At 36.5% G+C, this 144,179-nt stretch overlaps 1 protein-coding gene and 1 long non-coding RNA gene across 2 annotated transcripts; both read left to right on the top strand.

Moving 5' to 3' along the window:
• The first annotated feature begins 4,806 nt into the window (after nt 1-4,806).
• TINAG (tubulointerstitial nephritis antigen) lies at nt 4,807-89,712 on the top strand. The gene is made up of 11 exons (XM_029944487.1): nt 4,807-5,152; nt 10,291-10,354; nt 11,017-11,106; nt 17,183-17,297; nt 34,768-34,891; nt 38,650-38,800; nt 40,916-41,096; nt 42,722-42,767; nt 46,583-46,712; nt 79,873-79,918; nt 89,188-89,712. Exons 1-11 carry the CDS (start codon nt 4,807-4,809, stop codon nt 89,320-89,322), a joined length of 1,428 nt encoding a protein of 475 aa, XP_029800347.1. The 3' UTR covers nt 89,323-89,712.
• A 764-nt stretch (nt 89,713-90,476) lies between these two features.
• Nucleotides 90,477-93,242, top strand: LOC115297157. The gene is made up of 2 exons (XR_003911312.1): nt 90,477-91,052; nt 93,060-93,242. It is a non-coding gene; the product is annotated as an uncharacterized LOC115297157 (long non-coding RNA).
• The last annotated feature ends 50,937 nt before the right edge of the window (nt 93,243-144,179 follow it).

Below are 144,179 nucleotides of genomic sequence, written 5' to 3' on the forward strand. Positions count from 1 at the left end.
GGTATGGTGAACTCTAACACACATTGAACCCAAATTTTTGATATAACCTCTCTAGTGTATATATATATATATTTCAAATATATATATACTGCTTTCATTAGCTGTTATTTCAAAGTGACCATTCATTCAAGTCTAAATGATCAACATTTATATCAATCCAAATTGCATGAAAACATAATAACTTTATTTTTTCTGATTTCCTGTTCTTTAAATTTTTTTTTTTTGTAATATGATAGGAATTTATAGGATTAAGCAGGCCAGGAAGAGAGGGAAAGGTTAGGAGCTGACCATCCTGGGTGGGGAAAAACATATTTTGGAACAATGCTGGAAGTATCTGACCAAAACAAACCCCTCAAGCATAAAGTCCCTCTTAAATGTAACAGACACTATCTACTCTTCCTCAGGTTCCCCTCAGAAGTTGACAATCAAAATTCCTAACTAAAAAAAGTAAACTATAGAACTTATACGAGGGACAGTATGACCAGTCTGACTCCTCACAATGGAGTCGAGCCAATCAGGAATGGACAACCCAGCACCTGGAGTTATTCAGCCAGTAAGGGTAGATCCTGAGAAGAAACGAAAGGGAAGGGAAAGAGGGGTGTTTGTGTGACCAGAACTTTATGAAACAAAAACCCTTGCCTATTGTCATGGGTGTTCACCTTCCAATGCCCCCTCTCTATAAAGAGAGCTTTCCTACTATTACTTTCTGATCTTATATTCTAATAAACTTTTGCCTGCTGCTCATTTTGTGTCCACTTCTTCATTCTTCACAGTGGCAAGACAATGAACCCCGGGTATTGAGGTGAAAAATCCAGCAACAATATGTGTAAATCAGTGTTCATCCATGGTGTCATTATTAATGGGTTTGGTCAGATAATTCTTTGTTGGGGGTTCTGCCTTGTGCATTCTAGGATGTTTAGCAGCATCCCTAGCCTCTACCCATTGGATGCTTGTGGAATCTCCCCAGTCAGGTCAGTAGAAACTATCTTCGGGAAGCAGATTCACCCCTGTTGGAACCACTGGCCTAAAGGAATACATTGGTAATAGAACTTGTGTCAAATATGTTCGTTCAGTGTGAAGTTACTTATCAGAGTTATTTTAAAGCTTTTGACAACATAGAGAAGATGGATTGGTAAAAGCAAGGTATTACAATTCTGGTAGATACACTCACCAGACAGTGGTAAATGCAGTATTTAACCATACGCTGTAAAGAAAAAGTTAAGGAGCCACCATCCATCTCTTCTGATTATGGAACTTCTACTCTTGCCTTAGGAAAAAGGCTATGAATATATACATATCAGAGATAACTCTTCCAAAGACTGAGGAAAGTAGGGTGCTTATACACCAACGCCTCTAGGCATTGTTTAAAGATGGCTTCTGGGTCACAGGGAGGGTATTAATTCTTCGGCACTTCTGGCTTGTTATGCAGTGGGGTGGTGGGAGGGAGTGGGCTCTGGCTGTTAACTCATACAGTGGGAATGTCAGCTAGCTTGTTCTAAACTGGTGAGGATGGTAGGCATATGGGTAGAGTGAACACAATGTCTAATACAATCCTACTAACAGACTGAAGGAATCAGATAAGAGAGAGATTGATGTATAGGAACCAAAAGATAAGTGAAAGAATAAGATAAATGGCAGTAGGCTAAAAAGTGTAGGTAAAAGAATGGCCTGAGAACAGGATGATACTTTACATTATGAGTGTGGAAGGAAGATGGGAAAGATGGCCAAAAATATAGATAGGTTTATGAGTTTGATGACAGGAAGGTGTAGAAGTAACATTTGCTCTCTTTGCTTTCTTGGTAACCTCAGAGAGGGGGTCATCCCTAGAAAATGATGATCTCTCTGGTAAGCCAGGAAAGTAAGGTTTGTAATGGCCACTAAGGGACATGGGAGACAGGCTAAGTAAATATGAGTCACATTTAAGAGCTCTGCTGAGACAACAATCCAAAAATTTATAGTGGCTCCAATTCTATGGGCCCTTGGATCATCTCTAACAATACTCAGTAGATGTGTGACAGGGCCAGAAAAAGCACATTGTAGGATTCATTGATTTATTGAAAAAATATTTACCGGGAGCCTATCTTAGTGCTAGAGATAGAACAGTTAACAGATAAGTTACAGATAAATAAAAATTCTGTGATTTTCTAGAGGTTAACATTCTGAAGAGAAAACACAGAAAATATGATTGGTGAATAAAATTATAGTATATTAGTGTTAAGCACAGCAAATGGGGGTATGGAGTGCTAGGGCTGGAAAGAAAGCAAGATTTTATTTTATTTTATTTTATTTTATTTTATGTTTATTCATTTTTGAGAGAGAGAGATGGGGTAGGAGGGACAGAGAGAGAGAGTGAGAGAGGGAGACACAGAATCTGAAGCAGGGTCCAGGCTCTGTGATGTCAGCACAGAGACTGATGAGGGGCTCAAACCCATGAACCCGTGAGATCATTACCTGAGCTGCAGTCACTTAACTGACTGAGCCACCCAGACACCCCAAGAAAGTGTCACTTTAGACAGACACTCTGAAAAGGTTTCATTTGAAAACAGGAATACTTCAGAGAGGTGAACAATTATGCCATATGGATATCTGCAAAGCATGTTTTGGGTAGAGGGAAATGCAAGTGCTGAAATCCTAAGATAGGAGTGTGCCCCGCATGTTGAAGAATGGCAAGGATAGTGCAATCATTGGATGAAGATAAACAAGGGGTAAAGTGGTTTAAATTGAGGCCAGAGAGACAGCAAAGTTGGAGGTCCACCTTGTAGAAAGCCATGGCTTTTAGGCTCATTTGGTGCTGGAATGTTTTGAGGGAATATGAGGTATGAGGACTAGAGAAGAACAGAATTGAGAACGTTGATGAAAACATAGTTTAAATCATCACCGAAGGGGAACTGTGTGGCTCAGTTGGTTGAGCATCTGACTTCTGGTCAGGTCATGAACTCACCATTTATGAATTCAAGCCCCACATCTCTTTCTGCCCCTCCCCAACTTAGGTTCTCTCCCTCAACAAAAAATTTATATCATCACTCAAACAGAAAAGGAATCCAAGAGTAACCAGGTATAAAGCCTTACACATAGTGGGAAGAGAATCAGGAATGAATGAAGTTAAAAGAGAGGAGTTCCCAGAATGAAGTTAAAGTTAAAAGAGAGAAATGTAATGGTGGGTTACATTTATTTAGCATGCGTGATTGTGCCAGGTACTTTGAGTATTATCTCATTTAAATCACCCTCATGATGTGGTACTAAATATTATTATCCAAATTTTACAGATGAGGAAATGGAGGCATAGAGAGATTAAGCCAAAGCCATGCTGCTAGTGTGATGATACAAGATTTTGAACTCCATTATTAGTCTCTTAGGCTCCAGTTTGTAATGTAGTGCTAACTGCTGCACAAGATTCACGTATTTGGGAATTGGAGGTTAGTGGGGGTCATTGTTCATACATGGTGAGAATATTGATAGCACTTGGCTGTAGTTTAGGCACTCACCGAATGGTAAGGAAATCTCTACTTGTCATTTTGGGATGAGAGAGTCAGAGTGATTATGGAGAGTGATGCCAAGATCATGTAAATTTGAAGCAAAAAAGATAAAGGGACTTATCCTAGTTTAAAGCCAGAGAGGAAGGGGCAAGAAAATGTGAATGAATGATGTGTGAACCAGATAATTTATGAGGCAAAGTCAGGGAACAAGTCTGAACATTGGAATTATAAATTAGCCTTGGAGAAGATCCTTGTTTTATAGGAAAATAATGGAGGACCAGAGAAGAAAATTGTGAACCCAAAGTCATAAAGCCAATTAAACAGTAGCCAGGGACCAAAGTCCAGGTTTCCTGACTGTCAAGATAAGTCCTTTCTGTGAGGCCATCCAGACACTTGTGCTGAATCATCATCCACTGGTTACTTATCCCAAATCCAAAGGGAGCTTTTGTAGTTAATGAATAAACACAAAACAAAACCCACTGTAAATGCAAACCTCTACAGAAACACTAAAGACATCTTGACCTTTGGGTTTCCTTCAGGACTCCCTCTCCCTGCAGGTTTTTTTTTTTTTTTTTTAGCACAGCGATTGACTTTCCTTGACTATAAAATGCCTTCCAAATACTGTAGTTCCTACACCAATGCCAAGTTAGGGACCTGCATAGGAAGAACTAAGGTCACCCTCAGGGAATTTCTAGCTGTATTAGGCTTCACTAAGCCTTGAAATCAAAATGCTTCTGGTGGGTAAATGGGCTACAGACGGGAAATCAAGCCAGTGTGTGACTGGGCATGATTTAGAGCAACTGTTACTGATAAGACAGATCCTAGCAGGCAACCTCACAAAAGCCTGGATTTTAGTTGCAGCGCAAGTAGGTGAAATGAATAATTGTGTTTTTGACTTTCCAATTTCCTCTACCTTGCCAGTGGTTATTGCAGCCATAATTTGGGCCATGTGTATTCCAGAGAGGTTTCTGATTTAAGAATCTAGATTTTTTTTGTAGGCAAGCAATATTTGATGTATTTCATCTAAGATAAGATTTTATGTATTTATTTTTATGGTGGTGAGTATTTTTGTGTCGTATAAAATATTATACATTTTTAACTTTGAAGGAATGACAAGGATCTATTTTTAACACTTATATTATGTTGGGCAAACATTGAAATTCTTGTTTAATGTTTAACTACAAGAAGTATACTCAGTTCAAGTAAAGGATTCATTTCAGGATTTAGGCAGAGTTGTCTTGATAATTAGAATTCAGGTTCCACGGAGAAGCCCCAAAGCCAAGAGTGTTGGATCTAATAGAAAGTGGGAGCCCTACCTAACCTCTAGAGAATGTGGACTGGATATAAGATCTTAATCTTTTCCTATCTTACCATAGAAATTTGGATGGAGAAACAGTATTTATCTCAAAGAGAAGGAACTGATTTCAATAGGAATCACACCATTTTGGAAGGTTCTCGATTCAAAAGATCCACTTTCAAAGGACAATACTGTAGAAATTTTGGTTGTTGTGAAGACAGAGATGATGACTGTGTCACTCAGTTCCATGAGGCAAATGCACTGTGTTACTGTGATAAATTCTGTGAAAGGGAAAATTCTGATTGCTGTCCTGATTACAAGTCATTTTGCCAGCAAGAGAAAGAACGGCCTCCTCATACAAAGCCTTGGTATCCAGAAGGTAGGCTTTGGGAATGTGTTTGAGCAATCTCCTAATTCATTACAAGATCTGTCCGACTTTCTTTTCCTCTCCTTCCTTCCTATCTTCCTCTCTTTCTTAAGATGAAGTGAAAAATGAATATTATGATTAAATAAATTTCCTTTCAAGTGTTAAAGTGCTTTGGTTTAGATGCAAGATACCACATTGTACCAGCACCTTCAAGAAAGTTTTCCTGTGATAACCGTGAATGCTGGTCTAAATCATGTGAATACCGACTCCGTATTTTTTAAATTTTTTTTAATGTTTGTTTTTGAGAGAGAGAGAGAGACAGAGGGTGAATGGGGGAGGGGCAGAGAGAGAGGGAGACACAGAATCCAAAGCAGGCTCTAGGCTTTGAGCTGTCAGCACAGAGCCCTATGTGGGGCTCGAACCCATGAACAGTGAGATCATGATCTGACCCAAAGTTGGATGCTCAACCAACTGAGCCAGCCAGGCGCCCCTGACTCACTGTATTTAGAGGTTACATAAAACTCTTTCCTTCTTTCTTTGTGAAATGTTTTGACAAAAGGACTCTTAAGCTCTTAAGCTTTTTTTTTGGTGTGTAACCTTTTAGGGGATCTCATTGTCACAGGCCTGATCATCTGCAGATTTGTGTAACATTTTGCTTATTACATCATGTGACCAATGGACCCACTAGCATTGTAACCCATGATACGGCAATGCCATTAAAACCAGTGCAAAAGCAAAGTCAAGTCAGCTACCTAAGTAATAGCAGATAGGTTTTTCATGTGTATTTTTATTTTGTTTTGTTTTGCTATTCAGGGAATTTTTACACCATTGAAACAAAGGAGAACTTCATATTAGGGTAATTATAAATGTCGAAGATTGAGTGGATAAGTACAAATAATTCCTAAGGGGGGTGATGGTAGGTACTATCTTGTCTAATTATAGGAGAATGGTTATAGATGCTGAACGATCAATATATCCAAGATTTGCAACAACACACAGAACAACACACTTCTGCTCTACTTAAATAAAGCCTTATTTTTTTGTTGTTGTGGTTGCCCATCACATCAAATCTCCTCAGCAGAAATGCGGAGTGATGGTGACTAGAAATTACCGTTGAAGCCAACTTAGGATCAACTAGGATTTGGCATCTTTGTTTCAAAATCCAGCTCTCATTTCAAAATCCAGATGCTGTTGCCTGCATTCTCAGTGATGTCGGCTTGCTGGTAAAACATGCATATAATAGGTTAAAATTTCCACAGAACTATCATATATCCTAGACTTTCACCTCTATCAATATATAACTCAGAACACATCAAATATTTGTTTTAGCCTAAAAACGTGGCAGATCCTTTACCAAGAATGGGGACTCTTGTCCTTCATAAAAAAATTATTCTTCAATATCCTCACTATGTCAGACATTGCATTTAGTGCTAGGACCACAATGGGGAAGAAAAAACCAAGATTTTACTCTCTTTGAAGTAATAGTCAAGTTGCCAGGGAGAGGGTAAGATTCACTGTACCACCACAAATTGTGGTAAATGCTCTGAAGGAAATATTTAGGGTTCTGTGAAAGTATATAGTAATGCAACAGTAATGTGTAAAATGTAACAGCCTGAGGAGATTGTCAGTGAGGGAAGACATTTAACAGAGACTCCAGGAGTGAGAAGTGAGCTGACTTGAAGGAATACTGACAGGAAGGTGTTGTGGTTCACAAAGCAGGGAGCTTGGCCTGATCCAGGAGCTGGTCCTTGGCTTGGTCCAGAAGCTTCATTCCTGGAGAGTAATGGCTAGCAAAGAGTTGGAGGTGACAAGAGGTGAGGTTTGAGAGGTGCGTTAGGGTCAGATTATGCCAAGATGTATAGGCTATATTAAGGATTTGAGATTTTATTCTGTTCTGAGGACTCATTGAAAGATGTTAAGTGGAAATAGAATTGGTCTCATGGGTTTTGAGTCTCAATATTATGTATAAGTTGTAGTACTCTTGATGTGCTACAGCATATTTTAGCTTATTTGAGACATATAGGACATTTAGGAAAGTAATTCCTACTTCTTCAATGTCCATTTTTGCTGGAGAGCTAGAATTTTGCTCCAGCTTTAATTTAGGGTCATGTTTTAGGTAGAAATTATATTTCAGGTATAGTTTTTATTCCATTCATTATGAAGGGAAGCAATTAATCATTTTTATTTAGTGGTAAAAAGTTCACATTAGACTATAATTGCTCTTATGAAGGTAATTTGTTTTCTTTTGTTTTATCTTATGAAAGTAGCTGGTTTAAAGAAAATAGCACTACACATATTAAAAGTCATGCAAAATTAAAATAAAAATACAATGGTGTACTATTTGTATCAATTTGTGCATGTATAATGTGACTTGCCTCTGAGATGCTAAGTTGTTCATTAACTGATCTACTAAATATTATTTTTCAGTTATCTAATGACATGGTATTATATCTAGTTCTTTATACTGCAACTGTCCCAAGACCTCTTTTTAAGCCAATGACTTAAAACTGTGTACAGTATCTTAAGGGTTATAAAAATAAATATGTCCCTTTTGTATAAACTAGAAGTAGGGCATACTGGTAAGTATCTCTCTCTCTCTCTCTCCCATGTGTGTGTTTCTTTTCCCCCTTCTCCTAGTAATCAGAGGGTTTCAATATGAAATACAGAAAAAAAGTGATGAGTTTGAAAGAGAACCAAAATGGATTTTTCCGATGAATCTTTTGGTGTAGCAGATCTTAGAGAAAGAAACAGATCTTACCATCTGTTGTAAAAAGACTTAAGTTAATTTGATTAACTTTTATGTTCACATTGGTAAAAAAAATGTGTGTAAGCCACTGACACATTTGAATTGGATAAGGGTTGTTTACTCCTTCACAACCTCTTTAACCACATTATAATGAAGAAAAGTCATAGTCCAAATTCTGCCATATACTGATAGTTACAAAAATATGTAAGGAGACATAGACCAATTCATATAACCTGTGTAAGCTTCATGAAGTCTCAAGACCCTGTCCTTAAGAGGGTCCCATATCTTCCTTGCTTGAATAATTTATTGGAGGTACATGTGCTAGTAGCACAGCAGAAGGATTCTGTTGCCCTTACAAGTGGTTGTCAAGGAAAGAGAATGCCTCCTACCCAGTGGCAGAGGCAGAACTTTTTAAAGATCAGTCTTAGGGTGCCATCAATCTATGAGTAGAGGTTTTTTTGACCTTAAGAGGAAAATACTATGTTGGGTATAAGAGTAAATATTTTAGCTAATCTGCATAAATTCAACACTAGGAATTTAATCGATAACAGCTGATTGCTTATATCCATCATATTGATTAAAAGCCACTAATTTTACCAATGAAAGCCCATTTCTGACATTCATTATACTGGTCCTCTAGTGTTCATCCAAAGATGGATAATGAAAACACTTAGAGCAGCTGCCCTGGAGTCTGGTCTTTCAGGGTGAATGCTACTCTCCTTGCCTGGGATGTGGATTCCTGATTGGAGCAAGTAACTGCCTGCCCTGATGAAGTTTAGACCAGCATAGATATTATAATGCATTATGATAAAGTATTATAATAACTTACAGGCATCATATTATCAGCTATTTTTTTTTAAATCAGTGGGCCAACTATTTCACTCTCCAAATACCTGATTTGCCTTATTTTGTATTAATGGCTGTTCAGTTGCAAAACCCTATTAATTTCAACAGTCAATGGCTTCATTTTTCTTTTGTTGAGGTGCTATGTGGGTAACCAATTTAATTAGCTCACTCTGAGGTGCTTCATACACACTTCATTGAGAAAATGAAGCCACCAGTAATTCTCTCATCTCCATCATCCTAGTTTTCATCGTCTCTCCCTCTGGGTTACTGCCTACACTGAATTGCTTCCTCCTCTTGAGCTCTGACTCCTGTCCTCTCTTGTCTTTTCAAGATCTTCACTTGTAAAATTCTCTCTCTCTCTCTCTCTCTCTCTCTCTCTCCCTCTCTCTCTCTCTCCCGCCCACCCTCTTCTCTCCCTCTCTTTTCCTCTTTTTCTCTCCCAAAGCATCCTCTCCCCCGCTTCTTTCTTGTATCAATGATCAATTTACAAAATGTGTTTTTCTCGTTCCCAAGTTTGAAATAGCCCTCCTTTGTCTCCATGTCCTTCCCTAGCATCTCTGTCATTTCCTTTTTTCTTTTTTCTTTAATGGTAAAATAGCTAAAAGAAACATCTGCTTCCTGATCCTCAAGTCTCTCATGAATCCATTCCTATGGGATGTCATTCCCTGCTACTTTACCAAAATCCCTCTTGGCAGCGTCGGAGACTTTCATATCACCAAATACAACATTCAGGTGTCTGTTCCCCTTTTCTTGACTTCCCAGTGGTGCTCCACATAGCTGGCCACTCCCTATTATGAAATACTTTTTTTCTTGCTACCAAGGTTCTACCCTCTCATAAATTCCCTATTCCCTCATAGGCCACTAGTTACTTTATTAACCCAGGTACTAATTTCACCTTATCTTATTGATGGTTTTCATATAATGATAATACACCATTGATCTCTTTTGAGTAGTTTATATAATCTGATAAACTAGTTAAAAACTGGTTTTAGTTAACTGAGAAACATTTGGACTTGGAACTCAAATGGCTACAATCTTACTGGTTTCATGAATTTTTCTCCTGATCCAAATCCTCAAGAAAAAATAGGATTTATCTTTAAAAGGTAAATTCAATGAAATACCTTCACATTTTGGTACAAAACTTTGAGCTCCTTAATCTTGTCATATGTGATTCATCATATTCACTTGATCATGATTAGATTTTTTAAAATAAGAAATGCGATGAATTTATTCAAATACTGTTTTATTGCTCATCTATTTAAATACATTATTTTTTGAGTGTGGTCAGTAATTAGTTATTTCTTAATCTAGTTTTCATGCTTTACAAACTCTTTGTTGGAAAATAATATGCAGTTTTAAAGATAAAAGCTCATGGAAACAAGATTAGAAAAATTCTGTATGTAAACCTTGACACAAACCAGATGTGAATTTTCATCAGCTTGGCACCAAATATTTTTGCATATTTGAGAAATTAAACAGAATTTTAGGTTACTTGTTGTGCTGATGCATTTTATTATTCAATTTGGAACTTTCATTTGTTGACATGTTATGTTGACAGGTTGCCTCAGAGATGGCCGACCTTATGAAGAAGGATCAGTAATTAAGGAAAACTGCAATTCTTGGTAATGAATTTAAGTGGCACACAACTGAATTCTACTGTCCGTGTATGTTTTCTTGAACTACAGGAGTATTGTAAAATAAAATAAATATTTAAATACAGATAGAATCATATAATTCCTAGGATATCACATATCTATAGCTTTATATAAGCATATTTCATCTTAATGAATATTGAAAAATCTAACCATAGGTATGTCTTTGAATGCCATTGTTTGTTCATGACAGTGGCCTTCATTATACAGCAGGCCTGCACTGAATTTACCTCTTAATTATAAGCATTCTACAGGCAAGATAAGCTAGAGGCCAATCATGTTTCTTTGATCACAGTAACATTATATAGAAACAGCCTGCCTTGAAATGATTATCCCACAGAAAGTTTCCGAATACAAATATACTGAATCTACGGTCTAAATTCTGTTTTCAAAATTCATTGATTGTGTGGTCATTTCATTTATTAATCGCCTAGGGAAGAAGTTAAGAGCATATTGAGTGGTAGCTAATGCATGTGTTATCATTTTATTTTTGCCAGGAATCAAATAGGCATATGGCTATCACTAATCAAAAAATATGTTTTATGCCTTAATAATGTGCAATTCTGGTTGCTCATTTTACAAATGTACTCCATAAAGGCTAGACCACTTTTGTGATTTTTGTATCTTTGCAGCACATGTTCAGGACAGCAATGGAAATGTTCCCAGCTTGTATGCCTTGTTCAACCAGAACTAATTGAACATGTCAATAAAGGAGACTATGGGTGAGAACAATCTTGCTTTGTAGACTTTTTAGCAGTCCCTGTTACTTCTCAGGATTCAAACAATGTATTTCCTATCATTTACTTCTAAAAAAGGTCATTATTTCGAAAGAAAGAGTGGGAGAGAAATGGGAAGAGAAATAGAAAGACATGTAAGATTGAAATGAATGTAGGTAAACCTTAAATCATTAAAAATTAAAATGCACAGAGAAATATAAAATGGGGTCTTAAATTGTCTTGGAAGGAGCAGTGTCATGGTGTGAGAGAGGGAAGAAGAGGAAGCTGTAGTTTGGATAAGTATTTATGTAAAATTAGGAAGTAGGCAAAAAATTGATTTATTCGTATAAACCATATTTCTCCCTCGGCTGCTGCCCTAACCCAGTCAATCGACCTGGGAGAATCAGAACCTCAGAGGTCATTATTTAATCTTGATGATTCCCCAAATAACCAGTCCATCTAGACAATTTCACTGACATGACCTGTGTAGCCAATTTCACTTTTGGTTGAATCACAAGACATGTTGAGCCACTTTACTTTGCTAATACACTAAACATAAGGCTGGCTGACACTTAAACATAGGAAATAATGGTCTGATGCTCTTTGAAAGGTTAATACATTTGGTGGCTTCTCTGTTTACACAGAGGGAATTATGATGTCAGTGTTAACACTGGTTTTCTTTACTCAACTAAAAGAAAGAGAGATCGTTGGCTGGTATCTGCCTCAGGATTTTTCCATTGCCATTGATCAAATCTCTGTATTTCCTTGGCAACATTTTCCACATTCTGGGAAGGATCGTATAAGAAGATCTATTATCAAGAAACTATAAAAATGATAAGATCCTGAAATATAATTTTAAAAAGTAGAAGTATCAGTTGCTTCCCCATATGAGACCATGGGAGAGATATTTCCCAGCACTGTGATGACACTGAATTTCAATGTACCCAAAAAAGTTTCTTGGAAGACATGAAATTTAGAAAGATAAATTTTTTATGTTATTACTCTTCAACCATGCTCCATTCCTGTGTGTGTATGTGTTTAATCAATATTTTAGGTGATAATCTAACATTTTAAGTATTTCTAGGGAAAACATAATTTTCTGTGGCTGATACTTAAATCATTAAAAGAACATAAGAATGTGTGTCATCATAAGAAATGATCTGAATCAGCTTCTTAAAATAATTCAAAACTTGACCTATTGAGCATGTATTTCCAAGAAGTCATTAGCATTAGCCTTCCTTTCCACTGTTAGAGAACCCATCAGGAACCACAGTCAAAGGCAACGTGGAAAATACACATAAGATATGGAAGCTGTTAGGAAGAAGTTCTTTTTCTTTCTATCATTTGTTCATTGTGAGATAACTCTAAGACCAGTTAGGAGGCATGGCTTCCCTTTAGTAGCCAACATAGATGACCTTAAAAGAACAAAAAGTAAAGTATAACTGGAGTAAAAGGAAACATCTATTGCCCACAGAAAAATAAGTTGAGTAAAAGAGACAAGCTATTAAGAAAAGGAGTAAAGCTAAAATTATTACCAGAGGGGGAAAACAGGTAAAAGGAGTCCTTGAATTTAAAAGTTCTGGCACTTGGGGGCACCTGGGTGGCTTAGTCGGTTAAGTGTCAGACTTTGGTTCAGATTATGATCTCATGGTTCATGAGTTTGAGCCCCATGTCCAGCTCTGTGCTGCTTGCTTTGAACTCTGTGTCTCACTCCTTCTCTCTTCCCCTCCCCTGCTCATGCTCTCAAAAATATATAAATATTTTTAAAAATTCTGGCACTCAGATTTTTTCTGTTCCTGATGTTCAAATTGTTTTCATGTGTGAAAAGAGAATCCTATTATCCAACACTAAGTGGCTTTTTAAAAGAGCCTACCTGCAAATATATACTCTCTTTGCTTTAAAACATTTATTTTTCTCATCTTGGCGGAGTTTTAGATTCAAGTCTTTATTCATTCCACATAAGGTACTTCAGTGCATATTTATTCCCTGTGTTATTTTTTTAATACAATCAATTAATATTAACAAAACATGTGTTTCTCTTGGAGCACTGCTGATGATACAAATAAATAATTTCTGTCTTAAAGGAATTTATAGTCTAGCTGAGGAGTCAACATGTCATCAGTTTGTGAAAGGATTTCTAATGATAGGGCAGGATTTAAGTGCCAAATTAGTAGCAGGAGTAATAATCAGCAAGTTAGTGGAACAAAGAGAGATAGATAACTGTTTCAATGATCTGATGTTGTGCAGCAAACTACTCCAGAATTTAACAGCTTAAAACCATGAGCTTTTCATTTGTTCACTTCAGCACCTTGGAATGGACTAAGCTGAGGCTCTTCTGATCTCTGCTGGGGTTACCCCTATGTCTACAGACATCTGGAGCCTCAACTGGGGCTGAGCTGTCAAAGACGGCCTCATTCCCACGCCTGGTGGTTGGTGCTGGCTGTTGGTGGGCCTATGTGTCTCCAGCAGGCCAGCCTTAGCCTCTCTGCATAACGCCAGGGTTCAAATGGGGCACGAGAGGAAGCTGACTCCCTTCAGGCCTAAGCTTGCAAGTTGTGCAGCATCAACTCTCTTGCCTTCTGTTGGGAACAGCAAGTCCCTACACCTGCCCACATTCAAAGTCTGGGAAATAGATTCCACTTCTTGGTGCAAAAAGCCACAAAAAACTTGTGGCCCTTTATAATCTATCTCTTTTTTCCTCTTCACTCTCAGTCACTAGTCTCTTATAATTCCTGCATTCAAAGTTTCTTTTGGATATTTATGTTCTCTACCTCTCTGCTATATTCTAGTGTATTTTTTATGTAGTTAAAAAAAATTTTTAAGTATATTTACTTTGAGAGAGCAAGAGAGAGCATGAGCGGAGGAGGGGCAGAGAGAGAGGGTGAGAGAGAAGGAATCCCAATAGGCTCCTTGCTGTCAGCAAAGAGCCCAGTATGGGGCTCAAACCCATTAACTGTGAGATCATGACCTGAGCCAAAATCAAGAGTTAGGTGCTTAAATGAAAGAGCCACCCAGGAGCCCCTTTAGTGTAATTCTTTATCAAGCCTCCTTTGAGATGAGCTGATTTTTCTGTTTCCAGTCTGATCAAACTGAAACCAACCCTTCATACTTTCATGGTTATCCCTCTAAATCAAAGCTTTGATTCTGCTCTTCACATTTTTAAAAAAATATCAGTGATGCTCCATTGCTTGTGGAATATCATTATACTCCTTGATAAAAGTAACAGTCTGGCCCAAATACTACCTAATTTTTTATACTGTTTCCCATTTCCGTCTCCCTACTGTCTTTTATAGGTTTAATATTTAACTTATCTGATCTTCCCTGGATGTGCTACCCAGTTTCAAACCTGTATACTTTGCTTCTGAGTTGCCTTTTTTTTTTTTTAAGAATAAATGTTCTTTTCTTTGACATCTGTCCACCAAACTCAGTCTCATACTTCCAGACTGATCACTAAAGTAAATTTTTGTTCAAAGAAAAATTGTTAATTCCTTCAGGCAGAGTTGTGTTTGAATCCTCTACTCTGATCATACCTTGACCTAGTGCTAATAAATGACACATACTGAAGTCATTTATATTTTTGCAGTTTTTTTAGGATCTGAGCTCCTGGAAGAAATTTACTTATTACTAAGCTTTAAAAGAGAATAAGATAAATTAAGAATGTTCAATAAATGCTAAATAGGACTGAAGGAAAGTTATGAGTCTACATCAAAGAGGATGGAATGGAATAGTAGTCTTTTCACACTGTTTTGAGCATAAGTTACAGTAAAATGTACATTTAACTTCGTGATTTAATTTACACACATATTCTCATACATACCTGTACAAATAAATGCTATACACGCACATTCCTACATATATAAAAACACAACTTACTCTCACTATGTACAATAAACTTTAATATTTCCTATTATTTATCCTGTATTCTATTTTTTAAAATACCAATCCCTGCTCACTAAATTGAATAATTAATTAAATGACCACAAATGTATCTTAATATTTGAAAACTACCACTTGTAGGGCACCAAAAACATACTTTACTGATGTTATGGTTTTGCCTATGGCTGGTCTTAATAGTCTCTTAAAAATGGGGTGATATCTAACATAGTCAGAAGTTTCCTTGGGTGGTAGAGACTGCACTCTAAAATTGTGGCTTACCAACTGTCCATAGACTAATAAATGGGTAAAGAAAATGTGATACACACACACACACACACACAATGGAATACCCCAAGCCATCAAAAGAATGAAATCTTGCCATTTGCAACAATGTGGATGGAGCTAGAGTAGTATGCCAGGCAAAAATAAGTCAGTCAGAGAAAGACAAATACCGTATGATTTAACTCATATCTGGAATTTAAGAGACAAAACAGATGAACATATGGGGAGGGAGGGAAAAAAAGAGAGAGGGAAACAAACCATAAATGACTCTTAATTATAGAGAACAAACAGAGGGTTGATGAAAGAAGGTGGGTGGTGAATGGGCTAAATGGGTGATAGGTATTAAGGAGGGCACTTGTAATGAGCACTTGTTGTTAAATGTAAGTAATGAATCACTAAATCCTACTCCTGAAACCAATATTGTAGTATATGTCAACTAACCAGAATCTAAATAAAAATAGAAAAAAATAAATAAACTTGTGGCTCAAAGTTGCTTAAGGTTTTATGAACTACAGATTTTATTTTAAAAAAACATTAACTTGTTAGGCATATTCTTGAAAATCAAGTTGTATTTTCCATCATTCATGATAGTCTGTCATATAAGCAATTTTGGTAATTAGCACAATAGGATTGAATGTAGTTTGATTTAAGTACTGAAAACATATTATCCTCAAGTTTAAATAATTCAAGCAAGCAATGATTAAATTACTATCATCTTTCTCATCTCCTTTCATTTCTTAAGAAATTTGTTGTTGAGGGGCACTCGGATGGCCCAGGTGGTTAAGCAGCCAACTTCTCAGGTCCTGAACTCATAGTTCATGAGTTTGGCCCCACATCAGGCTCTGTGCTGACAGCTCAGAGCCTAGACGCTGCTTTGGATTCTGTGTCTCTCTCTCTTACTCTGCTCCTCCCGGGCTCATGCATTCTCTTTTTTTCTCTCAAAAAATAAAAATAAAAATAAAAATAAAAATTTTTGTTGAATTTAAATTTCAGTGTCAGAATTTGAAAACAAAGCTTCTTTTCCTATAAAAGGGCACAAACATTGTCACTAAAAAAATAAGTACTCTTTGCTAATTTTTCATCAATTGAACTTATATCATCATTAATAATGACTAAGATTATTGGGCACCTATACAAATTTTTTCTTTAATATATGATAGAATATTTCAGCACTTAAACAAAATATTTAATGAAATTAATTAGCACTAATGTATATTTTAATTATAACTATTTTATCCTCAATTTTTCATAGATACTTCCTTTTACATGGTCAAATTATTTTTAAATATAAATTATGTATAAAACAATTACCCTGTGTATTCTAGAAGCACATTTCTGTACATCCGAGCTTCTCTCTTTTTTATTAAAGAAAAAGAAATATTTCTTCTATCTTTATTTCTTTATGTCTTTTGAGAGAGAGGGGGTAGGTGACCAAGAGAGAGGAAGGCTCTGAAGCAGGCTCTGTGGTGCCAGCACAGAGCTTGATCTGACCCATGAATGGCGAGAACATGACCTGAGCCACAATCAGGAGTTAAGATGCTTGACTGAGCCACCCAGGCGCCCCTCAAATTTCTTTCTAAACTTCATTTTATGACATTTCAATGAAAATGTACATATTGGCCTTTTTACCACTTAATCCCATATAATATATAAATATTCATATTCTGAAATTTAGTATATATTGAAATAGCCTTAGGTTCCTCATATAAGTCATTAAGATCATTGATAGAGACCTAATTTAAGAAATTTCTCATAAGATTTACTCTAAGAGAAAGCAATAATACATCCTTTATATAAAGACTATCTAGCTAGCTTATAGTAATCATTTTGATTTTGTATCATTTCAGAAATATAAACAAACATGTGTTTATAAAAGTGCTATTACATAACCTGTACCAATTTTTCTCTTTCATTTGGAAGGTAGTTGGACAGCCCAGAACTACAGCCAATTCTGGGGAATGACTTTAGAAGAAGGCTTCAAGCATCGTCTTGGCACCCTGCCCCCTAGTCCCGTGCTTCTGAGTATGAATGAAATGACAGTAAGTGTTCTCTTTGACTCAAGTATGTGGGTGTTTGTACAGACATGTTTGTATGTGAATTTAAAGATATTTTAAATAATTAAAATTGTGAGTTTTGAGCTTTAAGAGTTATAATTTTGTCATATAAAAAGAAAATCTTTTCCGGAATGGTTGACACTTTCCTGAGAGGTTTTGTGTAAGCTCTGAACATTCAGCAATGACTAGTAGAGAAAGTCTCCTGCCTTCAAGAATGATCATGTATTCATTTTCATGCTAATGATTTCATAGAATTTTGTATTTCTGATTATTGGTCATTTAGTGACCCAGTGCTCAAGCAAGTCATTAGTAGTCCATATTTTTCTTTCTTTTTTTAAAAGTAAACATAGTTATTTTTTGAACTCATCTATACAGAGTTTTGCTGTCTTTGGGCTAGCCATTATCACATGAGGCTAAGGTAAATGGCAGTAACTGCAGATATGTATGCTGTACTAATTTGTAAAGGTTTATCCTCAAAATTTCCATTACATACATCTTGTATAAGAGGCTTCTATCTCTGCAGTATCACAGACCTCTAACTCGTAGAGCTGCAGATTGGCCACCAGATGTATGGTGTGTCAGTCCCATATACTTCCCAGTTGAGATGTTGACTGTATTCAAGGCCTAGTACAAATGCCCAGGGCTGAGTGGTGCTCTCAGGTGGCTGGAGGGCAGCTTCTCTGCAGAGCAGGCTTCAGGTCCTGGTTGCCCAGAAGCTCTCAGTGTTTCAGGAACCAACAGGGTTTGCCATTGGATGAGGTGTAAATCCACAGCTTTCTCATAAAGCATTTAATGTACTTTGCTTTCAAGACAAGTGGTTCCCTGAGTTATTATACCAATTCAAAATCCAGGAGCAGGTTCTGCTAAATTATAACCAATGTAAGAAAAGATCAAAAGAGCCACCATGCATTGAGTAGCTGTGTGTTAAATGCTCTTATAAGCACTTTCATACATTATCTCCTCTATCTCAGCAGCTTGATATAGTGGGTACTATGATTATCTACATTTTATTTATTTATTTTTTTTAATTTTTAAAAATATTTATTTATTTTTGACAGAGAGAGCATGAGCGGGGGAGGGACAGAAAGAGAGCGAGACAGAGAATCTGAAGCAGGCTCCAGGCTCTGAGCTGTCAGCACAGAGCCTGACGCTGGGCTCCAACTCCCAGACCAAGAGATCACGACCTGAGGGAAAGTCGGAGGTTCCACCAACTGAGCCACCAAGGTGCTTCATATCTACATTTTATAGACAAGAAAAGCGAGATTGAGGGAGGTTAAATCACACTGAGATTGGGAGAAGTGAAAAGCCACCGCAGAATTACTTAAATTACAGAGACAGGCCATCTTAAAATATCTAAACCCCCAAATAATCCCTTAGCATTCCGGTAGAATCAGTTAGCTTTGGCCAGCCCAAGTTCAAAATAGCAAAAAGCAGAGCTAACTTGAATGAAATGATCGGCTGTAGAGATACTTTTAGATCTTTCCTGGAACCAGTAAGATACCAAATTTTTAGAGCTGTGGCTCAGATTCATGGTTTTTAGTGACCTAATTCTATGATCATTTGGAAGCACTATTTTTTTTTTCTGGCTGCTTTTTTTTTTTTTAAATCCCCATCTGGAAAAAAAAAAGAGTATTATTTAAGAAAGAATAAATTCATTCCCTTTATAAGGATTGTTTTATCCCTTGCTTTTATTAAGGGTCCCAGTCAAATAGTCATTTGGGTGTCTATATACATTTTCTCTGGATTATTTCTAACATTTCCTTTTTAAGCTTTAATTTTTGCAACTTGGAATATTTTCTATTCTAGAGTACATGAGGTGCATTCCTTTCCCAAGTTGCCACTCACCACAGTATAGAAAAGGAAATCTAATTCTAATTCATTTATTGGCTACTGGGGATTTGTTTGCATAAAATTCATTGTGGAGATATTTAAATGAAAAAATCTTAATGAATAGGACTTTGGGAGAATTAAAATTGCCCAATGTTATGAATTAATGGAACACAGTTGCCAGCTTATTCCAGGAAAGTAATAAGGAAAATCTGGCTGATGTAAGGGTTCCATTACCCACTCATGATGTAAGGCAAGGAAATAGCTTCTTATTTCTAGGGCGTGGTAATTTGAGGACTGAGAGCCTTTCGAAAAGTTTCCAAGTGTTGGAGGTGTCCTAGTATATGGAGATGGAAGAAAATCAGAAATGTAATAAGTACTTCTAGGAAGTAAACTGAGTTGAACTGGTTGCCGGAGAAAGAGCTACAAAATATATCAATCCTCAGCCTGGCGACTACATAGAAAATACCTCAAGACATCAACCTGCCTCTGAGTACAATGAAATTGAATTCATTTCTTTGTAGATATGCTTGTGGATAACTTCCCACCCCCCACCTTTCCAAACTTTTTTTAATACCATTTTCAACATAGGATGGTCTATGGGTGAGCTAGAGTAGGCAGTTGCCAACAGTGGCAATGGTTTTACGAAGAAACTCCACTGCATCCCCACCCCCAAAACTTCTTCCTTTCCTTGACAGTTTTACCTGAATGAGAGCTGGGGTTTATAAAAGTCTTCTTTTCCAGGGTGGGGAGGATAAGCCATGAGTCATTCCTGGTTTCTGGGAAGACTCTTCTTTTCACTGGCTGGATTCCTGGTTTCATTCCTTGATTTCATCCACTATTCCTATAATATGTCTGCTGAGCATGAGTTAGGGAAATGTCAATAGGCATTGTACAGTCTTCCATGATCACATAGATATGAACAATGTGTTTAATCTGTAGGAACTTGTTCAATTCGAATGAATATTTGTAGAGTGTAGTTAGTAACAATGAGGAATAGAAAGATGTTGAGAGTGGAAGATTGGAAACAGTTAACTTCAGGATTTGGGGGAGCCCTTCCTGTTGGCAATCTCAAGTGAGGATGGACAAAAGAAAACATAAACTTACTGTTTTCTCTAGGTACAAGCAGAATAGATGAGAAAAAGTGATAAAGGGAAGGAAAGAAGAATGTTCAGACTGTACAACTCCTTGGTGTTTAGAAAGACTCACTTCACCCACATTAGAATTAATTAGGTCTGGTGTCAGGTCAACAAATGCTGATTGGTGCATGATACATATTTTTATTGTTTTCTTCAAGATTGTCTTAAATTGGTATTGTTCAAAGCAATGTCTTGATTGGACAGTTTTGGTCTTAAGGGTTCTACACTAAAAATGTTATGAATGGATGAATCAACCATTGAAGTCCATTGAAGCTTTGTATGTGGTATGAATAGATTCTGGAAGCTGGTCATCAGAAGGCCATAGTCCCCACAAGAACTTCAAATTCTGCCCACTGAGTCTTTTGTCTCCTTGTAGTATAAAGCAGGCTATGACACAATTTGATCCTTATTTCCATATCTCTCTACATTTGTTCCATGGACCACCAGTCTGGGAGTAAAGATGTCCCATCTGGGAGCATCTAGGTGCCTCAGTCGGTTGAGCATCTGACTCTTGATCTCGGCTCAGGTCATGATCTCATGGTTTGTGAGTTCCAGCCCTGCCCTGTCAATGCACAGCCTGCTTGCGATTCTCTCTCTGCCCCTCCCACCTCTTTCTCTCTCTCAAAATAAACTTAAAATAAATTAAAAGATGTCCCATCTGTAGTCAAATACATTTGTGAAGTGGGCCATTATATTTTCCTCCTGAAAATTCGCGCTAGTAAACATAAGTATATTTAGGGACAAATTATAACTTTTTCGGTGTCTCAGAAAGAAAACAATGGAGACAACCAGTTATTATGACTGCATGCAACACTGGCATTGGCTGAGGTCCTTCTGAGCCAGCAGAAACATCACAATTGAAGTCTGTTAAGAGGCACATGTAAGCCAGTGTGTCTACTCATGTGGGCACCATTGCATACACCAACCATGATAAATGTGAGCTCTGGAGCCAGTGTACTTGGCTCTCAATCTGACTCCTTCACTTATGCCTCCATTTTCTCCTCTTTGAAATAATGATAGCAGTACTATCTTGCTCCTAAGGTTGTAAGAAGCCATGAAATCCTGAAATAGAAGTGCTTATTATATACTTGATTATGTATATAACAGCAATGTTACTATATATTATATAAAGTTGTTCTTTGTCCCTCGATTTAACCATGGGAGAATAGCAGAATCAATTCCACAGAACAAAGTTATCCAAAGCTTCATCACTTGAAGATTTTTACTTCATAAAGAAAGGTGTAGTTCTGGAAATACTGACCCTGTTGGAGTTTACATTATTTCTTTCTGGTGAACCTGAAACTTCTACTATACTCCTAAATCAAATCAAATCAAGTCAAATCTCACCTAATATAATCTGACCTAATCTAATCTGTAGCTTTTTATCTGATTGTTTTTCTAGACATAATGTTCAAGTGCTTTTGAACTTGGGAGATAACTTCAAGAAGCCTCACTGAGTTATATTCTATCATAAATATTGCAAATATTTTGAATTAAATATACTATTTTCAGACAGAAATAGGGAAATTGAGAGTTCATGTCTATACTTGGCTCAGTTCAAAATATTTTTTAAATAGTTTTGTTGTTGTTGATTCCCCAGGGAGAACAGTAGCGTTAACCAAGTTATGATAGATGTTTTAATTTTTTTTGTGTGAACTTTATAGCATACTGTAAAAAATCTTTTCTTAGTCACCCAATATGAATGAATTTGGTGTGTTTTAGTTGTCATTAATAATAAAGGAAAAATAATGTCTTTATGGTTTGTTGAAGGTTAAGAGTAAAATGATGTTTTATACAATAACTATTAAAGCCACCAATCCCTGAAATGAGAAATATAAATTTACTTAATCACCTGGATACCTGATCATTCTAGCTAATACACAGTATTAACTGACTGAACTTATTTCTCTAAGTCATTAGTTGTAAAAGGAGAAATTTATTTTTTCCTGTCTAAAATATATTCAACAACAGCAAGTACTGAGGGGAGAGAAGTACCTTTGGAAAAAAATCAAAGTGAATATTATCAAGTGTAGCTTTTAACCCTTCATAGGCTATTGAAATTTTTGATTTGATTAAGAATAATCTACTTGATTCCAGAAGTGTTTGTCACCTGTGTGAACAGAAGCCTCTGTGGAAAACGAAGCACTATCTAGAAATGTGAAGAACACAGTTACATGATCTTGTTCTTTCTATAATATTTTTTGATGTTTATTTATTTTGAGAGAGAGAGATATTGTGAGCAGGGAGGGCAGAGAGAGACATACAGAATCTGAAGCACTTTCCATATTATTAAACAAAAATGACTATTTTCCCCATAAAAAATGAAGTTTAGCTTCCACATACTTGAATATATAGACAAATGGCATCAGGCTTGAATAATAACTATAAAATGCACATGTCCATGATAGTGCAGAAGAGGGGCATGGCCAGATGTCATGGTGGAGTCTAAGTGTATCTTTTCCTCAGTTTGTCTCATAATCTTCTCATCTATGTAGGTAAAGAGTCAGGGACAGATTAGGATGCCAGCTCTGGCTGTCTCCAAATTAAGAGTTTTTAAAATTCCAGGAGCATCGAAGCATGTGCTTATACCTCCTTCCTTTCCCTCCTTCTCAGAACGGAACCCCACAGCTTTCAAGAAAGTTTAGAAAATACACACCATGCCTTCCTCCTTATTCAGCTGCACTCGTGGCAGAATGCGTGCCTTCACTCTCAAGTCAGTTTCCGAGTTCTTAGTTCTGTTTTATTTTTCTGTGCTACTTACAATCTGGTGCATTTCACTGTGATTTAATGGAACGTGACTCAAACAACACCGTGAGGCTGAATTGATCACCGCAAGGAAAATCTCCAAGAAGAAATGTGAAAATTTATTTTTCCCTCCTTGTGAATAAATATTTGGAGCTGTTACAAAGTAGATTCCTGAGGTGATTTGATGTGTTGATGGAGCAAGCACCAGCTCTCTGGGTTACCCCAAACCTGTTATCGGGTCCATTCTGTGCTTCTTCCCAGAATGTGTTCTTTGCTCTGCTTCATAAGCAAAATGATGTGAAATGAAATGAAATAAGATAAAATACTCTGCATTGGGTCATGGACATTTAAAATCATGAATGTTATTTCCATTTCCTAGAGTCTTACAACACTGAGGTAGCTTGTAAAAAAAAAAAGTATAATGGGAAAAAATTTAATTTTCAAAACCAGTGTTTCTCAGAACTGTTAGTTTAACCAATTCCTTCTTTTGTAATTATCTATTAAAATTTCCCAGAATTAGTGTTCTAAGAAACTAATTTTAGGAAATATCATAGTTTATAAATATCTAGATGCTTATTTTCTTCACTTTTTTGCACCTCTGAAATTGGGATGCTTCTTACATTTGATGATTTGTTAGGTTCAGTGAAATATGGGTCTGTCCTGGCAACTTTAATGTCACTTACATGTCTTATTCTAATTATGACTAAAGTCATCTGAGAGTGACAAAAATTCAAAAGGATAGTGGCTTGAATATCATAGAAATTGATCTATCAGCAGCAAATCTGGAAATCGGTAGTGGTCTTCTAGAATTGCCCTCCATGGTGTTGGATACCTAGGCTTTTTTCTTGTTCTGTTTTCCAGAGTCTTTATATCCAAGGTCATGTAATCATTTAAGAAGGCTGACCCATGTCTATCTGTACCCTAATTTCTGCTAGCAGGAAAATAAAAAGATCAATAAAAAGGAAGAAAACTGAAGTGTCATTTATCTCTGAAACAAAGTTCTCAGAAACTGTCGATGACATTTTGGCTTATATCCCATAAGGACAGAACTTAGTAAGGGGCCATGCCTAGAAACCAACGGGGTTAGAAAATGCAGGCATTTTTCTGAGCTGCATGTGATGGGCTAAAACTGTTATTTCTTTTTTTTTAATTTTTTAGTGTTTATTTTTGAGAGAGAGAGAGAAAGAGAGAGAGAATGATCAGGAGGGGGCAGAGAGAGAGAGAGTGAGTGAGACACCAACAAGTGGAAGCAGGCTCTAGGTTCTGAGCTGTCTGCACAGGACCCCATATGAGGCTTGAACCCACAGATACGAGATCATGACCTGAACCAAAGTCAGACACGTAACCGATTGAACCACCCAGGCATCCCTAAAGTTGTTATTTCTGTGAAGAAAGGAAATGCTATGGAAAGGGAGAGGGTTGGAGAACTCATACTAGCTGTCATGGTGGGATCATGGATTACTGATAGTTATAATTAGAGCACTAAACAAATTACCCAATAAATAGAAACTAGAGAAATCTCCAAGTTAATTTTTCCAGAGTTAAAAAACTGAAGACAAATATTGTTGAAGTTGAAAAATTCTATTTGCTATTAGCAACCAGAAAATTAGCCCTATCCTCTCCAACATCAAATAGTTTAGAAGAAGGTTTTTGGTATTCATGGCCTAGGATTGTGAAGGTCAGAACAGAATGATATTCTCTGTTGCCTTCTTTTGATTCTCAGGTCACTCTGATTATCCAAATTTAAGTGGAGGAAAGTGCAGCCAGAGATAGAGACAGTAACTCAGATAGTGGATATTGTGGACATATGGGCTCCTAGTAAGAATGTCCAGAATGTCCGGAATTTGACTAGAATCTTCTCAAGCTACTCTGTGATTATGGTTGTATTAGTCTTCCAGAGATTTTGATTCAATTAAATGCAAGAAATACTGTAAAAAAGTCTCCAGTGTTCACCATTGCATTTAACTTTTATATTTACTCACAAGATCTTTAATCTCTAACCTCAAGTAGAAATACTGAAGCAAGGAGACCTTTCAAACTTCACTTCAAATTTGACTCATATTAATTTGGAAAAAGAGCTAGATTATGACTGAAACTTTTTCACCATTACAGTTAAAATGTTTAAAAATGCCCATATGCAATAGTGTATATATTTTTAAAAATAAATTTCTTATTTAAGCCACTGTCACTTTAAAATTTCTGTCACTTGCAGCTGATATTCTTGATTCTTTTGCTTTATTAACATCCTTTAAGAAAACATTGGCATTTGTTGAAGTCCAACTTCTATTACACATTTCTAAAAGCTATTATTCTGTGATGCCTACCTTAGTTTGTAAGTCCTTAAAATCACTTTTACATTACAGAGACATGCAAGAGTCAGAGAATAATGGGATATAAAATTTGCTCTTTGTTTATTACATCAGATTATCTGATATAAAAAAGCAAATAAAACTATAAACTAGTATGTGCTTGTTAATCTTCAAAGTATGGGCTTATTCTTTGGAAAAGCAATCTTAAATAAGTGATAAAAATTCTGCAAGATCCAATAGGTGAGCTTTATGAATTGGATCTTGCTTAGTGGGTTGGTAAATATATCTTCAATAAAAATTTTATTTTGCTTGTTATTTCTCTTTTGCCTTATCTTATTGAGGAAGATTGATCTTTAGTATTTTTTAAAAATTTTGTTCAAGTTATCCAAGTTAGTTAACATATAGTGTAATAATGGTTTCAGAAGCGAATTTAATGATTCATTACTTAAATATGACACCCAGTGCTCATCCTAATGAGTGCCCTCCTTAATGCCCATCACCTATTTAGCCCATCCCCCCACAGAGCACCCCTCCAGCAAAAGGTGTTTCCATAAAAAGCAATTTGTTCTCTGTATTAGGAGTCTCTCTGGCTTGCCTCCCTCTCTGTTTTTATCTTAGTTTTCCTTCTCTTCCCCTATGTTCATCTGTTGTGTTTCTTTTCTTTTTTAAATGTTTTAATGTTTGTTTATTTTTTTTTGGAGAAAGCACAAACAGGGATGGGGCAGAGAGGTAGGGGGAGACTCCATGAACATGGAGCTTGAACTCAAAACCATGAGATCATGACCTGAACTGAAACCAAGAGTTGGATGCTTAATGGACTGAGCCACCCAAGTGCCCATGTTCATCTATTTTTTTCTTCCACATATGAGTGAAATCGTGTGATATTTCTCTTTCTCTGACTTATTTCACTCAGTATAATACATTCTAGTTCCATTCATTTTGTCGCAAGTGGGAAGATTTCCTTCTTTTTCATTGCCACATGCACACACATACCACATCTTTAATATTCATCAGTCAGTGGACATTTGGGCTCTTTTCATACTTTAGCTATTTTTGATAGTGCTGCTATAAACATTGGAGTGCATGTGCTCCTTCAAATCAGCGTTTTTTCATCCTTTGGATAAATGCCTATTAGTGCATTGCTGGGTCATAGGGTACTTTTATCTTTAATATTTTGAGGAACCTCTATACCGTTCTCCAGAGTGGCTGTACCAGTTTGTGTTACCCCCAGCAGTGCAAAAGTGGTAACTTTCTCTACTCTTTGCCAACATTTGTTGTTTACTGAGTTGTTAATTTTAGCCATTCTACAGGTGTGAGGTGGTTTTGATTGTACTTTCTGGATAACGAATAATGAGAATCTTTTTGTGTGTCTTTGGAAAAGTGTCTGTTCATATCTTTTGCCCATTTTTCACTGAATTATTTGCGATAAGTTCTGTATAGATTTTGGACATTAACCCTTTATCTGATATGTCATTTATAAGTGTCTTCCCCCATTCCTTTAGTTGCCTATTAGTTTTGTTGATTGTTTCCTTTGTTTTGCAGAAGGTTTTATCTTGATGAAGTCCCAATAGTTCATTTTTGCTTTTGTTTTCCTTGCCTTTGGGGACATGTCTAGTAAGAAGTTACTGTGACTGAGGAGGTCAAAGAAGTTGTTCCCTGGTTCTTCTCTAGAATTTTGATGGTTTTCTGTCTTACACTTAATTCTCTCATTAATTTTGAGCTTATTTTTGTGTATGGTATAAGAAACTAGTCCAGGCTGATTCTTCTGCATGTTGCTGTCCAATTTTCCCAACACCATTGGCTGAAAAGACTGTCTTTTTTCCATTGGATATTCTTTCCTGCTTTGTGAAAGGTTAGTTGGCCATATGTTTGTGGCTCCATTTCTGATTTCTCTATTTAGTTCTATTGATCTGAGCATCTGTTTTTGTGCCAGTATCATACTGTCATGATGATTACAGACAGATTTGTAACTCAGAATGAAGTCCAGAATTTTGATGCTTCCAGCTCTGGTTTTCTTTTTTGCCTATTTGAGGTCTTTTCTGAGTCCATAAAAATTTTAGATTTTTTTTTTCTAGCTCTGTGAAGAATGCTGGTGTCATTTTGATAGGGGCTGCATTCAGTGTATAGATTCCTTTGGTTGTATAGACATTTTAGCAATATTTGTTCTTCCAATTCATGAACATGGAATGCTTTTCCATTTCTTTGTGTCTTCTTCAATGTCTTTCATAAGCTTTCTTTAGATTTCAGGGTACAGAACTTTTACTTCTTTGCTTAGTTTATTCCTAGATATCTTAGGGATTTGGTACGGTTGTAAACTGGATTGATTCTTTGATTTTTTGCTGCTTCATTATTGATGTATAGAAATACAACTGATTTCTGTACATTGATTTTGTATCCTGTGATTTTGCTGAATTCATGTATCAGTTCTAGAAGTATTTGGGTGGAGTCTTTTTGGATTTCCCATGTACAGTATCATGTCTTCCACAAAGAGTGAAAGTTTTATTTCTTCCTTGATGATTTGAATGCCTTTTATTTCTTTTTGTTTTCTGATTGCTAAGGCTAGGACTTCCAACAGTATGTTGAACAACAGTGTGAGTGGACATCCCTGTCATGTTCCTGATCTACCAAGAAGCTCTCAGTTTTTCCCCATTGAAGATAATATTAGCTGTGAGTCTTTTGTATATGGCCTTTCTGATCGTGAAGTATGTTTTTTCTTTCCTTACTTTCTTGAGGATTTTTATCAAGAAAGGATACTGTATTTTGTCAAATGTTTTTTTCTGCTTCTATTGAGAGGATTGTGTGGTTCTTATCCCTTCTTTTATTAATGTGAGGTATCACATTCACTGATTTGTTGATATTGAATCATCTCTGCAGTCCAGGAATAAATCCCACTTGATTGTGGTGAATAATTCTTTTAATGTATTTTTGGATTTTATTTGCTAGTATCTTGGTGAGAATTTTTGCATCTATGTGCATCAGAGAAATTGGTCTGTAATTCTCCTTCTTGGTGGGGTCATTGACTAGTTTTGAATCAAAGTCATGTCTATCTCATAGAATGACTTTGAAAGTTTTCCTTTCTTTTATATATTTTGGAACAGCTGCAAGTAAATACATTTTAACTCTTCTTAAACTGTTTGGTAGAATTCCCCTGGAAAGCCATCAAGCCCTGAACTCATGTTTATTGGGAGATTTTTGATTAGTGATCCGATTTCTTTACTGATTATATGTCTCTTCAAATGTTCTACTTCTTCCTGTTTCAATTTTAGAAGTTTATATGTTTTTAGAAATTTTCCATTTCTTCCAGATTGTCCAATTTGTTGTCATATAGTTGCTCATAATATTCTTGTTTTACTGTTTGTATTTCTTTGGTGTTGGTTGTGACCTCTTCTCTTTCATTTGTGATTTTATTTATTTGTGTTCTTTCCTTTTCCTTTTTGATCAGTCTGGCTAGGAGTTTATCAATTTTGTTAATTCTTTCAATGAACCAGCTCCTGGTTTTACTGATCTGTCCTACTGTTTTTGTTTGTTTGTTTTTTCCAATACAATTGATTTCTGCTCAAATCCTTATTATGTCCTTTCTTCTGGTTTTGGGCTTTATTTGCTGTTCTTTTACCACCTCTGTTAGATATAAGGTTAGATTGTGTATTTGAGACATTTCTTCTTTCTTTAGGAAGAATAGATTGCTAGGTACTTCCCTCTCATGACTGCTTTTGCTTCATCGAGGTTTTCGACTGCTGTGTTTTCATTTTCATTGGCATCCATGTACTTTTTAATTTCCTCAATTTCTTGTTTAACACATTCATTCTTTAGTAGGATGTTCTTTAATCTCCAAGTATTCATGGTATTTCCAATTTTTTTCTTGTGATTGATTTCAAGTTTCATAGCATTGTGGTCTGAAAATATGCATGATATGATCTTGATCTTTTTTGTACTTGTTGAGGGCTGATTTGTGACCCAGTATGTGATCTATTCTGGATAATGTTTAATGTGCATTTGAGAAGAATATGTATTCTGCTGCTTTAGGATGAAATGTTCTGAATATATCTGTTAATCCATCTGGTCCAGTGTGCCATTCAAAGCCACTATTTCCTTGTTGATATTCTGCCTAGATGATCCATTCATTGCTTTAAGTGGGGTGTTGAAGTCCCCTACTATTATGTTATTATTGTCAATGAGTTTCTTTATGTCTGTGATTAATTGATTTTTATTTTTGGGTGTTCCAAGTTGGGTGCATAAGTATTTACAATTGGTAGATCTTCTTGGTGGATAGACTTCTTAATTATGATATAATACCCTTCTTAATCTTTTGTTATAGTCCTTGTTTTAAAATCTGTGTTTTTTTTTTTTGAGATAAGTATGGCTACTCCAGCTTTCTTTTGACATCCATTAGCATGATAATGACTCTCTATCCCCTTTCAATCTGTAGGTATCTTTATGTCTAAAATGAATCTCTTGTAGGCAGTACATAGATGGATCTTGTTTTTGTCGTTGTTGCTGTTGTTATCCATGCTGATACCTTATGTCTTTTGATTGGATCATTTAGTTTATTTACATTCAGAGTAATTATTCAAAGATATGAATTTAGTGCCATTGTGTTGCCCATAGAGTTGGTGTTCATGATGATGTTCTCTGGCCCTTTCTAGTCTTTTGGTCTTCTTTGTTTTCTTTCTTTTTTTTTTTTTTTCGCCACTCAAAGAGTTGCCCTTAAAATTTCTTACAGGGGTGGTTTAGTGGTCATGAACTCCTTTAGATTTTGTTTGTCTGAGAAACTCTTTATCTCTCCTTCTATTTTGAATGACAGCCTTGCTGGATAAAGAATTTTGGGCTGCATATTTTTCTGATTCAGCACATTCAGCCACTCCTTTCTGGCCTGCCAAGTTTCTGTCGACAGATTTTCTGTAAACCTGATCTGTCTTCCCTTGTAGGTTGAGGACTTTTTTTTCTCTTGCTGCTTTTGTAATTCTTTCCTTGTCTTTGTATTTTGTGCTTGTGACTATGATATGCCTCAGTAATGGTTACTTTTTGTTGGATCTAATGGGAGGTCTCTGTGCTCCTTGGCTTTTAAGTTTTCCCTGATAGGAAGATTTCCAATTATAATTTGCTCATATAAACTTTCTGCCCTTTTTCTCTCTCTTTCTTCTCTGGGACTCCTATGATTCAAATGTTATTCAGTTTTGATAAGTCACAATGTTCTCTACATCTTGTATATTGATCTTTTGCCTTTACTTCCCTCTTTTCTTCTGCTTCATTATTTTCAATAATTTTATCTTCTATATCACTGATTAACTGCTCTACTTTGCCATCCTGCTGTCATGGCATCCCTTAGAGAATGCAACTTGGTTAGAGCATTTTTAATTTTTGCCTGACTAGCTTTTAGTTCTTTTATTTCCACAGAAGGGAATTCTCTGGTGTCTTCTATGCTTTTTTTTTTTTTTAACTCTAGCTAGTACTCTTATAATCGTGGTTTTAAATTCTAGTTCAGACATCTTACTTATATCAGTGTTGATTAAATACATTGCTGTTATTTCTGTTCTTTCTTTAAAAAAAACGTTTATTTATTTTGAGAGAGAGACAGAGAGACAGTATGAGTGGGGAAGGGGCATATAAAGAGAGAGACACAGAATTTGAAGCAGGCTCCAATCTCTGAGCTGTCAGCACAGAACTTAGCACAGGGCTCAAACCCACAAACAGCAAGATGATAACCTGAGCTGAAGTCAGATGCTTAACTAACTGAGCTACACCGGTCCTCCTTCCTGTTCCTTCTTTTGGGGTGAATTCCTACATCTTGTCATTTTGGAGGATGAAAAAAATAATAAAATTTAAATTTAAAAATTAAAAAATAAAAACAAATAAATCAGATAAAGGAAGTAAGATTCTAGGTGTGTGTCAGTCTGTTGAGAGAAACTTGACAGGATAGAGGAAATAAAGGAAAACAAATTAAAATTTAAACATACTAAAAATAGAATAAAATAAAGAAAATAAAATAGAATAAAACAACTTAAAAAATAAGAACGTTAAAAAGATTTTTTTTCTTTTGGTATCCGAGAAAGGGAAAGAGAAGAGAGAAAAAAAGAAAACAACCTGACCAAAAACAGAAGTGAAGAAAATGAATAAATAAAGCAACCAGCAAACAGAATGAAAACCGAATGCAGTTACATCATTTCCCCTAGAAATAAAACTGTGAAGCACACTACAGTCTGTAGACTAATAAGCAGGTGGAAGGGATTTGTGCTGGTTTTCTGGGGGATGTGCCTACAGGGCAGAGGTGGGCAGGGCTTGGTGTAAATCTCCCTTCTCCACTTGGTGACCCTGCTTAGCTTATTGGGCTGGATCCCTGTGAGTGTTCGCATTCTAGAGGTGAAAATAGCTTCACCCCATCCATAGTATTGGCACAAGAACTTCACCCTTTCACTGACCTGCGATCAGACACACCCTCCTTTGTCTCAGGCCTCCCGTCTGTCCAACCTCTCTCCTGTCCATATTCAAGCTGTCTGCCTGCCAGGTAGCACCTGTCTCCAGAGTTTTATCTTAGATGGAATTGTGTGTCAAAACTCCACACTTCAGAGACCCCTGTGTCTTGGATGCCTGCTGATTCTCTGAGGGAGTTTCTCTCAAGCAATGGCCAGTGCCAGCTTGTCCCAGAAAACGTTTGCACAATTGCACAGCAGCAGAGGTTTATGATAAATCACACCACACAGCCATCTGTTGTTTGGTTTTGGTGCCCTCTGGCATCTTTGTTCCAATATCAGGAAATGTGGCTGCTCTCCAGGGTCTGCTGGGACCTTTGCCTGTGGGGAGGCCATATGGCCTCTACCAAATGCACTCCAAGCCAGGGAAATGCTTCTCCTGTGGGACACATGGACCCCTCAGACCCTCCTGCTTGCTCCTGGGGATTCACCCTGCTTCCTTACCAGAGCACCACCATGCACTGAGCTCTGAACCTTCAGACTCTGCACTACACTGTTAATAGAATCCTGGCTGTATTGAAGCCCTCTCTTTTCTCCCAAAGGGTTTGGGGAACAAACTTCTGGTTCAGTCCCCTGTGAATGTCTTTATTCTTTCTCTCTTTCTCACCAGCTACTTTGGTGGGGGTGCTTTTCTCGTATGATCCTGAAGTGCTGTGTATCCCCCTTTTTCTTTCTCTGTCCTCTCTCCATGAAAAGGGCTCCCTACCCTTCATGGCTCCTCCTCCTTCACCTCTCCACAACTGTGTGCCTGCCACGTTCTTTGGTTCATATGATGCATAGTTTTGCATTAATCCTCAGATCCATTTCCAGGGTGGTCAAAATGGTATGATGCTGATCTACCTGCATTTCAGAGGCAAGACAAGCTTGGGGTCCACATCCTACTCCACCACCCTAACCCCCTTGCCAGTATTTTTTAAGCAATGAATCATAAAAGCAATAAAAGCAGATTGATACTTATAATTTAATTTAATGTGCCTAGAGAGTAAAAATCATTCTTTAAGAGATGAAATCCACCAGTTAGATCTATATCTCCTAATTATTATGACATCTTTATTGAATACCTCCTGTGTGCAAAGGATTCTGGTAGGAATATGGGGATCAAATTCTAAATAACTCAACCAAGCTGAAATGTGTTTGAAGTAAGTGTTGTATCTTTATTGCCTTAACAGAGTAGAAGGGACATATCCTAGCTATGTTATTAAGTTGTAATTCACTAACGTGATAAAATAACAACTCACATTACACCTATTTTTCTAAAAACTTGAGACAACTTAGTATTATAAATGTTTAAAAGCTCACTGATGAGCCACTAATAATAAAATCGGAAAGTATCAGTAATAAGATAGGTATATTTCCATCATAGTTAGAAAGACTCTTTTGAAGAGTGAATCTTTTTCTCTGGAACTGTCTATTCAAGAGCATAAACTGATTCGGCTGCAACTCTAGGTTTCTGCAGTGTGGTCAGTCTAATGGTACAGAATCTGACGTCACCTGGACTTTCATAGTACTGCTCTTAAAGGGATCATGCACGCACTCTGCTGTGATCTGCTTGGCATTTTCTGCACTTTTCTTCCATCACCTAAATAGCAGTGTTTTTCGTAATGGAACTCAGGATTTAATAACTTTGTTATCAGGTGATAGTAGTTTCTTTAAATCAAAACTGAACTCTAATCAATATTCAAGTTTATGAATATTTTGGATGAATACCTTTTCAAGTTGACTTATAAATCTTCCTTTAGTATTTGAAGCAATTATATACTTGTCAGAAGTAACTTTGCAAGATATTGGATCATTAGCTTGACTTGTTGAATGAAATGCACAATTATAAAACTTTTAAATAGGTAAAAATCTAGCTTTTATAGACATTTTATTTCTGTTGCAAAATACCAATGTATTTCTGATATAGTAAGGAAACGATAAATGGACCTTAGTTCTAAATTCTAAAACTTGGGTCTAGTTTCAGATGTATTTCTTCTTTAACTTTCACATGTCATTTAACATTTAGAAGTATGTCTTTTCATTGATAAAATATAGTGAATAATATTTGCCATGGTTATACAGCATAGAGCTATTGAGAAGGTAACATATTGATTATTAGAATAGTTGAGAATTTTAAAGCACTCTCAAAAATATGTGTGATGTATGTGTATGCTTAAGTGATAAAAAATTAATAAATCCTTATTTGGTTTGAGTCCTTATTTTTGAAGTGAAAGTTATCACTCTTTAGAAATGTTTGGAAAAAAACACAGGGTATTGTGTTTGGGATTTTATTTGAGTGATTTGAACAGAGCGAGGTGTAACATTTAATTTACATTCTTAGAAAGACAGCAGCTGAATTCGGCTCTGTCAGGACTTGAATATGGGCTCTGAAGACATAATGGTGGTGTGCGTTTGGCATTCCACACCTTCTGAAACCCTTTTTAATATTCAAGGATTTTATAAATGTCACCCAATTCATCCCAGTTTTGCTTCCTAATAGCTGGTGTAAAACTGGTGTTCCTTGGGGCTCCAAGTATATTAATGCAAAGTTTCACATATGAGTTTTTAAAAAAATTAATTTCATACAGAATCACACTCTCCAATATAAAAGGGACATAAAAGTAAATGTCATTTATGAGGTCAAATTTAAATAAAACCATCCAGTCGCTCATATGGGTGGCCCAAACTCTGATTCAAGAACATAGAAACCTTGGCTAAAATTATTGCTCTGTATGTAACCCAGAAAAATTCTACATCTTGTGCTTATGATTTTACACTATGTTAGGACTGCCTACATTGAGTTATTTTTGTAAACATATATGAAATGGAAATCCTGCACTACTAATACTTTTCAGGGGTGTCAGTCAGAAAATAATAATATACAAAATTAAAAAATAATGATAAATGTTATCAAAGTTTATGTCATTTTTAAAAAACGATTCTTGGGATATATTTGAAGAAATCTGATGCATCTGCCTCTCTTCTTTAGGCCTCTTTACCTGCAACAACTGATCTTCCAGAGTTTTTTATCGCTTCTTATAAATGGCCTGGATGGACTCATGGCCCGTTGGATCAAAAAAATTGTGCTGCATCATGGGCATTTTCTACTGCAAGTAATAAAGTCATTTTGATTACTGCCTTCTAATTCTCCCTTTGACCTAAGATTCTGGAACAGTAGTTAAAATATTTTTAAACTTAGAATATTTAAATGTTAACATTTGGTCAATTTAAATAAAGTTTTTTCTGACCAGAGAAAGTAATCTGAAGATTATATAAATATCGATTTTCACTCTGAAAATTGGTCTTGAGCTTTAGGGTGTAATTTAAAAAATTTATGTTTTTTATTTATTTTTGAGAGACAGAAAGAGATAGTGCGAGCAGAGAAGGGTCAGAGAGAGAGGCAGACACAGAATCTGAAAGAGAGGCTCGGGGCTCTGAGCTAGCTGTTAGCACAGAGCCTGACGCGGGGCTCGAACCCAGGAGCCGTGAGACCATGACCTCAGCCGAAGCTGGACGCTTTACTGACTGAGCCACTCAGGTGTCCCTAAGGTGTAATTTTAAATGGAGAATAAATCAAAAGAACAACAAACAAAAGTTGCCAAAACTTGTTTGTCCTTTGAGAGTTAAATCCAGATGATAAGAAAAGTATAAAATAGCTCTTTATTCATAGTATTGTGTAATATTAATATGAACTTTCTACATACCTATGTAATTCTCCTATTCTTTTCTCTTTATACAATTTGCAATAATATACTTAATTATTAAACTACTTTAATGTAAGCAAACACTTCAGAACAAAATAATACTGGATTAAATTGGTTTTATATCATTTTAGATAAAAGCAAATTTGTAGCTTCTGACTCTAAATTGATGAGTAGTTTCCAAATTAGAATTGCTGTTACTTCAAAAGTGTAAGGAATACTTCTTTTATAGCTACTTTCATATAAGCTCACAAGTCCAGTAAATCAATACTCAGGTTAAATCAAGAGTTAGTCTCTAAATTATCCTCAAAGGAGTGTTAGTCAGATTCTAGCAAGTAACATAAGCCTAACATAATGTTGATTGGCTACTATCAAAGATCTTTATAAAACTATGTTCTAGGCTTTGAAGGTGATTCCAAGAACTGTAAAAGTATTGTAAAATAAGAATATAGGCTCTTAGAGAAGTCAGCTCTGAACGGTTATATTCCTTGGGCCAGGAAAGTACTGGTAAATTGGTCCAAATATCATTGCTTTATAGTAGCAGCTAATTTATTGTAGAAATGATACCTTTGGCCAATCTTACCTTGAGAGTGGCTCCATCTGTTAAGTCTATGCTACTTTCTACTCTAAAACAAATGCTCTCCAGATTTCTGATATTTGTCCTCAAATAGGGAGACTTATTGAGCCTTGTTTCACATGGGTGGAAAAATATTTAATCAGATAAATCTTTTATCATTTTATGTTCATGTGGTTGATGTATTACACCTCTTAGGTGGTATATAAGAATTTAGCCTGAAATTTAAGTTAGACCAGTATTTCTGAAAATGTCTTAGAAAAGAAATTAGTGCTAAAATAGTGAAATTAACTTGCTAGGTTAATTTGGATGGTGTGTTTTGGTGTCCCCAGGTCACAGCCCCATAGATGGCCTCAGGCCAGGGCTAACTCTGGATTTGTTCCCTTACCTAATATGCCAAAATACCAGAAAGGGGGTTTTTGATGCTTTTGTGGTTTCTGATGCAATGGTTTTATATCCTGTGTATTTAGCATGACAAATCAGGCACATGTCATTTATTTATTTTATTTATTTTTTGAGTGTGTTTAGCATAGAAAAGAGTAAACTGGGTTCTCTTAAAGATCTAGAAAATTATGTCAGAAAATATAGTTAAAATTAAAATGTTTTTCAAAGAAGCTGAAAACTATAACATGGAATAAATAAGATATTAAAAAATACACATATATAAAACAACAGTTCTGCAGCCAACAAAATTCAAGCAAGATTCAGAAGAGGCGAAGGAGTTTGAAGTGGCAGGGTGATACCATCACAGAGCAAATGTAGAGATAGAGTAAAATGAGCAGGGCAAGTGATAGGGTCTATCTCATGGGTGCAGGCAATAAGAGTTTTCAGAAGGAGGGTAGAAAACAATTTGCTGAACTGAGTTATCCTTAAGTCTGACTTACTTTAAGTATTTCGAGTTAATTTGGATTAAACATTCACTGAGGTTCAGAAATGTCTGCAGAAGAGCAACATATTGTGTCCCACTGGAATTCAAAATACTTGTCTGTCAGCTGAAATCTACAGATTCATAGAGCTAGAAGGAAGCTCAGAGGTCACATTTTAGAAGACTCTGGTTTTATAAAAGAGGCACAAATAGATAAATGACTTACCCAATCTCAGAAATGATCCTGGAAGCCAGGTTACTGACTCCCTGACTACTGTTATCAAAGTATTCTTTGAACTGGAGACTAGTTACACTAACATTTTCAAATTTACATTTGATTCTGAACACTTGTACTGAAAGTCAAAGCATCAAAAAATTTCTATTTTCTTTGACGAAATAGGGAATGATTTTCTTGAGAATGGCAGAGGTGATAGTAGAATGTCCTTTTCTCTTATGAAATTTATCCCGGCACAGTAGGAGATGGGTAATGAGAAAGAAGTAGGAGGTTATCGATTGAACAGATATTGAGCATTTAAAATGTGCCAGCAATTGCATTACAGAATTGTACATATGCTGTAGTGACATAAAACCACATACATACAGAAATACATATGTAAGTGAATTATTTAAAAATGAATTATTTTAGAATAATTCTAACTTAGCACCTTGAGAAACTCCAGTATACAGATAAGTTTGATGAGCAAAAGCTATAACATCTTCTGAGAAAATTAGATGGGAAGAAGAAAGCTTATGACTTTGTAGCCTTTAGTTAAAAGTAACTAAGTATAAATATCAAGAACAAACTATACCAGGCATCCAACAACAAAAAAATTATACCAAAATGGCACCCATCCCAAGCTTCTCATGATCTTGTCACTCTTACTAGTTTATCAAGGTAGCATAATTGAAGTGATAATGGATTATTATTCTATCCATTGGAGGATTAATTTTTCTAGCCTATTATTCTATGAGGGTGTCATTTTGACTCCTGTTCATCTCTGTAATTTCTAAGACTTAGTTCAGTGCCTGTCACCAAGTAGGCAGCCAATAAATATGTGTTTGGAAAAGAAATGAACTGATTAATAACCACAGTAGGGAATTTTATGTTGATATACATTTATGTCAAGTATAAATAATGTGGTTCTTAGATGGTATATAAGATTGATGTAAGTGTGCATAAATGTATGAATTTTTTCCCAAATGGTTAGCCTAGACACCAGTTTAAAAACCAAGGATTCAGTTTATTTCAATATATTGTATTAATATGGATGAATTTCCAGTTAATATTTCTATAAGGTTTTCTGATTTCCTCAGCTTAGTTGCATTCATTTCAAAAGTTATATATTTAACCATGACTGTACATGAGGTACAGGAGATAGAAATATAAATGAGATAGGATTCTTACCCTCAAGGAGTTACACTTGAAAGAGTCCTTAATGAGAAATTCGTAAGTATATAGAACATGAAAGGAACAAGGAACTAGAAAAGAATGAGGAACTAGAAAAGTCTTTGAAGTTGGTAAGACAATTGAGCAATACCAAAACTGGATAAATATTATGACCAAAATTATGACCCAGTTGAAATTGCTGGGATGCATGATATATTAAGGCCAATGGCCTTAATTTTGAATTCTATAAGGCTCTGGAGACTAGGATTAAAAAAAAAAGCTATGTAAATTATTAAAAATGCCATGTGCCACTAGAATATTAATCAATATTCTGTTTGAAACAGGTGTGGCAGCTGATCGAATAGCAATTCAATCTAAAGGTCTATACACAGCCAATCTATCCCCTCAGAATTTGATCTCTTGCTGTGCCAAGAACCGTCACGGATGCAATAGTGGAAGCATCGATAGGGCTTGGTGGTTCCTGAGAAAACGTGGGTAAATAGCTGCCCAACCTATGTTTGTAGAATTCTTATGTGTTCTGTTTGGGGTTAAAAGAAGGAAAAAATTGAATTTTAAGATTTTTACCAAAAGGCATACATGCTACACCTGTATACATGTATGTATTACATTTAAATATACATTATATTTGGTATCTGCTAAGATTATAAGCTATTGGAAGCAATTATTTGAAGAATGTATATATTTCCTGGCTAAATTAATAGAAAGATTCAAGTAAGCATGGTCTTCTGGTTGCTCTGAGCCAAATGGCTTTACTGGGTCCCCATGGGAATAGAGTCGTTGATATTGTTGATACCTCTGCCTAGCCTTCATCTACCCAAGTAGATGAATAATGCCAGGTAAAAGAAAAAAATGAATATATATATATATATATATATATATGTATCACTCACCTGTATTTTTGCCCTCCACTGAGTGCTCTAGGTTTGTTACAGAACAGTCAGACAATATGAAAGCATAGGTGTCAGATATTAATGGATGGCAATGAATGTCTTTAAAAAATTTTTAATACATTTTGCTTAATAAGGTGGTGCTTAGAATGGACAACTTGGACTGATGCCATTTGGTATAATAGTGCTTGATTGGCTTCTGTTTCATATTGTGGCAAAAATTACTACCCTTTAGAAGCTTAAAAATATAAGTGAACTTTGAGAACAAACTAAATCTTACTGTATTGGTCTGCTCAGGTTACTGTAACAAAATACTATAGACCGGGAAGCTTAAATAGCAGCCCTTTATTTCTCACAGTTCTGGAGGCTGAAAAGTTCAAGACTAGGATACTAGCTTATTAGTCCTGGTGAGAGCCCTCTTCCTAACTTGCCGTTTTGTGTTCTCATAGGGCAGGAAGAGGGCACTAGTATCTCTTCCTCTTCTAAGGGTCCTAAATTTAGGGTGAGGGCACCACCTCATCACTTCATTGAAAGCTCCCGAAGGTGACCTCCATATACCATTAAACTTAGACTTAGGGCTTTAACTCATAGACTTGGGGTGACACAAGTCCATCGATAGCACTTTTTATCCCAGAGTAATATATTTTATGCAAGAATTTTTTGAAGTGTTCATTGTCTTTAGTGGCTTTGCTTTCATCACGCTTCTTGCTCAGATTCTCTTACTCTGTTGAACACTATTGAGTTTTTTTTGAAGCAATCTAGAAAAGTCATTTTATTATTTATTTTCCTTAAGATCTTCTATATTCAATAAATTACATTAGTTTTTGGTACCAAATAATTTGTGCTTTTTGCTATGAGCAGTTTCAAAATTAGAAATAAAAATTATTTTCTTATCTTTTTTAAAAAAATGTTTTTATTTATTTTTGAGAGAGAGAAAGCATCAGCAGGGGAGGGTCAGAGAGAGAGGAAGACACACAATCTGAAGACAGGCTCCAGGCTCTGAGCTAGCTGTCAGCACAGAGCCTGATGCAGGGCTTGAACCCATGAACCATGAGATTATGACCTCAGCGGAAGTCAGATGCTTAACCGACTGAGCCAGTGAGGTGCCCCTATTTTCTTTATCTTTTGTGCAATGTATGCATCTGATTACTTTCTACTTAGTATATACTATTTCTTCCAAAATGAACCACATAAACATAATAATTTAAAACTTATGAGAAGGTATTTATAACTTCATAAAAATGCAAAAGCAAAAACAGAAGCAAAACAACCTTAATTCTAAAACTTACATAATTGATCATTATACCCCACCTCAACATAATAAAATCATAGTCTTTTTCTTATTAAGCTTGGATTTTCTACATTATCCTTATAGACTGAGAATGAAGAAGTCCTACCCCTATGAATATTACCAGATTTTATTGATAGTCACTTTTCATCTTTTAGAAATTCTATACCATAGATAAATTATTTATTAAAGTAGTTTGAAACAAGATTTTTAACATTATACCAAAGAAAAATGAGGGGGCAGGGAAGAGTGTAATATATTGAACTGGTGTATTGGAATTAATCAACACATTGAAAGTTACATGTGTAAGTAGCCAGGAAATTTATAAATGTGTAATTAAGTAAAATTGCACATAGTTCAATATTAGGACATTTTCCTAAGTATTACTTTTACTTCTTTGCTTATTCCTCATAGACTGGTCTCCCATGCATGCTATCCACTTTTCAAGAACCAAAATGCTACCAACTATGGTTGTGCCATGGCAAGTAGGTCTGATGGGCGGGGAAAACGGCATGCCACCAAGCCATGTCCCAACAGCTTCGAGAAATCAAACAGGATCTACCAGTGTTCTCCCCCATACAGAGTCTCATCCAATGTAAGTCTAAGAGGCAAGAATGAAAAGTGGTTAACTTTCTCAAAAATACATAGCTCTGCTGTCATTGAAACTAAAAACTATTATATTCTAAAATAATGCTATGTTTTGACATGTAATTTTTTATATTCTTAAATTGTCCATTAAAGATTCTCAGATTTCTGATCTTTGTAATGTGAGCAGCATGAATGATTATATGATATATATTTCCATACTTGACAAATAAAAGCTAAATCTAACCATTTTTTACTGACTTTCTTGTGGTAGTAGTTCATTGTATCAATCCTTTGCCTTACTCTAGAAAAATAATTGAAGTAGGCATAGCCAAAATGGGAACATGACTCCCTTAGATTCTAATTTTTCATGTTGAAAGGCTGGACAAATTTTACTACATCATATCAGTGTTACCCAGATATGCTCATTTTCAGAATATCTGAACCTTCAGTGGCTTCTGGTTACTTGCAGAATATAGTTCAGTACTCTTTTTTTTTTTTAAGTTTGTTTGTTTGTTTATAGAAAGAGTGAGAATGGGTGAGGGGCAGAGAGAGAAAGAATCCCAATCAGGCTCCAGCACCATCAGCACAGAGCCTGACGTGGGGCTCTATCTCATGAACTGTCAGATATGACCCGAGCTGAAATCAAGCGTCACATGTGAACTGACTGAGCCATCCAGGCATCCCTACAGTTCAGTATTCCTATCATGGCATATAGATCTTCCATGATTTGGTTCTGATCTACCACCTTTACAGACTCTGTCCTGGCAACATTTACCCCTCCAACTGCTCCTAATGCTCATGATAAAAAGGATTCCTGTCTGCTCCCTAACTGCATCATGCTCTCTAATGCTTCTCTACTTAGCCACGGAATGATTCCTCTGACCCAAGTGGTTTTTCCCTCCTATTTCCCTCTGGTAAAATCCCACACGTGTGTCCAGTCCCTGGTCAACACTTCATCTTCTCTGAGAACTTTCCTTGATTCCTACATAAGATTCATTTCCTTTTTAGCTCGTACCCTTGGGAACTTTGTGGTTATCTCTGTAATGTAACTTATTCTATCATAACAGAATTAGTTGTGTTATTCTCCGTCTACTCCACTAAAATGTAAATCCCTGGAGGATAAGTACAGGGTCAGTATTTGTTTCTGTCCTGGTTTTTGGTATATACTATGTAATCGGTGTGCATACATGAATGAATGAAAGAATAAATGAATGACCTGCCCTTAGTCACTGCATAGAAATATTTATATACAAGGTACACGGAGGTACCTTACTAAACACTCACCTGAGGTTGTTTCTGTGATCAAAATAATGGATAAACTGATAAAACATGGTTTTAATTAATTATTTCTTATTTGTGATCATATGAAGCTATTATTTTAAATAATAAGGTAAACATATTATTGGTAAAAGTCAATAAAACACATGGGTGATCTTGTCTTTAGCAACTTGATCAAAGTGGTATTTCACATGTGAGTATTTCAAGGCATGATGAAGAGTAAATTATAAGTGGTCGAGGCACACTAGAAAGTAGAACTCTTAAATTGGTTATATAATACATAACATTATACACCAAATAATAGGTTTAGTGTGCTCTGATAACAATAATGATGTTCAATGATGCTTCTCCTAGGAAACTGAAATAATGAAAGAAATCATGCAAAATGGACCAGTTCAAGGTAAGCTTGGATAGAATAAGGTTGTGTCTTATTCCTTTCTTTAATGAACAGCATTACATTTTATTTCATGCCAAAGGAGCTTAATAAAAGAAAGAAAAATTTTTACTTTTAGAGTGTTCATAAAGGTTCAACAGTTTACGATCAACGCAATTATAGGATATATGTACACCTAATGACTTCACTATTTGCCATTTCATTTTAAGAAGATAGACACATTCATAAATTAAATTTCCAAATACAAGTGGCACATCTAATGAATGTCTGCTAAGACTTTCCAAAAGTGATCATAGACCAAATAGATGGTCGAACATGAAATGCTAAGTGGTGGAGCTCACTTAATTATTCAGTCATATTTAAGTATTAAGTATTAGAAATGTTCTCATCTTCATTTTAAAGGGAATAGGTAATAGATTGGGGGGAAAAATCAAGATTTAGCAATAGAAAAAAAATCTAAATCTTTTTCTTTTTCTATAAGCTCAAAAGATATCAAAAAATCCAGGGTACTTTTGTGTTTTATAATATGCCTTATGTTTTGATCAATTTTCTAAATGTGTTAGGGATAGTGAATTAAAAGTGAATAAGAAATAATACCCTGATTTACATTGACTTTGATTTTTAAGATATCATCTTTGAGACATAGTTCTTCTGCTTGTCTATTTCATTCTGCACTACTGCAATGGATGAAGATAACTTTACCGAGTAAGTTCCCTGTGCTAGACATTGCCTGGAAAAGCATGGAAGAACAAACCTAGCGAGGCCTAAAATGGAAATTTGGGCTGTGAACACATGAAGGGCTCCAAATATATTATCAGTGCAGTGGAATGAATCAAATAAATTTAAATTAACCAAAGTTAAATTAAAACATTTGATATATACCTAAGGAATTATTGGCCAGCATGTGCTTTTGTTTTTGTGAATGCTGATCTAATTAGTATTGGTTCAACATCTAGCAGGAGCCATAGGTTTTAAAGTAATTTTTATTGATCATTATCACCACTTAATATTTATTGGGAAGCTAGAGCTTCCACTAAACGTGTCCTGAATTTAATTCTAAAACTCCTGACTTTACACAAAACATGAAACAAATGAAGAGAATTGTTTTTCCTTATAACTATGTAAGTTTTATAGGCTTTTATAAGAGTGGGGGATTCATAAGTGATTTATATGCATGCTTCATTAAGTTGAGTTCTTGTGACAAATTTAAAAGGAGCACAGGCATTAGAACTCAAGGCTGAATTCAGAATTCCACCTTCTACCTTTGCTACTGAAAAGACTTTGGGCAAGTTATTTAAACTGTCTGTATTTTCAAATCAGTCTAGTAATGTTTGCAGTTTCTTTTAATCAGTTAGAAGAAATTTGGATTGTAATTACTTAAAATTGAGAATTTAAGAATTGAGAATACCTTATTTTTTTAATGTTCAAGTATGTAAATGTTCATGAATTTCACATAATGAATCAAAAATAATCAAAAGTAAGAATCAAAAATAAAAATCTGAAAATAGTAAAGTTGAAATGAAATTATTCAACATCTGTTCAACAAATGTCTGTCAGGAACGTACCTCCTGCCCGCCTGCGCCAGGAGCAGGAGATAGAGCTGAATCAAGGTGGGCTCCATCCTGCCCTCGTCCCGTGTTATAATTCCATGTACCAAGTTTGCTGCAGTTTTCCCAAAGTAAAATTGCACCACAGCAACATATGTAGTTTTATCTTTGTGGGTTCATCAAGTCTGAAGGAAGGAAACACCTTCAATTTAATCATGACGATCTCTTACCCATACTACTTCACTTCGCCTTGTTTTCAACAGTGAAGTGTATATTTTATTCGTGGTGCTTAAGGAGAGTTGAGAAGAGCAGAAGGGGTCAGTAGTTCTGTAGAAGACAGTAACCACTAGTAGTATCTTCATATTTACATAAATGCTGGCTGACTCATCGTGCTGTAAATGCAACGTGTTGCCCAGTTTAACACATAGCATTTTCTCCTCTTTCACTACAAAAGAATGTAAAAGGCAATAGAATGCTGAATAAATAATAATGTGTGCATTCTTCTAAAATCTGAAGACTTACAAATAATTTCAGATGCTGAAAAGAGAAAAATAAGGTCTGCATTGTTGTAGACTCTAAATCTAAATTTCTCTCTTGGCCAGTAAGTGAGTGGATGCAGGATTAAAAGCAAGAGATGGCTAATGTCTGGGGAAGACAAGAGTCCCAAATAAGGGTTCTTGCTTCATAATTATTAAGATCAAAAGGCTTACAGATATGATGGGCGTGTACAAAGAGACAATGAATTGGTGAACATAAACTCACGGGTATGAGGGAAAGGGGTTTTGAAGATCTATGGTGCTTGGGGTTTGGGTCCATATGAAAGAATCCTGGCTCTGAGCAGACCGGCAGATGGTTGTTGACGCCAGACTGGAGGAGCCAGGTCTGTTTATCTTAGCTGGCCTAGGGCCTAAGACTGATAGCGCAAATCACCTCAGGGTTAAGAAGTCACCTTTTCTCCTGTTAATCAGCTCCACTCTGGGTGGCAGCACTTGCAGCCCAGCTGTCTATTGCCCTGTTTACCTAATTTGGTCCTTCCTGTGAAAGTAGCTTTCTGCTACAGTACTAAGTTGGGGGGCACTTTCGCCCTGAATGCCTAATCATGTTTATTTCATATACCCACTTTGTTATGGGGGCCTTAGCCCCTCTTCTCTATCCTTATCCACCTAATCTTGTTTACCCAACCTTGGGTGTGAACATCCTACGCTTCCTGCTTCTTTTTGCCTCCTTAAGCCATGGGTGCAAGCCCGGGGAATTCCTGAGCTTATGTCCCACACCACATCAAGTACAGTTCTATAAATTCTTAAAATCCTATGGGAATTCATTTTAAAGCAGATAAAGAAAAGTTAAACTCTTTTGAGAATATTTAAATCTCATCAGAAAAGGCATGGAACATTAAAAAAAGAAATAAAAGGGAACATTAAAAAGTTATATTTGACTTTGGAGTCAAAGCTTCATTTTGGAATCTATCAAATGCTTGTGACCTTAGTTTTTATTTTATTTAAAAAGCATGTCAAAATAATATAGACAAGCATTATGCACTTTTCAACACACATTTATCTAGTCCCAACTAAAAAAATTTTCAATTCATGTCTTCTAGAAGCATAAAGTCTTCACTCTGAATTATCCTAGCCCTTCAACAAAGCAGCATACGATACAGAAAAGAAGTAATCTAAGTGAAGGAATGAAGGAGAGCTTTATTAAGTATAAGCTCTTACTTTCTGAAGAATACAACAGTGGCTTAGCCCTTCAGAGCTGGGAGGATGAGATCTTGTCAGTGCATTCTTTTGCCAAGGGTTAGCTTTTTATTCAAACTCACCGAGGAAAGAATTGTATTTACTTGGAAGGATTAAGGACCAATTAGTTTAAGCCCTGTTTGCTGAGTTCACCCTTCGCTGCTAGCTTAATTGGAGTTTTAAGAGGTGAAGCCCAAACTTAATGGAGAAACAGCAATCACTGGCCAAGTATACTGGGGCTTGTCTGCAAGGGTCTCAATTCCTGGAAATGGTGCTTCTGTCGATTAGGAATAGATGGTGTTTGAAAGGTATAATGTGTACTTAAGTAATATTCTAAATAACTAAAAGCTGTTTTTATAAGAGAACCAAAAAAAAAGTGCAGCAATTAAATTAAGTAGAAAAGAAAATTAGACTGAATTGCAAAGTCCCTCCTTTAGGCTCCCTATCCATTTAACCATTGATTATTCTGTGAGAATTTCTAGAGGATTTTAAAGAGAATTGTTTAAAATTACTGCATTTATTTTGTTGCGTTTTATTTTAGCCATAATGCAAGTCCATGAAGATTTCTTCCATTATAAGACAGGGATATATAGACATATTCCCAAAAAAACCAATGAAGAATCCCTAGGAAAATATCGAAAGCTTCAGACACATGCCGTCAAACTGACTGGGTAAGGCAATTCCTTAAAAATCTTCACTTAATGCTATTGGAAAATGAAACTGAAAATAAGTGTATATAGTGCATACAGGTCCCAGAATTCGAATTCGCCTTGGTATGAGAGATTTCCATACAAATTAAAAATTATCCAAACCTTGGCCCTATTTATTGGTACTTTAAAAGTCCAATTAAAGGCTCACTCAGTTGAAAAAGATGACCATTTCCTGTCTCACTTGTGAGTGTGTTCTACAAATCTGTTTTAAGGGCAAGAGGAAATATATCATTGGAACAAATTCTGTATGTGGCATAAGCAAGGAAGGGTACAAATCTGAAGTGTATTAGGATTTGGAGAGACAGTTTTGGATGGAATTATAAATGATAGTGATTATGCAGAAAGAAAGAATAGAGTCACCTTTAATTGAGTACAAAATTATTTTTTTAAGTTTATTTATTTATTTTGAGAAAGAAAGAGAGAGAGGAGAGCGAGAGTGGAAGAGGGGCTTAGAGAAAGGAAGACAGAGAATCCCAGTTAGGATCCTCACTTGTCAGTGCAGAAACTTGCACTTGGGCTCAAACTTGTAAAGTGTGAGATCATGACCCATTCGTTGGACACCAGCCCCCTGAGCCATGCAGATACCCCCCAGATTATTTTTTATATGTATGTGAGAATTGTAGGAATTATGCTTATCAATTTGAGAGTAAGATATACTCATCTCCACCAGGACTAGAAATAACTTCAAAATTTGGTTGCATTTCAAGAGTAAGTAATTTCACAAATGGAGCCTACTCACAATGAGAGGGTGGTTATCTGAGACCACCTTCCCCAGTGTCTTCTCCAGCACCGTCTTTAAGATCTTTCTCATAATGTCTCACTACAATTCAAACAAAATGCTACAGGAAAGGTTTTTGTGTCTTTTTCTTTCATTTCCATCTAAACCCTCACTTTTCTCATTTTGCCATAATGGCAAATGACCTTATTCCTGTTGAACATGGTCTTGCTGTCTAAATTTGGTTAAGCTGCACAAAAACAACCTCAGCAACAACCGTGGCACCACCTCCTTCTTACTGAACTTTGAAATGTTCCGAGTCACTTCTAAGGACTGTAGACAAGTTATCTTCTGTGATGTCTCTTTGATGTGTCTCCTTTATTTTAAGTACTCTTATATTTCAATTACAAAATTACCATATTTCTTTGAATCTAAGATACTACTAATTTTATGACTTGTCTTCATTTCAGGGATATGTAAATGTGTGCATCTTAGAATTGTAATATATGGCATTTCATATTAATATAGGATATTGAGAAACTACTGTTGGGGAAAAATCTAAAGATAATTTCACCATCCAGAGATAACTTTTCTTGAGAGTTTGGCATTTTTTTTTATGTTCCTTCTAGGTGTGTGTGTATGTGTGTGTGTGTGTGTGTGTGTGTGTGTGTAGAGACTGGGAGAGAGAGATAGAGAGTGAGAGAGAGAGGTGACTAGATAATTAAACGTATTTCAGAAGAAAATGAGATAGGGAAGTACTTAAAATTTTATGACAAATAAAATGTTGCTGAAGTATTCATTAACAACATATAAGAGTGTCAGTTTCTCAGATTCCCTTTAAATACTGGCTGTTTTGCTTTTCCATTTTAATAGATTGTTCTGTATAGTGTGGGTCACTCAGCATTGCTCCTCTTTCAAGGGTAAGATAGTTTCTGGTTACCCTATAGTTTAGGTTATATGGGACAAGGTGTTTGCCTTAATTTTCTAAAAAAGGTCAACTTTAAAAATAGGGGTGCCTGGGTGACTCAGTTGGTTGAGTGTCTGACTCTGGCTTAGGTCAAGCTCAAGTTTGAGCCTGCATTGGACTCTGCTGTCAGCGTGGAGCCTGCTTTGGATCCTCTGTCCCCCTCTCTGTACCTCCCCCACATGCTTGCTCGCTCTCTCTCTCTCTCAAAACTAAACATTAAAAAAATAAAAAGTAAAATACAGGGGCTCCTGGGTAGTTTAGTGGGCTCTCTAAAATAAAAAAAATTTAAATGCATATATGCTCACTAAATTCATATATAGTGTATGTGTTTACAAAAATGTATTACTTAAAAAGAAAATAGTAAAAAAAATCCTCCCAAATTGTATTAATCTCACTATTAACATTTAGTGAGGAGTATGTCAAGTAAGTCTCTGGTTCTCTGTTGATGAAAAGAGAGACAAACAAAAGTAGACAATATAGGATAATGACATTTTAAAATACTCATATTCAGATTAATTTCACTTGAGTTTAATGAAATGAGGTATTTTTCAGTGCTTCAACACAAGAAGTGCTAGTTCCTAAAAGAACCATTTACACTTAAGAAAAAAATACATTAAGAGAATTATGGATTAGAGTAACAATCCATTTTCAATTATACATTTCAATATAGGATTTTATCTCTTATTAACAAAAATAAGGAAATTCTTCATTCTTTCTTTTTTTTTTTTGAAAGCAAAAGAGAGAGAGAAAGCATGTGTGCTTGGGGGGAAAGGGGAAGAGGGAGGGAGAGAGGGAGGGAGAGAGAGAGAGAAAGAGGGAAAGAGCCCTAAGCAGGCTCCATGTTCAGTACGGAGCCTGCCATAAGGTTCAATCTCACAAACCGTGAGATCATGATGTGAGCCAAAACCAAGAGTAGGACGTCTAACCTACTCAGTCATCTATGTGCCCAGGAACTTTATCACTCTTATATTTCTTCCCATCTCTCTTGCTCTCATACATCTTATATTTATTAGTAATATTATTATTTTTACATATTGCAGGATTATAGAATTTATTTTCTTCTCTGAAATACTATTAATAGTTTAAAATTTTTTGTATATAAATAGAATCAATGATGAGCAAGTATTTTTTATGATGGTTTTTCTCTTTTTTTAAAATATTTATTTATTTATTTATTTTTGAGGGACAGAGAGAGACAGATCATTAGCAGGGGAGGGGCAGAGAGAGAGGGACACACAGAATCAGAAGCAGGCTCCAGGCTCTGAGCTGCCAGCACAGAGCCCGACTCGGGGCTCGAACCCACAGACTGTGAGATCATGACCAGAGCCAAAGTCGAACACTCAACCAACTAAGCCACCCTGAGCCCCTATGATGGCTTTTCTGTCCTTGAATTTAATTTTTTTTTAATTTTTAAAAAATATTTTATTTATTTTTGAGACAGAGAGGGACGGAGCATGAGCGGGGAAGGGCAGAGAGAGAAGGAGACACAGAATCGGAAGCAGACTCCAGGCTCTGAGCTGTCAGCACAGAGCCTGCCACGGGGCTTGAACCCACCAACGTGAGATCATGACCTGAGCTGAAGTCTGAGGCTTAACCGACTGAGCCACCCATGTGCCCTATGTCCTTGAATTTAATTTTATCAGTTATTTGGTTGAATAATTTTTTGAATTATTTTCCAGCAATTGTTTTTTTTCCCCCTGAAATCAATAAGAGCTCTTAATGCCTGCGTTCCCTATTTCCTTCCATGTGTGAGCAAGTGTTGGTTTTGTTTTAATTCAAAAATAGTGTTCTTAGGTATAAAATCCTGGGACTACAGAAGCTTCAGGACTTTGGAGATGTTATTCCAGGGTTTCTGGCATTGAGATTTTCTGCAGAAAATCTAACCAGATGTTTTTGTCTCCTTCTAAGTGACATGAATTTTCTACTAAAATATTCATATTGACTTTGTTTCCCTTCTCCTTGAATTCAATGTGTTCATTTTTTAAAGTACATATTAGATATACATTGGATCTTCTATGTCTGCTATCTCTTTAATAACATTGTAATTGTTGTATGTGATTTCTTTCCATATTATCCCATCTATCCTTGAACATTTATTGTGTTTGGTGCTCATTCTCCAAATGGCTCTCACCTCCAAAATGGTTTTTTGTCTTTTTTTTAACTTTCTCTTGGGGCACCTGGGTGGTTCAGTCTATTCAGTGTCAGACCAGCTCAGGTCATGATCTCGTGGTTTTTGAGCTTGAGCCCCACCTCACTGCCATCAGCCTGTAAGCACAGAGCCCACTTCTGATCCTCTGTCCCCTTCTCTCTGCCTCTCCCCAGCTTGTACTCTCAAAAATATACAAACATTAAAATATTTTTCTTTTTCTTTTGATTGTCTTTCAAGGTTTTTGACTAAGGAGTTAAAAGAGTTCATGTCTGTAATTTGAGTCTATGTCTGACTTCTCTAGTTATTTTGAAGAATTCCTTTTGAGCTGTATGTTCTTCATGGCCTTTCCCCCCACCTACTTTTTAAAAATCTAATCTTGACTCTGTGCATTTCACTCTCTGTCACTTCCTCTCTTTCTAGTCCACTATCTTTACCCTGACCTCAGTAGTTTCTCAGTCCCATACATACTTTCAATTCAATGACTTATGCTATTTAATCTGACTGCTATTTAACAGACCTTCTTGATGCTGAATTTCCTTCCTTATTTAGTTAAGATGCTATGGCAAATCATTATGCTCAATCCCACACCCTGGACTTCTCTGTCCCTGCTTCATGCATTAAACTAGTTTAGCAAAGTCTCAACATTGGTGATATTCTAATCCTTGCTTCATTCATTGAACTTGCTTAGCAAATTCTCAACCCTGGTGAAATTCTAATTGGCTCTTCAAAAATTTTGTATTTGGGGCACCAGGGTGGCTCAGTCTGTTAAGCATCCAGCTTCCAGCTCAGGTCATGATCTCACAGTTCGTGGGTTTGAGCCCCACATCAGGCTCTGTGCTGACAGCTAGCTCAGCGTCTGGAGACTGCTTCGGATTCTGTATCTCCCTCTCTCTCTGACCTTCTCCTACTCACACTGTCTCTCTCTGTCTCTCAAAAATAAATAAAAAACATTAAAAAAAATTTGTGTTTATGTATTTATTTTTTAATACCAGTACGTTAATATACAGTGTTATATTAGTTTCAGGTGTACGATATAGTGATTCAATGATTTTGTACTACTGTACAGAACTGTAAAGTACTGTAATTCTGTAGTACTCGGTGCTCATTATGATAAATGTATTCTTAATCCCTGTCTCTTATTTCACCCATCTCCTCACCTACTTCCCCTCTGGTAACCACCAGTTCTCTATATTTAAGAGTCCATTTTTTGTCTCTTTTTTTCTTTCATTATTTGTTTTGTTTTTTAAACTCCAAATATGGGTGAAATCAGATGGTATTTGTTTCTCTCAGACTTACTTCACTTAACATTATACCCTTTGAGTCCATCCTTGTGTATTCTCTAGCTCCATCAATAGCAAATGGCAAGATCTCATTCTTTTTTATAGCTGAATCATATCGCATTATGTGTGTGTGTGTGTGTGTGTGTGTGTGTAGACACTGATGTACGCACATCATCTTTATTCATCTATTGATGGACACTTGGGCTGCTTCCATTTCTTAGTTATTGCATATAATGCTACAGTAAGCATGGGGGTACCTTTATTTTTTCAAATTAATGATTTCATACTCCTTGAGTATGTAGCCAGCAGTGGAATTACTGAATCATACGGTAATTCTATTTTTAATTTCTTGAGGACCCTCCATACTGTTCTCTGTAGTGGCGGCACCAGCTTGCATTCCCACCAGCAGTGCATGGGGGTTCCTTCTTCTCTACATTCTCCCCAACACTTGTTGTTCCTTATGTTTTGGATTTTAACCATTTTGACATGTGTGAGGTGATATCTTCCTGTCGTTTTGATTTGTATTTCCTTGATGATGAGGGATGTTGAGCATCTTTTCATGTGTCTGTTGGCCATCTGGGTGTATATTTCAGAAGTTTTCACTTTAATTTATAACCACAAATTTCAAGTAGCAATTTAATACTACCAAACAATCAGTTTGGTTTCCTATTCTGCTTACTGCTCTTCCCTTCATTGATTATCTCAAAACTTTCCCTTTTTTCTTGAATTCCCAATACCTACACCCTTGTGTTCTTAACCCATAATCCTGAATTCTGTTTCACCAAAAAGGCTAAAACAATCTGAGAACAACCTCCGTATCACAGATACCACATACCCACATAGCTTCTCTTATACGCTTTTCCCCACTACTTGCATAGATAATGCTCCTACCTCAATTCCTCTTGCTGTAGGGTAGACCCCAGATCCTCTCCACTATTCAAGGGTATGCAGAAGCAATTTTCGCTTTCTTTCTCTGTAAGCAAAAAATTATTTCTCACCTTAGAAGCATGCCATTATTTCTCAGATATTATGAAAACAATTACTTTCAAAATTGTCTGGATTCATTTTTTTTCAGTTCTTCTCTGCTGTTTTCTTAAACCTCTCCATTTTTTCACTCCCCTACTCTTCTGCACAAAAATACTTACTGTAGGTTTACCAATGGCTTTCTCATTGCTATATGCATAAGTCAGAATCCAGACTTGTCAATTTCCTCCTTCTGGATTTTGTTTACTGGCTATGACTTTTCAGTCAACTTCAGCTAGTTTTTCCCCCATGTACTTCTACGCTTCTTACTGTTGCAATGTCCCAGACTCATTTCTTGGTGCTTTGCTGTCTTCTTTTCTCAGTCATTCTCTTACTAGTCTCTGATCTCATCCTAGTTCTGAGTACCATCTAAGTGTGTCACCAAATAAATTAATATCTCCAGTCCAGATCTCTCTCCCCAACGCCGGACTCATACATTCCATGGTCTCCTTGACATCCCCACCTAGATCCCTAATAAATGACTCAAATTCAGCACTTCTAACCTGAACTCCCAATCTTCCTCTTTCTACTTTATGAATAATATTTATCATCTATCATCTATTGATGACAGTAACATCATTCCATACGCTCTGGCTGGAAACCTTGAAATTCTTGGAATTATCTTTTATTTCTTTCCTTGCAACTCACTTCAGATTTCAGAAACTCTGCTGGCTCTTCCATCTTATATCTAGAATCCAACCACTTTTATTGTCTGAACTATCACCACCCTTGCTTGAACCACCATTACTCATTATTTTGTACATGTATCTTCCTGCACTTACCTTTGCCCTCAACAGTCTATTGTCAATAGAGAAATGTTCCTTTTAGAACATTAATCGGATCTTATCACTCCATTGCTCAGAACTCAATTTTCCCGTTTCCCACAGAGTAAAAGCCAAGGTCTTTTCAAAGGCCTCCTTGATCTGAGGGCCCCCCTCATCTGCCTGCCAACACCCTCCTCAACTTTCTGATCTCAATTTCTGTTAATCTGTACCTTGTTCTTCCTGATATGGTATCTTTCAATGTTTCAGGAATCCACACCCCATCTATCTCCCTCTGCCTAAAATGCTTTTAATCATTTGTTTCTATGTCACCATCTGCTTTTTGCTTAGATCTCCTCTTCTCAGTGTGGCTTCCTGACTGACCTATTCAATGCTCCTATCTCCGTTCTTTTCTAGCACCGCTAATCCCCTTTCCCTAATGTACTTATTTATTTTTATAACAATGATCACTTTCTAACATACTATTTAACTTAGTTAGCTTTTTGTGTTGATTGTGATCTCTCTGTCTCCCCTCTCATGAACTCCATAAGAGGAAGTACCTATATTATTCATCAGTATTGTCAAACCACCTAACACAGTGCTGACCTATATTGAATTTAATGCCTTTTTTATCCAAACAATGAATATTCCACCTTATGCTCAATGCTAGTTCTTGTTCAGTCCTCATCTTTAAATGAACCAGGTCTTTGTCAAGAAACAGAATGAGGAGAAGTTGGAGGAAATTGCTGAGGCACTCCTCTGCTGTAAACTGAAATGTATAATTCTTGGGCCCATGCTCATCAAATCAACTCTGTCCTTAGTCCACAGCCCGGAGAGTTTGGTGGGACTCAGAATAAATCCCTTGCAAATATCTTTCCTTCCATATGCTACTCTTTGCCTTTATTTTTGCTCATCTTGCTCCATCTTTCAACCATTGTCTCTGGTGGTTTGCCCAGGATGTCAGCAGCGCATTGAGTTTCCAGTGTGATTTCTTGTTGAGCTGACTTCCCGTGGGTACAGTGGGAAAGAACTGACATAGTGTGACTGCCATGGGCTGCCCATGGCCCACATTATAAAGATCTTGAGAGATATTTCTGGACTGTCTGCATACTTTTAAGGGGAAAATGTACTGGTGAAGGTCTAGAGATGAATGGGAGGGTTGAGGCAAGGGTTGTTGCTCAATAAGTTGTTTGGGTACAGAACAAAATGTATTTTTTCATTATTACTCAAAATTGTTATTTGGGATTATAGCTGTTTGTTTGGCTCACTAAAGATAGAAAGATGGTACTGAGATTTAAAAATCTGTTTTGTCTATTTTGTTTTTTCATTCCTAATTGTTGAATGACTTTTCAGGAAGGTAAATGGCATATAAATGCCTTTGTACTTATGCTGTAACTAGAAATTCAGCTTTGCTTGAGTTCCGTTTGCCTTTGGTTTAAAAGTCCTATTCCTTCTAAACCTCTCCTTTCCTATGTATTTTTATTAATAATTTTTGTCTTTTCTAGTGATGTTCTTGATTTGGAAAAATTTTTGTAGTACATAGTTGGTGATTGAAATGATGTTTATTCTCATTTAGAGAACTCTAAAAATGCCAACATTTATGCGGAGCCTTTCTCGATTTATTGGAGTTGATCACTTATCATCTCTACTACCTATTTAGCTATGCTGGTCATGTATTCTTCACTCTACTCTTAAATTTGTTCCTGCTGCGGTTGAACAAGATATAAATATGTTTATATTTAATTATACAGACACTGTGTATCTTCCATGTTCAGTATGTCAGTGTGCAGTCAGCAGAAATGTGTTCACTTTTATAAAATCCTAGGAAATTGAGACCTTTAAAAATTTCCCTCACATGTGTGGCAATTAGCAAAGCTCATTCTGCTAGTCGGCAAGTTGCTTTTGGAAAATATGTTTATTTTTCAGAAATATTTCAGGTCACCTGGGCATTGTTAGGTGCCCTGGAGCAGTAGATTTTAATTCATTTCTCCATTAGTAATTCCTGATGGTAATTACTGCATTCAGAAAATTAATGCATCAGTGAATTAGAGAGTAATCAAATAGCCCAAGTAAGTTAATGTTCCTTATCAGAGAGCTTAATATTCTCCCATGAAGTACCTTACAAGTTTATCGCAACAAATTCTATTTGCTGCCCTTTCTGTAGAAGACAAAGCTATTAGATTAAACTTACTTGAACAAATGAATTTAAACTTCTATCAAGTGCCCAGCTCTAGGGAATACAAGGAGGATTAACACATAGTCCTGCTCTTAAGGAGTTTAAGGAATGAAGTATACACATTCATGATTGACTCCAGCATAAGGTAATAAAAGTTATATATTTCCATTTATATAAGCACGAAATTGTGGTAGGTAGAAAAACACTTGTAATGCCTTCCTTTGCTCCTAATAATCTTATTTTACTCCTCTCTCTTCTCTTTCAAAACATCTGTTCACCTCTATTATGGATACTATGCTGTAAAAGGATTTAATTGAATAAAAAATACCATGTATTATTTCAGCTTTAGAGATATGGTGTGCATGTGTGTGTGGGTGTGTGTAGTATTTGAGATTTTTTTTTTAATCCTCACTAGGGTTCTCTATATTATGGTCTCATTCCACATCTATATATCATACAGTATCTTATGTTTTTGTCTATCAAAGATTCTGAGCTTTCTTTAATCCCTCAGTAAGAAGTTGATAAAGTAGTGTAGTTAACATATTTACATATAATCTCAAGAATCAACACTAGAAATAAAATTTTAAAAATATCCAGGAGTTCTAAATTTTAAAAAATTAAAGGAAATAATTGCAATAAACATTGACTCTTCCATATACTGTCATCCTGCTTGTGGGACAGAATTTTACTGAAGATACAGTAGTCTATAAGTCACCAAAAGAGAATGATAAAATAATTCTAGGATATATTTTGCCATTGTTCAATAATGTCTTATGTGAAAGTTCACTTATTCATCAAATATTTATTGAGTACCTGAATGTTCTAGAAATTGTTTTAGGTGCTAGTGATACATCAGTAGACACAGATCCTGATCCTCATTAAAATTATAGTCTACTAAATGACATATAGCTATTAGGCAAAAAATACCAAAAAAACATTGTGTTTTGGTGCTAAACATTGTGTGTATGTGTGTGTGTATGTGTTTATGTGTGTGTGTGTGTCTGTCTGGGTTCATTTGGTTTTATTCTTTTTTTTTTTTTTTTGAGGTCTTCTTGTTTGCAACAATTTGGACAGATATAGGGGATAAAACATTAAGTGAAGTAATTAGGAGAAAGAAATACCATATGATTTCACTGATATGTGGAATTTAAGAAACAAAACAAGGAAACAGAAACAAATAAAGACCAAACACTGAAATATAGGGAACAAACTGAAGGTTACCAGAGGAGAGCTTGGTGAGGGACAGGTGAAATAGATAAAGGGGATAAAGAATACACTTAGTGTATGAACACTGAGTAACACAAAGAATTGTTGAATCATTATATTGTACACCTGAAACTAATGTGACACTGTTAATTATAGTTAAATTAAAAAGTCATATCAACTTTTAACTTACAAATATTATATTGTAACTCAGAAAAGAAACAGATTTTGTGAAGTAGAAGCTGGAAGAAAAGCAAACATACCACAGTCCAAGAATAGATTGAATAATAACAAAGGTGGTCTGTAAGTAGATTGCCAAAGATAAATTCAAATTTTTTAAATTAAATTGAACACATAAGAAATGATGTAAAGTGATAGAAATTGGGTATATCACCCATATATAACTGTGAAGACGTCTGGCTTGAGTGATTCATCAAAAAATCAAGTCAGAGCTTTGATGATAATTCATTATATGACTTAAATTAGGTACAAATAGAATGCTTTCTAAATTTCTCTTTTCTATTTGTTCAATAAATATTAAAGGAGATTCCATATTATTTCTGATACTGTGCTGAATGGTAGACATGGAGAGAAAAATTAAAAAAAAAACACTCCTTGCCTTCACACTACAACCAGATATTAAACAAAAGCCCTTATGATAAATTTGGTAGAGAGAGGTAAGAGAGCTTACAATGCTTGAAATAGACTTGAAGATCTGAGAAATGTCTGAGGCAGAAATGTCTGAGCTGAGATGTATGGGTTGGATAGATCTAGGCTAAGAAGCAACTTGTAAAAATACCCTATGATCAGAAGGACACAAAACATTACATAAACACAAAGAGAGTCATGTTTGCTGATTCTCAGAAGGCAGGGATTTGTAGCCCACTTTCTAGAATGTAGTCAGGTATGTTAAGTATTTGGTTAAGGATCATGAGCAGTGGAGGGTCACTGAAATATTTTAATTAAAAGGTGGTATTATCTTTCTTTGTGTTTTTTTAAAGATTGCTTTGACTATAAAGAATGCAATATAAAACTGCAGATTGTAGTAAGCCAAGTAAAAGGTAACAGTGTGGACTTGAGAAGATGGTGGGAGAGTTGGACAGACATGAATGGATCCAGAAAAACTGAAGGAGAGCGGTGCCTGGATGGCTTATTCTGTTAAGCGTCTGACTTTGGCTCAGGTCATGATCTCGCGGTCAGTGAATTGGAGCCTGCTTCTGACTCTGTGCTGACAGCCCAGGGGCTGGAGCCTGCTTCAGATTCTGTATCTCCCGATTTCTCTGCCTGCTCCCACTCGTGCTGTCTCTCTCTCTGAAAAATAAACACTTAAAAAAATTAAAAATATTTAAGGGGAAAAGATGGCAAGTATGATATAGTTTTGTAATAGAACATGGACAGTGAGATGGGGATGGAGTTCACTATTGGGCCTAATGATTTTGAGGTGTCTTTAAGATATAAGTATGAAGATAGGCATTAAGGAAGCAGATATACTGATCTCAAGGTCATAGGAGAGATAAGGTTTAAAGATGGATGGGACCTAACAGAATAAGAAAAAAGTAAAGATTGATTGAGACTACACCATGGGAAAATTCAATATTTAATGACTAGCTAGAAAATGATGAGTCTACAAAGAAAGAAAGGGAGAGGCCTGCACATTTTAAAAAACCTTTTTGTTTGTTTAAATATACAAATTTGAATTGGAATCCAGAGTAAGAGATTGGTCTTAGAAAGAGACTGAATGGCAGCCCTCTTGTATCAGGAAAGAAGGCAGAGAGTCTGAGGTTAGATGAAACTATTTTAGCATTTAAGGTAGTGGCAAATTGAGGAAAATTCCTATCAAGCTATCCTTTTTAAAATATTTTATTTATTTCCAGGTTGTTGAAGGTAAGGTTATCTGTAGAGGGAAGAGGCAGTGGGAGGATCGCATTTTCAGACCTTTGAGGTGTAGAATAGTGATAGTTGACATTGGTCTTCTAAATGTTTAGGAGAAGGAGTTGCCCACAGGAACCTGAAAAAAATCACTACACATTGCTGATGGTCCCCTTCAGCCCTTTCCTGTATACCTTCTCAGCTGTCGTCAGCTGGTTGAGTTTTTTCAGGGAGAAACGGTCAGTTGAGTTCATTCAAGATAGGTAGTTTTCCAGATGAGTGTAATGAAGAGTCAGAGAAAACAGGGGATTTAGTTATGAGTATTGACGTAAGTATGGGTCAAATGGCAGCAAACTTACTAAGACCAATGAAAAGGGAGGGTTGATGGATTTGAGGAAAATAGAAAAATCATTGGAGCTGAGGCCATGATGATTTCAATTTCAGTGATTTTCTGATTCTCTAATTTATTCTTCTTTTAGATTTTTAATCATTATTTATGAGAGAAGAATGTAATCATGTAATAGTAAGGCAGTAATATTTTACAGATTGTGAATACAATGTTAAAGGGTAATTAAAAGTCCTAATTTTTAATGTCAGTGACTAATTATGTTGTAATACTGACTGTTGACTTTGTAGTCATAAACCTTTGATATCTATCTATATGTCTATCCATCCGCTGGTCCCTCCATCCAATCAAAGATGCTTGCTGTATAAGAAAGTATAAAAATGTTTCAGAGTGAGGTTTCTAGTATATTTTTCCATATTTTCTATACATATCATAAATAACAAGGATTCCATGAGCATTACTTAGTACGTTTACAAATTATTTGACATAGCTTTAGAGAGGCCACCACTTGTTTTTCCCCATTCATCCTTTTTTTTTCTTTTTGCCTCTTCCTTTCCAAATAACAACTAAATATTAAGCCTGAATTTTCTTGCTTAGTTATGTTTAACCCATGGCAAATTGATAAACTCTGAGCAGATGTTTTAATTAGAGGTTTTTAATGCATGGCAAAGTCTAAGACAGTTGAATGAACATTTCAACTGCACTTACTTCAGAAATGCAAATAAATATGTGATCATTAGTAGAGACAATATAAAAACATTGCATTTGGGTGTTAGAATATCTCTAAACTGCCAAATGTTTAGTTCTTTCTTTCTTTCTTTTTTTTTTTTTTTTTGGTGTGTGTGGGGGCTACTGGTTTGAATAACAGTAGTGGTTGCAACAGATGTTTAAAATTTCTTGTTCACATAATAGCTCAAGATGGGTGATCCCAGTTTCTGTGTGGCCCTCTTCTATATGGTTTCAGGGCCCAAGCTCTTTACACATTGTCATTCTGCCATCTCTTAGCATCACATGAAATCTTACTTACCTGATGGAAAATGAAGAGCCTGAGGAGGGCTTCTTCAGTTCCCTTATTTAATACCTTGGCTCAACATTGACACATATCACTTCATTCACTTTCCTTTGGCTAGAACTCAGTCACCTAGCTTCCCCTGACTGCAAAAGTGGCTGTAAAGGATTTGACAGGAACATTTTAATATCAGAATGAATAGAGTTATATTTTGGAGTAGAATTCCAAATTTTCATAAATCTTAATAAAAAAAAAACAAAGTCACAAATTCTGAGTTTGTGGAGTGCTGACATGGTCTACATCTGCCAGACCTCTGTGAGTATGTGTTTTGTTTTTAGAAAATATTCATGGAAAAATTTTGAGAGTCACTGCTTCAGATTGAATAAGTCAATACATGTGTTTGGTACCAACGTTATCCATAACCACTAAGGCAGTACTCTTGCACAACTCTCATACTTAAAAATTTTTATGAGATGAGAATTATTATTCTATTCTACCAGAAATCAGAGACAGAATGTTAAACAACAAACAACAACAACTTTTCAGGTGCTTCTGGCTTCAGTAGGAATTTCCTACCAATTACTGCAAGGAAAGTCCAGTGCCAGGATTCACTGCATGTCTTTTTGCCATCTATGTTTTCTGAAGCAATTGCTATAATTCTTTTACTAAAACTTTTTTAGTTTTTACTTTTAAGCAATCTCTATACCCAACCCATGGGGCTCGAACTTAAAACCCAATGTCAGGAGTCACATGGTCTACGGACTCAGCCAACGAGGTGCTCCATTACTAAAAATTTTCTTAGGATAAAAATAAATATATTTTTTTCTACTATCTAAAATTCTAATATTACTTTGACCACCATATTTAATCTGTACATAAAGACTTCTGCTTGATCTTTCAACAAGAAAGTTTTTTTTACGTCTGTAATATGTATCAAGTACCGTGTTAGGCATTAAGAATACAAATACCAATTATATACTGCATCTGTCCTCAAGTAAGTAGAGACAGAAAGAGAGAGAAAGAGAGAAGACAGAGAAGCAGGTACTAACACACAGTGTCTTAAGTGTAGAGATGGAAATAGGATAGGAATTTAAATCGAGTAGGGAGGATGTGCATTATATAGGAAGGCTCTTAACTCTCAATTCAGGGGCCAGAGAAGACTCCGTGGAAGAGGTGGATCCTGCCGTAGAGCAAGTGGGAGTTACTAAAGGTATATAGGAAGATCATGTGTCAGGAAAAGTGTGTAGCAAATGCATAATGTCACAGTGAGAGAGAATATTTAAGGAATTAGAAGAACTTTAATATGGTTTGAGTGTAGAATGAGGAAGAATCTAGCAAAAAAAAATAAGACTAAGATGTAGCCAACTCAGAGGGGCATTCTATTTAATCATAAGTTTTCTTTGGGCACCTGGGTGGCTCAGTTGGTTAAGCATCTGACTCTTGATTTCGTCTTAGTTCATGATCTCACAGTCCATGGGTTCGAGCCCCACATCTGTCTCTGTGCTGATACCATGGAGCCTGCTTGGGATTCTGTCTGTCTGCCTCTCTCTCGGCCCCTCCCCTGCTTAGTCTATCTCTCCATCAAAATAAATAAAAATAAACTTTAGAAAAAAATAATAAATTTTCTTACTTATCCCGAGAAGCCTAGCCTGGCTCTGACTCCTTCACCCTGAGTTTATTTCACATTCCTCCATTATCTCTATGCTAATTTACATGTCATTTCTGTTTCAGCAACATTGTTTCCTTTACAGTAAAATTTCTCCAAAGTGTCCATGTGACAGCTCTACAACGCATATCCTGTGAAATGGTGTTCCCAGTTAAGAGACCACGTCTTTCACATTTATAAGCAATTCAGCTCAGCATCCTTTTTCTGAGTCATTCTACCCTGAGATGAGATAGATTTGAGAGTAGCAACTGTTGCCAGAGAAAAGAAATGGGATTTCAAACAGGGTTTGAAAGGGAAAAGGAATCTTTCTTTTCTGCTCTATGGCAGAGCTGAGCTATAGGAAATACATACATACACTTGGCTGACCTTCAAGTGTGTCTAGTCTAGTGGCGGAGACAGCCCTGTAACTGTATAAAGTAAGTGCATCGGTTCTGAAATGAATGGTACAGGAAAGCATATGGGGGCACAGAAGAAGGGAGCCCACCCAGGGGTCTGCAGGTTCATTGAAGGAAAGTAGGAAATTACCCTAAAATAAAGGTGAATAAATCAATGATTCCTTTGCATTTCCTCTACTCTGAACTCTTTACTCTTGCCCTTTAATGGTTTGGGCTTGGACAATACTTCAACTTTTATCCTACCACTTTAAAGGTTTATTTTTAAATTAATTAAGTGAAAAACATACCGGAAGATATTTGGGTAAATGATATGTGGTGATGATTTAATTTTTTCTCCTCCAAACTCTGAGCTAAAAGTATTAAGGCCATATAATAAACAACCCTCTTCTCCCTTACTCTTTATAATGTATTATATTGCTTATCAAATTCTTATATAAATTGATTATATAAGTTGCCCTGTTCAAAATACTCACTATTATTCAATGTCTTCCACTTTATTTTAATAACAGATGGTGTTTGCATTGCTTCATTGCTCTCATTTTTTCAGTGTTTACCCAGTTACTTTTCCTGTTTATTTTCTACAATGAGATTAAAAAAAAAAAAAACTCAGAGCAACTTAAATTAGAACTTGGTTTATTTATAAAGAATATAGCATAGTTTTGTTTGTTTTTACTTTTTAAAGGCTATTATTAAGAGCCCTGTATTTATTTTTCTTTAGGGAAATACTATTCTTCAAGAATTTTGTTTCTGTAATTTTTTTTCTCTTGTATATACCCTGAGATTTTCATATTTTTCATAAATTCAACTTTCAGAGAGGTGGATATTTGGCTGCTAAGCTGTTATTCAATTCCATTTATATTCCCCAGGTTGAAATATTTAGTTATTTATTTTTTAACATTTATTTATTTTGAAAGAGAGGGAGAGGAAGAGACAGAGAGAGATAGCAAGTGGAGGAAGGGCAGAGAGAGAAGGAGAAGGAGAATCCCAAGCAGGCTCCCTGCTATCAGCATAGAGCCCAATGCAGGGCTCTAACTCACAAACCGTGAGATCATGACCTGGGCCAATATCAGGAGTGAGATGCTTAACTGACTGAGCCACGCAGGTGCCCCTGAGGTATTTCAATCATAAGTAAAGTTAAAAATAAATGCTAAAACAATAATAATTTGATTAAACTGACTAAAGAATTTACTAATTTCCAAACTTAAAATATTTTGTTCATCTAAGATCTATAAAAGACCATGGATTTTATATGCAAAATAACCTAATGTAAAAGAAGAGGACACTGGGATGTAGCTTTCCCGAGATTGCGTGCTGGCTAGCTGCGGAACGGGCTCTCAGTTCAAGCCACCACAGTGCTAATCTGCTTGATAAGCCACTGGGAAACGGCGCAGCGTTAAGACTATGTGTGTTAAAGTCAGGCCTGTCTTAATCATCTGACTGCCATTTGTTTAGCTGTATTTAAAAATTTTTTATTAATGTTTTTTATTTATTTTTGAGAGACAGAGACAGCACAAGCAGGGGAGTATCAGGGAGCGAGGGAGACACAGAATCTGAAGCAGGCTCCAGGCTCTGAGCTAGCTGTCAGCACAGAGCCCGACATGGGGCTCGAACCCACCAACGGTGAGATCATGACCTTAGCCGAAGTTGGACACTCAACCAACTGAGCCACCCAGGCACCCCTATTTTGCTGTATTTAGCCTTTTTTAAACTGAGAATAAAAGGGTACTTGTAAGGAATAAATGAGGTGACAGAGTATTTGTATGCTTGGTATCTGAAAGCACTTAGTAAATGTTAGCTACTATTAGTGAATAATATCAGAAGTAGAAATTGTTTGGGCTATATTTGTAAATAGACTTATATTGTAATGACGTTTTAAATTTGCTATACTTTGCCCCAAATCTACAACATTTTGAAATAGGTTAGCATTTTTATGTTTTTAAAGAATGTTTTTAATGTTTATTTATTTTTGAGAGACAGAGAGAGACAGAGAAAGAGCAAGGAAGGGGCAGAAAGACAGGGAGACACAGAATCTGAAGAAGGCCCCAGGCTCTGAACCGACGCCAGGCGTGAACTCATGAGCTGTGAGATCATGACCTGAGCCGAAGTCCAATGCTTAACTGACTGACCCACCAGGTGCCCCGGAAATAGGCTAAAATTTTTAAATGACACTCTCAGGTTATGTTATTCATATCCCTTCCTTGTGAACAAAAGTCGAATTTCTCATCTTAGAAATTTACCTGATTATATGGAAAATAAAACCATCATGTGCATGATAAACCAGTGAAATCATCTCAAAGATTATTTAAAAATTGACTCAGTGTTCCTTCTCTAATGCTTTCAAAAATGTTAAATTTATGCATTATAATGTAGTAACAACATTGTTTACCTTTATTTCAAGATTTCTCAAGCAAAGACGTGATTGCTATTTCTTTTTAAAGTTTATTTCTTTATTGTTTTGAGAGACAGCATGAGTAGAGAAGGGGCAGAGACAGAGGGAGAGTGAGAGAATCCCAACAGGGGGCTTGATCTCTCAAACTGTGAGATCATGACCTGAGCTGAAACCAAGAGCCGGAGGCCTAACCAATTGAGGCACCCAGGCATCCTGCCACAATTGCTATTTGGTAATTGACTTCAGAATGAATTTTGCTAGGGAATAGAATGTGGAATTACATTCTGTAATTTGATATATTCCAAAATTTGGATGAATTTTATTGAAAATATTAGCTTCAATGATACTATTTGTGTTCTATAAATACTTTTACTTTCTTAAAAGACACAAAAATGGGTCAAGCCACTATTTAGTACAGTTTAGAGAAAATTAGGTAAAATAAAATATCTTTTATGTGTTAAAAGTATAGTTGGAAGTTTCTTGGGTTGCTAGTGAAAATATCTAATTAAATACTATTCCTTGATTTTCTTGGGGAAAAGCTGGACAGAATATGGATTTACACTTTTTGAATAAAATTTAAGAACCCACGATTTTTCTGTGAAAAAAGATTACATTAGGTAATAGAGAAAACAAGTGAAATTTGGAAAGGAGATTAGCTTAGCTTTGTTGCACTGACAGGTACAGAAAATATTCTACTGTACATATCAAAATGACTCAAGAGAAAACCAGAATCTTATTTCATGTGTATTAAATTGTCCAGGACTCACTGAGGTTAAATCTTTATGTGTTGGTTCTTAGATCAAGATCAGGTTTGTTTGTTTGTTTGTTTTCCTTTTATTTTGTTTTTGCTTTTGTTTTTTTAGAGCCAGGAATCATCTTTCTATCCTGATTTTTTAAAGTTTTGGTTAGGGGAGTGCCTGGCTAGTTCAGCCTGTAGAGCATACAACTCTTGATCTCAGGGTCCTGGCTGACAGCTCAGAGCCTGGAGACCACTTTAGATTCTGTGTCTCCTTCTTTCTCTGCTCCTCCCCTCTTATACTCTGTCTCTCTCTCTCTCTGTCTCTCTCAAAAATAAATAAACATTAAAAGAAAAGAAATTTTTAATCCATTTGAGATGAGTGAATGCTTTTCAATAGATGTAATGTTATGGTCTATCAATGAATTTATGAAGTTAACCAGTTATATTTCTAGATTTTAGTATGTTGTGAAGGCTCATAGGCCTTATACACTAATGTGCATGATTTGTCAGCATTTTATTTCAAGTTTTACAATTTTACTTATTAAGGAAACCAAAAATAAAGTTTGTTTTATGGTATCACCTTTTTAGATTTTGGTAACATTATGATAGTCTCATAAAATAAATTGGATAATTTTCAGCAACTTTTAAATTTCTGGAGCTATATATAAGGAAATGTTTCCTTAAAACTACCTGATTCTGAAGCCATTTGGGTGTAGTAATTATTTTATATCTTTACTAGTGTAGCTTATATTCATTTACTTAATCTGGCTTTCAACTCTTTGATTAAATTGATATTTTTCCAGAAAATTAACTCTTCAAGTTTGGTGAGTTGATTATCATAATAATATGCTGACAAAACAGTAATAATTGTTCCTAACTCCTTTGTGTAGTGTTTAAATTCTTGGCACTGTTCTAATATTTCACATACATGAACTCAACAGCCTAATCCTACCCTAGATACAGTTAAAAATATTCTCAAACTATGTATAACTAAAAAAGCATTTTAATAACAAGATTCTGATATTTTGGCTTAAAAACAATGGATTACATTTATGTTTGTATTTGTTTGTATAATATACATAGATTATATAAGTATATATCTGCTATTTTTTAAAAAGTTATGTGGAACTATTAAAATTATACACAAGGTTGAGTCATTCAACTGCGAAGAAAAAAATAACAAAGTAGAAGTTACCTAATTTCATAAAGCGTGAAATCAAAACCAACAAATTTTCTTAATTAATAGAATAAAATATTAGTATTATAAAAACGTAGTCCTCTAACCATCACATTTATATAAAGTAAAAAGCATAACTATCAGGAAAACTGTCATAAAATACTTGCTGAGGAAGACTATAACATAATTTGCTGAAATTCTGATGTCTTTTTTCAAGATACCATGGGCATTGTGTGAAGTTTTATCAAATGAACCCTTTATGCCTTTATTTTAGTTTCCTGAAGAATCAATTCTGATTTACTATAACTTTAGACTCATGTGTGAAATCTATTGAAACTAGCTTCCTTACGTACCTGCTTTCCTTTTAACTTGTTCATAATACTTATGCTTTATTTATCTCGTTACCTGTATGTCCCAGCCTATACTCTGCTCATGTCATCAGTGCATAAAAGCTAAATTTTCTTTCAGTCTGCTGAGAATGCAAATTCAGTTGCATAGAGAGGTCTCTGATAGTTAATAATTTTTCTGAGGTATAATCTTTTTCTAAGAGCACAGGGTAATGTTTTATACACCATGATTATGTGTTTGCTGCCATGTGGTTTTCCCTTTCACCTTTTCCATAAACTAAAAGATATGTATCCAGACTCTGTGGTTGCCAAAAGACAGGGTAGTAGCTTGCTTTTTGCCTCACTCACTATCTTCTTGGTCTCTGGTATAATCCCCAGTCCACATTCTGAATTGAAGTTCAGGTTGATGTGCACAGCTCCTAGCTCCATTGTTGGGTTATTTTGACACTTCTACTCAAGCCCTGTGGTCCCAACATGGGACATGATGCTAAATGCCTAGCAGTGTTTGTCACTACTGGATAAATATTCCTGTTCTACAACCAATTATTATACTTTCTTTATAAGGATTATGTGGCCTCAAATGTTTTGCTTCACTTTCTCCTCTTAGGCACCATCCTTATGTCTTTTGGGATTTACTAGGAATGGCTTAGGCTAAACACAAGTATAGATAATGTGGTTGAAAGACAAGAGTCTTTACATACACAAGTAGGTATAGGACAAAGATTTCAGAGCCTTGTTACTTATGGTGAGACTTTTGAACCTTATCCCAAACTTTAGAGAAGTTAGTTTCAAGGGCTTTCAACAGGAAAATCACGTAATTTGCATTTTAAAAAAAAAAGGTCACTGTATGCAATGCTTAGAGAATAAATTTATGGAGTTGAAGGTGGAACAGTAAGAACAATTAGGAAATTAATGTCAGAAGCTCTGATCAAGAAATAATGGTAGCTTGGACTGGGTTGATAGTTCTAAATGTGAATAAATAAGTGTAAGATATATCTTTTTTATGTAAAATTGGCAAAACTTGGTAATTTGTTGAAATGGATGTCGATTAGAGAGGTAGGTGTCACAAACAAGTCCTAAGAAACCTTTATGAGGAAGAGGTTGTATAGATGTTCCATTTATTGGCATGGAGAACAATGGAAGAGGAGCAGGTGGAAATAGAAAGATCAAGAATTCAACTTAGATTATTGAACTTGAGGTTTCTAGAGACATTCAAAAAGATAGGTCAAATAAGCAATGATATGTATTTCTGGAGTGAAACCATAGGCTTTTATGAACCCAAAGATAAACCATTGAAAATGACTAGACTTTAGATGGTAGCTGAAACTGTGGGAAGGGTTAGGAGGGTTGCAGACCAAAACCTGAGATACTCCAATATTTTAAGGTCAAATAGAGAAGGAGGGGTGAGTAAAGGAGACTATGCAGAAATGGTGAGAGACGGAAGACCAAGCTAACTATCACACAGACCTGAGGCAGAGAGTGTTCCAAGAAGGCAGGAATCGTTACTAGGATAAAGTGTTGTTGAGGGGTTACAGAAAAGAGACACTGAAAAATGCCCTTTGGGCTCAGTGATATCAAAGTCTTCAGAAAAAGAAAAAATTAATAGCAGTTGGTTCTTGCTAAATCTTTGCATTTGTATCTGTGATTACATGTGCAGGTGCAAATCACATTAAAATATTTTTGATCTCCATCTTAAGTCCTGCCATATTTGGCTTCTCCTATGTGAGTTTACTTAGCATTCATAAGGTTTTTTTTTATTATATGTGAATTAAACATGATGAAAAAAAACCCTAATTAGTTAAGATTATATAGAGGCTAAAAGAATTATTTGGCTATTATATTGGATGACTTCCAAAAATATTTTAACTTCTTTGAAAAGAAAAGTGCATTATTTAAATTATTTAAAAATGCCTCTGATGTGGATTCTTCTTTTAAATGTTTAAAAAAAATTTTTAGTGTTTATTTATTTTTGAGAGAGAGGCAGAGAGTGAGCAGGGGAGAGGCAGAAAGAGTGGGAGACACAGAATCCAAAACAGGCTCTCAGGCTCTGGGCTGTCAGCACAGAACCCGATGTGGGGCTCCAGCTCACCAACTGTGAGATCCTTACTGGAGCCAAAGTTAGGCGCTTAACCAACTTAGCTACCAGGCCCCCACCCACATTGATTCTTAACTGAAAATTTAAATAAATTTTACCGTACAATGATTACTAGACACCTTGCTGGAATATGAGATGCTGAGGATAATGAGATGAATCACATGAAGAGCCTTAATAAGTAAAATAAAATAAGACCTACTAATTTGGTGCAGCTATGAAAACTATCAATCAACCATTCAAAGAAGCCACTGGGAGGTCCTGTAGACTCTTGTGATTCTTTGAGTTCAACTCACTAACAGAAGCATGGCAGTGGAGAAGGACCTGTGGATGGTGAAACTGATAAATGAGTTTTATTTTTCTTCTGTTTTCAGTGCTGATTGAATTGTGTTGCCTTTGTCTGTCAGTACTAAATCAAAGTGACAGAAATGTTTGTGCTCCATTTGTTTTCTCTTGTTTGACATTGGTGTCTCATTGATTTGTCATCTCAAACACTGACCAGGTCTGTTCTACTCTGTAACTGCTATTACTACACACTGACATCTTACAAAACAAAACAACAGTAGTCCCCCCTGCCCCCGCAAAAAAAAAAAAAAAAAAAAAAAAGAAAAAGCGCTTCATTCTTATTTAGGTGAAGGCATGGTAGGAGCATCGTTTTAAAAAGAATTCTTAGAGGGGTACCTGGCTGACTCAGTTAGTTAAGCCTTGAACTTCAGCTCAGGTCATGCTCTCACTGTTCATGAGTTCACAGAGTGCCCTGTGTTGCACTCTGTGCTGACAGCTCAGAGCCTGGAGCCTGCTTCAGATTCTGTGTCTCCCATTCTCTCTGTCCCTCCCCTGCTCATTCTCTGTCTCTTTCCTTCAAAAATAAATAAACATTAAAAATGAAAACATATAACAATGTGTGTGTATATATGTATATACACATACACACACATACTGACACACACACATAAAGGTCTCTACAATCATTTTTGCTTCAGGAAAGATTATGAGGATAACACTATAGAGCATAAAGAATTGTGTTTTGGAGTCAGGTTTAGATTCAGATGCTAGTGCTGTCCTCCTTGGGTGATATCTGGCAAGTTATTTAATCTCTATATATCTGTTTTCTCATCTATTACATTGGATAATACAGTGTGTGTCCCACCTAGTAGACTACTCACTTTATACTTCGTTTACTTATTTTTAAGTTCATGCTTTCCTCAATGTTTTTTTTTATTACTCTGAACCTGTTTTCAGAATTATTTTTAGAAACTATAATTTGGAGCTGATTATTATTTCAGTTTGTTATTTCACCTTTTCTTAATCCGGCTTAGTTGGGCAACACAAATAGTTGAATAAGGAATAGATGGGAAGAAGAAATGTGACTATAAGAGCAAATGATTACTTTCTTTGGTAAATGTGATAAAAGTTTCATGGCCTTAGATAATATGATTCTTTTTGTACCAAGAAGGCCATATAAGTAGTAGGAGTTCAGTCATATTCACTTTAACTCTACTGGATTGTGTAAAATCAGCATGCTGGGAAATAATAACTTCCTTGTAAGTAAACATGAAGGAAAGACATGATACATGAACAAATGGTTCCATTGAGGAAGATGATTATTGACAGTTCATCCTATTTATAAAGAACTGAGGCAATGGGTTCTCCAAGGCTGAGAATAGCTTTCAGTAATCAGGAAAGCGTGCTTTACTTTCTTGTTGAATGAATATTAATGTCTGTGAATGCTTTGGGCTTGACAGCGTTTGGAAGACCTGTGTGATGGGATTTTACTAGCCCCAGTAGAGTGCTTCTTTATAAATTTACCTTCAATTCTTTTTTGTGATATTGTTTTATAAATTAATACCTTCTGTGGTAGGTGTTGCACTTGAAATTTCAGATGTGACAGAATTTACATGGAGGTTAGGTAAAGTAAATGTTCATGAGTTTCTAGAGATGTGTGTGTGGAGTGGGGGAGGGGATATCAGGAATAGAAAGTACACCAGCTTCTGACTTCTTTCTGTCAGCTGGAGTGTGGATCGGTTGTTCCTTGAAAAAGAACACTTTCAGGGTAGTGACTGTAGATTTTTAGAAAGCAAATATTACACGCTTACCTCTTCAGATACTGGGATCAAGATTTTATCCTGTGTTCCAGGAATATGATAAGTATGACATTGCTGATGAATGAATGAATTGGCAGGTTTTGTTAAAAGGCGTGTGTTGCCATGGCAATTTACAATGTCTTCTCTGAGCAGAATCCTGTAGGATACAACTGACTACTTAAGTAAGACTAAAAAGAAAGTCATTCCAAGTCTACATTACAATAAAAAGGGAAAGGTTGCAGAAATATAAATTTTGCAGTTGATGAATGAGTACTACTTGTGATATTAAGTGACAACTTTGATGATTTATGTTGATCCTCAAATAAATGAAGTAAATATTATTCTTTTCCATCCCCATGATTGTCATGATTACATTCATGAGATTTCTGGATACAAGTGAGATGGTTGGGTATGATGAACATAACCTCGCCTGGAATATTGTTATCATGACCAAACTGTTCTTTTTGTCTTCGACCCTATACTTTTTCCATCTCAATCTATCTTTATGCACCATTACCAGCTTTATCTCTTTATGGTTGTTTACAACCCTCCTCCTTCCAAACCTTTCATGGTATCTCTATGAATGCACACAGAGTTGCTCTTGGCATTATTTCATGCTCTCCCCTGAGCTCTGTCCTCATTTTCTCTTGACATTATCTACAAGTTACTCAAGACCCATATGCCTTCTCTCATCTCAACTATAAATGGTTCCACCCATTTCTGTCTTCTGCTAGTCCTATCTTTTTATCACTTGTGTTATTGGTTGTGCTTTAGACATTAGTGCCCATTTATTCACTTACCATATAGTATTGAAATGTTACTTAACCTCCTTGAGGCTTAGTGACTTTATCTATTAAGCAAAGAAATTGGAGTGGAGGGCCGTCTGGGTGGCTCAATGGTTAAGTGTCAAGCTCTTGATTTTGGCTCAGGTCTTGATCCATGGTTCTTGGGATTGAGCCCTGTACCAGGCTCCACAGTGACAGCTGTGGGCCTGCTTGGATTCTCTCTTGCTTTCCCTCTCTCTCTGCCCTTCCCCCTGCTCTCATTCTGTCCCTCAAATTAAATGCATAAACTTAAAAAAAAAGAAATTGGAGTGGATTCATTCAATTCCTTGTGCCATATGGTCTTGGCAGTTCAACTCTGCCATTAGCTGACAAAGATAATATGTAAATAAATGAGCTTGATTTTTCCCATAAAACTTTATTTATGAAAATAGACAGTGGGTCAGATGTAGCCTGAGTCATAACGTGGAGTATACTATAATCTCTGAGTCTCCTTACAGAGCCAAGATTTCATGAGAAGATAAGCCATTTCTATTCCTAACATCAAAGGACTGAAGTTTTCCCTCGAAGTATATCTTCAGAAGATACTCCCCTAGTTAATTGTCATTGTTGATGATGGATAGCTTTGATCTCGTACTCTCTCTCCTAAGTACATTTCACATGATTGTGAACATCTTTACATGTATTCTGTCAATATTGTATATGCAGGGGTTTCATTCTCTTAGGCCCACACCAGACCATTATGACCAGAGCATATCTGGGCACAACTGTGCTGTTAGTTCCTTCTGTACTGCTTTTTTATGTCAAATTACATGTGGTATTATACTTACAATATTTATGCTTCCTGAAATATCAGGATAGGGTAGGGTAAGCAATATATCAGCAACACAGTGAATAGTATTGGTTGAATGATTCATTAATATCAGGAGTACACAACCATTTCTGACATTTTCTTGCAAATTTTTTTGGATCTTTCACAAATCTCCATAAGCTTCTCAAAACTATGACAAAATTGGTAGTTGCTTGGCAGAACATATCAATGAAAGTAACTGATGTGGGGTGCCTTGGTGGCTCAGTTGGATAAGCATCTGACTTCAGGTCAGGTCATGATATCACAGTTCATGAGTTTGAGTCCTGCGTCAGGCTTTGTGCTGACAGAATCTGGAGTCTACCTCTGATTCTGTGTCTCCCTCTCTGTCCCTACCCTGCTTGTGTGCGCTCGCTCTCTCTCTCTCTCTCTCTCTCTCTCTCTCTCTCTCTCTCTCTCTCTCACACACACACACACACAAATAAATACATCAAAAAAAAAGTCTAAAAAAAGTAACTGATCTTAGATTGAGTAAACCTGACTTGATTTACCTTTTGCTTCAGGGAATGAAGGGAAATGGGGAATGCCCTCATCTGATTTTGCTTTTCCTTACGGTCTGTTTTCTTTCATCTTTGAGCTAGCATTAATTAGTACCCCCTAAAGCTCTCTACCATGTTCAACATTGCTACACTCACCAGGCCTGAGCATTTTTTTGAACGAGGTTATGAAGTGTCTCTGGTAGAACATTCATAAGGCAACAAAAGCCTGCTTATCTTTGCCCCATTCTCACTGTACTAATCTTCCAAATCTTTGTGTAAAAGGAGCTGAGAGTCTGTCTATCGGCAATCTCACCTTTAAAAGCAGAATTCTATATCCACAGTAGTCCTTATTATTGTTATTGGTTTGAGGCTCATCTGGTGATTTCTTTATACTTCTATCCTATCTGACTTTCATTTCCTTAGTAAGAAGGGTTGGAGTTCCATATCAGGCTCTCTTATATATTTGTTCCCTATTTTCCTCCTAAATTTCCTGTTCTTGTAGGCTGTACTGCATAAGATTTCTTCACATGTTCACTGCTCAGAAACTTTCTTTTTTATCTGGGTGGATCTATAATCACCAGACTAATACAGAATTGGTCTGTCCAGCAAACATGAGTTTGAATTCCTATTATTAGTCCTTTGGGCCCATGCTGGGATCCCAGAACTGGTAAATTGTCAGATGCATTGCAACATTTCAGTCTAGATGATTCTGCTACGGTATATTACACCTGCCATCAATATAAAATAAAACTTTTTACTCCTTGTAACCCCAGACTCTTAGATGAATATGAGATCTGCTTTAAAGAACTTGATTTTTAAGCAGAGGTGATCTTGACATGTGAGTTAAGAGATAATTATTCTCATCAAAGAAGAATTCCAAAATCTGTAGGAAGACTCTTTCACAATTTCTTTAATAATCAGCTTTCCTTGGTTCTTACAGTACTTTACCTGTCAGAAACTCTCAAAAGTCATGAATTTAAAGGTTAACATGCAGAACCACTGTAAGTAGAGAGAACTCAAAAGTAGATGAAGCCACTCTGTAATTACAGTCTTAGGCAATGACACATCAACCTGATAGTCAGAAACACATCTTGGTGCAATGTGAAGTGCACAAATAACACCGCTTTGGATGCACCTGTTCATTCAACCTTGAAATCCTAGCATTAATCCTGACTCTTTCTTCTCCCTTTCTACCAGTATAAACTGGCCAACAAATTCCATCACTTTTTTAAAGTTTTTATTTAAATTCCAGTTAGTTAACACACAGTGTAATATTATTTTCAGGTGTACAATATACTGATTCATCACTTACCTACATCAGCCGATGCGCATCACAAGTGTATTCCTTAATCTCCATCGCCTACTTAACATAACCCCGCCCTGCCCACCTCCCCATCTGTTTCTTCTTTATAGCTAAGTGTCTTGGTTTGTTTCTCTATTTTTTAGCCCCATGTTCATTTGTTTTGTGCCTCAAATTCCAAATATGAGTGAAATCATATGATATTTTTCTTTCTCTGATGGACTTATTTCACTGAGCATACTACTTTCCATAACTTTTATCTCCAAAATAGCTCTCAAATCTGTGTCCTCCTGTTCATTCAGTTCACTTCAATTCACTGCTGCCCATGTAGTTTAATTCACTTCCTCAACAAACATATATTCAGGGTTGACTCCAAATGCCATAGTCACTGTTCTAGGTGTTGGAGATACAGGTGTTCAAAGAGTCAACGATATTTCATTTATGGGTCTTGCATTCTTATTCAGAATTTCATTTTATCTTGCATTAATGACCAACATTCACCTCATACTGTGAATCTCCTTCCCCTGGAATCTGTCTCCTACCTAACACCAGAGTTGTTTATCTGAAAGACTATCTGGATCATGTGATTACCATGTTAGAATGACGCTTACCTTCAACTTTATAAAGGCTGAGGTTGGTGGTTCCGGTGCCCATGGTGGCCTGAGCCAAATGTGCTTTTCTAACTTGATTTCCTGCTGCTCCTTTGCTCTTCTCCAGTCCCACGGGACCAAGTGCTGCCCTTAGAATAGGCTAAGATGAAGTTACTGGCTCTCCTGTGACTTTGCATTTATTGTGCCCAAAACTCTACACTTCGTTTGTACCTCAAGAACTCCTACTCACTCCTATGAAGGGAGTCACCTTTGCAGACAGTTAATTTCTATGTCTGCTACCCATATAAAAATAAAACATGCTTTATAAAAGCAGCAATTATGGACTCAAGTGCATTTTTTGGTTCCAATTATTTTCTACTTGTTTATGTTTCATTTCCCTCTCATTCGATATATTTCTCACTCCGTATCAGGAGCCATCAATTCTCAGGCATTCTCAGGGAACGTGGTATGAGAGCAGCCCAGGTTTTTTCAACACTAGCAGTTTTTCAGGTGTCACTAAATTTTGAGAGAAAAGAAATACCAAAGGATCTTAAATAATTGAAACAATCACTCTTCATTAGATTGCCAGCTTCTTGAAGGCAAAAGATATATCTTCTTTGTTTGCTGAAACAAACAATAGTTTGCTGAATAAAGGCAGAAATAAGTGAATAAAATACATGAGATGCCTGTGTTTTTTTTGAAAGATATATTTATGGGAATATACGTTTTATTTTAAGAAACTTATATCTTCAACTCTCTCTTACTTACCATATCTAATATGACCACCACTGAATGTATGGACCTCAAGCAGAAAATCAACCAAAACCAAGGGACAAACAACTACAACAACACTATGACTTAAAATTTTATTCAAAGTAGTTACTCATTGCCAATAATTTTAGTATCTAAAAATTGCTTAAAATATGGTTTTTGGAAAATGTAGTATTGATTAGCACTGTTATCTGAAAAGAACAAAATCCTTTTTAAAGAGAATATGCAAAATAAAATTCATGACATTAGTACCTTAGCGATAAAAAATCTTACATCATTCTTTAATGGGTTTTACATCATACTTTAATGGCTTTACTCCACAGAATTTATGGTCTCTCCAGAAAGACCCTTGACATTATGCAAGAGTAGTATTTCCAGAACTATCTAAAAGTGGGCATATAAGATGAATACAACAGAAAGAGCTTACATGATCACATGCTTGAAGTGAGAGATGTAAACATAGACTCAGAATAGGGAACCATCCATCAGTCCTCAGGCATCCTCAGCAAATTGAGGGAGTACAATGGCTGCCCAAAGGTTTTCAATGGTAGCATTTTCCCAGATGTCACTAAACTTTGAGAGAAAATAATTTTTTTAAAATAGTTTATTGTCAAATTGGTTTCTATACAACACCCAGTGCTCTTCCCCACAAGTGCCCCTCCTCCATCACCTCCACCTCTTTTCCCCCCTCCCCCTTCCCCTTCAACCCTCAGTTCGTTTTCAGTATTCAATAGTCTCTCAAGTTTTGTGTCCCTCTGAGAGAAAAGAATTATTAATGGATCCTAAATAACTGAAACAATTTAACCTAATTGGATAGAAAAAATGCAAAGAATAGTCTAAAGTTCATATGAAGTAGAATTTTTTGAAGCAAGAAGAGCTACTCTCAAGATCTTTCAAACTTGTGACCCTATTGTATAATTTGTTTCAAATTAGCAGGATTAGGGAAACATTCTCAACAGTTGAGTAAGGTTATGGTCCTGGTCTATATAAAATGTTTATGAATAGTCCTTAAAATGAAGATGTATAAGTGAAGGAAAGAAGAATATGAATAATTAAAGTATATACGAATGCAATGAAGACCCTTATGTCTTCAAATATAGCCATTGACTTAAAAGAGGATATTTGTGAAAAGATACTGTTTCTAGAATTTTCATCCTATTGGTATAATGGCAAGCCAAAGTCCCGTACCACAATTCAGAAATTATAATTATAACCATAACTATAACTAACTCTATATATAACTCTGTACATATATACAGAGAAAGAGGTGGGGTGGGGAGAGAGAGAGAGAGAGAGCGGTTCGCGAGCGGCCCCCAGCTCATAGGCATAGGCAAGTCTGCTCCGGGAGAAGGCACGTGAGTACCAGCGGCAACAGCCGTGGCTTAGGTCTGCGCCACTAGGGGGCAGTCGTGAGAGGCCTAGTCTAAGATTTCATTGGTTGTCTCCATGCTGCCATCCAGAGAGAGAGAGAGAGAGAGAGAGAAATGCCCTTCATAGACCAAGAAAAGAGGAACTCTCTCCTGTAAATGAACAATATAAGTAGTCTTCTTGCCTTGTCCCAGTTAACCTTTATTTCTGTTTGGATAAAGGTTAATTATATGAATTTGCTATGATAGCAGTGGGAATTCTTCTAGGATAAAGTGATTTTTCCCAGTCTTTCAGAGAGCATGAGATATTTAGAAAACAACTCATAGGTATATATCTCTGCAATACCCAACTGTGGCTCAATGGGTTGATTAGCATCTTAGAAACTGTCTAAAAAAGATACAGGCAAGAAAAGATAACTGAAATTTGCAGTGCAAACATTAGATCCTGTGATGGATGGAGCTCGGTGGTCACTTGACACAGAGGCCGTAACACAGGGAACTGCACAACAGCTTCCTTGGTGAGGTGTGATATGTCCTTTTTATCTGAAATTTGTGTAAAGGATAGTGTCTTTTGTATATAATTGTCTTTCACAAGTATCCTAGTCTCTGAAACTCTCAAACACAGTGGACTTCTTTTCTTCTTCCTCTCTCCTCTCTTTGAAGACTTATGTTGTTTTTCTATTTTGAGACTGTTTGTAATATTCTGAATGCTGGCATTCTCTCTGAACTACAAAAGTATTTTAACTAATGCTTCATAAAATTAAACAGAAACTGTTTCCTGAAACCTATAGCAACTCCAAAATGCCGCTAGATTTGCAAAATAAGAATTATAGCTGTCTATCTTATCATTGAAAATATTATTTAGATAACCTCAACAAAATGTAGGAAAAATATGAAAAACACAGGTCATTGAACAAAAATTAAATTTATATTTATAAAAAATTAAATAATAAAACAAAAATGGTAGTTTGTATTTCTTAGATACCTCCCAACTGAAGTAGTTTAGTTTGGTTTAGCCTGGGTGGCTCAGTCAGCTAAGCATCCGAGTCTTGAGTTTAGCTCATGTCATGATCTCATGGTTTGTGAATTCAGATCCTGCATTGGGCTTTGGGCTGACAGCTTGGAGCCTGCTTGGGATTGTGTCTCTCTCTTTCTCTCTCTGTCCCTCCACTGTTTGCTCGCTCAATCTCTCTCTCTCTCAAAATAAATAAAAATAAAAATAAAATAAAACTGCAAAATGGTTTTCAAAGTTAAACTAGCTTCAGCTTACACATTAAGCTGCCCAGAATGTTTGAAACCTTAACATATTCCAGACTCCTATCCCTGTGTGTAGCAGAAAACCAAGAGAGAATTGGGGCCCAGGGCAATCACCACGCCTGCCTCCATCAGAAAAAAAAAGAAAGCAAAGTTGTTCCTCAGTGTTATACCAAATTCCAAATCATTTTTTTCTTCCCTCCCTTTTTGTGCCAAAGCATCTCAATGTATTAATATATTTTCTCAAATTCCCCCATGATCTCCACCACACACCTGCCTTTTTTAGGCAATACCTCTGTGTGATGGTGCCATCATTTTATTCTGAACCCTATCAGAAACAACTTTCTGACAAATGGTCACGTTGACAGGATTTGAATGAATTTGTCTCTCTTCCAGGAATGGGATACTGGGATTTAACTTGAAGGAACTCTGATGTTGAGACGTGGGATACTAGAGATGGATTGGCAGGGCTCTGTGGGGGTAGAACTGTCTTCTCATGAAGACACATGAAAGTGTAGTCTCTCTTTTCACATGAAAGTGGTAGTCCATCTGCTTCCTGCACACAACACTTTTGCTGTTGAGGGCACACTGCAGTTGGTGACTGCATATTTATTAGAGAGGAATGTGACATGAAGAACGACATGGGATGTGAAGCCCAAGCTTAACACCTCCCGCTTTGTGATCTTAGACAAGTCTTGTCATTTCTACATCTCCTTCGCTGGAGTTAGTCAAGAGAAAATACAAGTTTGGATTCTTTATGAATTGTTACATGGCACACTGAAAATGGACCAGCACCAGGAGTAAAACATTGCATTTCCATGCATATATGTGTGAAGGGAAATTCACATTAGGCACCTAGCCATTTTATAAAATAATATACACATATCCATATTTTCATGAGAAGTTATTTTGCTTATGACAAGTATCTATTTATATTATGCTTATTGGTAGTCATGGAGATTTTTAGTTTATGCCATTTAGGGTAGAGTTTCAGGAAGCTACATCTGAAGAGGGGAGGGAGACATCTTTAAGTGCTTTAAAACCTCCATGCCCAAGTTGTCCAACTATTTATCTTCTTTGACAAGTGAATTTGATTTTAAGCCATTTGGACATAGATGAGTATATTCTGAACAAATAAATAAGGTTATGGTCAAAAAGAAAATGGCAGGTACATTTTTGTAGGGCGATGATGGCAATTCCATAGTAAGACACGTGGGCCATGAGAAAAATAGAAAAGATAAAACTCTAGCAGTAACTTACACTTTATCAAGATGCACATTAAACATTTTTAACCATACGAATGTTTTGTGTTATTATTTGTAGATGGGGCACACTGAAAGGGGCACAAGGACAGAAAGAAAAATTCTGGGTAGGTACCTCTTTCCAAATGCATTTCTACTGAGATGTGAATAGTTTAGAATCATCTGTGTCTCTACCACCTGCTTTGTGTTATTAGTCACATTCTAAGTTACCATAATATTGTTTGTAATGATGGTATTTTCTCCAGCAGAAAATTCATGATAATCATTTATATTACAGTAACAGTTTTCCTCAATTCCTCTTATTTCAAATTATAAAAGAAAAAGCATTTTTTAAAGGAATGAACAGGGAAGCATTTTGTTTTGTTCTCATCCATATTAAAGTAATGGCTAGACTTCTCTCATATGTTAATTTTGTGTTATTACATTATTTTTGCTATGGATGATGCTTTGTAATGTTAGTATCATTTTATGTATTGATATAAAGCATATATATTTCCTATAATGGTAAAGAGCTTTATTTTTGCTTGTGCCAATTATAACAAATACAGGTTCCTTTATTGAGAAAGAAACAATGTCTAGTATAAAAATTAATAGAAGGTTACATCTAAGAAACATTGTAAAGAACATATTACCTCAAATATCCAATTAATTGCAATGCCCTTTGATGAATTGTTCCAGGCCTTTAAATTACATACTTTTAATTTTAATTTCTGCAAAAAAGCAGAAATAGAATGCATAAGTAATGGTAATTATTATGAAACTGGAATTTGAATATGTACAGTAGAGGGCATATTATGACTTCCAGAACATTAAATATCAGTAGTGACATTCACCAAAGTGATTCTTATTCATTAGATTTCTTCACAAAGCACTCACAAAAATAAATCACCCAAGTATGTAGTCACCTCATATTTGTCTTGTTGATATATGGAAGTATTTTGCTTTTAAGTATTTTGCTTCTTTGTATTTAAACTGAGCTTTCTTGGAGCACCTCAGAGGCTCAGTCAGTTAAGCATCTGACTCTTGATTTCAGTTCAGGTCATGATCTGATGATTTGTGAATTTGAGCTCCTGCATTGGGCTTTGTACTGACAGTTTGGAGCCTGTTTGGGATTCTCTCTTCCTCTCTCTCTCTCTCTCTCTCTCTGCCCCATCCCTGCTCTCATTCATGTACTCTCTCTCTATCTCTCAAAATAAATTAATAAACTTAAAAAAAACCCTGAACTATCTTAAATATCATTATCTTCAGTAAAATAACATTTGCAGTAGCCAACAATTAACATTAATGCTCCATAGTTAAAATTCATAATTTGTGAAAGGGGTTATATAGTTTGAAGGTCTATGGTTAAGTTTCTCTGTAGGATTTCTACTAAATAAGTTTATTTTTTATTTTTGTATTTTTTAGTTTTTTTAAGTTTTTATTTTTAAAAATTTTTTAAATGTTTTAAAATTATTTTTGAAAGACAGAGAGGAGAGACGGCGTGAGCATGGGAGGGCCAGAGAGAGAGGGAAATAGAGAATCTGAAGCTGGCTCCAGGCTCTGAGCTAGCTGTCAGCACAGAGCCCGATGCCATGGGGCTTGAACCCACGAACCATGAGATCATGACCTGAGCCAAAGCCGGATGCTTAACCAACTGAGCCACCAAGGCGCCCCTCTACTAAATAAGTTTAAATAGTTATTCAATCTTATCATAATACAATATTTAGAGGTAAAAACAAATTACTTGATTAATGTATTGAATTCACGACAGTTTTTAGCATATAGTACCTGATACACTTGATGGCTATTGTGGAGTGAATATGAATGAATGTGCAAAAAAGTCAAACAAACAAACAGAACTTTCTGTGGCCCTCTCACCCTCATCCTCATCATTTCCACACACATGCACACACACAGAGAGACATACACACACGTACATACATTCACTCATTCTCATATATTCAACACACGTATGCATGCTATCATTTGAGAATACTTTTGTTGCAATTACTATCAGTTTTGAACTTACTACTTATCTAAAATTTTCAAAGAAAACTATTTCATGGGCATACAAACACGATTTCTTTCTGCTGTCACGCTTAGACAAATTGCTTAATGTCAGTGATAGGAATATAAGAATCAAACCTAAAAATTATTGTATTCTATTAAATCACACATTTTGGTTAATTATTTTCTCCACTTAACTGTATCCTCACCTTGGGCCAGTATTGTGCCCGCCTTATTTACTACTGCATCCAGAGGACAAAGCAAAGTGACTGGTACAGATGGGAATATACACAGTACTTGTTGCTTGAGTGAATGAATACGCAATCAGGAACAATTAGGTCCCTAAAATAGTTTCCATTTTACATAAGAGTTAATATTTGGTTTAATTAAAACATGAAATCCTTAAGCGGTACTAGTGTTCTGCAAGAATTATGAAGGGTCTGAGGTGTTATACCACTTGAATTAAGGAACATGGGTCAGAAGAAAAGAGAACTGAGCTGATCCAGATCAACAGCCGGATGTCACCACATAGGTCCTCACACTTTGGGCTTGCAGTGATAAAAGGCAACAACCTTTTTCCATATAAGTAGCAGCTGATACTTCATGAATGAGGGACAGAGAACAATGGATTTTCTCCATTTATATAGAGACAGGCAACCTCCTCCTTTCCTGCAGGGAGAGAAAAAGAAAATTATTCCATTAAAATGGGATGGAAAGGGTCTTATGTTCTTACCCTTACACTTAGGAATGGAAATATGTCTTTGCAAGGGCCAGATAAATACAGATAATGTCTCCAAATGCTGAACTTCATCCTCTTTTAACATGTAAATACCAAGGGAGACAATGTTCCAGTACTCCTGGCACCACGGGGCTTAATTTAAGACCTTGTCTGGTCTCTGACTCTCTGGCCCTCTTGGGGAGATAAGAGAAGTTTTATTATCCTTTTGGATCAGATCAATTAACTAGACAAATGGCTAGAGATCTAATTCTCATTGAATGTGATGATAAAATATTTCTGGCAGAAGTGAAAGCAAATATTCTCTATCTCTATATCATATACACTTTCTATGCACCAGAAGATGAGAGGGGTTTTTTTGTTTTGTTTTTTGTTTTTTGGTTTTTCTTTTTTTTCTTGCCAGGGCACTGGCAGGAAAGTTTTATTGCCCCACAATTACATATGAATGTCTTAAAACATTTACATATAGGCCTATAAGAGAGTAAATTAAAATTTAAAAAGGAGATGACTTCCATTACTGAGTAAAATGTAATACATAACAATAAGCCATAGATACCACTAAATAAGTTGAACACAGTATCAGACCTTTTTTTCCAAACCATACTTTTAAAGAAATGAGAGAGCTGAATCTGGAGAAGATTTTTCCATCCTGTGAGCATTTGGTAGGTCTGGGATCAAGCTGAAGGTTACGTTTGAAATATGCAGAGAAAGAGAGAGAGAGACCTCTAGGAGATAGAGAATCCAGCTGGATTAGAATTTAGAGGAGGTCCAAACACAAAGCCATGTCTTCCCATGGAATGTCTACCAGATTGCTAGAACAGTGTGAGTAGGTAAGGAGGGGAATGAGAAGGCGAAGTGAAATCTGCAGCCTTGACGAACCTGCTGGCGGAGCTCCACTGGAAGAGAGCTTGAGACGCACATGCCCCAATGTGACTCAGTTTCTGCACAAATTGAGGTAATTAGTTCCTCACCACATCTCTGTAGGAGAAGAAAGGGATACCTTCTTAGGATAATAATACCAAGGTCAATCTATAATTATTAGGACAACATATCCAGCTTACATTTAAAAATTCTGAAACATGTGAAGAAGAAAAATGTGACCAATAACTAAGGGGAAAAACTATCAGTAGAAGTAATAGATAATTTTAGATGTTAGCTTAAAATTTTTTTAATGTTTTTATTTATTTTTGATAGAGAGAGAGAGACAGCATGAGCAGGGGAGGGTCAGAGAGAGGAGTCACAGGATCTGAAGCAGGCTCCAGGCTCTGAGCTAGCTGTCAGCACAGAGCCTGACGCGGGGCTCAAACCCACTAATTGTGAGATCATGCCTCGAGCCGAAGCTGGACACTTAACCAACTGAGCCACCCAGGCACCCCTAGATGTTAGCTTTAAAAAAGCCATTGTAAAAACCATTTTAAAAATATAGATGAAAGATGGAGACTTAAAAAAAATTTTAATGTTTATTTTTTGGGAGAGGGAGAGAGAGAGAGAGAGAGAGAGTGAGCAGGGGAGGGGCAGAGAGAGAGGGAGATGCAGAATCCAAAGCAGGCTCCAGGCTCCTAGCTGTCTGTGCAGAGCCCAACAGGAGGCCCAAACTCAAAAACTGCAAGATCATGAACTGAGCCCAAATTGGCCACATAACTGACTGACCCTCGCAGGTGCCTCATGAAAGATGGAGACTTAATAAGGGGTTTAAATATGTATAAAAATGAATTACTGAGTTTGTGAGTGCAATTTTTGAAATTAAGAACTTGCTGGATAGGTTAAATAGTAAATGAAATTAGTGAATTTCAATTCAATTCAATTCAATGAAATTTGTAGTACTCAGAGAAAAATATAAAAGAACAAAACCAAATACAGAACAATGTGAATACAAATGATAGAACATACTCAAACAGTTTAACATACATGTAACTGTATTCTCAGAAGGATTGAGAGAGAGAGAGAGAGAGAGAGAGAGAGAGAATGAGTCAGAATCAATATTTAAAAACTTAATAGCTATTAGTTTTCCAAAACTGAAGTACATCAACTCAAAAATTCAGAAAGCTCAATAAACTCCATGAAGGAGAAAAACAAAACAAAACAAAACAGAAACCATGCCCAAGCATTTAATAATCAAACAGTTTAAAGTAAAAGATAAAAAAAATTTTTTAAATGGTAGAGTTTTTAAAATAATAGGTTAACCTCAGAAAAAATAGCCTAACTGATGGCTAGCTGGGGAAAGAATATCTTTAATAAGTGATGATGAGAAAACTGTATTCACAAGCAAAAGAATGAAAGGGGACCCCCCATTTCACTCCACTTACAAAAATTAACTCAAAATGGGTTAAAGATTTAAATGTAATACCTGAAACTGTGAAGAAAACAGGGAAAACACTCTTAACTCTGATCTTTGCAATGACTCCCAGGATAGGACCCCCAAATCACAAGTGACAAAAACAAAAATAAACAAGTGGACTTCATCAAACTAGAAAGCTTCTACACAGCAAGACAAAAAACAGAAACAAAAGTAACAATGAAAGTCAACCTAAGGAATGGAGAAATTACTTGTAAATTATGTATCTGATAAGGGGTTGATATCCAAAAGATTTAAGGAGCTCCTACAATTCAGTAGCAGGAAAACACATAATGAGATTAAAAACAAACAAAAAATCTGAATACACTCAGTTCCAAAGAAGATACAAAAATGGCCAACAGGTGCATGAAAGGTGCTCAACAGCACTAGTCATTGCGGAAGTGTAAAACTGCAATCAAATATCACTTCACATCTGTCAGAATGGCTGAAATCAACAACACAAGACATGACAAATGTTGGTGAGGATGGGGAGAAAGGGGAGCCCTCTTGCACTGTTGGTGGGAATTCAAACTGCTGCAGTTACTCAGGAAAACATTATGAAGGGTCCTCAAAAGATAAAAATAGAACTACCTTATGATCCAGTAATTGTGCTACTAGGTATTTACCCAAAGAATACAAAAAACACTAATTTAGAGGAATACATGGACCCCAATGTTTATAGCAATATTATCTACAATAGCCAAGTTATGGAAATAGGCCAGTGTCCATCGATAAATCGATATATGTACAATGGGATATTAGCCATGAAAAAAGAATGAATTCTTGCCATATGCTTTATACCTAAAGAGTATTATGCTAAGGAAAAAGTCAGAGAAAGACAAATACCATATGATTTTACTCATATGTGGAATTTAAAAAACAAAACAAATGAGCAAAGAGGAAAAAGAGAGAGGGAGGCCAACCAAGAAACAGACTCTTAACTATAGAGAACAAATTGGTGATTATCAGAGGGAGGTGGATGGGGTGATAGGGATTAAGGAGTGCACTTGTGATGAGCACCAGGTGTTGTATTCAGTATTGAGTCACCATGTTGTATACTAGAAACTGATATTACGCTGTATGTTAACTTATTGGAATTTAAATGAAAACATTTTTTAAAAATTAACACCAAATCCTTCTCAAACTCTTTCAAAAATTTGAACATAAAGGAACAATCTGAAACTTATTTTACAAGGCCAGCATTACACTGATACCAAAGCCAGAAAAAGGGACTATAGAAAATAAAATATCTCTGATGAATAAAGATTCAAAAATTCTCAAAAAAAAATCCTTGCAAACTGAATTCATGATCAAAGGGATTCATGCAAATGTGAGGATGGTTCAACATAAGCAAATCAGTAAGTGTGATACATTACATTAATAAAATGAAAGATAAAAAATTAGATGATTATCTCAATATAGACAAGGCATTTGACAAAATTCATATTCTTTAATGATTAAAAATTCTAAAATATTGGGTTTAAAAGATATATACCTCAAAATAACAAAGGCCATATGTGACAAACAGAGTAAACCTCATATTCAACAGTGAAAGATTAAGAGCTTTCACCCTATGATCAGGAGCAAAACCAAGATGTCCACTCTTCCTTCTCTTATTCAACATACGAGGAGTCCTGGAAAGAGCAATTAGACATGAGAAAGAAAGAAAAGGCATCCAAATCAGATTAGAAGAAGTAAACTGTCTCTTTGCAGATGATATGATCTTATATATAAGATCCTAAGGACTGCATCAAAAAACTACTAGAACTAACAAATCAACAAAGTGGCAGGATACAAAACCAACATAGAAAAATCAGTTATATTTTTATATATTAACAGTAAACTATTCTAAAAATATGATTGAATTATGATAAATTATAATAAAAATAAAGATACATATACTTAGTATAAATTTAACCAAGGATGTGAAAGATCTGTGTACTAAAAATGATGAGAAATTGATAAAAATAATTGAAGAAGGCACAAATAAATGAAGTGAAACTGCATGTTCATGGGTCAGTAAAATTAATATTATAATATCCATACTACCCAAAACCATCTATAAATCCAATGTACTCTCTACCAATATTCCAATGACAATTTTCACAAAAATGAAAAATATCCTAAAAGTTGTGTGGAACCACAAGAGACCCAGAATGGCCAAAGTAATCCTGAGGAAGATTACTGGAGGCATCACAAATTTTGTTTTTAAATCTTAATTCAAAATTTTAATAGTCAAAACAGTACATTACTGGCATAAAAATAGACACACAGACCAATAGAACAGGATCAGGAGCCCAAAAATAAACCCACTTATATATAATCAACTAATATTTGACAAAAAGGCCAAGAAGAGACAAAGGAGAAAGCATAGTCTTTTCAATAACTGATGTTGGGAACAGTGTTTAATCGTAGGCAGAAGAATGGAATTGAAACCCTGTTGTGCACCACATATAACAGTTAACTGAACATGGATTAATGACTTAAATGTAAGACCAGAAGTTGCAAAGACACAGGAAGAGAGCACAGGGAAAAATCTCCTTGATGTTGATCTTTGCAAAAATTGTTTGGGTATGACATCTAAGGTGCAAAGACAAAGGCAAAAATCAACAGGTGGAACAAGGACTTCTGCCTAGCAAACTGGGAAGCGAAATTAAAAGGCAATCCATGGGAGAAATATTTGCAAACCATCTATCTGATATGGGGTTACTATCCAAATAAGGAACTCATGCAACTTAATAGCAAAAACACTACATAATCCAACTAAAATTGGGCCAAAGACATGAATAGACAATCTCTTACTGATATAGTACAAATGGCCAATAGAGAGATGAAAATGTACTCAATATCATTAGCCATCAGAAAAGTGAAAATTAAAACCACAGTAAAACATTACTTCACACTTGTTAGAATTGGTAATATCAAAAAGGAGAAAACAAGTGTTAGCAAGGATGTGGAGAAAATGGAACACTCATGCACTGTTGGTGGGAATGGAAATTGGTGTGGCCACTGTGGAAAACAATTTGGAGGCTCCTCAGAAAAGTAAAAAATAGAATTACCATATGATCCAGTAATCCCACTTCTGAGGATATATCCTTCAGGGCTATTTCTGTTACATTTACTTATGGTCAACAAGCTCCCTTCCAGCCTTCAGGATAATCTTTTTATACTTCATTAGTTGTTTTGCCCCCTACCCCGAACACTTATTCAGGCAAGCTCTAAACCTCAGGAGACATTCTGGACCTAGTTTTAGTTAATCTCATATTTTAAAATTAAAAATAAAAGAAAATGTTTAATTCTTATTGAATTTACTTTCTGAATATTTCTCAAATACTTTCCCTATTTCTCTTCCTAGTTTTCCTGCCCCTATTAAGACATCAGACTTGATTGTTATAAGTTTGCTAGCTAGTCTCCCTACCTCTTCTGTTTACCCTCTTAAGTCCATCCATCTTATTATCACATGGAATAATGTTATCAAAATATAAATTTGTCCACCTTGCTCTCCTGCTAGAAGCAACGTAAGAACTTGCATCATTTTCACCAATATTTTCTCAGTATGTATTTCCTCAACTCCCTTTCAGCCCCATAACCCACCAAATTGCTTCTGTTTTGTGATCTAATTATAATCATTTCATTGCTTCATTTCAGTGCTTCATGCTGCTCTGTGCTTTGCTGTTTATGCTTTTACTGTTTTCCTTTACCTGAATCTCCTTTCTTCCTGTTTTTATCTGGTTAATTTATTCCCAAGCTTTAATATGGACCTCATATAGCACTTCTTCAATGCTGACTTTCCTGAACCACCTGAATAAATGAGATGCCCCTCAGTAGCACCCTGTGCATAGTTCTGCCTGAGTCCTTGGCTTATGTTGTTGTCCTTCATTAGACCTTAAGCTCCCTGAGCACATAATAAGATGTTATTTATTTTCGTTCCCCTGGTGCCTAGCACAGAGCAAGTCACAGAGGAGACACTGTAATTGCACTTGTCTGACATCATTTGATATGGGATTTCAAATATATGTTACCATCGTATGCGTGGGAAGTGAGGTGTTTTTTTTTAACCAATTCTAGTTATTGTGAACTTGAGTGTGCGTGCATATTAATGTAACTGATAAGTAAATGTTTTGTTCTTATCTAGAAAATATTTAGGCTCTTAATAATTGTGATCTATGATAAGTCAAAACTATTTAAAGCTACATATGAGTTCCTTGTGTTTTTATAGTCAGGATTAAACATTCAACTATGATATTCATCTTCTCTCTCTCTCTCTCTTCTGCTCTCTCTCTCTCTCTCCCTCCCCCCTCCTCTTTTTTTCCCTGCAGATTGCTGCCAATTCCTGGGGAAAGTCATGGGGAGAGAATGGCTATTTCAGGATTCTTCGAGGAGTAAATGAGTCTGACATTGAAAAGTTGATTATTGCAGCTTGGGGCCAACTGACAAGTTCAGATGAACCGTAACATATCATATAATTTCCATAAGGCTATGCACTTAAGTAACCCCTTAAATTGAAATTAAGCAAAGTGAGGTTCTCTGTGACAGTGGAATCTTTGTCTCTTCACATGGTTATTATAACGTGCCTATTTTCTTGTTTCACCCCAGGCTCCCTGCTTCTGCTTCCTTTATATCACAAAGTATATAAAAACACTAATAGAGGACAGCAGAGAAGCTAAATGACTTTCAGGTTCTCTGGTTGTCTTTTTTCTCTCATGATAGTGTTCTTTTCGACTTTGAGAGTTCACAAAAGTGTAACAGTGCTTGTCTTAAAAGTTCATGACCTTCCTTTGTAGAAATGAAATAGCTTCTGTCTTTAACAAATGAGGATTTCAGACCAAAAAAAAAAAAAAAACCATGGAACCACCCATTTACAATCTTCATGATTTTTTTTCAAACAAATACTTCTGGCTCTATTCATATCTTATAATTTGCAAAAAGCAATGGAAATGGAGTATTCATTGTTTCTCTCAAAAGGCTAACATTTTGTTTCTTTCCATTTTATTAGCCTAACTTCCAATCTGAACTAAAAAGGAAAGTAACTCTCCACAGAAAAGAACTGTTCGTTATGGTAGTTCACTCTGTATACTGTGTAATGGCCTGTGCCATTGTGTCGGGGAGGGAAAATTTCCCACCACCTCTCTTGACTCCTTTGGCTGATCTAATAATTAAATTAACAAGGGACAGGGTAACAGAAAAACAAACTGCATTATGTATATACAGGGGCCCTATATGAAGATGAGACTCAAACAAGGGACTGAGGCAGGCAGCTTTGATACTTCTTAGATAATAAGTAAGTATGTAAGCAAGTAGGAAAGTAAATTTTGAAGAATTGATAAGACAAAGAAACCCAGGTTTGGGTACTAATTAGTGAAGAAACTAAACAGACCTTGTTTACATCATTTTCTCAGCCCTGAATACCCTATCCCTGGTGATCAGGATGTCTGTTTATTTCCTGGTTCAAGGAGGCTGCTTTTCACGTAAGAGATTTATTTCCTTTTTTCAGGAAGACAGAGAGGAGTGTCATTATACTGGCTATTCTCAAATAATTTTAATTCAAGGTAATCAGTATGTCAAAGTGGCATATTCTGAGGCAGCCTGGCCTGAGCCCCATCACTGGTTAAGTAATGGAAAAGCTTAGAGGCTAACAATGGAAGTACAGTATTAACACACACACACACACCAGACACACACACATTTTTCCTAAACCAGGATACTTCACAAGGTCTATTTACAACCAGTTGCAAAGCCGTATTTGGAAATATAGCATTTCCAGCCCTGAAAACAGCAACCTGATGCCATGAGTCAGAAAGAATAAATAGACTTTTATCACAACCATTTCACACTTCGGTACTTGAGATTCTAAAAAGTAAGCTAAATTGGCACTAATTTGCATCTAATTTTTATTTTAGTTCTCTATAGTCAGAGATACCAAAATAGCATCCTCATAATGGTTGGGAAAGGATAAAATCTTTTAATAATTCACTGGCAAACTAATAAATGAGAAAGCAAAGCTGGTCAGTAAGTGAGCATGGCCAATTATTATTACAGTGGTGGCATATCCATGGTCTTTAACTTTTGTATACTCTGTCATCTGAATTTTCATTGTGGAACTTTTCTGTGCTTTTGTGCCCAAAGGTGTCCTGATTAGATAAGCCATACAAGTTGAAAATGTAAGGATGCCGAGCACAGAACGGTGAGTGTAGCTGCAGTTTCTTTCTCCGTTAATCACTGCAGCTTCATCAGAAGCAGCTTTATGTATTTGGGTCTGCCCTAGATTATACCCAGAGGGCTGATTCCCCATGTTGAGATTGGCCAAACTTACCCCCAGTGGGCTGAGAAATAATTTGGTTTTGTCTCAGTTTGGATTCTTGTAGAAGCAGCCCCCAAGGCTAAGGTTTGAGTGTGCATAACTTGAGCAGTGAAGGGAACACTGAAGAGAGTGCGTAGGGATGTGAGGTCACTGAAGGCAGACAACAAAAGCTATGTTACCAAGAGAAGTGGTAGCAGAGGTAATGTGTTCTTATCTCACCCAGGAAGGATATGAGCACTGCTCCAAAGGGCCATGAATTTCCTGGTTGGTCTGGTCTGGCAGGTTGCGCTGTCAAGAAAAAACCCACAGGCAAAGAAAAGCAGGTTCTGGTAGTTGGATGTCAGGCTGATGGACACTAAAATGGCATGGGGGAGGTGATGTGTCTCTGCCACAAGTTTTAACACATTTTAAAATGTTTCTTAGATGATAAAGACTAAGTAAATAATAAATGATAATGCATTAAAATGCCAGAGGATTGGGGCGCCTGGGTGGCTCAGTCGGTTAAGCATCTGACTTCAGCTCACGTCATGATCTCATGGTTCGTGGGTCCGAGCCCCGTGTTGGGCTCTGTGCTGACAGCTCGGGGCCTGGAACCTGCTTCAGATTCTGTGTCTCCCTCTGTCTCTGACACCACCCCCCCGCTCACACTGTCTCTCTCTATTTCAAAAATAAATAAATCATTTTTTAAAAATGCCAGAGGACTAACTCACTACTAAAAATGCCTACAGGAATGAGTTGATACAACCTTTTCCCTGTTAGGTAATGGATAAAATGTGTTGGAATTGATTTTCTCATTGTGGTTTGTGGGTCTTGTTTATAGGCCTACATTGTGCTGTTTTAAAACTTACCACCTTTCTGTGGATCCCAATTGGTAATGAAACTATCCCAGAGATTTGAAGAAAAAGCAAAGAAAAGATCATAATGGTAATCCCCATAGGAAGACACAAGATACATTTGTCCAGCAGTAAGACTAAGATCTACAGAAGAGACCAGGACTAGTTGGGACAAAAATATACCATTGAGAGAAGGAAAGTACTATTCCTAAGGTTTGTTGAGTCATTGTTGGTCTCTGAATGATGTTGCTTCTCATTTTTACAACTTAAAAATTTTTTTGATGTTTATTTATCTTTGAGAGAGAGAGAGAGAGAAAGAGAGAAAGAGAGAACTTGAACGGGGCAGGGACAGAGAGAGAACAGGACAGGGGCAGAATAAGAAGTAGGCTCCAGAATCCAAGCTGTCAGCACAGAGTCTGAGGCTGGGCTCGAACCTATAAACCATGAGGTCATGACCTTAGTTGGAGTTGGACGCTTAACTGACCGAGCCACACAGGCACCCCTCATTTTTATAACTTTAAAGAACATGTTTGACTCTCTTTATTATCCACAGGTCCTTAATCAGCCTTCAGGAAATAATAGTTTGCATATTATTTCACCAACTCTAGGGACTATTTGTAGAATTGATTTGATTAATGCCTGACAGTTTCTATTGCACCGTGGCTTTCTTGGCCTGCGGGTATGCCCTACTCACCTCAGCTTCCACTGAGCAATGAGAAAGACCCCACGTTTGGCACATATGTCCTTAGAGTTCCAGTTTATTTGTGTATAGATAGTCTTTTTGTTTTGTGTAAAGCATATAAAGGGAGACATTGTTCATAAAGATCATTTAACTCATCCAGAACAATGTGTCTCAGATTGGATTGCCCTGTGCACACCACAACCTGTAGTTCCTCCTATTCGATCAGAAGCTTGTGCCATTTACATAGTTTTTGTGAGTTCCCATTGAAACTTTCTATTGTGTATATAGTTTTTCCTGGAAAAAGAAGAAATAGTTCCAATATGGCACATTGAATTAAAGCTTGCTCATTCCGTGAATAATGCTTTTTTTCTTCAGGTGTCACTAGGAAATGTACTTAAGAAAGAAGTGGGAAAGACTTTGAAGATAGAGCTCATGCCTTGTCCCGCTTTACAATGTTTGAGTCTTACCTCATTCTACTGTAAACAATGAGAAGCCTTCCCCAGGTTTCTAAAATGCATATTCACAAATTGTCTTAATGCATAAAATAAAAAAAAAAAAGCATAAAGTGGAATTAAATTTGTTAGTTGGTATTCACCTGAAAAGACAGGAAACCTCTCTTAAGTTTCTCCAACAGAAGGAATCTAGTGAAAGGACCCGATGACATAGGAGATAGAGGAGCAGAGAAAGTGACAGAGGACGGTGAACCAGTCCAGGATAAGTGAGAGTCGGAAGCCGCGATCATCCGCTGAAGAAACGAAGTGAGGCAGGGCACTACTAGAATCTAGGGGCTGGGGTCTTCCTGCTGCTACCCGGAAACATGACCGGCCAGGACAACGGAAGGGGAAGTCACGGCAAGTCCTGGGATTGCCCGTTTGCCACCTCAGGCCGAAAGGACGGGAGATGAACCACGAGGCATATCCCTTCCTCACACCTTCCAAACTGTCATCAGCGCCTCTCACGGGCTGATGCTGTTCAGAGATAACTGGTGCAGGAGGTTAGAATTAAGCTGTCAGGGTCAGCTTTTACCCAGAGGCAGAGGAAAATAGAGTAAGGGCAGAGGATAAATAAGAAGAGAAACAAAAAAAAATTTTTTTTGGTGAGTTCAATACAGAAACGGGAATTAAGGCTATATAAAGAACGTTGATTAGCTCCTGAGCTCAGTTCCTTGGTTAACACATGTGTCTTACGTACTGTAATGCTTGATGGTACATGTTTGTTGTTGTTGTTAAACTCTTTTGACCTCTAGGGAATATATCATATTCCCTGTAGGGAAAATTTCCCGTTTGCTTTTTTTTCACAGTAATTTCTGAGGACTTTGTATAGTCATTTTAGCATCATTGCCTATAACTATGGTAATTTGATCTCAAGATACTTATTTTCCTTTGGGTGGAAGTTGATTTCTATTTTCAAAAGAAAAAAAGGAGAAAAAAGTGAGTATTATCTCATAAACTGCTATTTTATGAAATGTTTCAAGGGAGAAAAGCCTCAGTCTGTCGGGGGCCACTGTATCAGAAAGGGCCCACAGACATTCCCTCCCCAGAAAAGTCAATGAAGGTGGAAAAGAAAAATAACATCAGTCTAATACTATCAAGAATGGAAAATTCAGACTGTTCAATTGTGAACAATATTGTACATCATTTAGCTACCATATCGGATAGAAATGACTAAAAAGTCATTGACAGGTAAATCAAATAGAGCTGGTTTCTCCTGAGACACCACCACTAAAACTCTCATTATTTAGAAAAAAAGTGGCTGACTCTACTCTCCCCTCTATCATCTGTCCCCTCTCTGTAGCCAGCACCCCTCTAAAAACAAGCTGGTTCTGTTTCTCTGAGATCACAAGGGGCATAAGTGTCTAGTTGCATAGAATTTAAGATTTATCTTATATTATAGCTACAATTTTAAAGATTCACAGTTTGCAGTCAGGCCACTGAGAAGTCCTACAGTAAAGTCTGGATTCAGTTCTCACTGACCTTGACCATGTACTCCTCTGCGATGACCAACAAGTACACTTATATATGGTGGTTCCACATATGACCACAGACTCAGAGACAGTCTCTGCCCTGTCTTATCTCACAAATGACTCTTTTGTAAAATGAACTTTGGCGGACACCGGCCTAGATACAGCTTTTAAGGAGACGTTGGTAGACGCTAACCTCTGAGTATTAATATAGCAGGAATATTTGCCTTTGTCTACAAAGCAGCTTTGGTGCCACTCTCAGGATGCAGCCTTTCGGTGGGTGTACTTTAGGTCTGAGCCAGTCTGAAATGTCTTATGACAGTGCACTGGTGTACAAAGTCAAAGATTGCAGTGGATTAATACCACTAAGGTATGTGAGAGAACCGCGCTTCAATGAAGTGTGTGAAGGACAGCCCATGAGTCCACTGAGCCTTATGTCAAAGATTTCCTACACTTACCCAGTGAAGGACAAGAATTATTGTCTGTGAGGGACACATCTCAAGAAGGTTATGTATGAATGTCCAAGTGTTTGTACTAGATCTCATTTGATAGTATGGTACAGAACCCTGAGTCAAACTAGCATAAGCCAGAAAGGAATGACATTGACCTATGAAATGGGGTGACAGAGAGGGGAATCTAGCTTTACACGTGCTCAGTTCCTGGTATTTAAATGATTCCATTAGCACTCTGTCTTTTTCTCTAGGTCTTAGCTCTGTTTGACTCCATGTGGCTTCGTTCCAAGTACATTTCCTCTGTGGGGCAGAGATGCCAAAGAGAGATGCTGAAAGCCCCCGTCAACAAATTATAGTCATTGACACTCAGTTTCTGAATATTTAAGGTGGAGTTTTAAATACTTATAAACGTTGGTGTCATGAGTGGTAATTGACAGAGTATGTGCAAAGCATTTTGTATGATTCCTGTCATGGAGTGATTTGTAAATAGATGATAGCTATTATCATCACCAATCTCGTAATTACCTTTATGATCATTATGGTGGAAGGAATTTTATGGATCTAAGTTACCAATAATTCCAACCCTCTGCTGTACAAGTTATAGATGATGACTTTTTGTTTTGTTTTGAGAGGGAGAGTGTGTACATGTAAGCATACAAGGGGGAGGGAGAAGCCGAGGGGGCAGAGAGAGAGAGAGAGAGAGAGAGAGAGAGAATGAATAAATCTCAAGCAGGCTCCACACTCTGCACAGAGCCCAATGTGGGGCTCCATCCCACAATTGTGAGATTATGACCTGAGCTGAAATCAAGAGTCAGTCACTTAGCAGACTGAGTCACCCATGCACCCCTATAGACTTCTGAATAATGACGAAGAGCCATCATCTTTCTAGACTGCTCACTTTTTCTTCAGGTTAGTCAAATCGTGCAAAGCTAGATTCCTCTTCTTGATCATCCCTACTTTATAAGTCAGCATTAGTAGGTGGTTTTCTTTTAGTATGTGCTATAATTACACTCAGAACTGGGTCATAGTTTGCCGTACTTAAATCCTTGCACCAGAGATATCAAAACTGTGCAAGTCATAGATCTATAACTTTCTTTGGAACAACAAAATCACAAATGTTAAATCTTCCGATTTCCAGACAATATTTTGCATACTCTAAGTTGATCATCATAAGAGCTTGGTGAGATGATGTCCAGCCAACTGTAAGTGGCTCTCAGGTAAAGAGTATGTCTTATTCCTCAGTATTCCTACGAGCAGTATAAACTACGTTTATATACAACAAATGCTTGCTAAATGAATTATTAAGTGAATGAACATTAAAAACATCATATTGGAACAAATCTGCTTTTTACTTATCATACTACTTTGTCATTACTGCTTTACTTCACTGTATCCCCAACTACAATATCATTTCCTGGAGGGCATGGAACATGCTCATGTAATGACCAGCCCTAGCACAGTGTCTGGCATAAATAAATTTTTAAATTTATATATATATATATATATATATATATATATATATATGTAATATATTGATGTATATAATTCATTGTCAGGTTAGCTAACATACAGTGAATATACAGGGTGCTTTTGGTTTTGGGGGTAAGTTCCTGTGGATTCATCACTTACAAACAACACCCAGTTGAAATATCTTATGACAGGTGCCGTCCTCAATGCCCATCACCCATTTCCCCCTCTCCCCCCTGCTCCATCAATCCTCAGTTTGTTCTCTCATGGTTTCCCTCCCTCTCTGAAACTATTTTTCCCTTTCCCTTCCCCCATGGTCTTCTGTTAAGTTTCTCAAGTTCCACATATGAGTGAAAACATAGGATATCTATCTTTCTCTGACGGACTTATTTCACAAATTTTGAGGAAGTTTTATTTCTAATTACAAAAATCATTAACATTTTTTCTCATTAGAAAGTGTATAGTTTTCTTTTGGAGAACCACAAATGACTTGCTTAACTCATTAAACATAGAAAATCATTTGGAATGTGGAGAAATTTAGTTTCTTAAGTACTCAGTTTATTGAATTATTTGCCTTGTCTGTTCACTTCCTTATCATGCCTTTTGGTGAGCACTGTTCTAAATTTTATGTAGCAAAATGAAGCAAACTTACTAATTTCATGGTTAATGCTTTCTGTGTCTTACCAACTATTTTTTCTTGTCTCTTTGTTATGTATATTACAGATATTTTTATATATTGCCATCATATTATATTCATATGTTTATCATATATAACATAAATACATTATTTATACAGATGTGTATTATATAATCATATAAGTTACATGATTTATATTAATACAATTATATACAAGTTATAGAAACATATAATTTATGTATATATATAAACATCAAAACTAAGTGACTCAATATGAAGTAGATGGAAAGACACAGAAAGCTCACACTGCTCACCAAAATCAACAATACATAAAGTAAAGAGACAAGACAACTGAGAAAAATATATTTGAAGCAAATATAAGCAATAAATGTAAATGTATATATATATATATGTGTGTGTGTATATGTGTTTCATGCTTTTGTATTATTTGGATATATTAACTTATTCATATTAATATTTTAATCTCTCCAGATCTGCATTTATTTCTTACTTTTCCTTCCTAAGATTATTCATTCTTTAATTTATGCATCTGTCTTTTTCTCACTTCTTAAACAAGTTAATCAGAGACTTGTCTATTTCATTTTCCTTTTCAAAGAAACAAATTTCAGTTTCATTGTACAATCATCTGTGCCTTCGTTTTCTGTTTAGTTAATAACTCCTCTCATCTTTATTGCCTTCATTTTCATTTATTTGCATTTATAAAGTTTTTATAAAATTTATAACTATTTTGTATCTTCTGAAATTGGATTTTTAGTTAACTTTGAGCTTTATTTTTACATTCTAATTTAAGTATTTATTAAGTATGATGCTCTCTAAATGATGCCTCTCAGTATAATCATTGCTTCCTTTAGCTGTTTATAATTACTCGTTTTAAAAGAAAACACATTTTTAGGGTACCTGAGTGGTTCAGTTGGTTCAGGATCTGACTTTGGCTCAGGTCATGATCTCATGGTTCATGGATTCAAGCCCTGCATCAGGCTCTGTGCTGACTCTGTGGAGCCTGCTTAGGATTCTCTCTCTCGCTCTTTCTCTCTGCCCCTCCTCAACTCACTTTCTCTTTCTCTCACAAAATAAACAAATAAGCCTCATATAAATATATAAATACATAAATAAAACATTTTCTAGATAGTCAAAACGTGAGGAAAATTACATCACTGCCTGTTATATTTTATTTCTCATGTACTATCTAAGATCATCTTTATTCAGTGAGTTTACAAGTGTAAGGCAGAAATAATTTAATAGCATAGTATGAACACTGTGATTTGATAACTAGCTTCACTGAGATACCTTGTATTGCAAGAACCATGTTTTAGTCATTTAGATTCTAATATATATTTGAAACTAGAAAACTCGCAACAGGTTAGTTTGCAGATACAGTTCCTCATGAAAGCCGTGTTCCTAGGGAGAACCACTCTCTGTGCATAGGCTGTTATGTGTTAGTTCTCTATTTTCAGGTGATAACCTTCTCTTTTTCAAGAAGCACAAGCTATAGATCATTTCTTCCTTAGCTCACTAGTTTCCTACAGTGACAAAGAAAATAACATAGCAAGAAAGTCAGCCAACATGTAAATAACTTTGGCATTTAAGTCAGTTTCAGATTTTATAATATGTTATATCTCTCCTTAAGGTATTTTTCTTTTATGTGGTGTGTTGAATTCCCACGTAGGTTCTCAGTAAAGAAGAGACGTATTTGCTCAAAGGAGGTAAACTTATTTATCACTGCACTTACTATTGATAATTGCGATTTATAATCTCTCTAACATTTAATTAACTCTGTTTAATCTATGCTTATGATTCATGATTTAATATGACATGAGATCTCTTTCTTGGAAATAAATATTAATTTAAAATAGAAATAAGTCCATGGTTGAAAAAAATCCATTTTGGTTATTTGTCAGGGTACTTTACATATTGATATGCATATGAACACTACTTAAAAGGATTATAGAATGATTAAGATGATGTACTAGCTGATAATCAGAATAGCATTTTTCCTATTTTAATGTAGTCTTGACAGGTACCTGTGAAGTTGGCCTCAGTCTTTTTCAATATTATCAGTAAAGTAGCTTTAACAGCTTTGGGAAGTTACACATCTCTATTATTTTATTTGTTCATATTCAGCCAAGTTAATATATTAATCCCACTTACATTTATTTGAGCCCTTGCTATGGACTGAGTGATAGAATACGGGCTGTTCATACAGTCTTTTCCTTTAGTAGGTTTTCTATGCAGCTCAAGAAGGTATAATGTACAGGAGACATAGGCTGTATCTCCTTTAATCACAGTGTCTTTCTTTCTATCCTAACATGTTGCCAGGTACAAGGAAGGCAGAGGGAAGAGAACACAGATATTCCCAAGTCTGTGAAGCTGTGTCCTCACTCTTGAAGAACCAGTCCTGTGGGTGGCTAAGAGTAGGCAGATTGCCTTCAGAGTAATTGTTTTAAGTCCAGTGTCTGTATTTTCTGAACCAGCCATCAGAATGCCCAGTGTATAAGTACACTTAGGGAGGTAGTGAAACAGTCTATTAGATGTTATGACTGCTCTGGAAAATCTATGACCCATGGATAGTGTGTGTGTAGGCCTCTAAAAACGCGGAACCAAATCTCTGCTAATTTTCAAGTTATCCTCCAAGGATTACCCAGTACAGGAGTAGGGTTGGGGTGGGAGGTGTGTGTGTGTGTGTGTGTGTGTGTGTGTGTGTGTGTGTGTGTGGTGAGGAGAGGAGAGAGGGAAATGTAAGTATCCATTTTCCAGGATTCTCAGGCCTTGCTGCTGTAGGCAGGATGGCCTCAGCATTCATTTGTTGCCAGTGGTTTTAATACTGTGATGTCTTCTATGGTGAGAGCACACGCATGCACCCACACGTATATGCATCCACAAACACAGGCTTTTGGAACTTTGAAGGTAGGGGTCTCCTTCATGTCCAAGTCTGGGAGTTTATTATTTAAATAGAAATTTATTGGGGCACCTGGGTGTCTCAGTAAGTTGAGCCTCCACCTTTGACTCAGGTCATGATCTCACCGCTCATGGGTTTGAGCCCTACATTGGGCTCTGTGCTGACAGCTCAGAGCCTGGAGCCTGCTTCAGATTCTATGTCTCCCTCTCTCTCTGCCTCTCCCATGTTCATGCTCTGTCTCTCTCTGTTTCTCAATAATAAGTAAATGTTAAAAAAAATTTATTGAGGGGCCTGCTCTGTGTTAGACTCTGCCAGGTACTGGGGATATTTGGGGCAAAAAGTCAGATTTCATTTTGGCAAGAACACTATAGACATTAAATAAATAATTACAGTAAATTCTGAAGGGTATTTTGATGGAAAATTCCACATGACTAGGAGCTGTAGCAGGAGAAACTGGGGGAAATTAGAGTGTTGGTGAAGATGTCTTCAAAAGGAGTGTTTAGGTTGATACCTAAAGGAAAGGTAGGAGTAGGCATGAGTAAGTGGGCCTTGATGGCCAATAATTAAGTTTTAGGCAGGGCTGGAGGGAGGAGTTATTCCAAAGAAGTCCAGTAGAGGTTCTTTGTAAGTGGGTGATAGAAACTGGCAACAAGGCTGCCAGAAATGAAGAAAACAAGCAGATTGTAAAGGGCTGCAAACATTATGTGACAGAGTTTTGCCTTTATTCCCAAAGCAGTGTGTGTATATGGGAGGAGAGGGATGTTAAAAGAGTTAAAAAGGAGTCAGTCTAACTACTGTTTGGAGAGTGGGTATGAGGAGGCCAAGACTGGAGATGAGAACTCTGGTCTGCAGTCCAGGGTGAAGCTTGGGGCTTGAGATGGCAGTGGTTTAGACTCAGAAAGTGGAGAAGAGGAGTCTCCAGGTCTGCAAAATGTTTAAGGATCTTAACTGAGTGTGAGGGAGAGAGAAGATTCTAGAATGACTCCCAAGTTTTGGGTTACTGAACAAAATGAAGCCTCAGGGATTTTCAGAGTGAATCTCCAGGATTTCTTGAATTTGTTCTTGAAACACTGCTTTCAAGGAAGAATTTAATTTGCTGAGCATGATTCTTCTGCATCAGCCCATCTGGCACCTACATCAACAGATACTTTTGAGGGCCTACTTTATTGCAGAGTATTGAGAACAGTCTTAGTCACGTAGGAACAAATAAAACGGACATGGTTTTTATCATTTAGTGATAAAACAGATGAACAAATGACCCAAATATATTTAGCATTTAAGGGCCATAAAGAAAACAGGCTTCAATGAGGAAAAGTAATGGAAATGGAGGAAGGAGGATCCACCCGGAAAGTGTAGGAATGCATAGAAAACTTTTGGGGGGGTGAGGAGGAGTGTGGAGTTGGGCTGGGTTGTGATGGGATGGACCAACGTGATTTTGATAAAGTGGCAGAGGACAGATTCACCTGGACTGTGGAGGCCTCAGTAAAGAAGTTGGATGTTATTCTCAGTGCAGTGGGAAGTCACTGAGCAATTATTATCACTTTAACTGCTCTGTGCGAATTGGCTGGAGATACTAAAGACAAGGATGGAGAACCAGAAAACAAGCTATTGCGGTAGTCCAGGTGAAAGGTAAGAGAGGCGCAGTCCAGAGCAGAAACTAAGGACTGGCAAATACAGAGAAGTAGAAAGAAGACTCAAGTATGTACTTAGGCAAGACCCCTGGGTTTTTTCCTTTATCAGTTGGACTGATAGTAGTGTCATTCACTGAGATGTGGGGGAATGAAGAAAAGCAGGTAATGACATAGAGCCAAGAGTTCACATTCAGTTATGTTAAATTGGTATGGCCATGAGTCTTCCACAGTCCTGGAGTGACAAAGGAGAGACTGAAAGACTCTCTGTTCCATTTACAGGGAAGAGAAGTAACAAGAGTGGCCTCTCAGTTTGGATGAACAGACAAAATGAGAATAGACTGGAGACTGACAGTGAGACAGACGTACCAAGAGACTGAGGGATGATCCTCCCCAAGACCAGATAAAATAATGAGAGCACCATTTCAGCACATGCCAGTATGAACAGATACAGTTGATGAGGTCTGAATACCTTTTTCCCCATCCCTTTACCATACAGTGCTGCAAAGGAAGGCCAAATAAGTCCTAGGACTCAGTTCCCAGAAAGCAATCAAGAAAGAGAAAAATCCTCAGTTAACTAATTTTGAAATAGAAATGACTGTGTACAAAGAATTAATATTTCATTACTTGCCCATATGTTGGATGGGCAATTAAATAGAAATTAAACAGTATTATAAAAGTACCAAAAATGCTTTATGTATATATTGTATATATGTGTAAGTGTGTGTGTGTGTGTGTGTGTGTGTGTGTGTGCGTGTTTGCATGTATAATGTATATTGTTTTCATGTTGATTGAGATTTTCTTGAGAGGGAAAACTTTTATATCCTCAATTGTTTTTTTTTAAATGTTTTATTAATTTTTGATACAGGAGAGACAGAGCATGAGAGGGGAAGGGTCAGAGAGAGAAGGAGACACAGAACCGGAAGCAGGCTCCAGGCTCTGAGCTAGCCGTCAGCACAGAGCCTGATGTGGGGCTCGAACCCACGAACGTGAGATCTGACCTGAGCCCAAGTCGGAGGCTTAACCGACTGAGCCACCCAGGCGCCCCCCCTCAATTGTTTTTAATATAATGTTTCTTCTAAACAGATATTTAATATATGATCACTGATAAATGGCCAACATTTTAAAGCACTGAATATTAAAGAACTGATGCAAAAAACTGATGAGCATTTCAGTATATGGCCAAGTTTAGTACCAGCAATGTCTGTAGAATGAGATAATTTTGATTAACCACAATCCCAGAACAACAAGAAACCAATAAAAACTGGGTTTTAATAGCAGCAGGAAGCTGAATTTAGTAGAGTCTCATCTGATGTAAATCCACAGAAGGTTTTTGCTAAAATTTAGATGGCTTTCCTTGGCCACATACACAAACATTCTTTATTGAATGAAACTCCATGTATTCTTTGTAATCTATGCAGGAAAAACTGTCTAATGATAAAAATAGTCAAAACTGACCACTTGTGCTATTTTTGCTCTAACAAATGCTAAGTTAACTGCAAAAATCTGATTAAAAAAAGGAAAAGAAAATAAAAAGCAAACTTCTGAAACTCCATGATTCTTGGTTCATATAAACACTAAGTAAAATAGCAGAGCAGCATGAGTTCTGCCTTTTAACTTTGTACTGCTCTGTATGAAACCTAATTTAGACTTGGGAAAAATTATATCATCACCCAAGCTGGCTTTGTACTTAAAGCATTAATGAGAAATGGAGGACTTTTCAGTAAAGTGTAAAGAAAAGATCCTTAGAAATGGAGGCAAAATAAAAGATGAAAAGACTTTGATTTTGGCTCTGTGGAGGGATTGAGAGCTCATGTAAAAAAAGGCATTACTTATTGTGTTAATTACCTAGCAGTATCATCAAAATTCTTCTCCAGCACCTTCCCTACACCTCTCTCTTATGCTCTTCTACTTTTAGTTTTGGAAAGAAATTTAAACTTCTGAATTAGATTCTGTGATGGGAGTCACTCAAGAATTAGTAAAATGCAGAGGGCAAATATGCAAAAAAATACAGATTCTTCCCTCCTTTTGGGTATTTTCCAAGCTAGAGTCCTAGAAGTATGTTTGTGAGTGAAATATTATGTTGCCCCTATATTATTATAATTTGAACTCTGTTGATGAACTATTTCAAAACCCAGCTGCGAATGATGAGCAGAGAAAAAGCTGTGCTGAAATTAAATATCATTTTTAATGGTAATTCAAAATAATTACGTTTATCTATTTCTTAAGAAACCAATTAGGAATGCACTGATCCTGTGGACTACCTAATGTATTCCAGCATATGACACATGAAAGTGACAAACCTACTTGAAAAACTTTGGTACAAAATATTGTTATCTAGAAAGAAGCCTGAGTATTTTTTCCGGCATAGTCAAACAGGGCCTCAGTAACATACATATTTCCAGAGCCTTACTTAAATAAACATGTGTCATTAAATGAGTCTATCAAATTAAATTTCCCTTTATTTTTTGAAAACCGAGGGAACATGAATTTTTGTTTATTTTCAAAAACTAGAACATCAGCTCAAATTAGAACAGCCTAGGCAAGACATTTATTTATTCATATAACTGGGAAAAATAGAGATGGAGCCAGGCATTGGATCAACTGGATCCAGAGCCCAAGTGGTGACCTCACCATTCTCTCTCTATCTCGTGTCTTTCTTGCTCTCTTTTTCTCCACCTCAATGAGCTCTGGTCTCATCACATGCCAAAAAAAAAAAAAAAAAAAAGAGAGAGAGAGAGAGAAAGAATAGACTTTATCCATTTAACAGGGGAATTGATCACTAGCGGTTTTAGGTTTGCATCATCTTAGTGATGCACGGGAGTGGTTCTCAAAATGTTTCCCTAGAACTAGTAGCATCAGCAATACCTGGAAACATTTTAGAAGTGCAAATGTCAGGGTCACATCTCAGACCTACTTATTCAGAATCTCTGGACCTGAGCTCCCCATCCTCAGTCTGTGTCTTAATATACCCTCCAGGTGATCCTGAAGTTCACTGAAGTTTGGAGAGAACCATTGCCCTAGAAGAAGGAGACGGTCTCCCACAGCATACAAGAATATCGGGGAGCGGCTCTCATTGACTTGGCTTTAGTTATGTCTCAAACCTTTGAATGGATAACTAGAGGCATGGAACTAGAAAAATGTAATAAATTTGGTCCGAAGTGTATGTTCACACCCCTGACCAGCGCAATGAGATTTTGTCTTTGGTAGCCCCTTCAGAAATATATGAAGCAGTGAAAGATGATATCCTCAAAGACAAGGAGAATTCCGTAACCAAGGAAAAGAGGGCGGATGTAGCGTCGACAGGAACACAGAAAAAAGGACCTCCTTCTCTGACCCAAAGGTGACCACAGTTCAGTATTTATCTTATACATTCCTTGAAAGTAGCACACAGAACATGTACCGATGCTATCAATTCCATCTTACCAACATTCTTGGGAAACATTAGTCATGTGTATCAGCTTTAGCTTTTACTACCCCAGAAAAACATAACAAAATTTAAATGATTTGTTCAAGGTTATTCATGTAATAGTGGAATGAAACTAGACTCCAAAAGTACAAATGAGCAAGTCAGGAAACATACTCTGCCAGTTAGACATGGCAAACCTCGCAAAACAAGATTTTGCTAATATGATCCCATGGTTGACAATATCTGGAAAATAATGTTCTTCCCTTTACCTGATTATTTAACTGTATTTATTTTTAAAAATATTTATTTATTTTGAGAGAGAGAGAAAGCACACAAATGGGGGGTGGGCAGAGCGAGAGAGAGTGAGAGAGAGAGAGAGAGAGAGAGAGAGAGAGAGAGACTACTAAGAGAATCTATGTTGAACATGAAGCCCACCAGCAGAGCTCCATCTCATAAACCATGAGATCATGACCTGAGTTGAAATCAAGAGTCAATGCTTAATCTACAGAGCCACTCAGGCACCCCTGATTATTCAACTTTATGTGTTCAAACTAAAATGTAGGAGAGAGAGAGAAAATAGATTACAGATCAGATTAATTAGCAAGGCAAAATAACATCTCTTTATTGATAAAGAGTATTTCTAAACCAAACTACTTGGAAATAGCAGAGTTTGTTAAAGTTTCACCAAAAATAAAAAAAAAAAAGCTTACTCTGTCGTCTTTCTCTCAAAATAAATAAATGAACATTAAAAAGCACAGAGGGGCACCTGAGTGGCTAAGCTGGTTAAGCATCCAACTCTTGATTTCGGCTCAGGTTGTGATCTTGCAGTTCATGAGTTCTAACCCCGTGTCAGTCTTCATCTGACAGTGTGGACTGCTTGAGATTCTTTCCCTCTCTTTCTGCCCTCTCTATATCTCTCTTAAAATAAACAAATAAATATTAAAAAAAATTACCAAAAAATTGTGCAAGCTTGGAAGTCTATATTAAAGGGAAGCAAATAAAAGTTTAGCATTGTACCTTAAGCCCAACAAAAGTGCAACTGTGGAAGCTTAGAAAGCAATATGCCTCATTAACCAAATGCCTTCTAAACAGATTTGTTTCGACTAATTCCAGAGATACTTTGACACTTTGAAGAACATAATTTTAGAAGTCTTCTTTGATTGCTGTCTGAAATAACTACAACTAAAATATGTGAACACCTTTTACAATTTTAAAATAAAGCTTGCTTCAGAATTTCTTGCCAAGGGAAGATTTGAGAGCCAATGAGCTATGGGTAATCTACATGCAAAAGCTTAGTATATGGTTAGTACTTAATTTTTTTCTTCCTGTTCTATAAAGTCTACAAATGAGAGCAATATTTTTGCACAGCTGTAAAGGACCATTTGTCAAAAATCCTTAAACAGTTTCCTCATATTTTGAATGCGGCCCTCTCAAGATAAGAATGCATAAACTTGTATTCCTCAGCGTCCCTTCCCGTTAGTGTGAGACAGATGATCTAGGCTCCTCCAAGGAGACAGGGTCTCCCTGAACTTGGGTTTGTAATTGGGCTCAGTGAGCAGTCTCCACATAGAAAATGGACTTTGCTGACTTAGGTAGTAGAATCACACTATTGTTTCTGGGGTTGACAGAGTGACTAGTTCCTAATTAAGCCTGTTCAGCATGGGGTTTCTGGGGCTGGCAGTGGGTAATACACAGCATCTCATATTAAAATTTTCAGTTCTAGCAGAATCAAAATTGTGCCGTCATTAGAATCTGAAGTAATCTGCTCAGGTTGGGTCTGTAGTAGATGTTTCTGATGTTCCTAATGATTCTTTGTGATGATTCAGTATAGCTCTATAGATGCCTTACTGCTTAAATTAGCTAAGGTGGATTCTGCTGGCAAAAACTAAGAGTCCTGAAAAACACAAAGAAATGAGGCATTCTTAAAGATGGCTGCCTATTTAGCTGTGTTGTAATCTGATTAAAGTTTTTACTTTTTCCAATACTCTGTAAATATATATGTTTTAATTAATTATATTGGTTTTACAAACTGGATGTTAACAGGATGCCATGGTGATTTATAGGTCTTCCAGTGTACTGTACTACAAGGAACTTCCCCCCGTCCTCTACCAAGGAGATACATATGTATATTAGTTTTGCCTCTTCTATGGGACTGGTATAATATGACATCCTTCAATGTTTATCATAGGTAGCATCAAAAAGAATCCTTCCATAATGAACAAAAGGACCCAGAATGATAGTGCTGTAAACTTAATATTGCCTTTAAGAGTTACGAGGAAATGAGATTTCATAAAATACTTGTTTAGGAATAATAAATTATATTCTCCTCCCTGCTACATGCTTTTGGACAAGTCACTTAACCTTCATGGGATGTAGTGTGCTCTTTCTTTTATAAAGTAAAAAAAATAACATATTTTTTCCTATCATATTGGTATTCTGTGGAGAGAAGTCAGTTTTAGAGTATATGGTGTCAAAAAGTAATATAAATTACCTTTTATTTGAGCAGTGCATCATCCATAAACAAAAGATTATTTCTCAAAAGAAATACAGGAAAAGGGATTGTTATAATAGAAAACCACAGGCAGATACTCTACATTTTGTTTTGAAATTTAAATAACTTATATGAAGGCAAGAGAACATGATCTATTTTAAATAGAAAATATTTTCCTTAAATGTAAGAACTGATTGGAACAAAATTAATTAGACAGTGTTAAAAAACACATACACGGACACACAAGGGGCTCCTGAGTGGGTCAGTTGGTTAGTTGTCCAACTCTTGGATTCAGCTCAGGTCATAATTTCACCGTTTTGTGAATGTGAGCCCACATTGGGCTCTGTGCTGACAGTGCAGAGTCTGCTTGGGAGTCTCTCTCAAAATAAATAAACTTAAAAAAAATTAAAAACAAACAAACAAACCAATCTGGGGAGTTCTTTAAATACTGCTCTCTGATTTCAGATATGAGATCTGGAACTAGAAAGTCAAAACTGCCAATCAATAATCTTTTATGCGTTGATTCTTCTGCCACAAAGATTAAAAAAAAATCAGGATCATACTTGACTCCAGGTAACTTCTGTTTAAAGATACCATGAATCTAGAAGGAATGAGAATTCCCCAGATTAATTGAGAGCAAATACAGATTTCAACAATAAGCAATCTTAAGCACCAAGAAGAAGAGATCTGTTTTCATTTAATGGGCACATCCTCTTCCATGACTCAAAGAAAGTAGATATACTTAAAAGCAAATAGAAATAACTTTAGACTTTATTGTAAGTCTTGGGAATATGGTGTGGATCAGAGAGAGTGAGAATAAACAGAGAAAAAGCATTAGCTTCCCTATAGGTCTTAAAATTTTAAGATAAAAAATAAATTCTATATAAAGTAAAAAATGAAAGTTAAATTTTATGAATAGGAAATATAAAACTCAGGTTTCTTAGGTCTTGTAAAAAAAGAAAAACTCTTAATAAAAGCAGAGAAAAAGAAAAAAATAAGAAAATGATAGGAGATAAGAAAGGAAAAGAAGGGTTGCCTGAGTGGCTCAGTATGTTAAGTGGCCAACTCTTGATTTGGGCTCAGGTCATGACCTCATGGTTCATGAGATCAAGCCCTGTATCAGGATGTATGCGGACATAGAAAAGGCTATCTCTCTTCACCTCCATCCTCAGTCCCTCCAACTATGCATAGACCTGTGAGTGCTCTCTCTCCCTCAAAAACAAATAAACATAAAGGAAAATATACCCAAAGAAAGGAAGAAAAGGGAAGGAAAGGGAGCCAAGGGAGGTTGGAATAGGAAAGAAATATGGTAAGTGGATGAAAAATATGGGGAATATCTTGGATTTTCTGCCACTTTGCTGCAAACCCCTAAAATGCTTTTATTCATTTTATTCAACAAATGTTTATTCACCAGCAAAGATGAAGATGGGCATAAAAACAAATAATTTTATCTAAATAATAAGTGTTCACAAAATTATCTGAGCCCACAACAAAAAGATTATCCTTTGGGGTCACTTTTTTCGGGTCAGACTCACTATGGAGAAAACAAATATATGGAGCATTGATGATAAAGTAGGAGCTCCTCACTTGAGAAGGGGATGAAGAGGGAATAGCAAATGAGGAATGTAGCAAAGAGAAAAATGAAAAACCTCTGTCTGCTCCCACCTCTGCTTATATTTGTCTTTGATTCATTTTTTTATACTATAGATATTCCTCAACTTATGATACAGTTATGTCCCAGTAAACCCATAATAATTAAAATATAATGTATCAAAAATACATTTAATACACTTAATTACAGAACATAGCTTAAATGTGCTCAAAACACTTACTTTGGCTTATCATTGGGCAAAATTATTTAACACAAAGATTATTTTTTAACAAAGTGTTAAATATCTCATGTAATTTATTGAATACTGTGTTGAATGTGGAAAACAGTGTGGTGTGTGCAGACAGATGGTTGTGAGCGTATCTGTTGTTTACCTACGTGATCGCATGGGTGACTGGGAGCTTCCACTGCCCAGAATCATGCGTGTATAGGACTGCTTATCCTTCACCCAGGAAAAGATAAAAACTTGAAGTACAATCTCTATTGAGTATCATTTTAGCACCATCATAAAGTCAAAACAACCTTGTAAATTGGGAATTGCTTGTATATTTTGTCACAGGAATTGATTATTATTTTTTTAATGTTTTATTTATTTTTGAGAGAAAGAGAGAAACAGCGTGAGCAGGGAAGGGTCAGAGAGAGAGGGAGACACAGAATCTGAAGCAGGCTCCAGGCTCTGAGCTAGCTGTCAGCACAGAGCCCGACGCAGGGCTCGAACCCACGAACGTGAGATCATGACCTGATCCAAAGTCAGAGGCTTAACCAACTGAGCCACCCAGATTCCCCTGTCACATGAATTGAAATTCATGGGCAGCTACAGCATTAAGTGTTTGAAATTGAGTCTGTTTCAAACAAATTTGAATTGATCCCTAAAATGAATGAATTGCCCTTACTCCCTAGTCACTAAGGACTTCATTTGAAGATTTAAATACATTTTTTTTTAGACAGGCAGCATGGGGATAGAGAAGAAAGGCATTCTTTCAACAACCAATGGAGATTTAATTTTAGCAAACACTGATAGCCTAGGTGAAATTGATCTGAACTTTCTTATAAAAATATTTCTGCCTATTGACAACCATGTATTTCTTCATGAATGTTCTATATTATCAAATATAAATCTATTGGCTACTGAGATAACCTATGTTCATGTGTAGACCACATAGCTTCACCCACTTGCCATCTCGTTTGTTCATCTGAAACATGAATACTTACTGGAAGAGCATGTTAAAGGGATGTGTGAATTCACATTACTTACTCTCTTTCTCATCTTTTCATGTGATCTGATAGAAGCTCAGTTTCTTCTTTTTAGTTGTTAGGAGGATTTCTTTTTTTATTTTTTATTTTTATAACGTTTATTTATTTTTGAGAGATAGCGAGTGGGGGCGGTGGGCAGAGAGAGAGGGAGACACAGAATCTGAAGCAGGCTCCAGGCTCTGAGCTAGCTGTCATCACAGAGCCCTATGCGGGGCTTCAAACCACAAACTGTGAGCTCACGATCTGAGCGTTGGACGCTCAACCAACTACCACCTAGGCGCCTCAGTAGGGTTTCTTCTTTATAGTTCCTTCCTGAAATCTGGTTCTGGATCTCTCTATTCTTGAATTGTTCCTCTTTCATCAAGTCTTTATGGGATGGTGAGACATGTACTGGGCTAGAAAAGAATCAAATAGAATGTTGTTTCTACAAGGAAAAGAAAAACAGAAGTCTGTCCCCAGATACACTGTTATCGGAAGCAGCTGGCTGCTTATAAGGGCTTTCATCTGCTTTCCAAATATGGCTTCTTTCCCATCTTTCATCTAACTCTGATAGAGATTTCCTGGAGAGTTGACACACTTAAGATTGTATTTATTTAAGAGTATATGCTTTTTATATACTTGTGATACGAATGGAATTGTATGTATTGGCAATTGCCAATTTCTCCTCTTTCTCTGTTTAAAAATTGCCTTTTTAGCTTTATGAAACCAGAATCAGTTTAATAAATGCTATTAACATTCTTCATGTTATGTAATGGGGCAGACACCATGCATTAGAGAACACAACTAAATGGACATTGATTACCCATAAATGTGAGGAGAGAGAACAGCATGGGACCCTGTTTGCCCTTTGATGAAGTTGTATTTCTCACAGGACTTGGGGTTTATATGGAGCTAAAAGGTCCACACAGTTGTTGATAAAGACTTCAGTACAAAGGCACAAAGTGGAGGCAGTTAGCACCCTGCAGACCAGAGAAGCCTCAATCAGGCCCACAAATACTAATCACCATGGCTTTGGCAACCATAAACACAGAAAGAGAAAAGAGGCCTGAGTCCCAGTTAAAATGTACATGGCAATGTTGAAAACCAGTCATAGGTTTTGGACAGCACATTATCAGAGCACAGCCCACTCACTGAGTTAAATTTTTTTTTTTTATAATTGCCTTAAGAGAGTTCCTACATTTTTCTGATATAATTTTAAAACAGTTAAATGAATCATTGAAATAATTTGTCTATCCATTTTCCCAATGATTGGCAATAAAAGCTACAATGCACTATAAAACCAGCTTCTTTTCACAACTTAGAGTAAAATACATATGAGTGTGCCAGGGACTGGATTACACTTGGACTGATCTGACAACTTTTTTTTTTTTGGCTAACAACATAATAGAATATTTTGATTTTTTCTTTTGATCTCATTGAACTCCAGATGTCTCATGTAGCATAGTTTGTACCTCTTGAACACAGCTGAAAATAATTGGAATGAGGGACAATTACAAAATTTTATTTGACTTTACAGATAATCAGAATTAGAAGTTCTGCAAGTGAAGCCAAAAAAATATCTCAGTTGGATGTGTAGAACATTCCTTATCATCGACTGGTTTAGTTATTGCTGGTCTTCTCAAATAATAATAGTCATGGCAATTGCACGTGACTCACTATATTTGGTGATCATGTAGGAAACACTACATTATGTGAGTTGGGATTTTATACTGATTATTTCTCTTTTAATTCTCACAGCACCAATTCTTTAATAATAACTATTTTACTGGTAAGAAAAATGGCCAAATAACTTGTCATAGTTACATGACTTACATGTGACAGGTCAAGATTTGCAGCTGGATTTGCTTTATTCTCAATATCTATTTTTTTTTCTTTTACATTTATTTATTTTTGACAGACCGAGAAAGACAGAGCATGAACGGGGCAGGGCAGAGAGAGAAGGAGACATGGAATTCGAGGTAGCCTCCAGGCACTGAGCAAGCTATCAGCACAGATACCTGAGGCAGGGCTTGAACCCACAAACCATGAGATCATGACCTGAACTGAAGTCAGATGCTTAACTGACTGAGCCACCCAGGCGCCCCTCAATTTCTATACTTAATCATTTTGTTATACCACATCAGAAAGTAAGGAATTCTATTTATATCCTTTATATTATGAGGGTTCAGTATAATTTTATCTCTTCATTATTTCTTCTAATGTCTCTCTACAAATATTTAGCATTTAAATATGTTAGGAAGTGATCTCGCAGAGTGGCTCATACAGACCATATTAACAGCATACAAATCACTTGGATATTGTCTATCCCACAAACTACTGCTCACACAGACCACTAATCAAGCATTAAGTATATGCCGAGTATATCGAGTATTGCAAAATCTTCTCCTTATTCATCCATGTACCCATTCATTCATTTTTCCCTCGAGAAATACTCTGCAAAGCACTTTGTTATGCTGTGAGGTGCTTGCATGTTGTGGAGTCCCTCACTCTTTCTTCAAGGGGCCAGGACTGTCGTGAGAAAAATGGACATTTCCTCAAGTAACTGGCTTACAAGTGAAAATGAGGAATATTTTATTTAAAACCAAAACGTACTCTACCTCTTACTGCCTTCCAAGATGGGGGCAAGGGTGAAATTTTCAACGGTGTGAAAATCAATCTCCCTGTTGCTCTCTGTGCAGAGACTGGTGGAGAAAGAGGACCAGCAATGCTCTTAACAGTTCTTTGTATTAAAGGAAGAGATAGTAAGGGGTCTTTGCATCTACAAAAGTAAACTCTACCCTCACGAAGCGGCCAAGAGCCAAATTACTGAGCCCGGTAACAGGAAAGTGAATGAGTTTCCTAGCAGAGCCCAAGGGTCTTTGGTAAAACAGGGCTGCAAGGAGAGAGCTCAGGAGAGAGGGCTGAACAACCTGCAGGTCTAGAAGCTTCCATTGCTCTAAAGAACAGTGAAGTCTGCCTCCAAAATGCCTGTACATCATTGAAACTTCCTTTTGAGGAGGGTAAAGCAAAGAGAGGGATCATGGAAAAGTGACCAAGTTTTCCATTTGGGTCAGGGCTGAAAAGAGGGTAAGAGGTTGAGATGCACACATAGAGCTCAGAGTTCACCAAAACAGAGACTGGGCAGAAGTACCCATGAGAGAATGTGCCCGAGGTAAATACAAGGAAGTTTTCACAGTGGCCTTCTCAGACCATGCACGAACGTGGAATGACAAACATACCAGCTTTACAGTTTAAAGATAAAGTGACCTCTTAGTACGTACAAAAGTCATGATGACAAGTGCCAAAGGAGAAAGAGAAATAATATTCCCTATATTGTTAGGGAAGCATAAAAGAAAATAATGTTCTTTAGACTGTAGCTGACATAGTAGGTCTACATCACAGCAGGTAATGATATTCAAGAAATCCTGGCAGACCCCTCGTCTATGTCCAGGAGCTGACTTTGAAGGCTGAGGCCGAGTGAAGGCTATATAATAATCCCCACTATTAGTTGGGTAAGGGAGGGAGAGTGGAATGGGGGATATTGAATCTTGAGGTAGGACGCCCAGATCCATAAACTGGATGAGGAGAAAAGTGGGTATTAGAGCGAGGCAGGCCTGGACGGGATCTTGTGCTGCCTGCCGCTGCGGAGGGACAGAGGTGCCCTCAGAGTCCGGAGGTCGTGAAGGAATGGCATAGAAGTTTCAGACCTAAGCTAGCTTACATTCCCTAGAATACCTAGAAATGGTTCCTCATAATTTTTTTTCTTATTTTCCTTTAATGTTAAAGTACAATATGAATATTTTCTCCATAAAAATGGCTGAAAATCTTGATTCTTTGTAATCAAGACAAATATTTGCTTTGTAGAGTTTAAAAATAGAATGAATCTTGATTCATATTCATTTATCCTTGATAAAATTGATACTTTCTTTGAAATACTTCTTTAAAAAATTTTTTTTGTTTATTTTTGAATCAGAGAGAGAGAGAGAGAGAGAGAGAGAGAGAGAGAGAGGGAGGGGGGGAGAAACAGAATTGGAAGCAAGCTCCAGGCTCTGAGCTGTCAGCACAGAGCCCGACGCAGGGCTAACCCCGAGATTATGACCTGAGTTGAAGTCAGACGCTTAACTGACTGAGCCACCCAGACACTCCCTTTGAAATACTTCTAATTTGAACACACTTATGAGGAAATTGGGACTTTGACAGGCTTTGACTTTTTTGTGTCTGTCAGGAAGGCAATACTAGTGGAAAGAGTGATTTGGTGTATCTGATTGCTCATACACACAGCATTAGTTGTGAGCCACATAATATTTTAGTAAAACTTTGTAATTTAATTATATTTTTCAGGTACAGATTTAATTGCCCTGCTCATAAAAATGTGGGGTCAGGATATTAGTTTAAATTAGTAAATCCTGCCAAAATATTATGTTTTAATGTGAAACATACATTTCATAAATCATTACATAATCTTATACTAGATATTATCGAGTATACTTGTTACCTCAGAAAGAAATGTCCACGCATTATTATGCTAACTATTCTTCCAAAATGCCTTATGCTCTCCGCCTCTTTCAGGCTATCTTTTTTTTTTCACTGCCATTTGCTAAATTCTCCTTGATTGTTGCCTAGTGAAGTGTGCTTATCCTGCAAGATCCTACGTAAATGTCACTTCTGTCAGAAAAACCTTCCTGCTCACCATTGATCATGAACCAACCCCTGTTGGACATCCCTTCTAATCATACCCCATCTCACGTTATGGTGATTGACGGATATTGACAAATCTCTTATTCTTCTGTAAACTCTTTTGAGGCCAGGATAAATGTCTTCTACATCTCGGATTCTTTTATACTGCCTTCTATATAACTGTCTGCAAAAATATTTATTACATAAATGAATACATTGTTATTATTTTAGTAATTAAATAATGAACCCTTAAATCAAGTCATTGAATAAATCTTTATAATTTTCAAATTACTAATTTGAATGCAACCACAGTGGTCAACGTTTCATGTGTCTGGAATAGGTTGTATTTGCAAAAAAGGACTCCATTTGTTTGATTGGTGGTTTCTGAAGGAGTATGCTCACAAAGTCAGCTGCAACTGGCTAGATTCTCCTAGCTTGCTTCTAGTGATGTTTGGGGGTCGGGGGTGGGGTGTGAAGTCTACTCTGGATTGGGTATCCGAAAACTAAATTCATCTAGCCAGCTTTTGTTAAATGATCTAAAATATTGTTTTGTAATATATTCAGAAGCTATTAATTTCAAGTAGAAGATACAAATAATATATTCTGCATGCACCTGGATATAGCAGAGTTATTTCTGTCTTATACCCCTTCTTATATGGAGAATTCTTTGCCATCACATCTGCCCCTAGAGTATGTTGATTTATTTACAAACACAGCAAAAGGAGACATCTGTACCTTCAGTGTTCATGGCAGTTAGAGAGTACATACCTCCTACTCATAAGTCACACTGAACAGTGGGCTCCTAGCCTTCAAAATCAGAAGTGCAGCAGTAGAGGAGGCAATAATTCAGATCAGACTTTTTCTAAACATAAGAGCAGTGACCAGAAATGTACTCCTTCACTGAACACTTAGGTGCTTGCCATCACTGTAACTATTGTGAGGAAGTATCAGTTATAATGATTATCTTCCTCTCTTGATGCTTCATTCATGTTCAGTGTGTAAAATGTAAATTATAAGCCCTTTATAACCATGCCCAGTTGATATTCTTGGAAAATAAGAACTTGAGAAATTCTTACATCAAATCAGGAGAGAGTGCACATACATTGCTGAAAAAACATTTTATTTGAAAAGAATAAGTTCTGCCATTTTTTTTTCCTTCTTAAGTATGTGATCCTAGACAAGCAAGTTACTGAATATCTCTGGATTTCTATTTACTTTTCTGAAAATAGAAGAAACTGCTCTGGCAAATTCACAGATCTAATATAACTGACATGGATAGTGTTATGAATTATATTTCCCTTAAAAATGTAAGGCTTTCCTCTTCCGTCTCCTCATTTTCCATGTGTGTGGGCCATGTGATAAGACACATGTCGGCATACTCAAGACATGGGATAAATCTAAAAGTTCAGAACAACCTTCACTTCTTGATTAAAACTGTGACTCCTTATTAAAATTTCAGAATCAACATTTATTAAAAAATACCCACTTTAAATATTATGGAATTGCCTGAAGAGATTATTGAATGGAGTAGATGAGATCATTGCTCTTTAAATTTTTCTCCAACTCCAATTATTATGCTTGCCAAATATTGTCAAAAATTTGCAGAAATGGGCAAAGATTTTGCATTTAAAACTTCATGATTTTTATATTCCTTTATTTTGTGTTTTTATTTAAACTCCAGTTAATTAACATACCATGCAATATTAGCTTCAGGTGTACAATATGGTGATTCAACACTTCCTAACCCCCTCCTCCCCCCATTACCCCCCCCATCACAAGTGCTCTCCTTAATCCCCATCACCTATTTCACCCATCCCCCACACCTACTTCCCATCCAGAAACCCTCAGTTTATTGTCTATTTTTAAGAGTTTGTTTCTTGGTTTGCCTCTCTCTCTCTCTCTTTCCCCATTGCTCATTTGTTTTATTTCTTAAACTCCACATGTGAATGAAATATCGTATTTGTCTTTCTCTGACTGACTTATTTCACTTAGCATAATACTCTTTAGCTCCATTCATGTCATTGCAAATGGAAGAGTTTTCTTTCTTATGGTGGAGATATATGTATATATTACACCTTCTTTATCTATTCACTGACTTTATTCAGTCAGTGCACACTTGGACTGTTTCCATAATTTGGCTATTGTAGGTAACGTTGCTATAAATATTGGGGTGCACGTATCCCTCTGAATTAGTATTTTTGTATTTGTGTAAATACCAAGTAGTGCAATTGCTGGATGGTAGAATAGTTCTATTTTTAGCTTTTTGAGGAAACGCTATAATGTTTTCCAGAGTGGTGGGAGCAGTTTACATTCCTACCAAACATGTAAGAGAGTTTCTCTTTCTTTACATCCTTGCCAACATCTTTGTTTCTTATGTTTTTGATTTTAGCCATTCTGGCAGATGCAAAGTGATATCTCATTGTAGTTTAGATTTGTATTTCCTGATGATCTGTGATGTTGCGCATTTTCTCATATATGTTGGATATCTGGATATCTTCTTTGCAAAAATGTTTATTTATGTCTTCTGCCAATTTTTGAATTGGATTATTCATTTTGGGGGGTTGAGTTTTATAAGATTTTTTATATATTTTGGATACTATCCCTTTATCAGATATGTCATTTGCAAATATCTTCTCCCATTCTATGTGTTGTCTTTTAATTTTATTGATTGTTTTCTTCGCTGTGCAGGTTTTTATTTTGATGATTTCTCAAAAGTTTATTTTCGCTTTTGTTTCCCTTGCCTAAAAACTATTAACCAAAATAAAGAATGGTAGGGGTGACTGGGTGGCTTTGTTGGTTAGGCATCCAACTGTTGGTTTTGTCTCAGGTCATGATTTCATGGTCAGTGGCTTGTGAGACTGAGCCCTGAATTGGGCTTTGTACTGATAGTGCATAGCCTGCTTGGGATTCTCTCCCTCTCTCTCTGCCCCTCCTCTGCTCATGCACACTCATGCTCTCCCTTTCTTTAAAAATAAATAAATAAACATTAAAACAAAAGAATGCTAGTATTTTTAGTGGAAATTATACATATATTTATGGTAAGACATCTATTTTTTAGAGAACCCTGGGTTCTATACCCAATTTCAACAATTATTTTGCAAAGTGTATCATGTACCAGATATTTGTAGAGGTACTAATATTAAAAGCTGTTAGATCTGGAACCTGATAAGGACTAGAAATCACTGCTTCTGGTAGAAAACGTGAGTGGCTTCTAAAGGCGGAAGGGTTTAGTTATTAAAAGCAGGACTTCCTGAGTTCTAGCCCCACCTCTGTCACTTGCTAGCTCTATGATCCTAGACAAGTTACTCTAAGCCATACTTTCCATACCAGTAAAATGTTACAATAACAATAAGGGGGAGTAATTGCATATATTGATTTGTGATTATATTCTCTTATAATGTCTTCATCTAAGTTTGGTATTAGGGTAATGCTATCTTCATAAAATAGATTGGAAAGCATTCCCTCCTTTTTTATTTTCTGAAAGAAATTTTGAACTCTTAAAACTTTCTTAGATTTATGATAGAATTAATAGTGAGACCATCCAGACTTGCAGTTTCCTTTTTTTCTTTTGGAGGGGAATTTCAAGTACAGTCCAATTTCTTTAATAATACAGGAATATTCATATTTTCTATTTCTTTCAGTCTCAGCTTAGAATTTGTGTCTTTCAAAGGCTTTGTCCATTTCATTTAAGCCATCAGTTTTATTAGTATAGTGCTGTCCATAGTATTTCCTCATTATCCTTTTAATGTTTTCGGCCTTTCTGGCCAAGTCGCTTCACTCGATCTTGATATTGGTACCATTTATATCTTCCTAGTATGTTTTCTTTTTTCATAATAAATCTATTCAGAGGTTTATAAATTTTACTAATCTTTAAAAGACAAATTTATATTTCATTAATTTTTCTCTATTGTTATTTTCTATGAAGTTTGTTTTCACCCTTATCTTTATTTCCTTCCTTCTACATATTTTGGATTTAATTTGTACTTCTTTTCTAATTCCTTAGGGTGAAAGCATAACCTGTGATTTTAGAACTTTGTTCTTTTCTAATATAAGCATCTAGGACTATATATTTTCCTTTAAACAGTTTTAGATACATCCCACCAGTTGCATTTTCTGGAGTTTTCATTTTTATTTCATTTGATATAATTTCTAATTTCCTTTGTGTGTTCATCTTTGATCCATGGCTTATTAAGAACTATTACTCAATTTCTAAATATTTGCTGCTTTCCAGGTGTTCTTTTGTAATTGACTTTAAACGGAATCCGACCCACCTCCTAGCTAATTGTCAGATCTGTGAACTCATTAAATACAAGTTACCGTGAGCCACTGAGTTATGGTATAGGCTTCCTGCATGATCCAGCTACCTCAGTCACTCAATCAATGGCCAACTCTTTGTTCACATATTTCTATTAAATTTTTATTGAAATAAATGAGATGTTTCCCCTTCTAAGTTTTATCTTTCCATTTGTGCTGAGGATCTCATTTTCTTCACCCTTCTCTGGGACCTCGTTCTAGATGTTGTCATCACAGCTTCTTCTGCAATTCCAATCCTGTCTTCTCTCCTGGTGAATCACTATCTGCATTTTGACATGCCCACGTATGTTTCATTATAAAACCGTAACCCCACTTGATTCCAGGTCCCCTTTCATTTAATTTTCTTGCTTCTCACCTTTCCTTCATATCAAATTTCATGAAAGACTTACCTATACTCATGGTTTCCACTATTCAGTCTTCAGACCACTAATCAGTCTGGCTTTACTTCTGACAAGTTTACCATTAGACAAACATTTAACCTCATGCAAATAGTCTAGGAATGAAGAAAAAAATACATAAAAAAAACTTATGTTGCCTAAAAAGCTCAAAGATGGAAAAACAAAACAAAACTACCATCAAAAAATGAACTATGACTTCCCATGCTTACATCAATATTTATAATACAAGCTTTTCAAATATTTACAAAATTTAAATTTTAAGAGAAGTTAGCTAAAAGAATATGGCTTAATTCTTTTTTTTACTTCTTTAAAAATTTTTTTATTATTTTATTTTGAGAGACAGAGACAGAGAGAGAACAGGGAAGGGGCAGAGAGAGAGGGAGACACAGAATCTGAAGCAGGCTCCAAACTCTGAGCTGTCAGCACAGAGCCTGACACGGGGCTCGAACCCATGGACTGTGAGATCATGTCCTGAGCTGAAATTGAACACTCAACTGACTGAGTCACCCAGGCATCCTTTGACTTCTTTTTTTAAATATAGTTTATTGTCAAATTGGCTTCCATATAACACCCAGTGCTATTCCCCACAAATACCCTCCTCCATGACCATCACCCCCTTCTCCTCTCCCCCTCCCCCTTCAACCCTCAGTTCCTTTTCACTATTCAAGAGTCTCTCATGATTGGCCTCCCTCCCTCTCCCTAACTCTTTTTCCCCCTTCCCCTCCCCACAGTCCTCTGTTAGGTTTCTCCTATTAGACCTATGAGTGAAAACATATGGCATCTGTTCTCTGCCTGGCTTATTTCTCTTAGCTTGACAGGCTTAACTCTTTTAATAGATAAAGAATCAAAATTCCAGAGGAGTAAATGACTGTGATATAATATGATAGAAAAAATGGAATGTAATCTTTATTTACAAGAATCTGAGGAAGATGTTTTCTTATTCTTTGAATCTATATATGTTCATGACAGACACTCATGAGATACACAATAATATTTGATAACTAAACACTTATAATATATAAAGCACTTTCAGAGGTGAGAAGGCAGATCAATCCATTGTAAAATGCATTTAAATAGTATGCATTTTAATAGTATTTATATAGAAAGCACCTCAGATATTGAGCAAAAACACTGACCTTTTCATTTTCCCACCATGTTCAACAATGTATAGGTGTACAAAAGGAAATAAACTCCTAATGGCAAAGAGAATAAGATTAATATCTCCATTGTATTACCGATTTTTAAAAATTACTATAAGATTAAAATCAAGTGGGAATATATAAACCAATGAAACAGGTAGAGCAAGCAGTTGCTAGGACTATAAAGGATTACGGAAGAGGTAGAAGACAAGTACATTAGAGAATGTAAAACAGAAAGGTTCAAATAATTTATAATAGAGAATTTAGATTAAATATAAAAATAATTAGAGACAAAAAATAAGCATGTTTAAAAATTTTAAAGAATAAAGGTAAATGTTGAATATATGATGAAGGTTAGAGGTTATCAATACTGTCCTGACAGTTTTAAAAAATACCCAAAAATTAAATATGTAAATATGTCATAATGAAGATGAGAAAATGAGTTAAAAAAAGACACAATTGAAAATATTAATAAATTGGAAGAAAGGTCTGAAGAAAATATTCAGAAAAGAGAGAAAAAGAAATTGTATATTAAAAAGAGGTTAAATCAAATTAATAATAGAATGAAAAGTTTTGACAATTATTTAATCTCAATTCTAGAAGAAGCAGATGTAGAAAAGTAAAATATCCAGACTGATAATGGCTCACAAAATACCAGAACAGATTGAAGATTCAATCAGAGTCAGACAATCTACGAAATTTCAAACAAGATACACACAAGAACATTAGAAGGTAGATGCGTCAGAGTGAGCATGCAGAATAACATATGCAAAGAGAAGATGTTAAAGCCTGCCATAGAGAAAAGACAAATTACCTACTAAGGAGAAGCAATTAGACTGATGAGGTCTCTTTAACAAAATAATAGAAACCAAAAAAAAACCTATGGGATAATAACTTCAAAACAATGAGAGAAAGCCCCTACAACCTAGAAATGCTAGAGTTCTATAAAAAGTGAAATAACATGTTTAAAATGGGAGTAAAATAAATATTTTCAGACAAAAATGAGTTAGTTACCCACATACTCTTACTAAAGGAAATACCTCAGAAGAAATAAAAAGGATTTCAGAAGGAAAGCCTCTAATGCAAGAAGGGATGGTGAACAAAACTGGTCTCTATGTGAGTAAATACAAACATTGACTATATAAATTAGTAAGTGTATCTAATATCTAAGATAAACCTAACATACTAGTTATTAGAATATAAAGGAGAAAGGGTGACGAGAGGTAAACCTTCTAATTGTTTGGACTGTAGGTAACCTGGTGACTGACTCTAAATTTTGTTAATTTATATATACCTATTAAAAATACCAAATTAACACTAACATATAAAAATATATTTTATAACTGACAAACCTGTAGAAGGGGGAAAATTCATTATATAAAAAGGTAACTAGAAATGAAAAATGCCACAGGAAAAGTAGAATAGAAAGTTGAATATCAGATAACAAAATCAAATACATTAGTTTTCTTATTAAATGACCTCAGTTTTTCAATTGAAAGATCAAATTTTGGGTGCCTGGGTGGCTCAATTGGTTAAGTGTTGGACTCTTGGTCTCGGCTCAAGTCATGACCTCATGGTTTGTGTGATCAAGCCCCAATCTGGGCTCTGTGCTGGCAGCAGAGCCTGCTTGGGACTCTCTCTCTCCCTCTCTCTCTGCCCCTCCCACGTTCACACTCTCTCCCTCTCAAAACAAATAAATAAAAACTCTAAAAAAAAGAAAAATTTGACAGGCTGTTATAAAGAAAGTTTATTGAATCCCAACAATATGCAAGAAGATATGGAAGTAAAGCAAGCATGGCTGGCATGAACAGAGGCATAAGACATAATCTCCACATAGGAATAAAAAAATTTCTATCTATAATTAACCATCTTTTTATATGAGTAGGGTCCACTGTGTTTCTTATGGCATTTCAGCCAGAGTAGGTTCTAAAGAATGATAATGAAGCCATTTCTATCAGCTCATGGACCACAGAAAATCACACTAAGGATCCTTTGTACTAAAATACATAGCTGTAAAATAGAGTAAACTTCAAGAGGTTTCTTTGAAGCGGAAAGAAAAGCTCTAGAGGGCAGTCTGAATGATGAACATGGTGGTCGCCTCAACCACACTTCGGGGAGCTCCGTAGCTCTTTACCTTCATGTCTCCCTACCTTCCCTGACATCAACTTGAGTATAGATGTTAAATAAGGAAAAATTATTTTAGAAGAGGAGAAAGGAGGCTGGAAAATGTGACCATATTAACATTTACACAGAGTTTCATAAAATAATGTGTCTTAAACTCTTGAATAAAATGTCTTGTATCTAAAATGAAAGTCCAATGAGTCAGAGCTCCTCATAGAATTTTGGCTCCTGTTGAAAGCGCAGCAAGTATGACAACCTATTTTAGAAGTTTTTGCTTTCATATGATGCAAAAGCTATTGGACTTTTGCTGGAATCACCATTGCACATGTAATAGGGTGATGCTCTAATCCAGCATGACAAATCCTATTTTCCTATGTGGAGGTGATTTGAACAGAAAATATGGGTCATCCTGAGCAAAAATATAGATAGGTGACTTTTAATAAGACTTCTGCTTTTTATCTCCCTTCCATCATTTTAATGTGCACAGAGTGTATCTTCCTGTAATAACTTACTCACTAGAGCTTTCAATCATATCCAGTGAATGTTTATCGATACAATGAAGTCCGCTTTAAAAAACAAATCCTGAATTTTCACTATTATATAACACAAACGTGTCCTTTACATTACCTTTATTTCCTTTGAGTTTTACCACTCTCAGTTGTGTTTTGTTTCTTTCTAAACTTTTTTTTAATGCCAAAATGTTTTTGATTTACATTGAATGCTACCTGAATATTTAAAGTAGAAAATTTAATCAAGGCTCAGCTAAAGTGTACTTCCTGAGAAGAGAGGCCTTCCCTGACATTTCTGTTCAAGGAAGCTCTTACTCTCAGGTACAGTCCTTCACTCTACTGATATCCACTTTTATTTCCTTTGTAGACTTCATCATATTCTGAATTTTAAAAATCAATTTATTTTTATTAGATTTTCCTCCCACAAGTGTAAATTTCTTGAGATAAAGAATATTGTCTTTCTTGTTGATTCAGTACCCTCAGAACCACAGACAATGCCTAATATATATTTGGTTTTCAACAGATATTTATGGAAAGAGTGAAATATATATATTATATATATATTAATATATATAAAATATTGTTCCACCAATGCATTGCAAAAGAATTAGTTGTCATTGCATAGAAATATGCTATTTTATTTTATGTTTTTAAACTGAAAGTTTATTTATTTGAAAGATGTAAACAGTGTGAGTGGAGGAGGGTCAGAAAGAGGGAAGAGAGAGAATCCCTGGCAGGCTCCCTGCCACCAGCACAGAGCCCGATTTGAGCCGGAACTCCTGAAACCATGAGATCATGACCTGAGCCAAAACCAAGAGTCAGATGCCTAACTGAGCCACCCAGGCGCCCGTAAATATGATATTTTAAATTATACTGGTTGCAGAACATTTTTCTAAAATTTAGAAAAATTTCTAAAAATCCTAACATTATATATTTCAATCAGAACAGCTGGTTGGAGTCTTCTTAGAATTTATATTAATATAGGTTACTTGTAAGGATGTCAGTAGTTGATCTTTGAATTAAAAAATATATATATTTATTGAGGGACCTGGGTGACTCAGTCAGTTGGGCATCCAACTTAGGCTCAAGTCATGATCTCACTGTCCATGGGTTCAAGCCCTGCGTTGGGCTCTGTGTTGACAGCTCAGACCCTGGAGCCTGTTTTAGATTCTGTGTGTGTCTCTCTCTGCCCCTCCCCTGCTCACACTCTGTCTCTGTCTCTCTCTCTCAAAATAAACAAAAAGTGTTTATTTATTTTGAGAGAGAGAGAGAAAGTAGGGTAGAGAAGAGAGAGAGGGAGAAAAAGAATCCCATCCAGGTTCCTCACAGTCAGCAGAGCCTGAATTAGGGCTGGAACTGACAAACTGCAAGATCATAACATGAGCTGAAATCAAGAGTCAGACACTTAACTGACTAAGCCACCCAGGCACCCCAAGTATTGGGTCTCTGAGTGGCCTAGTTTATTAGTCTCTCACTTATAGTCTGGAATAAGCCTTGATGTGAAGTGTAATGATACAGCTTTTACTGTCATTCTACCTAGCTAGTGTTTGGAATTTAGAAAATTCTCAACCACTGTCCATTTGTGTTCTCAGAAGTAGATAGGAGAACTAAAGAGATAGCTGTTAAAAAGCCCATAGAGTTTATTTTGCAGATAAAATATGAAGTAACTTGAGAGTCTTGTCTAAAATGTTTTGAAGTAGAATCCTACATTATATAAAGCCATTGATTTATCTGGTGGGAGTGAAGGGCGGATTGAGACAAGAAGTCTCTTGTACAAAAGTGGAATACAGATAGATGCAGAAATGTCTCATCATCTTGGCAAAAAGATACATCAAAGAAAAATTAGGACTTAGAATGTATCCAAAAATAGTCTAGCACTATTGGAGGGTGTATTTTGTTGATGTTTTAACTTTTGTCAGTATCCTATCCATAGTAATGACCATTTAGGGTCTGGAGTAGGAATTGAATGAGATGCCTCTAAATTTTAGAGTTTTGGAACTTGTTGTCCTAATGATGTCCAGCTGTAACATAAGAAGGGAAACAATTCTGTTTCCAGATTAATTCAAGGAAATAATCTTTGCCAAAAAATTTTACACATGATTCCCTTTCTATATAAATTTGTTTCTGTGTTATTTATGATTTCCATCAATAATCATATCCTGAAATTTGGGCAGACTCCCTGGGACAAAAAGTCATAGGGGAAACTCCTGATGTTGTCATTTCGAAGGCCTAACCTCTTTTTGCCATTTCAACACTACACCACATCAAGGAAGTCTTGTGGATTAGAGAGGTCTTCAAATATTCCAAGTTTTCCCTACTTTGTATTTTAGTTGTATGTGTGTCTTCCCAAAGCTCAGCAGCCATTTGTCAAAATATGAAGGAAAAATTAAGTTCTTTCTCCAGGGAGCAGTAAACATTACATATAAGAAGAAATGCAGAGGGGCGCCTGGGTGGCTCAGTTGGTTAAACGGCCGACTTCAGCTCAGGTTATGATCTAGCAGTTACTGGATTCAAGCCCCGCATCGGGTTCTGTGCTGACAGCTCAGACCCAGGAGCCTGCTTCTGATTCTGTGTCTCCCTCTCCCTCTGCCTCTCCCCTCCTCACACTTTCTCTGTCTCTCAAAAATAAACATTTAAAAAAATTTTTTTAGAAGAAGAAATGCAGAAAGTGGTGGAAACAAAGAAGGGCATTATGCAAATGATGGATTAGCCTTGTCCATTCAGCTTCCTGCATATTCCTGGTTAAGACAGAGAAATGGGAGAAACCTTTTTGGGAGGAGAGTGTGGTATCTTCTGCCCATCACATAAAGAATTTCAAATTGTTTGAAGCGTATGGGCTCCATACAATAATATGGAGTTCATAATATGCTGTTATAAGGTTAATAGTTTTCACAATGAAGACCTACATCACTAAAAAAAAAGACTTTCATTTTTTAGCTAACTTCTATTTAATATTTGTAATATTAACAGCACTATTTGTAATATAAACCTCTTAGTTTAATAAGAGGAAACCCTGAGCTGTTAATATAGACCAATAGTAGTTTATAATATTACTTATTTTCCATTAGATAGTTGCATGATGTATGTTATTAATTAAAGAGAAGTACAACCGATCATGCGAAATTGCTGGGAGAGTCAGATGTAACGTATACGTAGCTCATAATACAGTGACATATACAACATCAATGTAGTGCTCACCTCTATGATCACCCTTACCAATTCATCTGCTTTTATGAATATATGACAAACTTAATTTCTTTTTTCAGTTAGCCATTCAATATTTTGCTTATTTATTAGCAGTGAACCCATCATCTCTCTCTTGAAACTCCCATCATTAAAAACAAATCCAGGAGCTTCTTCCATCAAAAGGAGGTTAGTACTATTTTCAGACACTAAGCAGACAGAAAAATAATTGATCTATTGTTGCCATCAGTTCCTTTCTGTCAAACAGCTTGGAAGCTGATGGATGGCCTCGTATGTGGGATGAAGCTTCTTCATAGCAGCAGGGATATTCCTGCGGGTCCAAGCCCTGCCAGCACCACAGCGATGTTCCACAGTGAGAACCAAAATTAAAACCCTTTTCATTCATAGTCCCATGAGCGGTTGTTGCTCCACAAAAAAAGCCACTATGCCAGAGGCACTGGTGTGCTAATGAAATCTCTGCTACTTTGTACTTTGGTTTGTAGAGTGTCAGACTTGCTGCCATTCAAGTACATGGTTGGAGTTCTTCTCTGACTGCAGGCTTGGCCAGGAGCTGAGGGCAGGGCCATTGTTCACTGCTATGTCGCTAGCGGCTAGATCTGTGTTTGGTCCTTCAGATGGATGAATGAACGTATGCACGAATTAATGAAAGAATGGATTCACTCAGCTCTCACTCACACTGAATCTTAATGGGGCATGACTGAAGGTCTTCAATTTTTCTCTTCCAAAATGGCTTAGGCAAATTGGTCCATCTCTTCCCCCAAGATGAGCTCTGCACACTATAAAAGGCCTGCTTATTTCCAATTGTGAAAATTTTGCACTACACCTTCTTTAGTGTTATTAATAATGGGAAAATTTTTGTTTATTGTAAATTCCATATTAGACTAATATCCCATATTTAAGGAGGCTAGCTGGCTGAACTAAGACATTGTTTCAAGAATGAGAATATCAAGAGATTTCTTAGAGCTTCCAAAACACCAACAACCCTCAAGCAGCTACATACACACCCAAAAGGTATGACCATTTGTGGCTACATTACATGAAAGTAAAGTGAATCAGCAATGGGAGATATGCAAACAGGACCCATTTTTAATACCATATTGTAGAAAATTTCACTTGTGACAAGACTTTGAGAGGTGCCTAAAATGGGGGAGGTTGTTGACAAAATAATGTATCAAGGCAGTCTTATCAGTTCAAATAATAATAAAAAAAGATTTCTGATCATTAATCTTATTCAAACTTTCTCTTCTCCCCATAAAATATTTAACTGAGGATTGCTTACCAGGATTGATACCAGGAAAAGGACGTTCAATACTGGCAAAGAGATTAGAATCCATGACCAGTAATATGCCTCCCAATATGAAGAATCAGCCTACAACTAGTATTGTGGTTTTAGGAGGGTTAGTATTCACTTTCTAGTGTAAGTTGCTATCAGATACTTCAAATCAAATTACTGCTTAAAATTAAAAACAAATAAAAGATATTAACAAATGCACATTTGAATCTTCACCCAATGTAGCCATCTATATGGCAACCATATTGCCAAATGCTTCTATGCTTGGCTGTCAATAAGAGTTGCTTTTTATGAAATAAAGACATACCTGGGGGGAAAATTTGATTTTTTTCTTTATTTTTTTATTTGTTAATGCTTTATTCCCCCCTCCCCCCCATTTCTAAATGCTTGAGGACATTTGCTATAATAGCAAGAAGCTTTTCTCTCACTTTTCTTTCATGGTCAGTTTATGCTTAGAAAATGATTATGATTGAGTTGTCAGAGGGAAGGTTTCATTGACTCCAACTGAGAGGAGCCTGGGCTAAAACAGCAGGTCATACACTTGAGTATAAATCAAAATCATCTGGAGGTCTTCTTAAACTACAGCGTGCAGAGGCCCCTCCCCAGAGTTTCTGATTTAGTAGGACTGCCTGACGAGTGCCTACATGCTGCTGCTGTTGCTGCTGGTGGTCTGGAATATACTCTGAGAACCACTTCGGTAAGGACTTTCATCCCACGGTTTTGTCCGCGTCTAGCTTTGGCTTGTAGCTGAGGGGCAAGTGTGCTCTCCGGGTTCTATCGAGGTATGCCTTTAAAGTATTCACCTCTTTCCTTAATCGCACATACATTTTCAGTAAATTTAAGTCATGTCTTTATTTTTTATTGTGAAGCAGTCAGTGCCAAACACATTTTATGTTAGGAGGCAATGTGCAGGTAGGAGAGAAGCAGCGAAATACGACTTTCATCTTGTACTTTGATTGCTTTCAGTGAATCAGTTGCAGGTCATAGAGAATTACCATTTCATCAATAGGGAGTGTTTTTCTACATGAAGATATTCCTCCTTTCAAAGTAATGTTGCCTTGGGGGTTTGAAGGTCTACTGAATTCTGAATATTTCACTTGGCCTGGATACATAACTGAATATTTTATTCTGTCAAGTGTATGTATGTCTATTCAGTGCCTTCAGTGATGCCCTCTATAACTCTGCTGACTCCAGAGGTGACCTATAAAGAGCACTGCAGCTAATCCCCAAGTTATCAGGCACCCTTTTTAAGTCTTACCTTTTTAATATCCATTTCAAACCTTCACATTTAGGTGTCCTTGTGGTCTTTTGCCTCTTAGTTGTACCCTGACTTAATAACTCACCTCTGTGATGTGAACCTTTTGACAGACTGTCTACCTGGCTCTGGCATTCAGGTGTCCCCTTGGTTCTGTGCTCTGAAGACCATATCAATCTCATTTTCCCCCGTCCAGCACTGTATCCAAAGTCTGGGTTTCTGTGTTCCTATTTCTCTGTGGGTTTTGACAGAGCTTGCTAATTTTAGTTTATGTATGTTAACTTACAGTTCTCCATTCGCTAGGTGAAAAGACATGTTGCCTACTATCTAGGAGAATAAAATTCTCATACTGAGTGTTATGTGTTACTGAATTTAGCATTCATATACATTTCAAGATTGTCTGAACTCAATATATATTCATTACCACATTTTTAGTTTCAAGTATCAGAAAACTAAGCCAAATCTAACTTAAAATTAATTTTATGGCTCACATAAAGGGAGAAATAGAAAGAAAGAATGGCTTTAGGTGAAATTCAAGTCAAAGTTTGAAGTACTAACACCAAGGGGTGGTTTCTTTCCTTGAATTTTTTTAGTTCCATTCTTTTGATTCATTCTCTTCTCTGGAAGGTGTGACTTACTGCAACAAGTCTAGCCATATAAACTCACACTTCATGTTCAATGGAAAGAAAGAGCATTCTTTGTCTCAGCTTTCTCCAATCCTTGAGATCTGCTCCAAAAGGTTTGACTGGGATCATGTGCTCCCCTCTAAATCAATTGCTGTGGCCACTGTGGGCAACAGACTGCCAGGGACTCATTAGTGCTAATGAGTCAGGCCTGGGAGTCTGACCTGGTTGCCGAGCTAGGAAGAGTCCCAGTGATCCCACCTGATGAACTGATTCCTGATGAGTGAGTCCTCTGCAAAAGATAGAAGTGCCCCCCCCCATGTATACTAATCAGAGGATGGCTGAAAGTTTTAGAACCTCCTCTTTACCCCCTTGATCCTTTATTCTTTCTGTCTCAGACGACAAGTCATCAGTATTTCTGAGGCCCCTCTCCTTTTTTAGAATGCAAAAAATTCCTTGTTATCAAGATTTATAAGATATGTAAGATTTAGAGATAAGTTTTTCATGCAACAGAAATTTTTGGTTTTTTCTTTTTTTCTGCTATGCTTACTAAAAATGTAATCAGAAGTAGAGTCTGGATACGAGAATTTTGGGAAGGCAGAAAATAATTACATCAGTGACAGTTTGGGAAAAAAAAAAAACCACAATATTGTTGGAATCATAGACTATCATGAAAACTGTAGGATCTCTCCTGTCAAAAATCTATAAAAGAGGAGACCATAGAAAATTAACTGAATAATCAGAAAAAAGGATAACACATGTAATATGCCAATTCCAGTACTGTTCTAAGAGCATATTCTTGCATCTTTTTTTAATTGTCATATACCTGACTTAAAACGTTCTGTAAATTTAAGGTGTACCGCGTGTTGATTTAGATACATGTATTTATTATAATTACCACCATAGCCTTGGCTAACATGCTTATCATGTCATATAATTATTCCTTTTTTGTGTGGTGAGAACAGTTACGGTCTTGTCTCCTAGCAACAGCGAAGTATATAATACAGTATTATTGACTATAATCTCAATGCTGTACATCAGATCCCCAAAACTGACTCATCTAACAGCATTTGTACCCGTTGACCCCCGTTCTCCTAATTCCCTTACCACCACCCCTGCGCCTGGCCAGCTTCTGGTTACCACCCCCTATTCTCTGTTTTAGATTCCACATATAGATGATATCAACAATATGTATCATAGTCTCACTTCTTAAGAGATTTTTTGCATTCCTGCACAGATTCGTTAGAGTAACCTATTTTCAAATTAAGTCAGGGGAGGCCTGGATGCTCCTCCAGTTGAGCTTTTGACTTCTGCTCGGGTCATGATCTCATGGTTTTTGAGTTCGAGCTCTGCATCAGGCTCTCTGCTGTCAGCACACAACCTGCTTCAGATTCTCCATCCCCCTTTCTCTCTGCCCCTCCCCTACTTGGGTGCACACACACTCGCTCTCAAAAATAAACATTAAGAAAAAGAAAAAAATAAAATAAAGTCAGACTGTTTATTCACCTGTTGAAATTTCCCTATTTCATTTCCTATATCCCTTAGAATTAAATCCCAAGTCCTTACTGTGGCCTACACATCCTTGATTGGTCTGGTCTTGTTACTTCCACAGCTGAAGCTCCTGCTTCCCTCCTGTTTACCCTCTCACTCAGCTAGAGCCAGATCAGCTGGCTCTCAACACCTCCCAGTGTCACACCCACCAGATATGTGGCTGCCATTAGCTTCACAGGCTCCTTGTCCCCCTGACATATCTATTTGAATGACTCCCTCGGTTCCTCCTTCATTGCATGAGTCTCTGCTCCACTTTTATCTCCTCTGAGTCTCCTTCTATGTCCACCATATTTAATGTGATCCACCCCCCCAACTCCTGGCTCCTTATTCTTGAAATCTGCTTTATTTCCACACTGCCACAGACCTAAACATATGACCTTATAATCCATACAACTTTTCCTTTAATCAATGCTCTCCCATAACTCAGGTTGTCAGTTCTAGAGAAGCAAGGTTTCTATCAGTTATTTTAGTTCTGCACACTCAGCTAAGAGGAGAATTGCTAGCCTGGAGTTAGCTCTCTATAATTACTTTCTGAGTAAATCAATGAATTAGCTCTATGTTTCAGCTTCTTTCTTAGTAGTTTGTACAGATATTCAAAGTGAAATTTTACCACAAGGTGGTAATTGACAAGTTGTATAAAATCATCTCTGGCAGTTAAAGAGTCCTATAATTCTGGTTCATGTACGTCTCCTAGGAAACTGCTATTTTTTTCAGCAACATGGTTCAGTCACAGTTTAAGCCTCTGCTGTCATTTTGACATCTAGGCCTGGAAAATGCTTATTTTCTTCTTTTGAAGGTTTTAGTAGTCCAGTCCTTCTTCACTGTGAGAAACCAAAAAATGTTAAAACTAATAAAAACATTATAACTGTTTTGATTATATATATTTTCAATCTTTGCCTACATAAAGCTCATGAATCTTAAAATCTAAAAGTAATTATGATGAGCTTAGTAAGGGTGAGAACTTTTATAAAACATGTCTTTTTCTAAAATTTATTTATTTTGAGAGAGAAAGAGAGCATGTGCATACCCATGCACACACACACAGATGAAGGGGTGAGGGAAGCTCTTTGAGCATGAACCCCAACTAGAGACTTGAGCTCAAGACCATGAGATCATGACCTGGGCTGAAATCAAGAGTCAGATGCTTAACCAACTGAGCCACCTAGGTGGCCCTATAAACCCAGTCTTGAAACAAAAAATTATAACATGGTAGAACACTGCCTTTCCAAAGCTCATTTGTAAATTGAGTTGTTTCAGAGTTGGAATACTTACCTTCATGTAAGCAAGACATATATACTGGTTAGGGGCACAGCTTGGTGAAGCTGCCTAACCCTTAGGTACTTGAAGTATCATTGCTATGATAATTAATTTATACTTGATGCTATTCATCATCTTGGTTCTGGGGATATTTCATTGTTCATTATAGACTTCAGAATTAAGCCCTTCAGCTTCCTCCATGTGGGCTTCAGGGGACTGGGATTATTAGACATTTGCATGAAACACTTCAGGTCTTTATCCCTTATATCTGGGTGTTCTGAATTAATAAGCAAACTGCATTTCTCTCCCCAATCCCCAACTAGGAAATTGGGTGAGAAATGGTTAAGTTGGAATATTCTCCTGTGGTAAGGTCTAGATTTGAACCTACAGAGATAAGGATTAGTTGTTTGTATAATATTGGAGGATTTGGGTCACCTGGGTGGCTCAGTCAATTAAGTATCTGACTCTTGATCCTGGCTGATGTCATGATTTCATGGTTCATGAGCTGGAGCTCCAAATAGGAGCTCCATGCTGATAGCATGGAGCCTGCTATTTTCTGAAATTTATGTTTCCTTTCCTTAAGAATTCAGGTCACCAACAGGATTGGAGATACTATCTAATAATAGATACGTTCTAAAAGTTTGAAAAGGCAGCTAAACCTCCATTTTCCTTCTTAGCTCTGTACTTCCCATAAGCTTATTCCCCTCAACTTCCTACTTCATCTCCCCCAAGTCTCATGCTTCTGTTTAATTTGTATGATGGTGAAAATTATTTGTCTCTGTCTCACTCACTCTCTCTCTGCCTCTCCCCTCTCTCAAAATAAATAAATAAATAAGCATTTAAAAATATGTTTGAGGTTTTGACTATGCATGTGAGCTTTGAACCAAAAAATTGACATGGATTCAAGTAGGAAGTTGAGGGGAATGAGCTTATGGGAAGTATAGAGCTAAAAAGAAAAATGTAGGTTTAGGGGCGCCTGGGTGGCTCAGTCAGTTGAGCCTCCAGCTTCGGCTCAGGTCAGATCTCACGTTCATGGGTTTGAGCCCCGTGTCAGGCTCTGTGCTGATGGCTGGAGCCTGGAGCCTGCTTCCGGTTCTGTGTCTCCTCCTCTCTCTGCCCCTCTCCCTCTCATGCTCTGTCTCTCTCTGTATCAAAAATAAATAAAACATTTTTAAAAAATGGAGGTTTAGCTGCCTTTTCAAACTTTTAGAACATATCTATTATTAGATAGTATCTCCAAACCTGTTGGTGACCTGAATTCTTAAGGAAAGGAAACATAAATATCAGAAAATCAGTCAATCATTTGTCTAGAGTTTGGATCTTTGTGAAACTAGTTCATAAAGATTGGGAGGAAAAACTTCAGGCAAAGGCATGCCAGAAACTTTCTTTTCCTTTATCTTGCAAGTCTATGAGGGTAAGAATATCTGCTTGTTTTGTATACTACTGTACCCTTGTGCCTAGAGTTGGCCCGCCTGGTATATACTTAATGAATATTTGTTGAGTATTTTTATAAGACACAATGCCTTCCCCTTACTAGAGAGACTGAAGAGGGGTGACAATCTCTGTTTCTATATCTGACATCAAGTATATGAGCAGGTACTTATATTTGACCTAAGTACAGCCAGAGAACATGTCTGACAAGGAGTTTGAACCTGGAGAAAATGATGTCAGTCAGTTTATTTTTTTTTTATTTTTATTTTTTTAATGTTTTATTTTATTTTTGAGAAAGAGAAAGACAGCATGAGCAGGGGAGGGTCAGAGACAGAGGGAGACACAGAATCTGAAGCAGGCTCCAGGCTCTGAGCTAGCTGTCAGCACAGAGCCCGACATGGGGCTCAAACCCAGGAACTGTGAGATCATGCCCTCAGCTGAAGTTGGACACCCAACGGACTGAGCCACCCAGGTGCCCTGATGTCAGTTAGATATTATGCCCAGGAACATTTGTGGTATCAACTGTCTGGAGTGGTGGTTTCAAGTGTCTTCTATGGTGACCTGGAAGTCCTGCAGTATCATGGTAGCAAGACCCAAAGCTGAGTCTTAACCAACCCTTTTCATGGTCTTGGGCTGTGTTTCTCACAATCCTTGGGTTCTGACGGTTGTTTAAATCTGGTTTTCTAGCTTCCCTTTTGGGTCCTTGTGGTACCTATATGATTATTTTACTGAATAAGTTAGCCAGAATTGGTTTCTATTATCCACATCCAAGAACTTTAACAGATTTCCAACAGAGATAAGGGATCCAAAGAAATGAGGAGTTAAAATTAGGGGATTAACAGGAACCTGACATTATTCAATGGAGCTATAGGGATTAGAGAAAGCATCTTAGTCCTTGAAACTGGAGAAAAATCTGAGAGGAACAGGTTTACAGGTGGGTACTTGGTAAAAGGATCAGTTAGGTAAAAGGCTATTTATAGAATCCAATCACAAGGTCAAGGCAGGATTATGGGGAAATTTTACACTAAGATTGACTCATGAGTTTCTGTTTGCAACCCTGGGTTAGAGTTCTGATTCCTGAGATGCTTCAAATCAATGTGTAGACAAACCTTATTTTTCTCTTCCAGTGATAATTAGTGTCGCTATCATCTTCCACTTACCCCAAATCAAACCCCCAACATCTTTAACAGCCTCCCATCTCTACCTCCTTGAGCCTCTTATTCAGTTTATCATCTCTTACTCCCTGATTTGCTTTTGATCAAGTAATTATCATCTCTCTCTTAAATTATTATAGTAGTTCCTTAGCAAGAATTGCCACACCTTCCAAACACAGTTCCCAAATGTACAATACATCCTCATTAACTTCAGCATCATTATTCTAACTTAAATGGGATCTTTTTCTCACTTGCTCTGAAAATTTTACCATGCATCCTTATTTCTTAATAGAAATGAAAATACTTTATAATGAAATTTAAAGTCCTTGTCATTTTCAAAGTAACAGTTGGGAAGAGCATGTGCAACATCATGGACACTTAAATTTTCAATATTGATAGAAAAATGTATTTAAATATCCTCAATATTTATAAGGCCCATTTCTTAAATAAAATAATCAGACTGTTGAAACTCACGAAGTATCCAAAGCTCTAAGAGATAGATGTACAAAAATGCAGACTAGAGGTGACCTTATAAATATTAAAACAGAATTCAATATACAGTGATTAAAAAGGTACAGAAAGAATACATATTGGGGGAAAGGCACAATAAATATGAAGAAATGCAGATAAAATGTTACATAGCAAAGAAAATAGACAAGGCAAAATTCTTAGATGCACAAAGAGAAACTGACAATATGAAACTCCTAGTGGAAAGCTTTATCTCTGTGCTCAGAACTTATAATTCATGTAGAATTGCACCATTTTCTTTAAGCTTCTGATACCACTTAGAGATCCTAAGTTGTTCTGTTGTAATGTATTTAAAAGTGAACTACTTTTTTTTTTTTTTTTTTTATCTCTGCAAGTGTTTGAGTTTTGTGTGTGCCTGGTTTTGTCCATTTTAATGATAACATTTATTGATACGTCTTTATGCATTCATTGCGCGGGTTGCCAGTGGGGTTTGTTCATTTTAGAAACTTAAGTCCTTCAGTTCTGAAAAATTGTCTTAAATGATTCATCTGAAAACTTTTGGCTCTCGTGGTACATCTTAGGGTTTTAAATCTTTCTATATTATTACCATTTTCTATTATTGCCTTGTTATTTTTGTTTTTGATGTTTTATTTTCTCTATTTCTTCTGATTTTGTTGTGCCCTTATAGTCTCATTTTCCAAAACCCATTTTTTATGCTTTGAATATCCTTTCTTTCAAAAATTAGTGTTCTATTAGTGTTTCATAGATGAAACATCTTTTCTTATTTTCCAGTGTAGCATTTATAGATTTTTTTAAGTTTTCTTCAATCTCTTTAATTCCTTCCTTTATGTTTGCTTGTTTCCATGTTAGAATGCTTCCTTAAATATTCAATATTTCCTGATATCTGGTCATATTTAAGAGTAAGGTACTTAAAAATCATTTGAAAGCTTCAGTTGTGTGGGTATTGGTTGTTTATCATAGGGTGAAGTAACGTAGCCAGAGACCCTACAGCCTTGAACAAGTGACCTAACCTTTCTGCTCCTCATCTATAAAGTGGTAGATAACGGAGCTCAGTCCAAAACGTTTCGGAAATCAAATGGAATAATAAGTATATAGTTCTGAGAAGAGGGACTCCTGGGTGGCTCAGTCATTTAAGCATCTGACTCTGGATTTTGGCTCACATCATGATCTCACAGTTTGGGAGTTCAAGCCCCACATTGTGCTCTGCAGTAATAGTGTGGAGCCTGCTTGGGATTCTTTCTTACTCTCTCCCTCTCTCTCTTTCTCTCTCCTTCTCTCTCTGCCTTTCTTGTGTTCCCTCTCTCCCTTTCTCTCTAAATTAGCATTTAAATTTCTGAGAATAGTGCCTACCACAAATTCTATATAGATTTTTATGATGTATATGTTTCGTCTGTAACACATTTAGAAGCATGTTGAAGGGTAGGCAGGGCTAGATCTTCTATATTTCTTATTTTCCTCTCTAGTCCATGGGGTTGTGTGGTGAATACAGTGGTTGAGAATATGCATCGTAGAGTTGAATAGATCTGTTTCCAACTCCTGTCCCACCTATCCCTAGCCCTTTTCCTGCCTGTTCCTTTAGGCAAGTTACCCAAACTCACCCCTCTTCAGTTTTATCATTTCCAAAACTGAGATTACATAATATCTATGTCACAAACTCATTTGTGTGGAATAAGTGAGATACCACCTGTAAAGTGCTTGTCACACCATAAATGCTCAATAACCTTCACCAATGATAATATAATAATAGTGGAAATTATAACAGCAGGTATGCATGCTTGGTAAGACTTACTGGTTAACTCATTACCTTTTCAGTCGCATTGTCCTTTTTACTGATTCTTCCAAGCCATTGATAAGGACAGAGATGGCATGTGTTTATCAGGTAAACATGAGACTAAGAAGTTTAAATCCTATACTGTAGAGTTTTGCAAACCTTTTTAAGAAACAGATAGTGAAAATTTTAGTTGGAGGCCATATGGTGTCTGTCACAATCACTCAGCTCTGCCGCTGCACCTTGAGAGGAGGCTAAGACACTATGAGAATGAATGGATGTGTCTATGTTAAAAATAAAACCGTATTTACAAAATCAGGTGAGAGAGGAAGGAATTTGGGCCATGGGCCTTCATTTGCCAACCCCTTTATACCACAATGCTCGAGCTGAGAGTGGAAACATGAGCAACACAGTCCTGCCACTGTACCAACAAAGAAGCAAATGTTCTGGACACTGTTATGCATAAGGGAGTATTTGGCTTTTGTTCCACACTTGATGTAGAGAATTTCAACTCTTCCCTAATAGTCCTGGAGTATCTGCCTCTAAGAGAATACTTTCAAGACTTGTTTACACAAAGACCCTGTGGTGTAGCATCAATATGTCCATGGTAGGACCATTAGCACACAAGTTTTGTTTTGTTTTGTTCACTTGATTGTTTCATCTCTAAGGTTGAAGTCAAATTCATGTATCTCAACAACCATTTGGAATCTATTACAAACAATGGGAAATGTACTAAAGGCCTTTCTCCTTCAAAATTATTCTTTTAAAAGAGATTGTGATTTTAAGGGATTCTGGAAAAGGAGATTATGAATCATTATGAAAAGATGACTCACCTAGGAGGAAAGCAAATCCCCTGTAAAGGAGCAATTTGGGAAAACATTTTTTTTTTAAGTAAAATGCACATTTATAAAACCTGGTAAGTGTCTTCGGTATATGTAGAGAAAATAACTTATATAACATTAGTGAAGTATTTTACCCACTCAATTATATTTTGGCTGGCTATCTTATAACATATAATTATAAGTTAATTTGATGTTTAATAAGGATATGCTAACTCTCTTTCCCACAAGCCAAGGACATGGTCTCTTCTAACTATTCTTTATGGTAATAATAATTCTTAAGCTGGATTTTTATGAAATGGAAATGTGAGGAAATAAAAAGACAATTGTGCTTATTAATCAATCAAATAAGCAATTGGTATTCATTATGAAGTCCTAGACAGTGTTAAGTGCCTCACAGGATTTAGAAGTATATATTATGGTCCTTGATGTGATCATAAAAGAATAATAAGTGCAGGATTTCAGAGGAGAAAGGATATCAGGGTTAAAATATTTAAGTAGATTTGGGACCTACAGGACAGACTTCAAATGAATAGAGAAAGAAGGATGTTACAGAAGGACCATGAGCTAATACCTGTGTATGTCCGAGCACTGAAGCTGGGGGGAGGACCATGATTAATACCTGTGTATGTCCGAGCACTGAAGCTGGGGGGAGGACCATGATTAATACCTGTGTATGTCCGAGCACTGAAGCTGGGGGAAGGACCATGGCTGCAGCATTTGTACCAGGCAGGGAGGAGTGGGAAATAAAACACATAAATTGATTTCAAAATCAGCTATAGGAGTGTTTTGTTTTATGAATACATGGGTGTGTGTACACATACATCCAAATATACACGTGTGTGCATATATATGTTACATTCCAAAGTTCTTAGAGCCTCCAATAGGTATTCAATAAAAATGGACCAGAAAAATAATAATTGGTAGAATCAGGACAAAGCAAAAATACATGTGAAGATAATGACTCATACATGGTCACTGTTCCTAAATATTTATGAAATATATGAAATAATAAAATAGCACTATATTAGATATGTCATTTAATCTTTTTTATTTGTGACACAAGGAACATAATAATGTGCTAATACATGAAGTGCTCACAGAACAATGCCTACTGCAGAGTCGACTGTATAAAGTATTAACCACTGTTGTTTTATAACATTTTTTAGAAGCAGTAAGGAAAAAAAATTGGATGGAAAGGAGTTAAGTTATATGCAAAATAATTCATTTTTGTGTCATTTATTAGATTTAGGGACTTTATAGAGCTCTGTGTATGACTTTAAAATAATTCCCATAGAAATATCTCCAAAGAAGTGCAACCTGGCAAAATATACTAAAATAACCTAAGATAATTATTCATAATATTAATATTTGACATTCAAGTGTATCCAGTTGTCTGCACATTTCTCCCTGCTTCAGATGATCATTTAATTTTTAAAACCTAATAAGATCTACCTGAAGTGCGCTAAAAGAAGAATTTGATAAATATTCAAGCCATATGTTGGAGTATAATACCATGAGACAGAAAAAGGTTAACATGGTCAATTGTTACATTTCCCCCTACATTTAAAAGGTGCTCTTTCATTTTAGGCTTATTAGTGATCAGGTGCAGGGAGTATCAAACATACAATCCTTGGGACAAAACAGAAGGCTCAAAACTAATTGCTGTTTATGAGCTCATTCTGACTGTACGTGTGTGTGTGTGCCATGCTTTTTACCTGTGGACACTGTTGGCTGGTTTGAAATCAGGAGTAAGTGAGTCACACACTTGCTGGACATAAAGAGGCAAAGGTTAGAGTTCTATCTCTGGTCATGTCTAATTTTATAAAAATTATTTTATTTTTGAGACTGAGAGAAACAGAGCATGAGTGGGGGAGGAGCAGAGAGAAAAGGAGACACAGAATTTGAAGCAGGCTCCAGGGTCTGAGCTGTCAGCACAGACCCCGACTCAGGGCTCAAACTCTCAAACCATGAGATCATGACCTGAGCTGAAGTCGGATGCTTACCTTACAGAGCCACCCAGATGCCCCAAAGATTTTTTTTAAGAAACATTATATCATAAGGAAAAGTAACTGCTCTCTGTCCCTGAATATCTTAAGAAGTTACAGAAATTTGGAAATATATACATATATAAAGTGTGTGTTGAAATAGCTGATAGCAGAAATAAGAACATGTGCCCTGGGCACAGGTGAAACATCTGCTCTATGTTTATAGCCTGTTCATGAAGGTCAATGAATTAACCAACTAATATGCACAAAGTGTAGAAAGGAATGAAAAAACACACCTCCTCCTGTCCTCAAGAAGCTTAAGTTCTGGTTAGAGAGAAACAAACTGCCTTATTCTGGAACCATGAGCAACAAAGTATAGAATCTTGCTAAGAGTCAGCTTCAATGGAGTAATGCAAAAATACCTTTACCTCTTAAATGATCTCAGAATAGGGAGAACTCATTCACTGTCAAAACAAACGGAAAACAATAAATAAGATAAGCATTCTAGGCAAGTTAGACTGAGACCATGATTTTGAAGAATGAGTAGAATTTGATTATTTAAAGAGGTGAACAGTCATGTAAAGTAGAGGTAATTATGTGGGGAAAGTAACTCAGGCCTAAGTGTGGTAGGCAGACCTGGAAGTCAGGGAGTAGGTCTGACTGCTGGAGATGAGGCTGTGTTTTAGAAATGAGTGACCACCACCATATATTGAGCAGTTGCAATATTTCGTGCCAGGTTTGCACTTTATCTCAATTTGACCATCTTCCCTGTCGACATGGGAAAACACTGAGGCTCAGAGGAGTGAAGCACCTGTGTCCAGTTCACACCTCTAAGATGTGAGATACGGGGATCTGCCTTCAGAGCCCAGATTCTGACCACTACACCACATTGCCACAGCCTTCACAGGGTTTCATGTGCCTCCTTAGAGTGGCAGGCCCAGAAATGTGGATGTTATCTTGTATAAACTTAGGAACAGAGGAGTGACAAAGTGTTTAGGTATAGTTGACTGTCACAAGTGTCTAAATAGGTTGCCTACACAGGGTTGTAGGATACAGTAAGATCAGAGTCAAGTTATTTAAGGCACAAACAAGTGCTTTATGTTGAAGGCAGAATGGAACCAAGACTGTTGACTGGTAAAGGAGTCAAAATTAGTGGTAAAAGTTGAAAGAAATGAGAGAATTAAGTTGGATTTAAGTTGATAACAGGATGTCCAAGTAAAACAGTCTTCATATAATTGTAAATATATCATTAAATTTTTAAATGAGGTGTGGTTTGCAAATATAAATGGGGAAATCCCCATCCAAGTATCCAGTTTATGGCAGTACATAGTTAAAGGAGAAGCCTTAGGTAGTAGGAGAGGAAGGGGGCACTGGCTGAGAAATGGGAAGAGGACAGACAATCTTTCAGGAAGGAAAGGTAAGCGTTAACCAGAATTAAATGAAACACAAAGGAAATACGCCAACAACAGCAACACATATGTACAAAGCCACTGGACTATGTAGCAAGACTGTCATCAAAATGTTAAAGATGAGAGCTCAACCATAGGAAATGAAAAGGAAATGTTCAGGAAATTATAAACCTCACATTAGGGATATGTGGGAATAAAAAGAAAATTAAGATTAATGTATAAACTAGAAGAACATCAAGGTCAGATGAAATTCTATCTTACCACCTTCAACTGGCTCAAATTACAAGGGAAAGCTTGCTTATGTATGGGAGGAAAAGAGTGTGTGGAGGTGAAATAGAATAGCCATAGCAACAGCAGTAATAGTAACAGTAGTAACAGTGATAGAAATAATAATTTGAGCAAGGTCTACTTCTCTGGACAGGGAATAAAGGACAGTTGTGTGAGAACCGCTCTCTAATTTACAAGGTTTGAGATATTGAACAAACTCTTTGATTACTTTTGATCTTAATTTCCTCATCTATAAAAATAAAATAAAAATATCCATTCATTTATTTAGTCATGAAGTGTTAATTAAGCAATCAGTGTATCAGACATGATGTAAAGGATCAGGATATGGTCTTCTGGGGATTAATAATTTAGAGAAGATGAGTAGATTAGTGATTAGATTATAGAGTTAAGATTAACAATACAGAGTTCAACAGGGTGTTGTGAGAACACAGGAGTGTGACATTTAAAATAAATGTCTAGGGGTAATTAGAAAAAAAACAGGTGAGCATTCTTTAATGAAACTTCTCCCTCACTTTTCCTACTCCCTTATTTGTACCTTCTAAGATAACATCCTGAATAAACTGACTGCACCTAAGTCTTTGTCTCAGGGTCTCAGCTTTAGACTTTAAAAATCTCATACTGGAAGTAATTGAAGAGCAATCAGACAGAAACTAGTGAAACTGGTTATGCAGGAATTAGAGTAACCAGAGATAAAACCAATGAGAATCTGAAATAAGATAGTGGCAGTAGGAATACAAAGAAAGATATTAATTTATTTTATTTTTTATTTTATTTTTTTAGAGAGACAGAGCATGAGTAGGAAGAAGGGGAGAGAGAGAGAATCTTAAACAAGTTCCACACTTATTACAGAGTCCCTTGTGGGTCTTGATCCCAGAACCCTGGGAATATTACCTGTGCTGAAAGCAAGAGTTAGGTGCTCAATCAACTGAGCCGCCCAGGGACTCCAGAAGAAATTAATTTAAAAGCTATTCAGGAGGTAAAGCTCAAAGGGAAATTATGAAATAGGAAATTAAAATACCAAAAAGGAAGAATCCTAACTGATTTAAGGTTTTATGGCTGAGGCAGGTAGGTAGATGATAATGGAGAGGCTATTGCCAGAGCAGGGGTGTGTGTGTGTGTGTGTGTGTGTGTGTGTGTGTGTGTGTGTGTCTGTCTGTCTGGGTGTACTAGTGGGGAGTAATAATGACAGGTTGTTTTTCAGCATGTTGAGTTTCAGATGACATTCCGAGAGGAGATTCTCAGTAGACTACTGAACACCTAGTCGGACACTCATGAGAAAATTTAGGGATGTATACTAGAGAGCAGTTGCTCATCGGACCATCCTTGTCCAACTCATGATGAGAGCTGAACAAGGAATAATTTTGATTTTTGTCTTCTTGATAATTCTTAAGGCTTCTGAGAAGATTGCAGGTGACCAAGAAACAGTTGTTGTCCATGTGGTAAAGTCAAAAGCTAATCTTTGCATTAATTTTCCCTTATTTCTTATTTCATCCTATTTCATCCCTCTCATACCCCCTCTTTGGGATAATATTTCTCGTAAGTTACCTGCACACCATCTTTTTACTCAGTGTAAATTTGTGGTTTGTAATATACTATATTATTATAATATTTGTTATGTATAATTATATATCATATATTATTGTATATTTTTTATATATATATATATATATATATATATAGTCTTTACCCCCATTTATGACACAGAAGTCCTGAAACCCTTGGAATTTCCTAAGTGGTGACAACAAATGAAGGTGTCTTTTGTTATGTTGTTGAGGTGATTTTTAGACCTTACTTAAAAGAAGGACTAACCTGGGTCACCTGGGTGGCTCAGCCAGTTAAGTGTCTGACTTAGGCCCAGGTCATGATCTCACAGTTCCTAAGTTTGAGCCCTGTGTCAGGCTCTGCGCAGACAGCTCAGAGCCTAGAGGCTTCCTTTCTCTCCATGTCTTCCTTTCTTTCTGTCCCTCCCCTGCTCAAGCTCTCTCTC

This window comes from Suricata suricatta, chromosome 7, assembly GCF_006229205.1.
Source record: "Suricata suricatta isolate VVHF042 chromosome 7, meerkat_22Aug2017_6uvM2_HiC, whole genome shotgun sequence".
Taxonomy (NCBI): Eukaryota; Metazoa; Chordata; class Mammalia; order Carnivora; family Herpestidae; genus Suricata; species Suricata suricatta.

Excerpts from the sequence above, each read along its gene's own strand:
- TINAG (XM_029944487.1), top strand. The coding sequence starts at position 4,807 with ATGTGGACTGGATATAAGATCTTAATCTTTTCCTATCTTACCATAGAA. Across the intron at positions 10,355-11,016 it reads AAGGAAAACTGCAATTCTTG|CACATGTTCAGGACAGCAAT; the intron begins GTAATGAATTTA and ends GTATCTTTGCAG. Across the intron at positions 41,097-42,721 it reads CATACAGAGTCTCATCCAAT|GAAACTGAAATAATGAAAGA; the intron begins GTAAGTCTAAGA and ends TGCTTCTCCTAG.